Below are 142,642 nucleotides of genomic sequence, written 5' to 3'. Positions count from 1 at the left end.
GCCCAGCTGCGCAGCTCTGGGGAGTCAGGCTGAGAAATAATCACCCCGCACTTACGCAGGCTGTGCCCCAACGGTGACGAGGGGACAGCCACGAGCAGCGGCAGCCCGCACCCACGGGCCTGAGACGGTGACGCTGCTCGGGGCCGAGCCTCCCGCGGCTGGCTCCTCTGCTCCCCCCGACCCGGCGGCTATTCCTGCGGTGCTTTTTCCTAAGGACGGGGGGCAGGAGGGGGTCGCTAGGCAGCACAAGGATCCTGCCAATGGCATTTTCAAATCTTCTTCAATCTCCTGACCTCCTTTTCCGCCGCTGCAGCTCCTGCAGGCTTTTCCCCAGCCGTGCTGCATGCGGAGCTGCAGCTCCAGCTTTGCCCCCAGCCCGGCAGGCAGAGCAGGCAGGGGTTGCCTGCCAGCAGGCTGGCGCAGGGCAGGCACGCTTAGCACGCGCACCGTGGCTCACGTCGGCTCAGGACACGCTAAAACCGCATCAAAGGCTGACACCAGACCGAACAAATCCTGCTCCTCTGCTGCGTTTTTTCCGTCCTCCCTCCCCTCACCAAGGATGAGCTGTCAACAAGAAGGTCACGGTCCCACCTGCCGGGAGCGAGACACAGGAACGTCCCTGGGGACAGGCTGTAACGTGAAGCAGTGGGACGAAACCTGCGCTGCAGCAGGCTGCCGTGCGCTCAGCCTATAAATAGAGGCCTTCAGCCGAATTAATTTTAACTATGGCTGCTGTCAGCAAAAGCAAACTCGCCTGGCGGTGCGTGCAGATGGGGGACTCACCGTATTTTTCATTGAAAAGCTCTTTCACTTGCTCTCGGAGAATCACCTTCTCTCCGAGTCTGTTGGCATCGTCCTCATCTGCAAAGCAAAGAAAAAGGACAGGGAATAACACACCCCATTCCCGAGCCCCTGGAAATCCCATCCCGCTGTCAGAACGCACGACCACATCTCTGTCCCTCTGCCCCAGCACACCGTGGGGACACCTCGGAGGCGGCTGCTCCGCGCTTGCACCTCACGTCGCCTTTTAGAGTCGTGCAAAGTCGCTATAAAATGCTGCCAAATCTGCATTTGCCACACGCTGCCATGGCTGAGAGCACTTTACATCCACTTTGCGGTGCTGTAAATGACTGCAAAATATGCAAAGCAATGGAGACTCAGGCCCTCAGTGCCACGAATGCTCCCACAAGTGATATCAAGGAATGAGATAGCACTTTTATAGCTGGGCTCCTAAGTACAGTATTGTTTTATAATATGCCATATAATCAGCTTGGCTTTACTAGCTTTTTTAATTATCCTCATCGTGCCAAACAGTTTCTCCTCCATTCTCTCATTTCAAACAACGTGCCTATGTCAGTAGATTTTTTTCCCCCAGCTATTCAGCACCCTCGGGGGGCTCCAGGAAAAGGGACTGGGGCCAGTACCGGCTCCCTTTGATGCTTTTTCACCTCGCAGGGATAAAGCACCAACTGAATGAACTTACCCACCTCTCGCTGGGGTTACCCCTCCACCCCGAGCCAGCTGGCGTGCGCAGCCCAGGGCCAGCTCGGTGGGGTCTCCTCCCGGAGGGGAGGCATCACCACCACAAGCCTCGCCGCACCCAAGGCAGGTGTTTTCACCCAGGCTGGCACGCCACGGGGTGGAAATCCAGGGTGGTTATTTAAAACATGAAGGTGAGCGCTGCAACCCTCAGCATGAGGGACCCAAGCATCCTCTGCCCCCAGTCTGCAGCTATTGAATTTGATTTTGAGCAATCACATGATTTTTGTTTTGGGTTGAAGCAAACACACGGCTTGCAGTTTTGTTTTAAAAGCAAACTGAAAGCCTGACGCGAGTCTTTGCCTCCCTGCACGGGACCCCAGAGCCCAGCACTCAGCACCCCCAGCGGAAACCACACGCCTCGGCCACCCTGCTGCTGAGGGTCCCTGCTACTGCAGGGTCTGGCCTCAAAAAAGGCTCTTCTCCACCTGGAAAACAACAGTTTGTGTGGATATAACTGGCAAAACAAAAAGGGAGAAGTTTCTGTGAAGGAACCTCAGGGCCAAGTCGTGCTTCAAATCCAGAAATGGCAACAAAGCAGCTTGAAAGGGATGAAGCAAAAAACAAATAAAATAGAAGAAAACCAAATAAATGTTGCCAAGGAGCTCTGATTTCAAAGAACCAAGACCTCGCCTTGCGGTGCCGCTCCCGAGGCCGCGGCAGGCTGGTGGGGACGACCCCTGCGGGTTCTCTCTGTGACTTCCCTGTCATTGATGCTCAGTTTCTGGGCTGTATATACACACCCGTATGGATGTGTAGATGGTAGCAGACAAAGAAACACTAAATCAAGTGTTGTCACTCGTTTAATTCTCTGGGACTGAAAACCACAGCAGCTCTTTCCTTTCCGCTCATGCCCTGAGCAACCCGAGTGCAAGAAACAAGATCCCAAGGGGGTTTTTTCCACCTTGCAGTGGGCAGGACTGCCAAATTCCCACCCAAGGACTCAAACGAATGCCATGAGAAACCTGGAACTGAGCATGCATAACAGAGAAGCCAGAGAGGAGGCTCTGGCCGGCGGCACCGCTTCCTGGGGACCTGCCCTTCCATCCCCAGGCAGCTCCGGGCAAGAGGGATCTCTGTCTACCTTTGACTTTATCCATTTAGGTTTGGGAGATAATCGACTCAAAGAAGCCACTGGCACCCCTGGGATGTGCTCAGTCCTTCCCATAAAGCAGGTTTATGCATGCTGCTGGCTTCACCTCTGTATTATCTTTTTTTTTTTTTTTTTAATCAAAAAAGTAGCCAGTTGATTGACTTGGTTTCTTCCCAATCCTACCTGCCTGAAGCGAGGACCCCTGCACTCCACTGGCACTCATGTACAAATGGTCCTGGTTTTAACGCACCATTTGCTCTTTTCCAATAGGATTTGTCAGAGCTCGACACTTCTTTTAGAAAACCAAGTCATACTTAGCAGTTATTAAAAATGGGGTTTAGGTGTCTGCTGTTGGTCAACAGGATCCAAAACACCACTTGTACTTCTAGTGACTTTAAAAAACCACAACAAAACCAAATCCAAGGTATCCCACAGATCAATAACAGTTCTGTCTGGGTTTGCAACACCGCGTGCAGAGCCCTGATCTCAGCCAGGCAGGGTACCCGGCGGAGCCTTCCTCCTCCCCGTGCGGCCACCAGCATCCCAGCGTGCTGCTCCAGGCGATGCTCGTCCTCCGCCCAGCCACCACGCTCAGAGTAACAACCTCCCATCATCTGAGCACCCGGCGTGAAGCCCATTTCATCAGGAAAACACCCACTGCCCAACACATCCCACTGGGAAAGCGGCTCAGGTCCCTTCAGGCGATCAAAGAAACCCCCAGCTGGGGCAGGCTGCTTACAGCGGTCAGGATCTGGCCCTGAATCCAAAGAGGATAAATACACACCTCTTCCCCTGTTCCAGCTTCAATGGGTGCAATTCAATGACATCCCTGTGTAAATCTGGAACCAACCTGCTGACTTTACGGAGGCTATTCCACAGCAACTCAGGTTTAAATACAGTCAGAATTAGCTCAACATGTGCATGTTTCCAAAGGGGAGCTACAAACTTGCGGGAGCAGGCAATGAACATCTAGACACGTGGCCAGAATCCCAGCTGATGGGACTATGGCTGGATCTGCCGGAGATACACCGTGCCCTGCCACAGATACAGGCAGGTGAGCTCTTCTTTACTCCTGTAAATTAGTGTCTATGTTAAATCCCCAGAGTCTACATGACTACACACCAACCCTGGCCCAGAGTATGTGTTAAAGCAAACCAAAAAAAAACCCAACCCAAATCCATGCAAGCTCTCCTTGTGAATGGCAAGTGGATTTTTTAACAAATTAATGGCTCAGACACATGGATGAGCTGAGGATACTGTGGCAGGTTGGTTTGTCTGGAGCAGAACCAGCACTGATGCCCAGGGACTGCAGCAGCAGTGCTTAGAAATGCAGAGAGGATTAATAACAATGATAAAATACTGTTAAACACATCCTGAATCATTCAGTTCTTGGTATCACAGGGAAACAGAGCAGAGAGGAAAAAAAAAAAATACCTGAAATTTGGGGGTTTAAGACATTTTCATTCCCATATTAAAATGCAAGTGCATTTCTTGTCTGCTACCATCTACGATGCATCAACTGAGCTACGTACCATTCAAGGCAGCGTAGGCTTTTTCCAATGATGTTATCCGTCTAGGGGCTACAGCGCAAGTTAAAAGAAGACAAAAAAAAAAAAAAAAAAAAAAGGAGAGAGAAAGAAAAAGAGAGCCATGAGTGCTGCAGCTTGGTTTCTTGGTCACAAACAAAAGCAAAACCCAGGACGACACTGTCCCTAGCAGCTTAAAATTCCTCCGGTCCCGAGGTCCCTCGGCACAGAGATGCTTTTGGTAGCTAAATAACTGCCCGGTGAGCTGGGCGGGTGAGCTGGGCTCTTCACCGTGCACCAGGGACCTGGTTTGGGATGGGCTTGAGCCCACGAGCATCCCTCGAGCTACACCACGCTCCTGCGCAGCTCGAGGTCTGCACAGGCCCAGGGATGTGCTGACCAACTGCAGCATTTAGGGCAGATGCCAAAGCAGCAGAGGTTGTGCACCGGAGGAGAAAAAAAATATCGGAGGTTAAAGCAGATGAAAAGCAAACAGGGAAACTGTGTCAGTTCTGCAGCAACGGGGAGGGGAACAGGAGAAAAAGGGATCCCTGTGGAGAGGCTGGCGCTCGCCACCGACTCCGAAGTGACGAGCAATATCAAAAAGAAATGAATTTCCTGGGGACAAGCAGCAGCGCCGGGGCTAGGGCCAGGGTTCGCATGATGGGCCAAAGGAGGAAGGAAGCGGCTCATCACGCCGAAGCCGGCAGCCGCAGGGAGAGCCAGCGAGGGGACGGGGGCTGCAGGCCACGGCACCAGGGAGGCTCTTGCTGCCAAATTGCAACGCACGGGCACCGGAAAACTGGAGGGGATGGGGGCGGAGAGAGCAGGGGTGCGTGTCTGAATTTGCTGAGCACAGACACGAGCCATCTGAAGTAGCTCAAAATACGCATCAAGCATTTCAAGCAGGCTCAGGAAAGCAGCCGCTGCAGCGCCCAGGAGACAGAGCTCTGCCGATGCCTCCGGCCCGACTGTGGGCGCGGGGGGGGGGTGCTTTGGTTCGGGGGCGCCAAGGGAACAGAAATCGTGGGTTTGCACAGGGCAGCTGCAGGTGCCGGCGTTTCGGTGCAGACCACGGTGAGCCAGGGCGCTGAGCCGGACCCTGCACCGCCTGGGCTGCAGGCAGGCAAATCCTGCCACGCAGAGGGACCCAGCCAGAAAATAAGCGATGCTGCCTGTCACTTGGTCCCCCGAATCGCTGGGTGACACCCTGCCCGTGTGGGCACCATCCACCACGTAAAATGTTTAGGCAAATACGCAATGCAAAGGGGAGGAGATGCAGACGGGTCATGCTGGCGTAGGGAAAGCCAAGCTGGCATCCAAGCCAAGAGGGAACAAGGTCCTGGCATAGCCCCTGTCAAGGAGGAATGCAGGCAGGAGCACGGGCAGGAGCGCAGGCAGGCTGCAGGCAGGCAGTGAGGAAGAGCAGCATGCAGCAGCACCTTTCCAACACGAATCAGAAATGGTTTAGGAAGGGCAGCACAGCGTTTCATTTGGTTGGCGGCAAGTCAAAGGCATTTGCAGCATTTCAGGTGAAGGTTTCAAGGTGCCATTATGAAATGATGCTGATTAAGAAAGATAATTAAAATTTCTTGTCCTGCTAACCCACATGGGCTGCTCAGCCGGAACCATGGGAGGCATCCCACCAGGCTCACGGCCCCGGCGCTGCGAGGTACGGAGCGCATCCCTACGTGCTGGACCGCAGCCGGGACGGAGCCGCGCTCATCTTGCCGTGGCACGAGCACCCTGACAAACGGGGGGTTTAGGGGTCACTGAAGGACACAGCAGGATATGAGGCTGGTGGGGAGCAGGAGGGAGGCAGGAGCAAAGCAAACGTGAGGGCTGGGATGAGCTGGGTGATAGTGCTGCCTCCTCATCAGTGCGAGGCTGCCACACACGCAGGCAAAAGGGAAAAGGAGACAAAAAGTAGGCAAAGAAAAAGGTGACTGGAATCATGGAGAAGCTTATAAACAGGCTTTGAAGCTGCGCAGCTATTCACACGACCTGCTTGAATTTTCACCTTCAGACTAGAAACACTGACCAGCTGAACACTAAAAATAATTCACCCCAGATAACAGGAAGGAGGATCAGAAGGAAAAATAACCCAGCTGCTCCCGTGGCGGTTAAATGTCGGGGCTGGGGGGTGAAGGGAGAGGGGCATGGACCTCAAAAAGCAACCTGGTGATGGAGCAAGATGCGCTCAGCTCCCATCACTGCCCCATCAAGCACTTTCCTCTTTTCTTTTTTTCTTGCTAGGAGTTTCCAACGCGAGGCACATCTCATCAAAGTCTTGAGGAGGATTGTGCTCTTGTGATTAAAAAAAAAAATATATGAAAAGGATGCCTGGATGTGTCGGTTTTTTAATTAAAGAACACTGCCTGCCCTACTTTATTAATTGGAGTATGGGAAATAATCTATCAGGGTGGTAGGGAGTTTGGGGAATAGGACAGATGGAGCTGGTGTACATTTTCAATCAAAGCACATAAAAATTAACATACAGAAAGATATTTTTTTGTGTGTGTGCTAGATTACTTATGCTTGATTTTTTTTTTTTTCAAAGGCTGAAATTAAGCCTGTTTTGTATCTCTGTGCCTCAGGAAAGAAGAAAAGAAAGGGTAAGTGCTGTGTTTATAGTGCTGGAGCTTCACCCCTGCTCGCTCATTTCTGTTTTAATGCCAAAAGATCATTCTGCTTTCAAAAAGGGGTTTTGAAGGTCTTTTTTGCAGAGCAGAGACAAGCAGTGGGGAGAAAAGAACCTGGAAATCAAAAGGAAAATCTCAGGATGCCAGAAGGGTTGTGCTGCTGGGTTAAAGCCCCTGGGGAACCACGTGGGTAAAGTGCTGGCAGAGGCACCGGTGGCCTCAGGGCCACCATCCCACCTTTGAAAGGCTACAAATCCGCGCTGCAGAAGGGGGTTGCAGCCACTGGCCTCCTCCGGGCACTGGGAAGCACCTCTGGCTTTATTTTTCCAAAACCCACCTCATTCCCCCCAAAACCCCACTTTCCTCTGCAAACAGCATCCCTGCAGGCACACACCCCGCCAGCCACATCCGCACCAGCAGCCTCAGCGCCCCCCCCCCCCCCCCCCGACACATTATGGGGAAGATGCCATCTCAACAGAGAAATTATAGATTATCTTGAGAAAAAAGCGCAGATGATACTGAAATCCTTTTATCTGTTTCTGTCACACTTAAAAAATGGGTGTCCCCAAAAGGGACAGATAAGGAGGCTGGTCCTCTGCGTTCCTGCTGTTATCTGGGATGCTCCTTGCAATGCAGGAGGTACACAACTTGTTTAAAGAAAATTAAACCCCATAATTTAACCTACAGGCAACTAAAATCACCTCAAAGTGTTTTAAAATAAATAATTATACTAATTTTCCCTTTTCCCTTAAAATGCGTACTTTTCATGTAATTTTTGGCCAAAATGATCCACAAACCCCATAACTTCCCTTGTATTTATACAGTCATCTCCCAGGCTTTCCAGCTTTTAGATGCCTTTGCAATGCCATCCTGCTTTCCTAACTATTGCTTTCATGTAATGCTCCTCTGCAAAATAAAAGTGATTTTCACTCATTTTGTTTTAACGCCAAGCACGCTCTTCTGCTGCTGCTCTCCATTTGACATGGCAGGACTTTACTGCACAAGACTGAGGTAAAAAGAAGACTCTTAAATTTAAATTTGTAATCATCTATGGCTAGTTGGAAATCATTATTTTGTTAAGGCAGATGAAAAGCGATCAAAGCCAAGGCAGTGAATGTACCATTCTGTTGCCACCATCCACTTTGGTGTATTGGGGTGGAAAAGCAGATGAGAGGTTAATTGCTGTCAAACGGGGATTTTTTTGGGGCAAAACACAAACAGCTTTTTTCTCGAGGAGACATTCTGGTGGTAGACTGACTACTAGAAAATAATTGTAAGTCCTGGAATTGTCTCAAAAGATTTAGCAAATATATGAAACAGTCTATAACAAATTGAGATGTCAGGTATGAAAACCCTCTCACCTGTGACTGCTCTTATTTAAAAACCCTGTTGGGAGGAGAGGGCCTGAAGCCTTGAGCCTGGCAGGGATGCTGCGACCTCCTCCCGAGCCACAATACACAGAATAAAATATGTCTTTGGGTTTGTGCTAGCATGGGCCAGCCCGTGGTGTGAGTGTTCAGCTGGAGAAGGAGGAAAGAAAACGTTGTGCATCGAAAAGAAAATCAATTTCCTCTACATCTCTGTTTATCAGGCTGCATTTCCCAGCCAGCTGGCAGGTTGAAGTATTTGCCTTCTGATGTGCTCCTTAGTTAATGGTGTGATTTGTGTCAGATCAGTGTCTCTAAACGTAATTATACCAATTTCAGTGGAGGAACGGGAAGACAAGATGTGGCTGGAGGTGTGGATACATCCTCGGCTTGCTCTGGCTTTACAGCCATGTAATTCCTTGGAAAACCAGAGTTCTGCAAAACTTGCATTTCACCGAGGGCTCGTTTAAGGGCCAGCTGATGCGAGCTGGCACCTTGCTGCTTGGGACCGAAAGACAGGAGGTCTAAGGCCAAGGTCTGCGGAGGTCTCGGGGAACCTCCCCATCGATTTGGCTGGGCCATACGCAGGGATGCAGAGGGTCGATGCAGCAACCATGCCCTGGAGTGAATTTCTCAGACAGCTCGCCTTTTGTTACAGCCCTCTCAGGCGTCTAACACCTTTTTGCTCTTCCCAATAAGGGCACATAAATGTTTTCCTCTCTGTCATATTTGTCTTCCCTAAATTGCGCCATCCCCATGGAGGCCGGCCAAGGAAATGGGAAGCAATCAATAAAGATGACATCGGTTTTTGCACCCATCTGTGCTCTTCCAACAGTTGTAATTACATACACTTAAAACCCAGACAGGTTTTTACCCACGTTTCTGACGGCAGCTCTCTTTTCTAGGCAGCCTGGAAGCGACAGACAGAGCTACCGCAGTGAAGCACGGGGAAGGACGCGGCTCCGGGACGGTGCTTTCTGCCGCTGGGTGCACAGCGCACCCCGGACACCCCCTCCTCCCCTCTCCCACGTCTGCCCTGGCGTAGCCGCACGCGGGATGCCCACGAGCCAGAGAGGGCTTTCACTGCCACGCTGCTGCAGCCCGATGCGGACCCTACGGTTCATCACCCCCTTCCCACGACTCTCCCTCGCCACTGAACCTGCCAGCTCATTGCAACACTTATTTATTTTAAGAAAATGCTTAAGAAAGCAGGTGCTTTCTTAAATACAGAACACAGAGCTCTGCCCTAGATTAGCTCTTGAAAAAATGCCATCATTTCAAGGCAACAGCAGCAGTACTGATGGGCGATGCTGAGGCCAGCTGTCTTGGTCAGGGGAACTTCAGCAAATGCACCAAACAACAACAAAACCAAAGTGGGAAGCCCAGGAATGTGAGGTCAGGGCCAACCTTCCCCCAGTTGACAAAATAATTGCTTGCAATGCACAGCTTACAACTCCCTGACCACCACCAAATACTTGGCCAATGCGCTGTTTAGGCAAAAAGGCATCATTTCTTACCGGGTTTGGGGATGAGTCCTTGAAAAGGCCTGTGAAAAATAAGGAAAAAAGGAGATTTCAAATGAAATGCCACTGGGAAGCCAACATGCCTGGACTGAGCATCCTCCCGTGGCCCAGGGAGGGTTAGGGACCAGCCTGTCCTTCACACGCTGTGCCATGACTCACGTGGGACCGGCAGGAGGTCTGCGGGGACGGGGCCCTGTGGTCCTGCTCAGGGCAGCATGCGCCCCATTGGTAAGAAGAGAGGCACCATGGCCCAGCGAGAGGGTGATGGAGCCACTCTTAAAACTAGTTTTGTCCCCATCTCACCTTACAGTGAAACACTGATAAAGTGCTTTTCCCCTCCCACTTGTGTCCATCCCCTTTGGCCGCAAAACCCACAGGGCCACGCCACGAACGGCCAGCGCTCAGTGCCTCTCCGAGCGCTGTGGGACCCGCAGCACTGCCTTACACCAGCCAGAAACCAAGCAATGCTTCTCCTATCTCAAGCCTCCTAGAAAAGAACTGGGATTTCTCTGCCTGAACATCCATTGCACCAAGCACCATTTCTGCCCGCCAGTGCTTTCCCCACTGCCTCCCCGGGCAGCAGACAGGAGGCAAGAGCAGGAGTCTCTAATTTTATGGTCCCCTCCTTTCTGTTGAACTGTTAGCTGCTGACTTAATTACTGTCTTGGGGGCTGGAGGCATTTACAGCGTTTACAGCCCTGCCCCAGTGGGGCTGGCAGAGCTGGGGGTGCGTCTCCCCCTCCTGCTCGGAGGGGTGGCTGTCACCTCTAGCCATGTACCTCGTCACAGTGAACTTGATTTTATCGGCGACGGCCAATATCCTCTCCAGGTTCTGCGAGCCGAAGGTGCACGGCTTCCTGAAGGGGATCCCAGGGGGCAGCCCCTCGATAATCACCGATCCGGGATTGCTCTTGATCCGCTTATATGGCACTTGCACGGGGTATTTAATCCCCAAGGCCTCACCTGGGAGAGAAGTGAGTGGTTAAGCCAGGGAAGCCATTTCTACCGTGGCTCTGGTTCCAACGCCCGCCCACCAAAGCACGGTGTGGCGCGAGCAGGCTGCTCGAGGCACCACACCAAGCACTAGATCAAGGACCAACATTTTCAGGCCACCTGCATGGTGGAAGCAGAGGGGTCCCAACGCAGCCATGTGTGCACAGCAGAGCTGGTGGGGCCGAGGAGAGGCACGGCCCTGTGTGATGACGCTCATGCGGTGCAATGGGAGGGATGAGAAGCCACTGCTCTCTGCTTTGGGACGTTATTTGGAGATAACTCGGTAGGCATGTTCCCTCTCTGAGGTCTTGCTGCAAGACCAAGGCTAAACATTTCCTTGCAAGTAATTGCTCTTGCAGGGAACCTGCACAAGTCTTACCCCTGCCCAGAAAATGGGGATAACAGCATTTCCTTGCCTTGCCTGATAAAGAATAGATGCTGGGGCAGGCAGGTCATGGGAGGGCCCTGCAGAGCCCAGGTAGGTGCCCTGGGGACAAGAGGAGTGGCATCTATTCATCCCCCAAAGTTCCTGCAAGTGCTTGTGATGGTCCCTCCTTATTCCCTTCCCAACCTCCCACCTCCCCTCGTGCTCCCACAGCTCCACAATTCTCCACTAATGAATTTACCATTGTTGTTCTTCATGGAGGTGGGGTTAAAAGAGAAAAAAAACCCACCAAAAATGTAGCTGCAGAGGTCAGGCAGTGGGGAGGGCTGCAGCACACTCCCCATCACGGGCTCCCTTGTCCTGCATGGGAGCTGCCTGGGCAGCAAGCACCTGCAGCAAAGAGCACCAATTCCCAGACCCACCGTTCCCTCCCTGGCCCCCCGAGATGCCAGCCGCTCAAGGGGGAGGCTAGAGAGAGCACCTGGCAAGGAGGAATTGGGACGGGAGGGGAAGGATAAGGAGCAAAAAATTAGGAGGGGATAAGGGGGGAATAAAACCAACTGCCCCCCGGGTTTCTCACCATATTTCTTATTGAACAGGTCCTGGACTTGTTCCCGCAGCGTGTTAGCGATGTCTATTCTGGAAAGCCTGGCATCATAATTTTCTGTAAAATAAAGAAACAATTATGGACTTCTGCTGGTAAATTAAAAGGCACTCTGTGACTTTTAAGTAATGCCATTTTCTAATTATAGGAAAGTCCTTATCTTGCAATTAGCTAATCTCTGGAGTGGGCCATTCAAAGTCCTTAAAAATAATCTAAACAGAAATGTTTTTTTTTTCCCCCTGCCTGTTTGCTAAGAATAAAAGCCGCATGAAATCGAAGATTCAGTTGCGATAATTACTGGCGTTAAAATAAAATGCACTCCAAAGCCTCTCTGAAAAGGCAAAGCCTTTGAAAAGCCTCCGTCCCTCTCTGCAAACCCTTGTAGGCCCCCACGGCCCAAGGAAAGGGATGCTCAAGCAGGGCAGCACTTGTGCCCGAGCCCATGAGCTTCTCACCATCGCTCCTTCCCCCAACAGAGCCGCCATGCAGGCTGCTGTGTGCACCGGACAGGAGCGGTGCTTATACAAACATCACCCAGACGGAAAAAGCCCCAGAAAAGGCAAACTCTGACGCTTGCAAGACTTAATTACGCATCTCGCAAGGTCAGACAGTGAGATAAGCAAAGCTGGTTAATTAGGGCACCTTCCAGAGTGCTTCAAGCCTCTTCCTTGGACCTACAGGACTGCCTGCCCCCGGCTGTGCGTCTTGTCTTCTGGCTGTCTGTCCCTCCCATCCTCTCACCCCACCTCATCCTCTCCTCTCCTCCCTCCCATCCTTGCCTTGCCCTGCTCCTCTGCCAACCGACCGAGCCCTGACGCCCCGCGGCCGCTCCCTCCCCACGTCTGTTTGCTCTATGCAGCCCCCGCCACGGGGCAGGGACTCTGCCTCAACCCCCTAGACGCCTCCAGGCCCTCACCTTGAAAGCCCTGTCTCTTCACAGCATCCTCCAGCAGCGCCTCGCTCGAGTCCCTCTCACCTGTGGCTGAGACAGGGGACATAGGAGGAATTAGGATTCGCGCAGCCGCCGAGGGGGACGCACAGGAGGGGGTTTCCAGCCAAAAAAACGAGGTGGGGAGGGAAGGCAAGAGACGCGCTGTAGGGAAACGCTCTCACTCCTCTCCTACCTAGTCCTTAACGGCCCGGCTGCCGGGCGTCTCGCAGCCTACCTTTGGCTGCCGGGCTGTCCGACGCCGGTTCCTTTACGCCCTCTGCCAGCAGCTCCGGTCTGGAAAACAGCGAGAAGCAGAGGGCACACGCATGAGCTCCCCAGCCAGCGACACCCCGCTGCTCCAGCATCCCCTGGGACAGGGCTCCTACAGCCACTAACCACTAACTGCGTCTGGCTGATGCCATTTTAATGCAGCGGGGGAACTTTGGAAGTAATTTTCATCCCAATGGACTCTTCAGTGAGCCGATGTGACGCTCCCTGAGACGAGATTAAGCTGGCGATGGCTGAGCGGCTTAAATCAGCAGTTACAGACTTTTAGGAGATATGTTCCTGCACGTTTCTCAGGCATGGGAGAAGCTGTGCACGGCTCCTTTCAATGTACAATTGGCCCCCAAAATTGTCACTTGGGTATCTAATGCTAAAACCACACAGCAAGGTGATAGCAGGGCTCGTGACAAGCTGCACTGAAGCTGCGACACAGAGAAATGAGTCTGAGATGGGGTTGGGAGAAACCCCAAAGTGTGGTCGGGCTGGCCTGGGAGCTGCTGGTCTTACACCACAAAATCTCCACAGTTCCAACGTTTATTTTCTGTTTCAGCCACGTGCCGTGTTGGTTACAGCAGCTCTTTCCTTTGCAAGGGAGGCTGAGAAACCCCTCAAAGTACCTAAAGACATTTTTAAACCCATCTCTGCTAGATCCATTCCCTCTTTCAGGGCAATGCTATTGGTGTTATGTTGGCCACGGCATCTCACAGCCTCCCCCAGCTCCTGTGACACCCCTTGCTCCTAGTGCAAGGACAGCATCTTCCCTGATGTCTGCAGCACCCCATGTGCACATCCGGACCTCATCTGGAGATGCTTCCCATAGGAAAACCCTCCGGGGCTCCCAACGCCTCTCCTTGCCCCATGCCTGGGCACCCTGAAGGTTAAAGGCTCTGGCTCCTTCACCCACCCTTGGGTGATCCCTGCTGCTGCGGCCAAACCTTTGCAAAAGCGAGTTAAAAACCCAAAAGTCATCGAGGGAGCGATGACAACAACACTGCTGCCTCTCGGGGATGGCCCCAATAAGGCAACCACCCTTGGCTGCTTCTAATCAAGCAAATTTATTGAAGTTGACCAAGTGATGGATGTTCCCCAGGACACTGCACAGCAGCCAGAGCTCCGAGCAGCAACATCCTCCCCAAGGGATGGCTGCTCCACCTGCCTTACCTTTTAATAACAAACTGGATGTTGTTGCTCGCTTGCAGGATCTTCTTGAGCTTGGCAATCCCGAAGCAGTTGGGGCGCCGCAGCAGGATGCCTTCTGGCAAGCCCACAACGAACAGGTCCTCGGGGTACATCAGGAACTTGGAGTAGGGAACTTTGACCGGCTCTGATATTCCTACGGCTTTTGCTGCGTGGGGACCAAATCTCATTAGTTTGCTGGACCTCCACGTCGGGTCAAAGCAGGAGCGACACGATATGTTCGCAGGGTGTTGAAGAGGTTTTTGGAGAGTTTGCTGTCACTGTGCCTGGTGGGGTTGTCCCTGGTGGGGGTGTTCCTGACACTGGCAGACACGAGATGAGGGATCGAGCCAGGCAGCCACCCCACCTCCAGACCTCCATGGATGTCCCTCTGCTAGATGAGTGGACAGGCAACGTGCCATGCTGGGGGTGCCCTGCCAGCCTGTGCAGCCCAGCACGGCAAGGGCTCCCCTTCCTCCGCTAAATATTGCCAAAAAGCAACCAAACAGCCAGTGCCAAGCAGTGCTGTTTGGCCAAAGGTGTAAACCCAGGACAAAAGCCCACGAGTGCGGGCAAGGTCTCCCAGGCCGTTACTAAAGCATGGGCTGGATGTAGGGCCATCGCTCTGCTGGCTGTTCCAGCTGCATCCCCAGTGCCAAACCCCGCCTGAGAGCATCCCAGCCCTCCTCCTTCCCACCAGTCGTGATGGGCTCTGCGAGCCCAGGGGCTGCAGCTCAGCTCTGCCCCTGGCTTTCAGGGACTGCTGGGCAGAGCCACATCTCCTGGTCCTGCTAATGGCAAAAATTTTTCTGCCAGCTCTGAAAACGCACGTGTGACCTCCCTTGTATTTTTTCTGGGTGAAATAACCTTTCTAAAAACGGATGAGCAGAGCATGCTGAGTGCCAGCCCCCGGCACCGGGGTCCCACCAGCCTTCCTGAGTCACACCACAACGACCATGGGTGGAAAACCCTCTCTGATATTTCAAACAAGTGATGAGGGAACCACTTTGGTCCCTCCCTCTGTGGGAGGAAGGCTGAAGCTCACAGCAGCAATTCCTGGGCTGCAGCCAGTGAAAAGGCATCGAAGAAACCAAGGGGAAAAGCTGCAATAACAAGGCCCGGGGAGATTTCAAATGCATTTGTAAGCCCAGCAGACAGCAAATGAACAAATTAGATTGCACCTTTACTCAGCTGCTGGTTTGGAAATGGTAGGTGACATTTCTGAGCAATTAGGAGCTCCCCACGGCAGAGGCCGGCACTCGGCATGATGAACATGTGTTAATGACCATCTTACCGTATCTCGTGTTGAACAAAATTTCAACTTGTTTCCTCAAATGACTTAAAACATCCCCTATACCATCTGCAAAACAAAAAAAAAAAAAAGAGAGAAATGCTCTGATAAACTAGCTGCCTCCAGGGCAAGCAACACACCGCGCAGGCAAGCAGCCCCTGACCCCTGGCAGAGCCAGCTGCACGCTCTTCATGCCTCCCAGATCAGTGCTGGTCCTCCAGCAGCTGCCTCTGAGCTCATCCCCAAGCGAGGAAGAGCAACGATGCACCTGCCACAGAGCTGGGCTAGCAACAAGGAGGAAAAAAAATAGGGGCAAAAGTAAATCCAGGCAAAAGAGGGGAAGACAGAGCCCGGGAACACGGCAGTGACCTTCTGCGCTGAGCTTTTCAGAGGCTGAATGCTTTGCTGATAAGGTAGGAAGCCCACAAAACCCAACCTGAAATACTTCTGTGTTCATCCGTCCTTCAAAACACTTGCAATCATGGGCAATGCTCAGAATGCATCGTACGCTCACCTGATCCTTCCAGCTGCTTTTCTTCATGTCGCGACTCCTCGCTGGGCCCCTTCTCAGTCCCTGCTGAGGAAGAGGAGGGTTAGTGGTGGCCAACACCAGCAAAATCAGGCCAGACATGAGTAGGAGTTCTCAGGGTCCCCTGCAGTCACCCAGCTGCCCCCTCCCCTCACTAAGCTCTGAGCATGCATCCCGGCACAGGCTGGGGCTGGCAGCGTCGTGCCAGGGCTGCAGAAGGAAACAAACCCATCGCCTGCATCCATGAGGTCTGCCTGCCCTTCGGTGGGGGCTTCCTGGGAGACGCGAGACCCAGCACTCGGCAGGAGCGAGGGCAGCCCCAGGGCCGGCACAAATCCCCCAGGTAAATCCCAGTCATGAGCTGGGCGAGGAGCCAGGGTTTGCAGCACGCTGGGGCTGGAGAGGGGCTGGGAAGGAGCAGCAGTGCCAGAAAAGCCACCAGTTTGTCTATCAGAGCTCCCAGCTGGCCTGACTGGGGCCAGGAGTCTGGAAGCGGCTCCCGACTCCATCACCTTGGCTCATAAATGGTATTTACTCATTTTTGACACACACACACCAACTCCTGTGCCCCCGCACAACCTCCTGAGTGCTTCATTTCTGGTACCTGCTACCGTTTCTAGGATGTAGTTCGGCTCCTCCGAGGCCATGTGCGTGGGCACTGGGTCGTGCATCTCATCTGAACCAGGCGATCGATCTGCAGACAAAACCCCATGGGCAGCATTTGTTTCGATGCTGGGGGACACCGTCCCCAAAACAGGGTTCAGAAGGCCCTGGCTCCCGAAAGGGCCCCCCGCTCCCGAAAGTCCCGCACACCATGGCCCTGCACCAGGAGCTGCTCCAGGGGTGCAGTGGCCGCCTTCTTCCCTGAGACCACCCAGATCTCGTCCCTGAAACACACCCTCAGCCCGAGGGAAAGGAGCATAAGTTTCTTCCTAACCTCCACAGGAGAAGAGCAAAAATAGTTCAAGACTATTTCCTTGGTTTAATTCCATCTAGACACCCAATTTTGGCTTAAAAAGTTAATGCTCCCTGACTTAGCTACTCCACCATGGGAAAACCATTCAACTAATGCTGCCTTCCTCCACAAAATCACACTTCCTTGGGTTTCCCTTACGTAATCTGCATGCCCTCTTCATTTTAACCTGTCTCCCCTAATGCTAGGCTCTCCAACACCCTCAAAGAGCTGTCCAAATTTAGCTTTAAATAGACCTTCAGCTAGTTTAAATACTTCAATCAGGTCACTTTTAATCATCACCTCGCAGGATAAATAATCCAAATTTCATCAATTTCTCCCTGTAGGTGAACACCTCTTTTCTATTAATCCTCCTCCCTGCCCTCAGCTGTACTCCCTCCAATTGAACTCCATCTTCAAATAAGGTAAGAAAAGGTGGACTCTGGACTTGAAGTATGATCTACCCGGCACTGGAGAAGTGATAACACCTCCTCCTCCTCCTCCCATGCACCGCCAGCTCACCACGTATTAGCTTTCTTCCCTTACATTAGCTGCCAAGTTGAAAATTAAAATGTTTGATCTACCGCTATACCTTGTTCCTTCTCCTTCCCCTATATTAACCATACGTTAAGTCCATTCTGTGACAATCCTGGAGTGACTTCCCAAATATCACCGTATCAAGGGGACTGCTACAATTTGGGTGCAACAGAGATCGCACTGGTGCAGCAGGGCTGGGCGTCACTGCTGTCCCCAGCACTGCCTGCCCTTGGGCACGCTGCGAGTCCTGTTGCTGCCCTCATTCTGGTGAGATTATTAATTAATGTTTGTAAAGCACACTGAAAATGCAAAGTGCTAACTATCCTCTCATTAAACGCTGAGGAATGTCCTACCATTTGCTGTGCTGTCCAGGTGAGGTAAGTGGAAAATGACTCTCCCAGCTGCCCCTCAAGCACCCGACCACTCATCTCCATCACCACCCATCGCCACTGACCTCTCTGGGCAGAAACGTGGGGAAATGCATCAGTGCCACTGATTCCAACATGTTTTCAGCACATGCTTAATATTAAACCTATTCTTATGAACTCCTGGTAACCAGGTTGTTTTTCTAAATTAAGGACCTCCTCAAAAGCATCCTGTGCCTGATACCTGGGATCCTCCAAGCTCACGTGTGAAGGAAAGAAGCGAACCAGGCTCGCTTTCTCCAGGGGAAAGGCAAGATGGAAAAGCAATGTAGGAGAGAAAGAGAAACAACAGAGAACCCTAAAACACCCTCCGCTGCCCCCAGGGAACCATCTCATTCCCAATAGGCCCCTTAAAATGACTTTCAGCGAAGGAAGGCCATTGCACGGGTACGGGGGACCTTCCGTGCTGGGAGACACCCTGCAAACGCCTCTTCTCCAAGCAAAATGCCGAGACCTGATGCGGCAGCCCCGCCTGCACAGAGGCCACTGCACGCAGCTGGTAACCCAGTGCCTACCTGGCACAGTGATCTGGATGATGTCCAGCTCGTCCGGCTCAATTTTGATCTGCCTGATCCCACCCAGCTCTCCTGAGGTACCTGGTAGGAAAGGCAACGACAGGCAATCGCCGACAGGAACCAGCCATGCCGCGTCTGCCCGCCAATGTGGGCAGGGAAACCACGGCCGGCTGCAACTTCAGTGCCAGCTGAGCATCCCACAGCAACAAGGCTTTGGCCAAGTGGCCCACTGGCATCAAGCCCATGGCATGGAAGTACTCGAAGGGCACCTGTGGGCATGGCTTCAGCAAACAGCTTGGCTGTCAGGAGATGTTGGTGCCCTCGTACTGGCCGCTGGCCCTCGCTACACGCTCGTTTCCTGGCTTTCTTCACTTAAAATGAACTGGGTCGGCCACAAGCGTTGGTGGGGATGCAGGAGGAGCAGTCTCCAGCGGGTGCTCCTGGCATTTTTTTATGCTCCCAAACTCATGCCTGGGACAGGCCCCTCTGCAGACCTGTGCTCTGGGAGGGCTGACCACCCTGCCTCCCACCAGGGCACAACAAGCTGAACCCCAGCAAAATTCAGCGTGGTTTGACCTCTGCCGGATGAGAGCCCGTGCTGGACTGGCCGGCCCGCGGAGGCTGCCCCGGGAGGCTGCTGCCCCGGGAGGCTGCTGCCCCAGGAGGATGCTGCATGCGGTGCTCAGCCCAGGCACCTCTTGTCCCCAGATAAATTTCCTTACTTAGAGTGGGACCGATTCACTGCAAGGGGCTTGCAGCTTGGGCGGGCAGGACAGCGAGGCTCAGTGTGGCATTTCAATGGGTCCAAGCCCCTAAACCAGGGGAAAAGCACTTCCTTTTCCCATTTGTGGTGCTCAGAGTACCAACATCGCTGACTTCTCTGTGACCCATCACGGTGGCTTTCAGGCAGAAGGGAACTCAGAGTCTGAAGACTTCCCTTAGCTTTACATTTAAGCACATGCTTAAGTCTCTTTATTTCAATTTACGCATTTTTGGGACCCAGCTGGAGGGTTACAGGGTGAGACCTTTCATCTCTGCATCTATCAAACAGGGATAAAGGCCTATGAAAACTGCACCGTGGGGCAACCAGGTAACTGGTGCCACATGTCCAAGTTACTTTGCAGGCAGCTTTCTCTAGTGCCCCCCACAATATCACTATTTTTCAAGAGAAAATGAATTATTCCTCACCTGGTTCACAGCTTTCAGAAACACTACACTTCTCAGACCTGAAAGGGAAAGGCAGACAAGAGAGGTGGTCATGGAGCAGCCAAAGAGAGCTTAAAAGCCAGCGGTGTGTGCAGGACAGATCCCGGCAGGAGGGAGAAAGACTGCAGCCCCCCGTAACGGCAGGCAAGGGCTGTGGAGGGGTCCCCGGGGACACTGCACCCACAGTCCCAGCAGTGGCACAGCATCTGTGGCTGCAAGGGAAAGCCACGGTCTGTGGGTTTCTCTGCAAATAAGCCCTGCTCCCAGACCCCCTCCGGTCCTGCACCACCGCTGATCGCACACCGCCTCTAGGCACCGATGGGTGTGACCGCAGCAGAGAGCTCCTGAAAGCAAGAGGGGTTTTAAGCCCAAAACCCGGTTGACTCCATCCCTTTGCAGCAGAGAGCAGTGCATAAAGCATCATTACAATGTGGTTACTCATGAAGCTAAAGCAAATAGGGAGGAAGGAAAAAAAAGTCAATTGATTTGGTAAATATTTATTCTGCTCAAAGCTTTTCTCCCCTGAAAACTGGGCACTATCCCAAACTTGCATCTACAGTTCACTTCGCAGGCTCAGGAATTTACACAAGGTGTTCAGCATCCAAATGAGATTACTTTGCTTTCTCATGATGCATTTGCTTTCTGTCTCTCTCTTTCTTAAACAAGAACAACCACAGCTCTTTGGCAGTAAGAGACCCAAGGAACAGCACTGGAAAACACACTCTTCCATGACGCTGGTCCTTCAGGGGGAAAGAAAACCCTTCTGAGCCAGCACCACATCCCTGCTGGCTCAGAGGGAATGTTCAAAAGCACTTCTCGCTCACCCAAATCCACTCAGCAGCGTCAGCAGAACAAACTATGGGCAATGTGAATGAAGCCAGGAGTGTTCTTGCTCAATATGGTACCAATAAAAGGATCTCTGGTCTAGAAAATACCGTATATATTACCTAGGAGCCTTGGGAAGGGTTTCACTCTTGCACTTTGGGTCACAACCTTTCACCAGGGAAATTTGGGAGGAGGGCTTCCACAGGGAGGGCATTACCCCTCGCAGTGTCTGGCCCTTTCCCTGGAACTGGACTCTGACCAGGGTGGACCCCTGCTATGGAAATGCTCTGCTCCTGTCAGGGAACAGAGGTTCCTCATTTGCAGGAAGAACAAAGTGGGGTTCGCCACCTACATTTTCCTGCAGGTAGGTGTTACCAGTGCATTGGGAGATCTGGCCCTGTGGCAGGCAAAGCACGCTGCACCCCACCACTGCTGTTCACGACCCCCGTTGTAGCCAGAGACGCACGTGCACCTCGGGGTCTGTGGCCCAATTCCACGTGCACGCACTCAGCGTAAATCGGGAGCAAGGCACATACACACGCAACTGGGATAAATTCAAAAGGGACCCCAGGTTGTGCCCGATTTACACCAGTGGAAGGCGGTCAGCCTGGCGCAGGCCACATCACAGCACCACCATGGGGAGGGCAATCCGAATCCAGCTGGGTACAAACCACCCCAAAACCCCCTATTTTTCCCCCACTGGGTCTTCCAAGGTGAGTTTACTGCTCTGTGCAAACCCTACTTGGCCCATAGCTGGAGTGCAGCAGGGGAGATGGGGACAGCGCAGCATCAGCGAGGGCTGTACGGGGACCACGAGCCTCCGGCCACGCTCAGAGCTCTGCAGTGGCAAACCTCAGCTCCCACCCCACCAGCACACTCCCACAGACAGGCAGCGGCTGGTTATCTACCCATTGCTTTGCAGAAACCAGCCTGGCATCACTAGTATCCCATCCTTCCACCTTCTTGTTTCCAGTCACACCAATTTAACTGCACAGTGGGATCTTCTGTTGCAAAAATTAAAAGTGTCCTAATTGCAAATGTTAACAAATGAACGGGAAAATGAGAAGCCTCAGGCCAGGTTCCAGCCCCGCAGCGTGCTTAGAGGCCAGTGGTATTTGAAACATCACCGTTTCCCCTGGCATCCAGTGCGCAGCAGATGCTCTGCTGCTCCATGAGTCTAAACGCCTCCGGACATGGAGTGATTCAGCAAGGTGCAGAGAGCAAAAAATGGCTGAAGAATGGGTTTGTGGCTAAACCTTAACTGAGGATCCTGGAGATTTCAGTTTAATTCCCCACGGCACCAGTGAAGCACCTCAGGCTGAGGCCCAGCCCAGCCAAGTTCCTGTGGCAGACATCTCCAGCCAAGGCTCTCATCCAGAGTCCTTTCATCATTGGGAAGAGAAACAGGCACTTTTGGGGTGTGATTCCTCCCACCCGTTTTAAATGGTCGGAAAGGGCTGGCTCACCCGGTGCACCGAGCTTGCTGCTGCTGAAAGGTTCCAGAGTGACTCAGCCAGCCCACCTCCGGCATGGCCACCCAAAGGCGGCTGCCACCAGCCTCCCCTCGGCAGCGTGGGCGAGAGGCCCTGCTGCCACAGCTCTGCTTCACCAGCACAGCATTTGGGGGTGCTCTCCTTTGGGGTGACACCTGCACGCTGAGCGCTGACCATTTCAACCCATCGGTATCAGCGCACAGAGCAAACCAACATCACTCACAGAGACCTGGTCCAGGCAAGCCAGCCCAATGACTCGCTCATCTTAACCCCCTTCCCAGGCCCACGGTTGCCTCTGCCTTGCATCAGAGCTCCAGCGTGGCACAGCTCGTTTTGCACTTGTAGCCAACAGTACAAGGAAGTGGGGCCAGCCCCTGCAAAGTGCAGGGAACACCACTGTGCCATAGCACGGGGCACGAGTGACACCCGTGGGTGCTCCCAGCACCCTGTCCCTGGCAGAGGAAAGGATGAGAAGAATTTGACTCCAATTTACCAAAACGAAGGCTGGGAAGGGACACGGTGGTGTCCTGCAGCAGTGGGGCAGCAAGGCTGCGCAAGAGCCACCCCAACCCTGTGGGGTAAAGCCACCCCCAAACCCTCCTTTGAAGCTGGAGATACCCAGAGGGCTGGGTGACAAATGCCAGCCCCACGGACTGGGCAGCTCGAGAGGTCTCTGCCCTCCGAAGCTGTGAGATTTCAGTGCTTGGTGCACCGCTGGGCTCGCTGCACTGCCTGCCCTAATGCTGCCGACGTGGCAGGTTCCCCTGCCCAGGGTGAGCACGGCTTTAAAGGCACACGGCAGCCACATCCAAGGGGACAAACCCGAAACAGCACTGGGGAGAACCAGGAGACTCCAACCTGTCGCAGGTTCATGTCTCAACAGAGAGCCAAGGAGGGAGGGGAACCCAACACATGCCATGGAGGAGACAGGAACAAGTGACCCCGTCTCCCCATCCTGGCCTGCAGAAGTTACCAACCCCACAGCACGGTCTGCAGCCCCAGCTGGTGGAGGTGTCGGCATCGGGCAGCGAGACTGTGCCGGAGAGGCTGTGGAGCACTCGCTCCTACACCCCTGCTCCTGAGCCTCCCTGCAGCCAGCAGCCTCCAGCATGGGGGTGCAGACAGACATTCCAGCAAAGTTCATTTTGCTGCTTGTAAAACCACCCGTGACCGAGCTGTCCGTGCAGGGCAAGGCTGGGAAAGGGCTCCCTTCCCTGCAGCACAGCCTTGTCCGTGAGCACCACTTATACAGCTATGAACTGCTGTCCTGCTTCTCTTATTTAAAGTGATTTTAAAGGTAAATATTGGGGCTAAATATTACCTTGCTTCTGACCAGCTGAAGCAAAAATTATGGAAACTGGGGCTTCACAAAGGAAAATACTTTCTGGATCTCCCAGCACGGGTTGGAAAGCAGCGCTATACATTCCTGCCAGCACGTTATAGACCAGTCTAGCTCGTGGCATGGTTGTACTAGAAACAGGTACATTCATAAAAAAGCCTCCTGCCCTGCTGAACTCTATAACCCCATTTTTATTAAAACATCTGTTAATCTGCTATTAGTCTCCCTGCGAGCTTTATAAACAAGTAATGCTTAATTGGCAGGATGCTGTGTTACACTGCCGGCTGAGGGTGAATCCTTAGGCCATGCTTTAACACCAGAGATTGCTCCTGCAGATAATCCCAGCCTGCCCAGGCATGGCCCGGTTTCATCAGTTTTGTACAAAATCAGTGATTCCAATGTGACCACAAACCCAGTGATTTTGGCTCACAAAAGGATGGGGGTGGTCAGTCCCCTCCCGTGCCATCGCAGCGGGTTTTGGGGAAGGCAGGAAAGCAGCGCCCCTACAGCAGCACAGCAATAAGCTACCGGACATGTTAATGCCCCCAGAATAACTCTCCGAGGGACGTCGCTTCGCGGCGGCCAGGGAACAGGAGTGTCACTTACCTGCTGTTGGCCTGAGAGGTCCCCGCCAGGTCCAGCACAGCCCCGCGGTGCGGCTCGGGGGAGATCTCCCCGGGGGGGCTGGAAGGCTCCAGCTTGGTTGGATCTTTGGTAAATTTGCTTCCTGGTGCCGGGAGCGCAGGGCGGGTTTGGAAGGAAAAGCAAAACCAGAATGAGCAACCAGAGATGCCAATGATGCCTTTTTCCACCTCCACTTCCCTCCCTCCACTCCCAGAGCTGAGGTCGGGGTGAGGGACAGGTTATGAAGCATCACCTGCTTGCAAAGAGAAGGGTACAGACTTAAATCGGGTTTACACATTAAAATAACAGTAAAACTTTTGCTTAAATGTCTGCCTAACTAAGTGTGCACTGGGAAGCCCTGCCAGGGATGGAGCATCTCCGGAAAGGGCTGGCTGCCGGGACAGGGCGCTGAGAGGTGTGGACCAGGGTCAGGAAACCCAGGCATGGACCAGCGCTGCAGCAGCAAGCCCCAAATCAGGGAGAGCCCTGTCCCAAGCGAGGGGACAGGAGCTCAGCAAAACCCAGAGCAGCAGTGCCACAGGGAGCCCCATCCTGCACCTCTGAGCCCTGCACGCAGTGGGAGAAATCTCTGCCGGAGAGACTTGGAGGGGGACAAAAGCATCCTGTCACCATGAAAACGTTCTCTCTCCCTTCCCTGTTCCTCAGCAACCTGAAAGGAGCTGAAATGAGCCTCAGCAATGACCTTGGAGATAAAAAGAGTGATCTGAAGGCAAGGTAGGAAATGAAAATCAGGCAGGGAAGGTGAGCAAAGAGCTGAAGGATTAGTGCTGGGGGAAGGAGGGAATGAAATTACACAGTGAGGCTGCAGAAGCCACATAGGTGTCTCGTTAAATAGCTGCTGCCAAAGGCCCTTCGCTGGTCTCCAAGTGCCACCGTGACATCCCCACCCTTCCAAAACACCTCCTGTCTGTGGGAACATGAAGCTTTTTTCCTTTGAGCTCCAGTCTGCAAGGAAGGGCAGGGCTCTGGCAATGGGACCAGCAGCAATATAGAGCCTTAAAGACACTATTTATCTACCGGCAGTCCAAAAGGCTCCTTTTAATTTGTGCTTTCTATGGACCAAATCTTGTTCTTGCAGCAGCAAAGCCTGCCTGAAGCTGCTACCCAGGGGAGTAGCAAAAATAGGTTTCCTAGCAGTGGTGGGTATTTTAATTAAAGGGTGAGCAAAACTGTACAGGGAAGCTTTGGGATACTTTGCAGTTGGCAATTTAAAATATAGCTCCACTTGGAAAATAGTGTCTTTGCAAAAATGGCACCTCCTGACTCAGCAGATGCCTTTTTTTTTTTTTTTTTTTGCACAGTCAGATGTGCTGATGCGAATCACAAAAATCCAGGTTTAATGTGTTTTGCTTCTGGTAGCCCTGCAGGGAGCAGGCAGGGGAGGGGAAACTGCCATCCACCCCAGTCCTGCTGGGTTTGCTTCCTCATCTCCTAATTTCCACTTGCACCTCCCTGCCATGTAACCCCCGAGCTCGTAGCAGGGTGCTTTCCATCGGCAGCTATTGACCTGGGGTGCAGACGTAGGCAATCCCTCCCCCCAGGTACCGTACAACCATGACGGGCTTGCAAGGAAAACCCAAGCACCCCAAGACCCATCCCTTGGGGATGAGCTACACCTTAAAAATCCTTTGAGAAAAAAGTCATTAATGGGGCTGGAGACAAAGAAACGGCCCCCCCCTGGAGGTGGGACCCCCTCCAGGCTCTGCTGGAGGTCTCCTTTGGGTGGCTCTGGTGTCATTGTGCCCAGGGAGCACCCTTGGGGCCGGGGCTGTTGTGGGGCCACCGGGGTTAACTTGGCCAGCGGAGATGTCAGAGAAGGTGGTGTCTGGAAAGCCGCCAGCATGCAGGGTTGGCAGCTTGATAACAAAAAACCAACAACCACCCCAAAACACGTCTTTACTTGTGAGCCAAGCCCAGGCGATCCAGGAGCGGGGCTGGGTGGTGATAAATTCGGGTGCAGCGCCATATTTAAGGCAGTGGGACGGGGGCAGGTGCCGGAGCGAGGGCTGGGTCAGACCGCACCAGTACCTACCTCCTTTTATTTGCCAAGAAGCACTTAGCCCGGCTTCTCCAGCTCAAACCAAAAGGAGTAAAAACACAGGGCAAAGAAAGCCCCTGGATTTTGTCACCGAAAAAAATGGATTTTTGTTGTTTTTCTTTGAAAAACAGTCAGCGTCTGGATGATGCTTGCACTTCCCAGCCAAAAAAAAAAAGAATAATTTACCAGGGAGGAACCCAACAGTGATTTTTCTTCCTCCTGAAAGGACAGAAACATGCTGTGTGCTGCCTGTAGCTGCAGCTCAGCCCAGCACAGGGAGCCAGGCCAGCCTCACACATCAGGGATTTCTTGCTTAAACCTTCAAAACACTATTGAAGGGGAGCACGGTGCTTGCACCGATCCCGTGTGAAGGCAATCTCAGCACGCCTGGGTGTAGGGCACAGACAAGGCTTCTCCTCACTGAGCATAACTGCATGTGTCCTGCACTTTTGCTGCTTACAGGTGACACTATTTCAACTCTGCTTCTCTGGATAATCTTTCAATTTTGCAGGCAATAAATCAAAGGATGTGGAGAACGTACCTGTAAAAATTCTCTCGTCAAACATCCTAGGAGGAAAGAAAAAAAAGGGATTAGAAATAGGTGCTTCTAATGAATTTTAGGTTTTATTAATGAACAGCATTAAACCAAGTCAAAATAGTCATTTTTCAGCTAAAAAAAAAAAAGAAAGCCTTTTAGCCTGTTGTGCAACCAAGCAATCTTATAGCATATGCTTTTTAACTAAAGCACCTTTAAATCTGCTTACAAGTCATTCTCTTAATTTAATTAACTTATTAAATGAGGCTGCTATAGGCTGGCTTTACCAAAAGGGACAGTGGGACTGAAGTAGCTGTCGCTGGACCTCCGCTTCATGACGTAGAACACCAACCAGATGTCACCTGTCTCCTGAATATCATATTTTGGTGCCACCCACAACTTCGCTCATGGGAGCAAAGTGTGTCCAGGGCCACGGCGCAGGGCCTGATCCAGCCCAGTGCAGCCCGAGTGGTGCAGGACAAAGCAGCTCCTCCACCAGCTGACATCTGGAAAGCTAATTCCTTCTAGGATGCTTGAGTCCTGTTGATGTCTGTGATTTTAGCCCCCTTGGGAGCCTTAGCCAGGGTTTTTCTGCACCACAATTTCACACCTTTAGCAGAGGAACAACACAAGTGCTGCACAGGCAGGGACCAAATAAATAAATATATTATAAAGCAGATTTTTCCTGACAGAGAAGCAAAGAGGGCTTGTATGGCGCAGAGGTAACCAGGAAATTGTCCACTCCTCCTACTCCAGTGCGAACAGACACCAAGACACAACGCCCTGCCCCGCAGGAGATACATCCTCCTCATCACGTATATAGGATGACCATAAGTGATCATCACAAAACAAGGCGGAGGGGAATCCCTGTGCATTGTGAATAAGGATGCTCCTCCCACATGGAGGCATCGCTCCCATCTGCCAAATGCCACCGGTGAGAGTCGTGCCGTGATCGGAGGGTCCCATTACCACCCGAGATGCCTAGGGTGGCACTGGCAATGTCTGCATGGACTTACAACAGGGTGTCGGGGATCAGGGGTGACTGTGGTACGGCCAGCCCTGCCACATCCTTGCAAAAAGGGAGAGAGCAATGGAAAACAGAGGTTTGGGGGGAAAAAGAGCTATTTAGCTCTTTTCCATAAAAAAAGGCGAAATGCGTTTTGGGTGTCAAAAGAAACCCTGTGAGCGTGGAATGAACACAGCTTAAATCCTTGAGCCCCCTCGAGGCCACGCACTCTCCGTTGCCTTCCTCAGCACCCACCTTTTGATGACAAAATGGATGTTGTGCCTCTCCTCCAGTATCCGCTTGAGTTTGGGGACGCCGTAGGTGCAAGGTCTTTTGAAGGGTATTTTGTCCGGGATGCCGATGATTTCCACCGCCTCGGGGTCACAGGCAATCTTCCGGTACGGGACAGGGACCATGTGGTCTAACCCCAAGGCTTCGGCTGAAAGGTGAAAGCATGGTTTCCACTTAAACACACACTTTTACAGATGATAAAATGAAGGTGTAAAGGCTTGAACTCGAGCAAAGCGAGTGCCTCCTGCCCTCTTCTCCTTTGCTTGTCCCAGATGGTGAGCCCTGGGAGCAGCTCACCCATGGGAGATGGGAGAATGGGGAGATAATGCAGCAGCAAACACAGCTAACATTGTCATCCAAAACCCCCAAACACATCCAGCATTACTCAAACCAGGGGCGAGCTGGCCCATGTGCCGTCCCCAACCTCCCCGCGATCGCAGCAGGTCACTGAGCTATATAACTCACGAGTTGCATAGCACATAGACAGTTTATAAGTTACAGAGGTCATCTATAGCCCATATATAACTCATGAGTGACATAGCACATGTCTATAGCCCATCTGTAACTCAGAAATTACACAGCCTGATGGAGGTGGTGACAAGTTCCAGCCCATCAGCCCATTCCGCAGCAATTTCCTAAGCTTACAGCTGCCCAAACACCCAGGAACTAACCCAAAACCACTGCCCATGGCAAGGGAAGCACCAACAATGCCCGTAAGCCGTACAGGTGGAAAAAAGCAGCTGCAATAAGGGCAATCTTCTTTTTTCCCCCGCCACGTTAATTTAAAACAGCCACATGCCACTGCTCCCCCTCGCCTGCAAGCGCCGGCAGTGCCCGGGCGCTCTGACCCGGCATGCCACGCTTCAAACCGGGGCTGGTTTACAGCCCAGTTATAAATTCCCCGGCGCTGGTGGGGGGGCTCCAAATGGAAATATTGACATAACCTTCAGCAGACACTAAGAGACTGGGAGCTGCTGGGCTAAATGTGTTAGGAAGAGAAGGGAGCTCTAGCATATGGCTTCTGCTGCTGTGTTAGGGAACAAAAATGATTGCTATATAATGATATGCAAACCACAAGTGCTGCAGATGCATAATGGGATATTAACTCCTACTCACCATATCTGCTGTTAAACAGAATTTGCACGCACTCCCTAAGGGTGTTGATATCTTCAGTTTCTTTTATAAAACTGTCCCACTTATCTATCAAAACAAAATATAAGAAATAAGGAACTTCCATATGGTTCGTACACAGCAGATGTACTTTTCTCGCGCAAAGAGCTGGGAAGCAGGAACAAGACTTTGCTGCTTTAAAAATAATTATTTCCCTCTTGCTGAGTGGATTTTGCCAGGCTGGCAGATAAGGTCTGGGCTTCCCCAGCCCCAGCCCCAAGCAACCTCCTCTGCAGCCGTGCATGTGCAAAGCAGATTCCTAAGAAATGACCCCATAAAACTTCTCAACCCTGAAATGAAAGACCCTCCGGGACAGAGCAAATTCAACCTGAAACGAACCTTTGAAAGGCACAGCCATTTCACAGAGGAGCTTTTTCATCTCCTTCTCTTCCCCAACTTTCCCACCCATATTTTTTTCTTCTTTTTAACGCAGGCAGGTGAGGGTTTTGATGTAACATGTCAGCATTTTTAGGTTGCATTTCCCTTGGGTGGGGTGGAGGTGGGAAAACGGCAGAGTCTCCTCCCCATTGCTGATCCCCCCAGGCACAGCTGCAGAATCACATCGGGGTTAGTGGGTTTCAGTTATTTTTAAATAACGCCAAGCTTTTGGTGGGTACTTGCTGTTTGCAGCTCGGGCAGACGGCCTCACCCAAAGCCGTGCCTCAGTTCCCCGTGCACAAAGTGGGGATGGGATTTCCTAGCCCACCGGCAGCGCTTGTGGACCGAGTGTTGTGGAGATGGCAGGGATGGACCCGAGCGAGGATGAAGGTCTCAGCTGTGATGCTGAGACATTGCAGCAATTAAAGGGAAAAAAATCCCCTGCTGCAGCATCTCTGGTGCTGACGGGTCCCTGCAGATCATGGGGATGGCTGGGAGACTGCTGGGGAGAGACAGGGCCAGGGGAAAACCTCTCCCTAAAAGGTGGCTGCCAGCCAGGTCCAATGCCAGAGTGGGACACAGACCTGTCTTGTCATGGACAATGGAGAAGAGGATGCGCTTGGATGAGTGCACGTTCTGGATGAGGGGACCTCCAGAGACCGACGATTTCTGTCCTGGACAAGAGGGGAGACAAGGAGAAAGGGCTGATGAGAGCCTGACCGATGCTCTGGGCACCCAAACAAGCCCCCGGGTGCTGTTCCCTGCTGGTGACACCGACCCAACCCTGCCGGCTCTCCTCCGTGCACCCTGGCCTGTGACAACACGGTGGGGTCCTGACCAGACTGGGCCCTCACCATCCCCCCCACGGCTGCCCCTCCAGCCTCGCGGCGCAGCACCCAGCATTTTAGGGCAAAAATTGAGGTGCGCCCCGTCGGCACCTCAGAGGCACCAGGGGAAGGGCCGGGGCGCCCCAGCATGGCGGGGGGGGGGGGTGGTGGTGTGTGCTCATCTCCATATGGGCCAAGCTCTGCACCGATTTTCATCCGAGGACCGCCAAAACACCTAGGCCTGTCCCCTGTCAGCGCCGGGGTGGGGTGGGCTCCGCACCAGGCCCTCGTCTGAGAGCAAACTCCAGGCTATTACCACAGCAGTCGCTGTACTCCTGTGAGGAAGGCACCTTCAGCTCTCCCGCGGGCCTGGGCAGCAGCGCCTCGCCGGCCGCGTTCGGCCCAGGCAGGCCGGAGGACACCTCTTGCTTTAAGTCAACAGCGATCGGGGTCGGCAGCGAGACGCCGTACAAGAAGTTGGTGACGGCCACGGCGGAGGGGGCATCCTGGCCAGAGGGTTTGGCCATGGGGCCATTGGCACCAGAGTCTCGGCTGCCCTTGGAGACGAGGGACGTACAAGTCAACTCAACGCTGGGGTTCAGCTCTCGGCTGGGCTCGTCCGCCGGCCTGAGGGGATGGAAAGGAGAAGAGGAGGAAAAAGCAGGTTCCTTTGGGTCCATGGCTCTGCTAAGCTGGGACAGGCAAGGATGTGGAGGGAGAAGGAGAGCCATGCTTGGAAGGGTAGGACACGCTGCATCGCCGGCTGCCGGGCTCTTTATTTGAGCAATTACAGCCATCACCCAACCTCTTCCAGCTTCTTCAGGCACCTGGACCGTTTTTGTCTTCTTTAAGTGGAGCAGGTTGGTCTTATGGTAGTTCAAAGCATTTATATTAGCTAAGGCAAAGCTGCCTACCTCCAGGGCCCGGTGCATTTAAGGAGTAAAACAATTTGTGTGACCATAACCGCTTGACTCCAATGCCTGTCAAAGCCCCCAGGACCCATGGGGAACCTCATTCAGCCCAGGGATGAGCTTCAGACTGAGATAGCCCACGTGCTTCATATGAGACAGGCGGCCGTAAGCTCACAGACTGCTCGAATTCTGCGTGTCCTACTTTTAGCTGTCTCAGCCTGATTTTCCAGAAGTGCCGAGCCTTCAGAAGAGGTATTTGGTAGCTCTCAGCATTTCTCTGAATGGAGCCGAGGTGCCACCAGGCAGGCAAACGCAGAGGAAACGCACCCAGAACTACCAAGCCCCTTGCGAAAACGTGGCCAAAATGGGGAGTTTGTCCCACCTTGGTCCCCCGCCTCCCTCCTTGTCGGGCATTAAAACCCCCATTTCAGCCTGGGAAGAAGCTTGCAGCATTTGCACTGGAAATGCCTCTGGAGACAGAAAGGCACTTAGCTTACCGCAGCGGAAATTTTGGCGGAGACACGTAAAGCGATGCGGTTAACGTGCACGTTTACACGTGCTTATTATAGGAACAAGTCTGAAACGGTCTTGAGCCACCTGACACTGATGAACCTGCCTGCAAGGTTGGGTTTGGCATGGCTGGACCCAGGTTTCTGGGTCTAGGGGAGAAGCTGGGACGGGAGAGACTGTCCTGCCTCCCCCAGACAAAATCTCTGCCACACGCCAAAGTTATACGAGCCACCGTCCCAAGGGCTCACTGCCCTCCCACCCCTTGGGGATGCCCAAAATTACCTTTTTAGCCTGAAGCGGATGCTGTGGCTGTGCTCTAGGATAGCCATCAGGGATTTCACATCGTACTCCATGGGTTTCTTAAAGCTGATTCCCTCAGGCAAGCCGGCGACCGCCAGCGAGCCGGGCTCTTTCAGGAACCTCTCGTACGGCAAAGGGACCACGCTGCTCTTCCCCACAGCCTCACCTGAGGAGGGGACAGAGTTACACACCAACAGACACCCCACGCCCCCGACCATGGCTGAGCTAGGCTGGAAGAGCAAAATGCAATAGCAAGAGATACCGATGGAAACGCTATGAGAAGAAAACCTCTTCCTACCTCTGCACTTAGCATGCAAGGCCCTTTTTAAAAGCGCTAATTAATAAAAAGCTCATAAAAGCCAATAAGCAGATGTCTCCTCTTTCAGGTTGCACAGTAAAATCCTCAGATGGGGTCACTTGGCACAAGTCCACCCCCCTGGGAGCGCCCGGACGCGTGCCAGCGAGGGATGCGGCCGTCGGCAAGCCAGGAGGGAGCTGAGAGCTGACAAAGGAGGCTGAAGGGCTTGTGCTGATTTTTATCTCATGTTTACTGAGATATTCTGGGAATCTTATTTTCAGTCGGTTTTCTTATTTTACCTCCTGGAAGAATGAAAAGTACTTTGATTGCTGTTGCTGTCAGGCAGCCTCAATACACTTTGAGAGACAAGGAAAAAATCCCTCAGCAGTCTCTCTCCATCCCACCATTCGCAGGCAGCACAAACATCGATACATTTGACTGCACGATCACCTCCAGCAGCCCAGAAATCCCACTCGTTCCCCTTGACAATGACTACAGAGTCCCCCCTCCATGTCCTCACCATGCAGGGCTGCCTCTGTTGTATCTCTGACACCAAAACCTCCCCAAGGAGCTGGGAGCAAACTGCTTTCCCTTCCCCGGCAGCAGAAGACAACTAGGGAGCATTGCAGCTACACAGAGATGTTCTAAACTAGCTGAAGAGCCCACATGCCCAAAGTGGGGACACTTACAGTGCTCTACAGGCAAGACATGACTGGAAAACCAGCACCCTTTGAAGGGTTTCAAGGGATGGCCAAAACCCTTGAGTTGCTTCTCTGTGGAAAAATTACTTTGGAAACCCACACAAGTCACTGCGACCAATAAACCTGGTGCTGAACGCACGAAGCAGAAGAAACAGCCATGCAGGAATGCAACCTGTCTGGCAAAGCAGTGTCCAGGTGCACCACATCTGGCTGCATGGCAAGGTGTCTGCGCCTTCATCTCCAGGCTGAAGGGCAGGCAGACGAGATTATGGGACCTTTAAATAGCTGTGGGATTTTATATTGTTGATTTTTTTTTTTTTTTAAATCCTTTCTTTTTAATCTCTTCTTTAAAAAAAACTTCCAAAAGATCTTACAGAAACCCTGGAAATCTTGTGACACTGTCAGCAAGTCCTTATTAAAAGTGATTTCTTCAACATGTTCTTTGAAGGAACGTGTGCTAACTAACGATGTGCGACTTGCACGAGCCATCAAGGTTCCTTACAGGCAGGAAGGATAATGTTTTAATTAAACCAGCAACAGAAGTTTCAAAACGAACCTTTGAACCACAACACCGTGAGTACACTTTCTGCAAGCTGACAGTTTCCCTGCCCCAATGCACCAGCTCTAGCAGCTTTCCACCTCCCTCCATCACCTCCCTTCGTGACGGGGAGAAGCTCCCGATGCCCACGGTGGCTCCTTATCAACCCGACACTCAGCAACTCCCCGAACGTATTTTTATGGGGAACGCGTTACTTTCAAAGTGACCTTCACCAAGCCTCGTGTTGCCGTGCAGAGGCTCACGGTTTAGCAAAAGAAAGACAATAATCATCATTAATGCCTGTTTAATAGAAGCCGGCGGTAATCAGTCATCCTGTTGGTGCAGAGATTACCCGGCTCTGGAGGGAATACGCGATCTTTTTGACTGAGCATTTTCTAAGATTTTTTTTGTTTCCTGTCCCTGTTGATGGCAGGCGACTGAAAGAATAAAAAAAAACCCCAAAAACCCGTAAGAAAGATAACTGTTAATTTCTGACAGTCCTCTCAGTGCTGGAAACAGAATCACCCTGGGGTACCCACTATCTCCTGTGGTACTTCTCCCCACTCAACCAGAAGGGTCTCTTCCCGGTGGGCACACCGAGAGGGGAGCATCTGCCTGGCCGGTTCTGCCTATTGAATGGGCAGCGAAGGCAGAATTACACCCAATGACAGAATTACACCCAAATCCAGGACTACACCCAATGCCAGGGCCAAAACCAGCAGCCCAGGGATGCCCAGCCCCCTCCTGGCACAGCAATGCCAGCTGTGCTGGGTGGGGGACCCAGCTTGTCCCCGCACACGTCCACATGTTGACAAGGTAAAGAGCATCACAAACTCATCCCAGCGGATGAGCCGCCTGGTTTCTACACCCCACGCAGATGCACCCTGATCAACCTTTTGTATGCAATTATATATTTATTACATATACCCTGCATATTTATTTGTCACGTATGAATAATTCCCATCACTCCCAAGAAGCCTGCAAAGCCTGGCACTCTCCCAGCAGCAGGACAAGAAGACCTGCAGCTTGGAACAGGGATCCAACCAGCACCAAAATGCCCTCCCCACCCTGTTCCCTTGGCTCTTCTGTGTTCTTCCTTCCTTCCCGCTTGGGCCCAGCCTTTTGAAGGCAGCGAGAGGATTTGATTACCCCTGTTAATGGGAATATCATCTCCAAGTCCTTCAAGTGGTTTCAGAAAAACTCAGCGACTGTTTGTCCCCAGGGGAAGGGATGCCATCTCCCCTTTCTGTCTGTGAAGCCCACGGCAGGTGCTGGTGAGGCAAGCGCTGCAGGACAACTAGCAGCAGCAAATCCTGCACGTGAGCCCCAGGCGGTTGGTGGGAGCACCCTTTATCCCTCTCCCATTGGGAGTGCCCATTCCCAAACCCAGCACACAAACAGGGGCAACGCGTGTTCTTCGGGCTCAGGGAGACCCGTACGTTCCTGGCAGGGCTCGGTAGCACACCCTAAATCCCAAATGGTGTCAGGGAGCTGCACCCAGGAAAGCAAAACACCCAAAGCATCACGCTGGGCTAATGCAATCCACTGAGCAGCACAGGGGAATATTGGGGCTCACCGCCCCATTTTCCCAACCCAACCTCGCTGTCCCTACCTGGCCAGCACGCCCTAGAGGTGCTGCCGGGGGACAAGCCGGGAGCACGGCTGCTACCTCCAGCCACTCCACGGGGGCTCCAGCGGGGACCTCCCGAGTGAGAAGCAGCGGCTGCTGCTGCTCGAGCCTCCGCAGATTGGGCCCAGAGGGAGTTCTGCAACCCACTGGGTTACATATCAACAGCCATATGGTCATCTACATTTTAATTGCAGAAGCTTTATTGCCGGGGATGATGCATGTGCTGGAACAGCACCAGCTCGTCTCTCGGAGCCGGGGCTGCGGGGCCGCCTGCTAGAAAAATCATCTTTTTTCCTTTTAAATAGACTTGCCAGGGAAAGGGGTGAGAGAGGCTCCGCAGAGCCCCACACAGTTCTCGTCAAAGAGGTTCTGTAGACGCAGCGTCAGGGATAAAGGTGTGCTTGAAAATCACACTCAGGGCACGGCAGACTTCCCCTGGCTGGAGGGGATAGAGGATGCTCCCCCCAGCACGGGGATGTTTTTTGCCCAGTTTGGGGCACTGGAAAGTGAAGAAGCAATAGCTGGATCCCATCTCAACACAACGCTAACCCTATGCAGGAGCACGTTCTGCCACGCCGCCGCTGCCAGGCGCCTGCTCCCTTGCCTGGGAGCCGAACTGGAGCCGAAAGCCGCATCCGGCAGCAGCGCTGGGCAGCTCAGCGAGCCCTGGGGGCAATCCAAATCCCCAAATGGAAGCGTGAAGGTTCTTACTATAAAGCACATCAAACACTTCCTCTACCATCTTCCTGAGGAGGTACACGTCTGATCCCTGGTCCGGGGAGACCCTGAGCACGCTTCGCCCGCTCTCCTTTGCCTTCTTCTGCACCTCTGCGTCCTGCTCCTTCCTCTGCTGGACTCCTGCGGGGGGGAGAGGAGAACATGGGAGATGCTGCAGTGAGAAGAGGGTTCACGGGTGATGCCGCGCGCGCTTTCGAGCACCTGCGAAGTGATCGAACCCATCGGCCAGGTTACGCCAACTTCAGCCAGGGCTGGATGCCTCCCTGCCCACCAAACCCCAGGCAAAGTGGGGCACTGGGCCCCTCGCCGTCCCCACAGTGTCAGCAAAGTCCCCCGGCTGGGCAGGTGGGTGCCCCGGGTCTCCCGCCCACCCCAGCCTCCTGGCTCAGATGGGGCCACTGCCCCGGGCAGCCCCCGACATGCAGGGGAAGCTGCTGGCATGGGCAGTGGTGCCAGCAGCGCAGCTGGGAGCGAGGTCCGTCATCCTGTGCGTGCCCCCCCTTCCCTGGTTTTACCCACTCAGCTGCACTGAAACTGTTGTGATTAATTGGGCAGCGCATTTCTTTTCTCTGGTTTCAATCTGCTTAGCCTTCAATCTCTCAGGAAAAGAAAATCCGCCTTTCTTGGAGGCTTTTTTACCCTTCAGCATCACGTAGCTCGGTAATACCAGCTATTTCCTGCTAATTTCCCCCATTAAACCTCAAATAAAGCATATCTTCAGCAATGACTTCCTTGCATCTCTATATGCACAAAAAATTAAACACTACAAGTGCCTTATTGCCGTTCTATCCAAAGTGATTCACAAGGGATTTTCAGTGGCGAAGGACTAATTCCTTCATCATTCTCGACAGGCTCCTGCCGGTGATCAGCCCTGGATGCTGCCTGGGCGCTCAAGGAGGAGCTCATAGATCCCTCCTGTGGAAATAGCCCGTGGCTGGGACATCACTGGGATGGAGGTGAGAGCCACCCAGAGCACCCACAGAACTAGACATAAGAAAGGGGACAGCCACCCAACAGCATGCAACCCCTGGCAAGCTCCGCATGCCTCCCATGGCGCAGAAAAACAGGCCCTGGAAAACTTTTTTGGGTTTTTCTACCAAGGTGAAAATCCACACCCTCCTATGACTGACTCTCCCTCTTAGCTGGGCTCTAACTCTCTTCCATTGACATTAATCCTGATCACTGTCAAGTCCCACCACGTGCCAGGAAAGGCTGAGCCAGAGGTTCAGATAAAAGAGGGCGTTCAAGCGAGGTCTGCGTGCCCAAGAGATAAGAGGCTTCTTACATCTCCCAGAGATGTCTGCTTTAGATTATTTCAGATCCTTTCTAAGGGGGCAGCTAGACCATAAATCAGAGGCACTTCCAGGGATGCTTTCGACTGCGTGCCAGTTTTAAGAGCTTTATGGAGCGGAGTTGAGCCTGGGCCATTTATAATTCAAGACAGAGTTATCACGTTTCACTCTGTCTCCAGCATCAGCCGCTTTGCCTGAACCCCATCGTCAAGATTTTGTGCTTTCAACCAGACGTGACCATTCCATTTTGACAAAGGTATAAATGAAACCAAAGGAGAGGGGAGTCAGGATCTAATGTTGGGAGCCTTGCCCCAGCCACAGCAGTAGGTCACCAGCCAGGAGATATATATATATAAAAAACCCACTATATCTCTTTCTAAAACTGAGATTTGCAGTTTGTCATCAATATTATGAGCTCTAGGGAGACACAGCTGGCATTCAATACACGAGGGAGATCCTTCCCACTGGCCACCCCACTGTCGTTCACTGCTCGGGTACCTCCCTGCCTCTCGTGGGTGGTGGGAAGGGGAGGCAGTCGCCCATGAAAGCAGGAAACGTCCCCAAAACACCTCCTGTCCCGCAAAACGCAACGCACCAATGCGGAGGATAACTAACGGCGGCTCTCCCGGGTGCGAGTGGCGCGGTGGAGGTGGCAGGCAGCTCCCCACAGCGGGCAGGACGGAGGAGCAGAGCGGAGCCTTGGCAGGGAGCTGCTCCTGCCAAGCCGTGCCGGCTCACCCCGCACACACGCAGTGAATAACCCGAGCAGACAGCGACCCTGGCAGCTTTACAGCGCTAATGTTTTCACTAGAGTGAGCCCTTCCCGAGCAATCTCTCCAATGGATTAAGCGCCAATATGGTTTCCATCGACACCACGCGTGTGCACACACACTCGGGTCACTTCTTTCCACTGACGGCCCTCTGTGGGAAGCGTGTGTGAGCAGATCTGCGTCTGGGGTCCCCTCAGGTTTGGGGTCCCCAGCACCACCGAAGTCAGACCCCATCCCAGCTCCTGCACAGAGTGGGGAAAGCGGTGGTTGGCACTCCAGGGATGATGCTGTCCAAGAAATGCAGGTCCCCATTCACAGCATGGCCCCCACCTTCCCCTTAGCTGCCAGGCTGTTTCCAGGGAGCTGGCAGAGGCACGGAGCTGGGACAGAGGGCTGGGTGCCAGCCTCACCACTCGCAGCGCTGCCACCGGTCACACACGTCCCTGCGATACCTGGTGACTCTGATCATCTGAGACTGGGGGCACCACAGCTCCTGCTCAAAGCATCCTTTCACCACTGTTAGCCACTCAAAAAAATAAGCAACTCCACCACCAACACTCCCAGCTCCCAAATCCATCCCTGTTTTTCTAAAACCAGGAAAAAAGCCTTAGCCCGAGAAAGCCTCTGCTCCTGGGGGATCACTAGGACAAACTATTTCTGCTAAGTCCTCAAAAGCCGCTCCAGCGCACCGGCAGTGCTGCCGCACACCAACAGCACCAGGGCACGCAGAGCAGCCATCCAGCCCGGTGCCGCCCCAGGGATGCCTTTGGTGAGGGGACCTGGGGCTTGTGGTGCCCTCCCTGGGAGGGGGAGAGGCTCCAACCATGGTTCCCACCTGCTTTCTCCATCACTTTAAACACCGCTCAGCCCCACGGACAGACAGCGCCACGGTGCCCCCCGAAACACAACCCTTCCGTGCACAGTGGAGGTTCCAGCTGGCACAACCGGAGCATCAACCTTGGCACAGGAGAAGACCACGCTGGCGGGGATACTTACTGCAAAACTTCTGGAAGTCGGCTTGCAGCTCCTTGCGGGCGCTGAGGAAGACCCGTCCCTTCTCGGTGCCCACCACGAAGGCGCTCTCCTCGTGGACGGCGATGCAGGCCACCTCCGCGTTCAGCTTGGAGAGCGCCGAGCACTGCGGGGAGGCACCGGGTCAGAGTGGCTGCGGGAGCATCCCCACTTGGCACCCCCTGCCATCTTCCAGTGGGATTTTCGTCTTCCCATCAAAAGATTCCCCCATCAAAAGCAATGTTCTGGTTTGGATCAGAATTTCACGGGTTTTATGACATCCTTTAAACACTTTGGTGACTTTACAGCTCCAGAAAGTTATCTGGCTGAGCTACGCTTTGCTGGAAAACAAGAACTGTTTACCCATTTCCTATCCTAAAAGTAAACATTTTATAGTATTTCTTTATAATAAAACATTCCTGTAAAAAAAGAAAACCAACAACATTTTGTATTTTTCCACCAGCTCTAATGAAATAAGGAGCACGGGAATCTTATTTCAGCTGCAGAACACTAATATGGTCAAAGTCTGGATTAGTCAAACGATTCTTCTTGTACAGTTATGCAAAACATTAAAGAGATGGAAAAGACTTCCTCCATTAATCCATTTTATGTAATGTGCGCTTCCTGCTCTACATAACACACATGTATATGCTTTTTTATTATTATTTTTTATATTATAATAGTTACGCAGTGCCGGCAGCCTGAGTCATATTCCCATGCCCCGACGCTAGGAAGACGCTATCCCCAGGTCACGATTTAAATGGGCAAAACAGGGGGGATTTTCCCATCAGCAGCCCCAGTTAGACACATCACCTGCCCACGGCACCGTGGAGGCCCACGGGCAGGGAGCAGGACAGCAGCTGCCCACGGACCCACCCCCGCCGAGCTACCTTCAGCTCCCTGAACGCATTTACAAAGAGCTTGATTTGTGTGGGCTTAACCACTCTGTATATTGGGTCATGTTACCTCCTGCTCACCTTCTTCAGACGTATTGAATCACATCCCCCAAAATACATATTTTCAAGAACACTCCCTTCAAAAAACCAATAGCAAAGGGAAGTATTTTGTTCAAAAAGTCCAACACTTGAAAAATAAATACAAAATCTAGGGGATGTGAGATTTGGAGGCAGACCAAATCGAAACCCTAAGCCTGCTTGGCGACATGCACATGGCCCCGTGGTTTATTTATCATGCACGCAAGCAGCCAGGCTTCAGTGGGTGCGGAGCTCGGCCCTGGTGAGACACTGGGATGAAGGTGAATTTCAGGAGCAGCCTGGCCCTCTGGCCCTGGTGTAAGCACCTACCGAGGACTGCGGAATAATGTATATTCATTAGGAAGCCAAACTACGATAACATGATTTGCTGTATGGGATGGCACGTATATAAATCATCAAAGCTGCTTGGGGTGCGCCAGCTCTGAAGAACCTGCTCCTTAGTGGGGCAGTGATGGTCAAAGAGAAGGAAATTAGTATCAGTGAAAAAAACCCTACCTGCGTAGAGAAGACGACGCATCCAAGATAAATACATTAAATATTACTTGGCTTTAAAAAGGGAGGGCTATTTAGCACATTGCACTGCATTAGACATTTGTTACTGCACACACGCTTTCCCTTCTTGATCACATTCACAGTTAAAAATAAGATTAGCTCTGGTCCACGAGACTTAATCCAGACAGTTATCTTGTTTATGTAAGCATGGCTGACTTAGGCAAGGTTTCCACCGGGAATTCTACGTCAAAAGATATGAAAGTTATTTTCTTTGTTCTCGGAGATAAAAGCCATTGTTCTCCTGTTGTGTAAAAGCTCACGGTAACATCGGTAAAACATCAAGGAAAAAAATCCAACCAACCACCCTACATTGAGTTGATACCAACATAAATATTAATGGGAAAACAATACACATCTGAGATTAACTTGGGCTGACTTTACGATCCTTACGGCTGTCAGGGCAGAAGAGGATTTTTATTTCCCAGCTCCAGCAGCTCCCTGGGCTTTCCAGCAGCAGAGGGGAGCAGGACGAGCTCGACAGCCCTCCTGCTTCAGCCCTGCTCCCAGCTAGCCCTGTTAAAGTGAGCTGACAGGAGGGAGGGGGACGGGGACGCCGCTGGCCTCTTACCATGGAGTCTAAGGCAGACACTAAGCTGGTGATGATTTCGTCTTTCTGGGGAAAAACCATATTCCACTGGTCAGCTCTGGAGGTGCTGAGAGTCACGTCTAAAGGCTTCCCTGCCAGGGCCATATTCACCTGAAAACAGAAAAAAAAAATTAGATAAGCTGTTATTAACAGAGAGCCGGTGCTGAGCATCGCCAGCGCAGCCCCACCACCAGCGTGTGCCACGGGCTGTGGCGCAACGCTGGCATGGATACACAGGGGAAACTGAGGCACAGAGAGAGGCCGGGGCCAGCCTGAGCCCCACGTTCCCCACGTCTCCTCTGCTAAAGGCAGATAATTGCGGACGCTGCCGGGCCCTAATCAAACCCTGGAGCCAACGCTGCCTGTCCCAGCAGCGGCCAGGTCACCTCCACCCTCGGGACTCACCCCCGGGGAGATGCCACCACCGCGCAGGGCGCAGCAGACCCACTGCCGGGTGGGACACCCCGGAGGAGCAGGCTGCGGCCACGCCGAGCTGAAGGATGCGGCGCTGAAGCGGACATGGAGCATTCCCATGCCCGAGCTCTGCGCATGCACCCCTGCGAGGACACCGTGCTGGCCACCCCCACGCCTCCCTCCCTCTGCCCTGGGCAAGGGGAGAGCCTGGCACCCAAAGGTGTCCCTGAAATGGGCCAAAGCCACAGGGTGCTCTGCCTTCACCCCGAGAGAGAGGCAGGTCATGGTGAGGGGCTCCATCATCAAACCATACCACCCCACAGCTCTTGGGGGACCATGCTGTTGGGGGCAGGACTGGGCGGCACGCAGGGACCCCACATCCGAGAAGGGGCTCAGCCCCGGGAGCTCTATCCCTCACTGCAAAATGGGGAAAAAAAAGGGGGAAAAATGCTGGTGCCCGGCCACACGTGCAGCAACTGCACCAGTTCTCTGTGCCCCTGGTGCACACGTCTGACCATGACCCATGGGGATGCCGATGCTGCAGGGGAAACTGAGGCAGGGGCTCGCCCTGCATAAATCAGCCCACTCCCATGCTGGGGCACCCACACCCGATACAGCAACACCCCTCAGCACCCAACACGGTCCCTCCCAGCTACTGCCCCTCCATCCGCAGGGCAGCGTCCTGCCCCCAGCTTTAAGCCTGCGAATAAAGGGTGGCAAATTAACTGGCAACCACTCAAACTGGATCGTAAATCATGTGCTCGAAGCCCCAAGCGGATAAAAAAGGCTGGAGAATTTCTAACGAGGCGAGACGGGCAGGAGCCGGGGAATATGAATGAAGCTGCCTGTGCGTAACTCGATTTGCGGCTCAGCCGATAACTGCGGCCGCTCAGCCCTGCTGAAAACTAGGGTTAAAAGTCAACAGCAAAAACCCAAATTCACCTTCCTGCCCCAGTTCGCTTCAGCGTCCAAGCAGAAGGAATTTGCACATAAAGCAGGGCCGTGCTGCCCCATGCAACTGGGGAAATGGTGGCTTTTGGCCCAAAATAACAAGACTCTCCGTGCCGGCACCTCTGCAGGTGCCTCAGCAGGCACAGGGCAGGGAGCTGGTGAACATGCTCCCCGCCCTGCAAAACTTCACTGTTATGTGGGCATGCAACAACGAGGGTGGAGACAATTCCCCATTAATCAATAATGACTGAATCTCAGAAATTGCTCTTGATGAGACCTCCAGGCTGGCTTCCCCTGCGTCGCTGGCCCGTGTAGAGGCCTCGCCAGCACTTTTGGGCAGCAGAGCCATAGCCGCAGCCGTGCCAGCACTGCTGCTGCGTCCTGCCGACAGCCATCCAGCTGACACTCCTGAACGAAGCTGATGGATGACTCTTCTCTCCCAGGATGATCTTGGGGGGAAAAAAAAACCCAAAACTAAGCAGCAGCTTGGAAAATAAAGCAGGAAACCGAACACATGGTCCTGCAGCCTGGGTGCTACCGCGCTCTGGCACAGCCCCCTGGATGTCCCCACGCTGAGGACAGGGCTCTGCCAGGCACTTCCAGCTTCACCATCATGAAGGGTTGCAGCAACGCCAGGAAATGGTGCGCCTTGCTCCAGCCCTGCAGTTTCTGCATGCACGGACGGACGAGGGACCATTTCACGAGCAAGCTCTCGAGCTGCTCCCTGCGCGCAGCCCTGCGGGTGCAGGGAACCCAAGATTCTTTCTTTTAATCGACGCCGTGTTAATAAGAGGTGCCTTGCGCAGCTGGTAGGGAGCAGCAAGGCGACGGCGGTGCCGATGCCGGCCCTGAGCCGCTCTCCCAGCCCACGCGACACCGGGCAGCCACAACGCTGGGCTGGGGACCAGCCATCACCTGGGGGCTGCCGTCGGGAAAGGACTTGGTCCAGGGAGCATCACTCCCCCCACAAGCACTCACTTGGAAAACAGCTTTATTTTGGTGCCCTTATGTATTTCTGAGTGCCCTAATTATTATTCAATATGACTGCTACAACAGGCATGTTCTTGTTGCCACTCAGCAGCATTTTGGAGACCCAGTGCCTGCCTTGGTGGGGCTGGTTGTGACCCCTCAGAGAGCTCAAGCTGCACCAACCTGCTCAGCCATGGCCTCCCACGGAAAGCAGCACTTACGGGGAAGAGATGCTCCACCCTTGGCTGCAAAAAGCAAAGCCACGAGCTGGATCTGGCCCCAGAGAGGGCACCGAAGGGAAAGCTGGGGATAAGGTCAGTGGGAAGTGGGGCAGAGTCCCTGCACGCCCTCCCTACCTGCTCCCTGCTCTGCAGGAGACTGGCACAATAATAATCTTTCACCTGTCTGAATAAGGAAAAGAGAGAACAACCCAACAGGGGGAAAAAAAATCATTATAAAAATTTGACCCAAGTAATACAACAGGACTTTAAGGGATGGGGGGACAATATTCCTGTAAATCATTTACAGTCCTGAAGCGCAGTGACAGTGGATTTAGACAAGGGGGGAATAAAAGAGAGGGAAAAAACCTTCACAACAAGTGCTAGGCTTATTCAAATCAAATTAAGACGTATGGCTTGCAGTTGTTTGTCTAATCAAAGGGAAAGTAGTCTTCAGGAAAACTGGGGTAAACCATTCTTATAGCAGTTAGGGCCGTCGGCAGGGAGCGAGGTGAGTAGGATGGCTGCAGAGCATCCTACCCCCCTTCCCAGGGCTCCACACACCCGTCCTGCTGGAATCCCACTCCAGGGCACTCACCAAGGGGTTGAATTCCCCCTCCCAGCCCAGCCCAGCTCAGCTCTGGCCGCAGCCCCATCCCACCTCTGCACGCCAAGTCCTGTACCCAGCGGTGCAGGGTGACTCAGGGACCGTCACGCCACTGTCATGGGGCCAAAGCAAACGTTTGCAGATTTGATTTATTTTTTTAATATTAAAAAACTCCTAAATTTTATTTTCTTATTTATTTTTTATTATTATTTAATTATTTTTTCCCCCTGAATGAGCGAGGACGGGACGAGCAGCACAGGGACAGGGGCACTGCGCCACAGCTGGCGCGGGACAAGGGCAGGCAGCCTGCACGGGCCATCGCCTGCTCAGCTCTTACAACACCTCCTTCCTCGCCTCCCTTTATAATCCTGGGAAAGATTATAAATTTGGCCCCAGGGGAGTTTCGCTCGTGAATCACCTGGGCTGCAGCAAAGGAAAAACCAGGCGCGCAGGGAGGCTGCAGAAGCGGCCGCGGTTCCCCCAACCCTGCGCCTGCGGCAGGCGCATCCTCTCTCCATCTGCCCGACCGCTGCGGCGGGGCAGCATCTCTCCCCAAAATAAACATCCTCCAGTCTTGCGCACTGCGTCACCATTTCCAAAGTGTTCGGCGCAAACAAAACAGTAAAAAAAAAACACAAAAAAAACCAAGCCAACAACCACCCCCCCCCAAGGAAATTTCCAAGCAGAAAACTGTGTTATTATATCCCTTAAATTATAAACAGGTTCAATTAGGAGAAACCAAGGGGAGTTTACGCGAGCCAGCAGCTCGCACGACACAGCCGCTGCATCGCCTGCCGGGCTGGGGCTCAGTTCAGGGCAAAGACGGGTGCTGCAAGCTCTCGTGTTGACTTCTGTCCGCCGCCTTCTTGCTCATCTTTTCAAGCCTTACAGCAATTTCCAGCCCCGTGCCACAACCAGAAGCAACAGTATCTTATTTTTTAAGCCGTTAGTGTTTCCACGCTGCCATGGTGGAGCTTGAAGAAGGACCTCCACCGCCATCCTCCCCACCGCGAGCCACACACTCGCCTGGGACTCACAAAACTGGGCTGAACTTGTTGTCAGCTCTCCCCATGCCCACCACTCCTTTGCCATCAGAATAAAAAAAAGGCAATAAACCTTTTTTGGGAATTATCCAAGGCCAAACCCAGCGCAGAGCGGGAGACACCATGAGATGGGAACAGCCAAATGCGCAGGAGAGACCAGGAACATCCTGCATCTGCTGCTTCTTATATTGCTTTCTACCAATACTGGTTTTAAACTGAATTGAATGGTTTACTATTTTTTTTCCTGCAGCTACCTTAAAAACGTAACCCTGGCAGGTTTCCCACATGAAACATCTCCTTTAATGAGGAAACCAGTCCACTCAAAACCATTGGAGGACAAAGCATCTGACAGCGGGAGCCCCAGCCCAAACCCAGGTGGGTGCAATGGCCACATCTTCCAGCTCAGCCCTTACACCACCAACTGCATCCAAGGGTGACAAGCCGGAGGACACCGGCTCAGCTGCAGCACCAAGAAAATGCCACCAGCATGGAGCAAGGGAGAAGTGAAAAGCAGGGAGGCAGCACGGATGGCCCCAAACAGATGCTACCAGTGCTCCCCCCTGGCCTGCAGACACTGCAGCATCACCACGGAAATCCCCCCGTGCGCCCGCCTGGGATGTTTATAAAGCCTCCAACCGCATGGGCTGGCTCCCAGTCCAGGGAGCCAAACAGGAATTTAATTTAACGAAAGCTTTGACCGTTCAGCACATTGGAAGGAGAAAAAGAAAAAAAAGAAGGAAAAAACCCGACCATCATGCCAGTCCTGCCTTCAGCTCCACGCAAGGGTAGATGAAAATTAGCCACTTATTCATATTTCCACTGCCTGTAGCTTCGGCAGTGCCGGCGAGACCATGGGAAGCCCAAGTGAGCCTGACCCAATGCCAGCAAAATATTAAATATATATCTCTATAAAAATATCTATATTGAATATAGATATTAAAATATCTTAGAGGTAGGTCTTGAGATGGATTTACAGGCCACTTCCCCTCCCAGGGAGAGGAAGGTCAGCCTGGGGGTGCACTAGAGCAGGAGAAGGCACTGCTGGGTAGGGGGCAATTAGGCTACCAGGCACCAAAAAGACTTCGGAAGGTGGTATTTGGGCTTCTCAGCCACCCAGAACGCTCAAAAAGCCACAGGACATCAGCTGCCCCCATCCCCCCAGGGACCAAGGGAGCAGGACTGGCAATCACAGCCCACCCGGCGGGAGGGGGTTGTGACACCACACCCAGCACACGGTTGTAACGATGACCCGCACGAAACGATGAGACGACAGTGATTTTATTTGTAATTGCGTTTTACTCCGGGAGGGCATATTTAAAGGGGATTTTTAAAAATTACATCAGCCCTGGAGGACATTTAAGCAATTAGCCCTGGCTATCATTAAACACGCTTTAAAATCCATCAGGAGCCGTCCTGCTAGGAGCCAGAGGGACAAATAATGTCCTTTGGTAGTGCTGGGACAGCATCCCACCCTCCAAGCGAGCGGCCTGTCCCCTGTGTCTCTGCTGGGGACATCACTTTGGGGTAGGACCCACACTAAGGGTTATCTCACTGACAAGGAAAGGGCACCGACTTGGAAGGTATTTCTCTGCCCCGCCGCATCTCGGGGACTTTTGAGGTCCCTTTTTCGGCAGGCGGCTGCTAGCAGTGAGGTGCCTGGCGAGCTGGAGCCGCTTGAGCAAAAAAGCCCTGGAAACCACATAAACCGCAGTGGGGCAAAAGCCAGGGGTAGGGACCAGGCTTGAATTTCAACTTGAGGTTTTTCTTCTAATCGCTTAAACAAACACCAGTATCGGCAGAGCTGGTGGATGCGACCAAACCCATCCTGGGCGCAGGAGGATCCCAGCACTGCCCCACACTCACCAATTAACCGGCCTTGGGGTTTTTGCCGCCGCGATGGTGCTACCTGCTCTGCACGGGCGACTCGCTCGCGGCACGATGGCTTTAACCCACCCGTGCCGCCTGGCTAAACCCTAATCCCTCACGCCTAATTCAGCGCCGGCCTCCGGCCCCTGCAGCCGCAGCCTCTCCATCCCGAGCCGGTGCGGAGCAGAGACACGCCACTCGGGCTGGGGAAGTTTATGGCCTCACTAACGATGCTTCATTAGCAGGCGGCCGGAGAGCTGCACAGTCAGCGCTGATGCCGGGGGTGCAGCGGATAACCGTGGGCCGGGGCACTCACAAAACGGGCAGAAACAACCTTCAATGTCTACACACCCCAAGAAGCCCCCGAATTCCTAATCCCTGCCTATGTGCAGGTGCCCTTGTGGCACAGCCCTCCTGGGGCAGGCGGGGGGGCTCTGGGTTTTGGAGTACCCCAGGTGCCACCCTGCTAATGCACCCGCTGCGAAAAAGCATCTGCTGAGGACACATCTGCATCCCCCAAAGGTGGGTGCCAGTGCATCCCCAGCCCCATAACCTGGTCCAACTGCTGTCCCATAACCGCTGCCATGTCTCTCTGTCTCTCCCCACATCCACAAATTCCCTTTTTTTTTTTTCTTTGCTATTTTTCAAGCCGATACCTTTTTGCAAAGTCTGAAAGCAGCAGAGCTGGGGGACAAACAGCCTCCGGCACAGTCTGGGGCACCCGACTGCTTATGCCCGCATCCCCACTGTGCTGGCAGTCCTTACCCTGCCGGCTCCCCCAAACGCTGTATTTTTCCCCTTGCCCCTTCCAGCCAGGTAGCACCGGGCAGAACCAGCTCCCACCACCGGACACCTTCTCCCCTGTTTTATTTTACCGACAAAACCCAGGGCACCTGCTGGAAAAGCTCCTCACGTACACGCTGGCACCACATCGTCGCCTCAGCTCTGCTTTCCCAGATAATCCGGCGCCTGCCGCAGTTTAGTCCCACTTATAAAAGAAGCAAAGAGCAAACTGGGGGCTCCCGCGGGGGGACGTGTCTGCCGCAGGAATTTAGTTTCCCACCCCCCCAACCAGAGCGTTGCATTCTGCTGCCGCCTTGATTTTCTTAAGCCTGGCCTAGGCGCACGCACAAATACAACATAGTAAAATTATAGTAGGCTTCTGTCTAGTGCAAAGAGAGACGGATGAGGATCAAGTGCCCTTCAGAAGCTGCGTCTCATCTCCCCCAGGATAAACACTTTCATGTCACGGCGGCTGCCAGGGGGGATCGCTCTGCCTGCGGAGCTCGAGCAGCGCAGCTTTCAGCTCTAGACAAGTTTCCACGCCGCAATCTCATGGCAGGCAGGCGCAGAAGCTCTCGCTGCGAGCAACTGCCTCTTCATTTATTAAAGAAAAGAGAAAAATAAGCGGGGTGGGGGGAGTAAGTGTTAACTGGAGTGTTCCCACCATTGCAGGGGAGGGATGCTGTGAGCATCGTGCATGGAAAGCGGCCACAGCCGAGCTGGATCCTGCCCTGCACGGGTGGTTGGGGGCAGCTTCATGGTGCCCGGTGGGTGAGCAAAGGCACCCAGCCATGGGGACCTGGGTGCTCGCATAGGTCCCAGGGTTGAGCCTCCCTCCCCAAGGGGATGCCCAGCCCCAAAACGTGGCCTGAGGTGGGGAGCTCAGCATCCCTTCCTGCACAGCCGCCAAAACCCAGCGCTTTGCAGTTCCTAGAAGGAGAGACGGGCAGCGAGGGCACGGATCCGGCATCCCACAGGCCAGGGCTCGGGTTGCACTTCCCAGAAGCGGGTGACCCAGCAAAGCCAAAATTAGCAGGCGACTAATTCTGCCCCTCGGTACATCCCCTGCCCCTGCACCACAGCAACTGCCGACGGGGAACCGCACGTCCTGGCTATCGCAAGAAGATGCCGGCAATCCCTTGCCTAGAGAAAAAATGAGATGAAACAAGCCCAGAAGCTGCAGGACGACCTGCAAGGCAGGTCTTGGGGTTGCACCGACCTCAGTCCCCAGACCCTCATCCCCTTGCACCCCTCTATCAATACCCGGGTCCAAAGCAGCACACCCGAATGGGCTCTGGGGCTGGGAGAAGGAAGGGAGATAGAGTTTCTAGCCTCTGGTTCGGCGGTGCGTAAACTAACGCTGGGGTTATTTAAAGCCCGAGTTTTAGCAGCGTTCAGCTACTGGTTGCGTGATCAGGATAAAAAATCGCAATCCTAATTCCTGGCCCCCCGGTGCCTATGGCAACTGGTATCCGTCTCCTTGGAAACTAATCTCGTGGTATTTGAACAATGTACCAAGGGCCTTTAATCTCCCAAACACTGTAAATCTTTATTCTAGCCTGCTCTCCTCCTACCCCAAGAGCCAACATAAAAAGCCTGTTGTTTTCCGTGCAGTCACCGAGAGCCTAACTTGAATTTTATATTACAAAGGCACATGTTTTTTTGCTCCCCCCCCCCCCCCTTCTTCATTTTCCCCCTCTAAATTAAAGAAAAATCCCGTGTGCACAATGCCCTGCAGGTGCTGCAGCACTGGCCCCACATGCCAGTACAAGGTTTGCTTTCTCTAAACAGTGCCCAAAGCCCCATCCTGGTTGTCGCCTCAATTTGCATGCCCACCTTGTGTCCTTTTAACTTAGAACTGCTCCAGAGAATAATAATAATAATAATAATAATAATAATAATAATAATAATAATAAAAAATCATCTAGCAAAAAAATCCCCAAACTGGAAATACACAAAAACACAGTGCCCAGGCTGGAGGCAACAGGTTTGCAAGGGCTCAGTGGAGGAGGATGGTCCACTTTGGTCCTCACCGTGGGAGCAGATGCTGGCGGGCACCTCGTCTTGCTCCTCAACACTCAACTCTGATGCTTTTTTCTTTTGCAAAGCCGCTGTTGACAGCACCAGCCCCCCAGCTCCTGGGCAGGGCTGGGGTGGCCCCGTCTGCCCCACGCCGACCCCAGCGCATGGCCACCACCGCTCATCACCCGCTTTCTGCTCTGCCCAGGTAATTACCTCTGCGTAAGGAGGTCTCTGATAGAGAGCCGCTACCTAATCTCATTATGGTTTAATTTTATCTCTAATATTTCTCTCTGGTTACTGGTGTCTCAGTATCGAGTATTCTCTGTGTTACAGGATCGGCTATTTGCTAATCCCAGGCCTGGCTCTCCGCCACATAAATAAGCTCAATAAAAAAATAAAATGGCTTTCTAAGGGGATGAAAGGAGGCTGAGAGACAGGAGCATCCCATGCCCTGAGCTCCCCCCTCCTGCCCACTCCCTTCTCCCTTATTTTATCTTACGGGACGAGTGTGAAAGGCGAGAGCAGGTCCCGGGTCACCCCGGCACTTGCCCCCTGCTCTGGCCCCGTGGCACAGAACGTGCACGTGAGAGCCAGTGCGGGCTGCGCCTTGTCACCTGCAGCCTCAATGCCTGCCACGCAGGCAGGTGACTCGCCACCGGCAATGGAGGAGTCTTGGGTGAAGCCAAGCATGCACCCAGCCCGCTGTGACCCTCTGAGGGAGCCAGGCGGTGCGGCAGTTCTGCCGGGGAGGAGGGAGGTTGCCGGCAGCTGCCTGCCCCAGCCAGTTGGGATCCCCACTTCCTTCCCGGGCAGCCTCTGGCCATGGCACCAGCCTCGAAACCTGTTGTTTCTCATGCAAACCCCGCCATTACCGCGGCGCTATCAGGGCTCGGCATCACCACCGGCTGCCAGACACAAACAGCCGTAGGTGCCAAGCGGCCCCCACCCACCCGAGGCAGAGACATCACCCTCCGTGGTGAGACAACACACCAGGAGCTACCAGGTCCGGCTGAGGATGGCTCTGCCTTCCCTGGGTCCCAAACTGCCGATTCCCGGCGGTGCCTCTGCTCCTCGGGGCTGCGCAGAGCTGCCCGTGTGCCTCGGTGCCTTCACCCGGGAAGGGCAGAGCAGCATCCTGGAGGGTTCCCCGCTGCTGCCAGGGTCCTGCCTTGCCCCCCCCCCAGGGATTTGGGGTGTGGTGGGGTGGGAAGGGCGGAAGGCACGAGGCGGAGGCAGCAGGAGCGGCTCTGATGGCCAGCGATTTGGGCCATGACTCAAAGGCCGCCTGGGCTGGCATCGGGGCTGGCCCCGGGGAGCCCTGCGAAGGCTGCCCCACGCTGGCCAGGATCCGGCCCTAAAACACAGCCGCGGCCTCTCCCGCATGCTTCTGCTCGGAGTCACTCCAGGACAAGGTGACCTGGCCGCTGCCGCCTCCTCCCTCCTGGGACAGGCTGCTGCACGGGCTCCAACATGGTGGCCTGTGCCACCATTTCCCTTCCCCTGACGCCTTAACACACCCCCCCCCCCCCCCAAAAGCACACCAGCCCATTCTTTCCCAGGGGAAAATGGACCTGGGATCAGTCCCGGTCCCTATAGCCTCAGGAGGACGCCGGCCCCCTCCCCAGCCTCGCCGGTGGGCCGGTTCAACTCACCGATCCTGCAGCCGACCAGCCCTGCCCTCTTGTCTCGCTCGACCCATTTCAGGGTGGTTTAGCAAGGCAAATCAGTCAGCAGAGGCGTCCCCCAACACCAGCAAGAAGGGGCCCTCCAAAGACACCCAGCCCCAGCCCCAAGCCCTCACGGTGCCAGCACTGCCATGACCACGACACGGCACACAGGCACAGGGCCGGCAGAGCCCGAGGTCTCACAGAAACACGTGTTCCCCCCTGCTAAATTCCAGCTTAATTCTCATTTCCATTGTGTTATGAAACACATTATCTGTTGAAACTAAGTCAACAGTTGTTTGCATTTACGTGTAAACACAGCGAATATCAGGAATGGGGCCAGCATTATATTTGCATACGAAATGCTGCCTGCACTGCCCTCTCTCCCTGGCGCTTCTCCATCCCTGCAGTTAAAGACATGGGGATGTGGGGAGGTGGAGGAAACCCAAGACCAGTGCGGCCCGAGAAGCAGAAAAAACCTTCTTTTTCCCCCCTCTCTATTTTTATTTTTGTGCAGCAAGAGAAAAAACATCCCTTTAAACCCACTGACACGCACACCCCTTCATCTTGGGCCCAAACCGAAACGGCTTCAAATTCCCAATGATACGCATATCTTATCGGGCCTGCTTTGCATAGCGCATAAATATTTATTTGCTTTTAATCCTGCAAAGCAAACCTGCCTTGTGGCACATTTCCCTTAATCGGCAGCTCCGGCGCCCAACAAAACACCAAGAGAAGCGGCGTCCCAAATTCAGAGCCTGCTTTAGGTGCGAGGGCAGGGAAGTAAGCACCCAACGTCCAGCACCCACCGCCTCTTGGGGTGTCTGGGGCGGGTTCGGGGGGTGCTGAGGTGGCTATAAGGCACCCCAGTTCCTCACCACAGGCAAAAGCAAAAGCCTGGTTTGGGCACCCCATAAATAACAAAATAAATACATGTGCATTGCGGGTTGGGTGTGGGAGGTGGCTTGATGCTGATTTAGCTCTGGGAGGGTGATGCTTCCAGGAGAGGTGATACCAGGGGTGGGGACCAGCCCCTCAAAAAAAGATTTTTGGGGCTGTGCAAAGGGAGAGCACCTCGTCATGGGGAAGGCAGAGGGCACGCAGCTTATTTTTTGCACATGAGCCTGTTAGGTTGGAAAATGGAAACCCAGTGATGTCTTCACCCATGAGTTGGGAAACGAGAGGCTGTACCACCGGGAACCCGCTCAGGCTCTCCATCACCCTGATTCAGGATGCCACAGACCCATACCCCAAGCCCTGCCAAGACCCACACAGCCTCATATACCACGGAACTTGTAGGAACCAGTAAAATGAAAAAAAAAAAAAAAAGAGAGAGAATTATCAAATACCAAATCACCCCAACACAAAAAGCCCCCTAATTACCTCTTGCTTCAGCCAGAACGATGGGAAGCAGCACGCTCACCCGCATCCATCCCCGCTCCGCGGCGATCAAAGCATTCAGATCGGGACCCAAGGAGCCTGAGATCGTGAATTAATTTCTTAATCAGTTCCCCTTAAACGGGTGGCAAGCAATTAGGCAAGGGGCACCCACCCCGCCGGCAGCGCGGGTGTCGAGCCCGAGGGAGCCGGTGAGCTCTCAGCACAGCTCTCCACGCTGCACGCAGCCACCGAGCAGGCAAACATGGAGCTACTTTATAACGAGCAAGTAAATATTTAAATAGGCAGGTTTATTTCGGCCACTCTGCTGCTGTGCCTCGTCCTCTGTGAAGCTGACCCAGGGGGAGCCCAAAAACCTGATTAAAAGCAAAATGCTGTTTTTCCCCAAGATGGGAGGAAGCACCTTAGCCTCTCCCTGAGGCCGTTGATCTGGGACCGGGAGGAGAAACCACCCCAGCCACCCTACAAGAGACTTCACCCAGGCGCTGGGTGTGATCCTGCTTTCCTCCAGCATCTTCAAGGAGTGCTTCTTGCAGCCTGAAACCACAGCCCCCAGGATATCAGCACCCCCAAGGAGACATACTGTTCCAACCCCACAAACGGCTTCCCCAGCCCCCCTGCCCACTGCCAGGGACACAACCCCCCCCAGAGAGGCACCCCACCTCTCCCCAGCATCCTTCCAGCTACTCAGAATACCAAGGGCAATACAGAGAGACTCGAGCAGAAAGCAAAATCAATACCAAGAAGGAAGGTTCTGGGCTTAAACGTGTTTTGTAGCATCGCTGGTGAAAAGCAGGTTAGTGAAGGAGAGGGGGGGGAAGGACAGAAAAACCCTCGGCACACCCACAGCACGTGGGTTTAAGAGGAACGGCGCTTGCTGTAAGGTTGTCCATAGGCATCACTGGTGGTTTCTAGGCAGGGAACACGCAGGGGGGTGCAGACCCAGCCTGGCACCCCCCGAGCCTGATCTGACCACAAGCAAAGAGTTAAGGGGAGGAGGAAGAGGAGGGAGACCCTGGCACTGCGTCCTGGCTCCCACCCAGGCAACCACCGGTGTGTACCCCAGCTGCTGCCATTTTGCTCTTGGAGGGTGCACAGACGCAGGGAGGGGGCACACGGGGAGAGCAGAGCGGCCGTCAGCCATCGCCGGGAGGGACAGCCACTCTCCCACTGCTCTCCTCGCCCGCAGCCCCAAAGGGAGCCATTTCCCTTCCTGCTGCCTGTCCCACACCTCCGAAGGGCAGGCTCCGGTTGCCGACGGGCATCAGCTTCCCTGCCCCACTGGGGATAGCACCCGGGGGCAGCCGGGCATGTGCCACGGCAAAGCCCACCCGCTGGACCAGGAGCGGTTGAGACCCCCACGCCGCGGGGAAAGCCGGCATCCCAGAGCATCCTCAGCAGCGGCTACCCATAGCAGAGACAGTTCTGCATTATTTTTAATTATCAGGTTTAAAATAATAAAGGATGCCTACGTGCTCCAGCGCATCGATGGCAACCCAGCACAATCCCAGCTGTTAAAAATAGCCCTTTCCAGGAGCGCGGCTGCCAGCCACTCACAGGCACCCTTGGCCTCGCAGGACGGGTGCTCTCCGCTCCGTCCATCGGCATCACCACGCCAGGTCCACAGCATGCCAGAAGGTCAGCGAGCATGGGAATACACATCTTACACGCAGAAAAAAATAAGTCAACCAGAAGCAAAAAAAAATAAATAATGAAAAAAATAATTCAACAATACCTATGCTGCTAGGGGAGAAAGAAATAAATCAAGAGGAAGAAAATTTATTGGCAGCAAAGCCACAACCCAAGCAGCCTGCTTTCAGGGAGCATTTAAAGACAAGGGGATTTGTGGGCTACAAGGTACAGAGGGGAGGCGAGCATCGCCCTTGCCGGCAGCTAAAGTAGAGGAAACTTTTGCATCGCTGCAGCGATGCTGGAGCCGGCTTTTATCATGGAGAGCCTCGCGCGCAGGCAGCGATAGGGCTGGATTTCTGCAGGTGTAATTCCCACGGAGATAAAGACCTTGTTTTTCAACAAGCGGCAGCATCGTACATAAATTACAACAGCAAACATGGGGAAACAAAGAGGTTTTCAAGAGAGCACGTAATCCTTGGAGGGGCGGCTCGGGGAAAGCCAGCGGGCAGCTGCGGGAAGATTACGTGGGAAAGACATGGGGCTAATCTCGTGCTCTCCCACTCCCCCAAAGGAATAAACCTTTGGGCAGGTGTGGGGAAAAAAAAACTTAACCCACCTAAACGATAAGTATTTGAGGGACCCAGGAGGGAGATGGGATTGGATGCTGAGCTGTCTGCTCTTCCCAGCAGTGGGATCCAGCAAGGAGCCGTGGGAAGAGCACGAGCAGATGCTGGATCCATCCTGGAGCCAGGTCTCTGCCCCAGGAGCTTGCACGGGGGTTGCACCACACCGGGTCGAGCGGCTCACGGGACTCTCGAGTCACACTCACTTCTCTCATATGTCTTTCTTTCTAAATAAAATAAATAAATACAACCTGACACTAATTCTAACAGTTTTAATAAATGTTTAATGTCCTGTTAAAGGTCGCTCACCGCCCGCTCCTGCCGCAGCTGTGTATTAAGAGCACTCGGGCCACTCGGTTTGAACCGTGCTGTTTCACGGGGGTTCCAACGCCCGGCACACTCTTCATCCCCCAAGGAAGCTGTTGGGCAGCGGTGGCAGGGGACCGGCGCGTGCCAGAAACCTGCAGCAAACCCCAATTACCCTCCCTGCTTTTGACGCAGCTCCCGGACGAGCTTCATCTATGGGCATGAGGGGGTGTTTGCATTTTTGAGGGGAAAACCACTGAGCTCTAATGCAGGGTAAAATGCTGTAATTTCACTTCAGGGGTTTCTAGGTATTCATCCCCAGAAAGACAAGATGAAATTACAGCTCAGCGATGCCCCTAAAGGGTGTGGAGCAATTTATTTTCAGCAATCCTCCTCTAATGAAGCTAATTTATAACCTTGTCAGAAGGCACACGCAGACTTGGGGCACCAACGTGGCTCCCTTCCCCCCGCCTGCCTTTCCCGGGATGAAAACCTCCAACCCAAACCCCAACCAGGATGTTTATTTAAGGCCCAAAACCCCAAAGGCACTTTAAACAAGCAGAGTTCCTCACATATTTTGCTGACGGAGCACGATCCTTCCTGCCGTTGATTGCAAAAGGGCTTCCAGCACCCGGGGGGGGGAGTGCAGGGGGTCCCTGCTGCCACCAGGACAGGGTTATTCCACCGCTCGGATGGGAGCAAGGATGATGCTGTGGGACCCAGGGACGTGGTGGCATCTTGGGGTGTCCTCACAGACCAGAGCATCCCTACACATCAGGGACTCCACAGCTTGGCAGCGTGGTGGCCGAGTTTTGGGGGGACTTGCCAATGACCCTACCACCACCCCAACAGCCCCACCACGCTCCAGTGGGAACTAGTCCTCACCAGTTGGAAGGGTTCAACAGCTCATCCCCTGGGTGGTTGAAAGGCAAGAAACAATAAGAAAAAGCCCTTTCCCATCTATACCAACCACTTCTGCTTCCCCTAGGACATGCAAGACCTACAGCAGACACCGGCAAGGAGGAGCAGGGGAGAAGCAGCGTGGCAGGCAGCTCCCCCTGCTCCGCCAGCGCCGCGCAGCAGCACTTTAGCAGATGGTGGATCGTAACATCGTTATATTTACCTAACGAGATTGCTTTATTGTAGCCCTCCAACAATAAAGCAAGAGTGTCTAAAGGTGGTGGCCAACTTCTGGGCTTTGACAATCCAGGTACCAGAAATATATACATATATTTTAAATCTAGATATAAATCACAATTTCAGAGGTCATGTTAATACACTGGGTTTTTTCCCCCGTACTAAAACACATGTGACTCTTATGCAACAAAAAAGACGTACGATTCAATGCTTTATATCCTTCAAAGTGCCAGGGAGCAGAGCTGCACTAGCAATTTGGGTGACGTTACGGGTGCGCGGGGCTCAAACCCCGACCTACCCGGCCCAGGACACACGACGGGTGTGCCAGAGACAGTGTTCCTCTGGACAAGGACTATCGTTCACTGTTTGCACAGCAAATGGGGCCCTAGCCTCCTAAATACTAATGCAATACAAATAATAAAGATAATTCCCACATATTTAATCACTGCCAGAGCTCTGGGTAGAAATGATAATCAGGCCCCTACTAATTAGGGAGACATAATCCTGCCTTTCCTACAGGTCTTTCCATCCCTGTCTCCTACCCTGCAAGGAAACAAGCAGAAAACCGACCCGATGGGGAGGAGTGTGACTTTGACGGGAACCCCAAACAGGTCCCAAAGCCCGACCGCAGCGGGAGCAGCCCCATCCTACCAGTGCCAGGGGAGATATGCCAAAATACCCATTGCATGGGGCCCAGCGCCAGTCCAGCCCTACTTTAGGGTCCCTTTTGGGAAGGTCTGAGCAGCGGCATCCATCCAGGGAAAACCCTGCCCTTGCCACACATGTCCCTCTGGGGGTCTCTGCCCTGCAGTGGGATATGGACCAGCAGCCCAGCAGCTCATCTCATGCCTCGTCCTAAACCTTTCGGCATCTCGGAGGCCCTCCCCCACTGCTGGCAGGCAGGGGAGGGCAGCGCCTGCCTTACTGGTGCGGCTCCCAGGTGCCACCATCGATGTGACGTGCCACGTGTGCTCCCCGGCGCCGAGCCCTTATGAAGTGGCTGGGCTTAATTTCAGGCGTGAGGATTGCTGCTAATTAGAAGCGGGGCTGGGTTTGCCTCTTTCATCTGCACATGTTGGCACGGGGGGCTCTGCCCCCCCCCCCTCCAGGGAGCCATCTCCATCCCTGGCACGATGGCCAGAGCCATCCCCACCGCCCAGTGCCAACCCTTTGGTGCCACCAGGCTGGAGCTCCAGATGAGCAACCCTGGTGGCCAGTGTCCCAAGGCAAGGTCACCTCGCGCAGGCCCTAAGGTGTGGGTGGTTTCCCAGGCAGGAGACATATCCACGCAGATGCAGCCGGAGGTAAAGGCAAGACGCAAGCTCTGCCGAAACCTGGGTGTGGAGCCGCGCTCATCCCCCCCCGCCACCCTTTAAAGATGGTGAAGCATCTTCTTGCACAGCAGCTGGATAAAACCAAGGTCTTCTTCACCCACCGCAATGGTTTCGCTTCCCCAGCATTACGTTGCTCCAGAGGACTCCCTCTCCACTCACGAGTTTTCCCTAAGCCAGACTGACCGCCTCTGTGGTCTTCTAACCAGCAGTTACCAGAGAGAAAGCTTTGAGGGTTTTTTTGACTTTTTTTGAGCAACGGAAAAGGAAGCCAAGGGCTCCTCAATGGCCTCGCTGCTGGCACCACCCGTGGCTGGGATCCCGTGCGTCCATCCCTTGCCTCAGCCACGGTTGGGACTTAGTTCCATCCTCTCTACCGAATGCCTGGTCTCATGTAAAGGGATTTTTCAGCCCCACTTCAAACTACCCCACAAACCTGCTGGTTATCAGGGCCTGGACACCACGCGCTTCTCCTGGAAGTGTGCAAATCCCTCCAACCTCCGTCCACCCACTACAGGGGGAGGCTTCTGCTCCAGGAACATGCCAGCTAAGCAGGACACACAACCCCTGGCAGTGACCAGCACCCCCACACATCATCAAAAAGTGCAAGAAATGCTTCAAAAAATAAAAAAGATTACAAAACATCCTGCAGTTTCCCTCATGGTCACCTCCAGAGGGATCTACGCCCCAAAGCACCCCCCATGTTTCACTCTGTCCGTGGTGCCCACCACAAGCCTTTGCACCCACCCACCTGGATGGCTCAGGGGTGCAGCCAGACCCGGGGTGCAGCCAGACCCGGCACACCCCACAGGGGATGTCACCCACGGGCAGGGGACACCTGGGTTTGTCCCCTTCAATCTTCTGGGGCAGAGGTCCCAGGCACACAGATGGGCGCTGGATGACACATTTCCAGGACCCCTCCTGGCTCCACACTGACCTCCCCAACCATGTTTGCTCCTTTTGATGTTGCAAATTTAAAGAAGACGAAGACAGACACCCCATCCCTCCTCACGTGAGAGGTGGAGATCAGCTCTGAGGAGGGAAGCCCTGGTAAAGGACGATGACATCCATGTGGTCGCGCAGCAGCGGAGCGACGCTCCTCACAGGTCCCCTGCTCATGCCGCTGAGGTTAATTGTCTTTTTAAACCAGCCAGACCAGCACAGAGCAGGGACACGGCAACACGAAGCCAGAAAACTCAAACAGAAGCTGTTTCCGTGCAGGAATGTAAATCCCACCTTGGTACAGCCAGCCCTTGAGGAGGGGATTCGTGTACCAAGTGCTTTTCTTCACAGCACCCTGCCTATGGGAAAGCCTTGCTGCCGCCGCAGGCAAGTCCCTTGGAAATCACCGCCAAAGTGTTTGTAAGGTGACGTTTGGCAGCAGCTCCCAAACCAGGATGAGACACGGGGGTATTGCCACAACAGCGATGCCCCAGCTGCTTTGAGGGATTTCTCCAGCAGCAGCCCCCCATCCCAGCCCACTGCTCCACCACAACGGGGGCACCACGCAGCAAGACCAAGCGCCCACCTGGACTCAATCGGCATTTTTCTCTTGAGCTTGAAACAAATTCAACCAACGGAGCTGCACTAAGAAACAAAGCATCGAACTGGCGAGCAAAAAAAAACCCAAACCCTCAATCCACAAAGTCCACCTGGACACCAGCCACTGCACGTCCCTGAGCCTCCTGCAGATTCTGACTTGACCTCTTTTTAAAGACAATGCTTCAAGAGATGCAAATAAAACGTGTCCTGTGAAGGGACAGGCTGCAATGGGGCAGGAGAAACCTAGGGAAGGTTCCTGGGAAACCTTGCTCTAGTTTGCAAAGACCTGCCACCTCCCCGGGAAACCTCTGGCCAGGGCTGCTCTCTGCCCCCAGCTCTGCTGCCCGGGCCAGCATCCAGCTGGACACCAGAGGCCCTTCCCTACAGCTTCCAGCTGGGCTCTTCCCAATAAAAGAATCAATAAATTCATTTTTAGCTCGTGGATGGACATCTCCATCCTCAGAAGGGGCTCCCAGTAGGTCCTCTCCTCTCCTCCTCCCTGTCCTCGAGAGGAAGGTTTCTGGTGGTGGCAAACCCACCCGATGTGCCTTCAGCATCTGCCCCAAAGCCCACCCCAAAGCCCCAGAGGAGGTTTCTTATTGCCAGTGGGGTGCAACACTGACAGACACGGCCGGAGGGCCAGAAGCAGAGCATGGACACCAACGCAGCCCCTCACCTGCCCATCTCCTCCCCCAAACCATCACCCACCACCTATGCCCAAGCCCAGCCAACCCTGGGAGCAGCAGTCCCCATCCACACCTCTTCTTCCACGATGGACCACCACCACGTCCACCCGCCACAAACAGATGCCGGTGGCACAAGGAATAACCGCGCTCTTCGGCCGACGGGCAGGGCAGGGCATCACTAGCCCAAGCTGGGGACAGCCGGCACCAGGCCCTGCACCCACGCCAGAGGTCAGCCCCGCAGTGGCCAACTGGCCGGGGACGAGCCTGGCTGGCAACTGAGTCCCTCCTCATTCCTCCAGGCTGGCTGCCGGGGTGCAGCCGCCGAAATTCCCAAAGGAAGTACAGGGCATTGATAATTGCCGAAAAAAATCTGAGCTATTTCCTGTGGGAGCAGCAGATGGGAATCCCCCATTAGCTCCAACAGCGAGAGGTCGCTTGTTTTGGTCTGGAATTTTTGGGTTTTGGGTTTTTTTTCCTCCTTTCTTTAAGCAGAGCATCGCTCAAGTCACAGATGCACATCACACGGGACAGCCAGACCTGTCCCTTCTGTGCTGGCCCCAAATCCCACCCTCCTTGTCACCTCCTGCCCTACATAAGGTCCCACCGGACACCTACTGGCACCGCGCTGGGCTCCTGGGACAGCACCGGGCTGCCAGTGAGGACACGGCGTCTCTCGCGCGGGCTGGTAGGGCAGGTTGCTAAATACGTCCCTGAGCAGGTTCCTTCCCTCCTCTCCCGGCTCCTCATTAGCAAACCTAAACGAGCAGCGACCCGCGCCAGCAGCTCCTCCGCCGAGACGTGAAAGCCCTCCTGGGAGGGGCAGCAGATGAAGGCAGCGGTGGCCACCAGCATGTCCCCTCTTTGTCACCCCCCAGCCTCTGCAAGCACCCCATGAGGGCGGCTGCCCGACCCCTTCCCCAGCAGCAACACATCCTGAGCAGTGTCGACCCCGAAAACACGGCCTTGAGAGGCAACATCAGTTCGGACAGCAGCAGTGTGTGGGAAAACCAGTGGCACAGCCACAAACTGGGGCACCCTGTCCCCCGGCAGCCACCACCACCCCAGCAGCCACCAGGACCCTGGCTCTGCAGGGGAGAAGGGAGAGGAGCGGGGGACCTACGGGCGGCCGCAGAGCCACCCTGCGCTGCCACGGCTCAAAGGCAACCCTGACAGGTGACCGGCTGCTCGGTATCGCCCCGACGGCTCGCGGCTCCGGCGGCGGCAGAGGGGCCAAGCCGCAGCCTTTAGCGCCCCAGCCCCTTGGGCCAGGTCCGACGGCGGTGGCCACCACGCCGCTTTCTCACTTCAGAGCCAGCGCTGCGGCAGTTTCCACAGGAATAGGAAATTCCGTGGGCTCGGACGGGCGACAGCCAACGTCGTGGGTCTAGCCACGCCGGTGGGGATCGGAGACCAGGGCCCCCGCGGAATTAAAGGCACCCACGTCCGCGGGGTTATCCCCCAGCTGCAACGCTCCCAGCGGTGCCTCCAGCGGGAGCGGCGCAGGGAGCAGGCACCCACAAGCTGGGGCTCCCGTCACACGAGGCTCCGTGCTGATGTTCCCAGGCGGTTCCAATGTCCAGAGCCCGCACGCCGACGGGCAACAGATGCCGCAGGAGGCCGAGCGACTGACCCCAAAGTGCCCGCGACACCCGGCCCCACGGCTCTGCAGCGATGCTCAGCGGCACCAACGCCTCCCGGAGCGCTCTCGCCCAGGCATACCCAGCGCCCGCCGCAAACACCCGGGATTACCTGCACAGCACCGCCGGGTCCGAGGCTCCCTCCGGCGCAAGATGCATTAATAGGATCGCTCCGATTTACAGCTTATCCTGGATAAACCCACCGCCAGCCCCGCGCGCTGGAAGGACAAGGGCACCGGCTCCCCGGGGAGCAACTTTCTCCCCATTGTGGTCGTCCCCGCGCACCGAGAAACCTCCACTTGCCCCTGACAGCACCGGGGAGCCACAGAGGACGTCTGTCCCTCCGGCCCACGGGCCGTGGTGCCGAGGCCGGGTGACCAGCCGAGCCGAAGCCCCGAGCGCTTCGTCAGCTCAACCCTGCGTTTCTATTTCCAGCCGCGCTGCCGCCTTTGCCCGCGCCGGCGGAGCGGGAGGCGAGCCCCGGCAAAGCCCTGCTCGCAGCTTCCATTCCTGCCCGGCACCACCAGACGCAGCCGGGGCAGGTGGCGGCCCTGGAGCTGCCTTAGGGACACGAGACACCGTTGGGGTGGTGGGCACCCAGGGCCAGCCCGACACCCCTTGCCCAACTGGCCCAGCACCCACCAGTGCTATCAACCCCCCGCATCCCCCTGCCTTACCACCCCTGCACCATTATCACCCCCAACCCCTAATTGTGCTCCCCCCTCCCCAGCATTATTGCCTCCCGGCATCCCCTCACAGCCCTGACGGACCCCACCAACCCTGAGCCCCACCATCACCCCCACTATTCCCCTCTGCCAGCCCTAATGCCCCCCCCCAGCCCCACTGAGCTCAGCAACCCCCCCAGCCCTAATATCTTCAGCATCTCCCCAAGCCCTATAGCCCCCCAACATCCCTCCCAGCCCTATTACCCCCAGCATCCCCCAGCTCTAACGCTCCCCCCACCCCTCTCAGCCCTATCGCTCCCCAGCATCCCCCAGCCCTAATGCCCCCCCCAGCATCCCCCAGCACTGTCCTCTCCCAGTATCCCCATTGCCCCCCTGCGTTCCCCCAGCCCCAACGAGCCCAGCATTTCCTCCCCCAGCCCTATCGCCCCCCAGCCTCCCCCAAGCCCTAATGCCCCCCTGCACACCCCAGCCCTAACAAACCCAGATACCCCCCAGCCCTATTGCCCCCCGACATCCCCCAAGCCTTACTGCCCCCCCACAGCCCCATCACCCCAACAGCTCTAATGCCCCCCTGCAGACCTTTAGCCCTAACAAACCCCGATCCCCCCCCAGCCCTATTGCCCCCCAATATCCCCCAAGCCCTAATGCCCCCCAGCAGACCCCCAGCCCTAACAAACCCAGATACCCTCCCCACCTCTACTGCCCCCCCCGCAGCCCCATCACCCCAACAGCTCTAATGCCCCCCTGCAGACCTCCAGCCCTAACAAACCCAGATCCCCCCCCAGCCCTATTGCCCCCCGACATCCCCCAAGCCTTACTGCCCCCTCGCAGCCCCATCACTCCAACAGCCCTAATGCCCCCCTGCAGCCCCCCAGCCCTATCACACACACTCCCCCCCCCAACCCCATCGCACCTAGCATCCCCCCCCCCCCCCCCGCGGCGCTCCCCCCCGCCACCCCCAGGACTGGGACATGGGGTGTGGGGACGGTGAGGAGAGGAGGAGGAGGAGGAGGAGGAGGGTGGAAGGGGGGGGTAGGGGTGGGGGGGGGCAAAACTTTTCCTTACCGCGGGCGTCTCGGGCGCGGCGCTCCTGCCTCCCCCGGCGAGGCTGCGCGGGAGCGGCGGGGGCGGGCGGGCGGGGGCCGGGATGGAGCCGCCTCCCGCCGCCTCCCGCCGCTTCCCGGGCGGAGCCGGTACTGCCCGGTGGGGGCTTAAAGGAGAGAAGGGGGAGAGGGAAGGGGAAAAAGGTGGGGGGGGGGGTGGGAGTAGAGAGGGGGGAAAATCCCCCCCCCCATCCCCGAGCTGGGCAGGGAGAGCAGCTCTTTGTTCTGTAATCCCAGTAAAAGTGCCAGCCATTCGCCCCGCCGCTAATCCCAACCCCGCTCAACGGCACCATCCATTGGCTGCCATTTACATACGGGATTAACCAGCCCGATAACCGGCCGGAGGGAGGGAGGGGGGGGACGAGCTGGTTTAGGTGCTTCCATGCCGCTCCGGGGGCCGGAACGGCTCGGCACGGCACGGCTCGGCGCGGCTCGGCACAGCCCCGGCGCGGGGGTGGGGGGAATGGGGGTGCAATGGGGACCTGTCGCCACCTGTTGGTGTTGGCATGGCTGGGCTTGGCACGGTTTGGCACGGTGGAGCGTGGCCCTTGTACGGCTTTGCACGGTTTGGCACGGTAGAGCGTGGTCCTTGAACGGCTTGGTGTGGTTTGGCACGGTAGAGTGTGGTCCTTGTATGGCTTGGCACGGTTTGGCACGGTAGAGCGTGGTCCTTGAACGGCTTGGTGTGGTTTGGCACGATAGAGCGTTGTCCTTGTATGGCTTGGCACGGTTTGGCACGGTAGAGCGTGGTCCTTGTATGGCTTGGCACGGTTTGGTGTGGTAGAGGGTGGTCCTTGTATGGCTTGGCACGGTTTGGTGTGGTAGAGCATGGCCTGGTGCTGCATGGCTCGGCTTGTCTAGGTTTGGTTTGGCTTGGCACGGCACAGCATGGTTTGGCATGGCCTAGTGCTGCATGGCTCGGCATGGCAGAGCAGGGCTTGGCATAGCCTTGCCCCACATGGCTTGTCTCAGCTCAGCATGGCACGGCTTGGGGTGGCCTCACCCAGTGCAGCACGGCATGGCTCAGCACCGCTTGGCATGGCCTGGCACCACACTGCTTGGCTCGGCACGGTGTGACGTGGCTTGGCGTGGCCTGGCACTTCGTGGCTCAGCAGGGCATAGCACAGCTCAGCTCAGCACGGCCCTGCCCCACGTGGCTTGGCTTGGCTCGGCATGGCATGGCTTGGCATGGTCTTGCCCTTGATGGCTTGGCTTGACGCAGCATGGCTTGGCGTGGCTCTGCGCAGCTCAGCTCAGCACAGCACGGTTTGGCACAGCTTGGCTTGGCATGGCACGGCACAGCTCAGCACAGCCTTGCCCCGCGTGGCTTGGCGTGGCTCGGCGTGGCTCGGCGTGGCACCAGCACCTGTCCTGGCTCAGCATGGCGCAGCCTGGCACTGTATGGCCCGGCTCAGCACAGCCTGGCACGGCACAGCCCAGCCCAGCACGCCTGTTTGGCGCACCCCATTCACCAGAGCCAGGCGCTGCAGTGCCGGGAGGTCCCGTCCGCCCCATCGGCGCTGCCGCCGTCCCCGGCACAACCCACGGAGAGGAAATGATGGTTTCCCGAGTTCCTCGCTGCGTATTAGGGAACAGCAAATTAAAACAAATGAAAAACTATTAAAAATAACTTGACAGCATTTTAACCTCGAAAGTTTGGAAATTGCTGACATTTTTTTTTCCCTTTGAAGCACACATTATGCAGCTGCTCCATTAGCTGGATTTTGTTTTAAATAAGTGATGATTTATTACTGCTCCAGGGCCATGGGGAGAAGAAAACATTTTAAGAGAAAACACTTTTTTTCCCGTTTCTGGAGGAGCAGGGAAGGGGCTCTTCAGCACTGCCGAGCCCCATGCAGGCGCCTGGCAGCCCCTGCATCCCTCCCCGTGTCATCAGGCCTGGCAAACTTGTTGCACTGGTAGTGGCAGGCTGGGGGCTGCGTGGGGTCCTAGAAAAAGCCCGGTGGGGGCGGAGGGTTTGATGGGACGGGGCTCCTCGGGGCAGGATGGGTCCCACCAGGGTGGCCAGAGCCAGTCTCGGATTCGCACCCGGCATCGGCCGTCCCTGGGAGCGTAGACGGTGGGTGATAGCACGCCTGCCGAATAATTAAATGGAAGATCTTACTCTGAAGAAAGAAATCAGGGCATCTTTTGGCTAATTATCTTTAAGCCAGACCCAAAAGAAAAAAGAAAAAAATCCACCAAAATTAATTTAATTAGGTCACCCTAGCGCAGGAGCCGAACAAGGGGGAGGTTTCTGTGCAGGGCTCCGCCACCCTGCTCTCGCCACGGCTCTCCTTCACCCCCGCCGGCACGCTGCCGGCCAGAACCCGCGGCCCCTGACCAGGGAAACCTGTGCAATTTAAAAGAAAAAAAAGGGGGGGAAAAGCGTATTTTGACACAACATCCAGCTGCCGTGGCCGTGTGCGTCCCCCTGCGCTGTGCCCCGGGAGGGCTGCAGCCCCGAGCGCCCGTCGCAGCGGGCAGAGCTTTCGGGCAGCGCTGGGGTCCTGCCGGCGGCCGTGCTCAGCTCAGGCTTGTCCTCCCCAAAAACCTGCCCTCCCGGGGCCGGCCCTGCAACCCCGGCCCCACGGGGCAGCCACGGGTGCCAGCAGCCCCAAGGGAACGTTTATGGACCCGCCAGAGAGACTCGGTGGTGTTGGTATTTGGGGAATCAGGCGACCCCCCGCACGCCTTCGACTCATCCCCGCCGCAAAGGCGCTGCGGGGCGACACTTCTCAGAGCCCTCCGAAGGACGCCGGCCCTCGGAGGGGACCTTGGCAAAGAGGGTTTCCAAGGTCCTTTGGCCAAAGACCAACAGCCAACGTGCTCCAAAAGCGCAGGGAAGGGTCCTGCCCTTGTGCCTCGCTCCAGCAGAGACCCCGAGAGCTGGTCGCAAGGCGGGGACCCCAGCGCTGAGCCCTGGGGGATGGCTCTGTGGGGGCTGGCTTTGGGGTCCCGTTTTGCTCCTCACCGCTGGGAACCATGAACCGAAATGAGGTTGGAGACCCGCAGGTGCTACCTTTGGTCACTGCTGTGTGAACCGAGAGCTCAGCCCCTGTGGCTGGCAGCGGCTCCCAACGGAGCCTTGGCTTTGGGTGCCATCCCCATGTAGGGCTGCAAGCACTTGGGAGGGGGAGAGGCCAAAATGATCCTGACATTTGGAGAAGCAGCCTGGGAGGACGGTGTGGAGGAAGGCGGGCTGCGGGCTGGACCACACGAGTGCCGGGAGGGGCAGGCTGAGCCGCAGCTCGGGCGCCTGGGGCTGCTGCCAGAGGGGGGCTATGGACTTCAGGGGGGAGGTGGACAAGCTGGTGGGCCCCCAGATGTTCTCCAGATGTTCCACTGGAACTGAGTCTGCACGGGTGAACTCAGTCCCCCTGAGCCCCCATCCTCTAGGGATGCTCACGCTTATTCAAAGGACGCCTGGTCCGGCTGGGGGACGGATGGGACGGCTCGAACACCCTCTTGCAATTTTCACATCTTTGCACGTCTCTGAAGGAACCCACTGAAATAAGGTAAAAGTGGGGACAAGATGTTTTATTTGGGAGCCAAAACAATGAGCTGCGCAAACCCACCCAACCAGGCAAACGGCAGGAGAGGGATGGTTTAATCTGCTCTATCTGCAGCAATAAAGAAGTTCCTTGTCACAGCGCCAACAAAAGAAAAGGCAACATCGCCAGAAAACAATCCTATCTGCAGAAAGATTTCTTTTTTTTTTTTTTAATTTGTTAATTAGTGACTGCTGGGCATCACAAGAATCGTTGTTTTCTCTGATATGCTGATTTCTTCTGTCTCTCGGTGGAATTGGAGATCACAAAACTAAAAAAAGAAAAGCTGCTTCTTTAGAAGAAGGAATGGGGAAAAAGTTTTTAGTAAGGTCAGGAGAAATTTAATTTAATTGAAAGAATGAGTTTATTTCTTCTTTCCTAAAGGGGTATTGTGTTCTTTTGCTATAGCAAATTGCTAGTTAAAACGACCAAGGCAAAACAAAACGGTTTTTAAATTATAGATCAAAGAGCGGGACATTTCTGGAAGCCCCCCACAACTCCTTGTTGCCACGTCTCGAGTGAGCAGTGCGGACGCGGGGAGCTGCCATCACCCGCAGCAGGGCCGGGAGACGCAAAACCCAGGCGAGGAAAAGCCTGGAGGAGAAAGTGCTGGGGTCTGCGGCTCTGGGTGGGAAGCTTTGAGGGTTGGGGGGGCGGGGGGAAGAGCTTTTCAACCCGTTGCTTGTCGTTGGAGGAACAAGACTGCGTGCAGCAAGTTAACCGCTGGTTTTGGGGCTGTTTTTGCAGTGAGTCCATCCTGCACTGAAAACAGCTGCTGCGGGGAGAGCTGTGCGCCGAGGCAGCCAGAAGTATCGTTAATTCTTTTGCACAATATATGCTATTGAGTAAAGCTGCCAAGGATTCCTGCAAAACCTGAGCTGATATCCATTGGTCCCAAACATATTTGTAGAAAGATCAAAAAAAACCCCGCTCTCTCCATTCCCTGCCTGCTGGGGCACAGCGATGGCTTATAGCGAGTATTTACCCTGCCTATCTGCATTTAACACATCTCTCCGCGGTGCCAGCTGCCTCCAGTTGTGCCGTCCTTTGAACGTTGCGCTGCAAAAAGAGTTTGCTCCGGTGCCACAGATAAGATGCTTTTCCAGCTGTCTTGCGTGCATCCCTTGAATTATTCCCATGCTAGTGGGAACCCAGCGAGGGGCTCCCGAACCAGAGCCTCCGGACGGCGTTCTGGGGAGCAGAGCAGCGAGGTTTCCATTTGCTGAACCCCCTCCATCCTTCGCAGCTCCACGTCACCTGGCAGGAGGAAAGGCCCCTTCCTAAGCTGACCTTGTCACCAGGTTTTGGCTCGTCGGTGCGAGGATGAGGAATCCTCCACACGCCGGCTGGAGGACTGCCATGGGTACCAGCAGCATCCCTGGCGGTGGCCCACCAGCCTTGGTCCCAGGGTCCCCTCTGCAGGCTTCAGGCATCCAAAGGGGACCGGGGAGGCCCCATCCGTGGGAACCCCACACCCCGGTGCGGGAAGGCAGGCAGTTGGGTTATCCCTGCACCACGGTTTGGCCAAAAGCATCACCTCCTCCCGCTGGTGGGGGACGAGGGGCTGCCGGGGAGCGCTGGCCCCGAGCCCTGCCCGAGGTCGGGCTGATATTCATACAGTTTTAATCAAACCCGCAGCTGAGATTACACCCCCAGCCTTTGAAATCGCCACGTAATTTTGCAGCGAGGCTCCAGCTTGGCCCATCAGCACCTTTCCCGCGGGGCTGCAGCCCCAGCAAAGCTCCTCACCCCCCACCCCCTGCCCAGGCTGCTTTCGGCCCCTGGTTGCAACCCCCCAGCTCGCTGCCCGGCAAAGCTATCCCCACCAGAGGACCCGCACCTTCGCTGCCCACCCGCTGTCACGCCAGGAACGAACCCAGAGCATCAGCTCTCTGCAGGCGCGGGGGCTCGGTGCCGGTGCCCTGCGGCGCTGCTGGCCCGGCACAGCCCACCCAGCACCGGTCGGGGCACCCACCCGCCCGTGCCCTTGCAGCGCCGCCGCCGAGGGCAGGAGCCATTGACATTCCTGCTGGGTCCGCGCAGCACGAAAGTAAACTTAACGACTTTATCTGCCAATCTGGTAATTAATACCCTGGATGCTTTTTATTCGAACAAGCGAGGGCCGGGACATGCTGGGGGTTTTAATGAAGGGCCATGCCGGAGAGGGGCTTCCCCCCCGGATTCCCCTGGAAGGGGTTGTGCTTGCAGGGAAATTTGGGGTCCAGGGGGGCTGTGGTCTGCGTGGGGTGCCTTGTGCCCCATGCTGGGTGCCCCTGGGGTGGTCCCAGCCCTGCATCCAGCTCACCAGCCCCTGCACCCTCTCTCCCTCCCCATGCACTATAGCTAAGCACCACACCAGACCCCACCAGGTCTTTTTTTTTTTCAGAGGAGATGCTTTTAAAAAATCTTTCAATATTAGGCAAGAAGTGTTTTCCCAGGCTCTCGCAGTGCCACGCTCCGCAGCTCCCGTTCAGGGCAGGGAGCAGGCAGAAACCCACTGCCCAGCAGCACCGGGGATGCCAGGACTGTTGCGCTCCAAAACTGCTGTATCTTTAGTCGATCCCGCTGCTATTTTTAATACAGATGCCTTATTGAGATTCAAATGAATGTTTCAAATCCTCGCTCCTTTGCATAATTCTTTTTAATTAACACTTCAAAGGTTTGAACACAAGATTCACGCTATTTCCCTAACGAAGTTGACTGAACCTCCTTTCCCCCAAAGCTCCCCCATCACGTTTCCGAGGGCTGAAGCCAGGGACGGATCTGTCCCCCGTGTCCCCTGCATGGGAGGATGATGGTCTTTGGGATCAGGCTCTGCAGAAACAGGAGCCAAGAGAAGAGACGGGGTCAATGGTTGCAGCGCTGGGCAGGGGCTGACATGCCATCACCCACCGCCCCGGCCAGTTTGGCACGCACTGGGTGGCAAAGCAGCCTGAGCTTGGCCCAGAAATGGTGGGTTTGAAGGGGATGTGGTCAAGGCCAGTGCTCTGCCGTCCCCTGCTCAGCACCAGGTGCTGCTTTAACACAGCCATGCCCCCCCACAGGTCAAACAAAACCTCCCCAAAAAACGAGCACCCCCTCTCCAGGGTCATATTTTTGTCACGTTTGCAACCTTCTTGGCACCCAAAAGGCCTAGAGATGTGTTTCTTGCTTCTCAAATTGTACTTTAAAAATAAAACCCGAAATTGTCACCCAACTACTTTCGCCACCAAGAACTGGAGCTTTTCCTCAGTTCTCCCAAGAGCTGGGAATGATGCAAAGCCCCAAGGATAACACGCAGACACAGAAGAGAAAGAGCAAGCCCAGGTCCTCATCCCACCTTCCGCCTATGCTCTCCCTGTCTTGAGCAGGAGCAGCCTCGCTTTGCAGGATCGGGACCCTGAAGAGCAGCGCGGTGCAAACAGCGGGGAAATGAGCTTCAGTTTTAATTCCTGCAAGTGCAGAAATGATTAGACACAACAAAATTGTATAATTAGCAGGATTTAATAAGAGACTGTCCCAGACATGCAAAAGAAGTAGGTTAGACAGTGGCCTTTGTTCAGCTACAAAAGACATTAATTTGCAAATATTCATTTTTTGTTATTTAGACTGATATTTTGAAAGTCTCCGATAAAATGAGAAATCTGGACTAAGCATTCCAGTTGCATTTCCAAGCGCAGGAATCCAGCTTTGATGTTCCCCTTGATAACATCTTTTTAGAGCCTTGACTGCATCAAATTAAATTCTGATTACCCTGATAGTGCAATACAGCTTCCAAATGTATTCAGGTGACTTTTTGTTCTGGAAGGAAATTAGCTATTTTGACAAGGATGCTTGTTAGGCAGCAGAGAGATGGGGAGGAAAGAGCCTTGCCAGGGAAGCAGCACGTTCCCGGCCCCGATGTTGGCACTGGGGCTGCTGTGCCCCTTCAAGCTGGGCTCACTGGTGCTGGGGCCGCAGCAGGGAGGGGACACGGCCCACCCCTGCAAAAGCAGGATTGCACCTTTGGTGGCCCATGGGTCTCCCAGCATCAAGCAGAGACCTGGTACATCTGCCCCCTCCCAAGGGGACATCCCCAGGGGACATGCCCTCAGGTGGCAGGTCCTGCAGGAGCACGGACCACAGGTGGCCACAGGATGCCCAGTTAGAGCAGGGTGGCCACATCCACGCAGAGGTGTCACCTCCGTGTGTGTCCCCATGCAGAGGCCACTTCACGTCTCATCCCTGCCTCAGCCCTGGATTAAACCCATCCCTGAAGGACCCATGGAGCATGAGCGCAGCACCCCAGGGCAAGGGGGTCCCTGACACGGATGAGGCAGGACATCCCATCCCCCGTCTCTTCTGAGCCACCCACGATGCCCGAGGAGCAGGTCGGGATCTCCGCGCCACCCTCCCCCCCTCCAGCGGTGCTGCTCCCCAGCCCTGGCTCCACTCCTTGGCTGGATGCTATGATGAAAATAAAGTGCAAATATTATTGTTGGCAGAGATTACCAGCTCCCCCACTGTGATTTAGGCATCTTTAAACTTCATGTTTTATTAATCCTCACCGTACGATTAACGGCACCGAAATGGGATGTCTGCAAACAAAGGCATGCGCCACAGCGTTATCTCTACGAGATACCAGGGCTTGGGCCCTTGATTGTAAATATGCACGTTAATGAGTTGTACAGTGGAACTACATAAAAGATGGAGCTGGAGTCACCTGCCCTGAGCAGGGACCTGGTGCTTGTGGCCTTTGCCTCCTGCCAGGGGCAGCCCAGCCCCTGCCCTGCGCCCAGGGAAGGGCTGGCTTGATGGAAAAGTTGCTGTTTTCTGCCAGCTGTACTAGATAAAGGCTCCTGCCCCCCAAACCTGTCTTGTCCTGGATATATCTGCCTTCAGGAGTGTTGGCTGCAAAATGGGACTGGCTTGGTGACCTCAGAGCCAGCGTGGGGACACTCGACAGCCACCACTGGAGTGGACATCCCCCTCGCTGGCAGCCTCGGCAGGGAAGAGGGGACGGATGGAGCAGAGGGTCACAAACCTTGAAGTGGGTATTGAGCTGTGACACTAGGATCACAGACGGGAGCCACCGCCTGGCTCCCCACAGCGGTGCTGTGTGGCTGGGAGAGGATCCCACCCTCCAGCGCTGCCCCGCTGCACCACCCGAGGACCTGACCTGAGCGAGCAGCAGCAGCTTCGAAAGCAAAGGGCAGGGAAACAACGGCCTCATCCTCTCCCTGCCCAGCACCGATGCTGGCCTGAGCCCCTACGGACCTTCCTGGGTCTGTGGACTTCGCCCAAGCAAAGCTCAAAGAAATTATTCTCCTTCCAGCCGCTGGAGGACACTGACGCACACGACAGGAGCAGGTTCCATCAGCACCCACTCCAGAAATAAGGACCGTGGTGACCCAGGGACCTGCCGTTCCTGCTCAGATATTTTAGGAGATCTTGAGACCCTGCAAGGCACAGGGCCAGGGAGCTGGTGAAGAAGCAGAGTCTCAAGTTATTTGTTTTTGACAGCCGCTCTTAAGACACCTTGGAAAAATAAACCAGCAGGATCACAGACCACACTGCACGGACGGTGTTACAGCTCTGGAAGAAGCTGCATGGCCAGTGTTCATGGTGTTACTGTCAGCCACCTGTAACTGTCTTGGGGCCTTGCTCCAGCATCAACCCATCACCTGCAAGCCTCAGCAGCTTGTCAGAAAGAGTTTGAAACTTGCAGGTAGTCCTGGTAGTGGAGAATTTTGTTTACAGCCCAGGAAAAGCAGCAGCCAGGAAGCAAAGAAAAAGCATCCCAGTTTTTTCCTGTATCTTAAGACACCTGGCAATACTGGGAAACCTCTGCCTTTCTGTAAAGGATCTACAGCCCATGGGTGCAGGAAAACATGTCAGAAGGAGAAATGGGTTTTGTTGCTGTATGGGGCGCTGCTGAGCCAGGCACAGGTACGGCAGCCAAGGAAATTCCCAACTAAGAGATGCTGTACCACGAAAAAAGCACCAAGCCAGGGAGTAAATTCCCCAGCCCTGCCTCGTGTGGGACAGCGTAACCCCACGATGCCGAGAGCACGCACACGGGTACGTGGTGGGAACACGGCGGGGGAAGAAGGGCAGGAGGCTGGGCTGGGGGCAGCGTGGCTTACCTGAACCTGCCCCAGCCCTGGCAGGAACCACAGCTCAGCCCTGGGACCGATCCCCAGCGACCTCCGCTCCCCGGGGCTCTAGAGGTCTGCAGCGAGCGAGCTGGGAGGGATGAGGATGACCCAGCCACCGACTCTGCCCCTGCAAAATCGAGGTGGTACCGCTCAAAGGAGGAGGTGCCCGTCTTGAGGTGAGGGGAGGCGGGTCTAGCGCAGCACCCTGCAACGCTGCTCGCCTCGGGGTGTCGCGGGTGCGTCGGAGAGGGACTGGGGAGACCAACAGAGGGAAAATAATCAGGGATTAATAAACAGCACCATCAGCCTGGGGCTCGGGAGATACCGGACAGCAGCAGGTATCCCCGGGAAGGAGCAGAGGTTCGGTCCGGCTGCCCTCTCCTCCAGCACAGGAGCAGACGCCCCGTGCCAGCATCTCACCCCAGGGCAGGTCCGTGGCAAACCCTGCTCCTCACAGAGCCCCAACGCTGATGGCTCCAGGTCACTGCTCGGGCTCGAGGCAAGAGGGGACCTGCTGAAGCCCCACGTTTGAGCTGCGAGGGGAAAGCCCCCCCTTTTCCCCAGCCCTTTCCATCTCAGCATGGCTCAGGCCCTGCAAAACACCCTTCGCACACCCCCAGCAGCCCCTGCGTGCCCAACTTCAGCCACAGAGTTTATTGTTTAGTAATGAGCTCACCACACCAGCAAGCCAGGACAGGGTGGATGGTACATGAATACATATCTGGAGTAGTTACACAGACTGAGATTTGTACAGCTTTTGTACAGAGGAAGAAATAAAATGAATCAAATAACAAAATAGACATTAGCAGTCAAACCTTTTTTTGTCTTTTTCTTTTTTTTATATCATACTAACAAAATCTGATAGCCAAAAAATGACTAAGCTACAAAATTGTAATACATACTGTACGGGTAAAAGGTTATCATCCATTTATACATCTAGTATTGTCTTTACTCTGGTAACTTACATGAGGCCTATAGGATCTTAGTGTATTAATAACTCCCTACAAGATAGTGTTGAGCTGCTAAAGCTGCCGAACAACGGAGTACTGGAATTTTTGTTAAGACTTTTACAGTGTCATTCACATCGTTTTGTTTTAACGAAACCCTCATGCAGCTCTACCACAAGCCAGAGGGGCCGCTGGCGGCTGGGGGTAGGCAAGACCTGGGAAGCCTCGGACGGCCACTTCGCACCCGTCGTTCAGAATAGCACCAGCGCGGTGCTGCCCCTTGCTCCTGCTCTCTGGCTGCCGTAGGAAGGAGAAGGCTGAAATCACCAACCCACACTGATTCTTTTCCCTTTGGTCTAGAGGGTTAGAGAAGAAATCACTAAACACGGAGCAGTCTCCATTTCAAAGGCTTTTTTCACTGGATAACATCTCAGCTTTCAGCAGAAAACCATCACTAACCCTTGGGGTAACGCAGGGGGGCCACAAGGGCTGGTCTCACCACGAGGGCGCTGGTCCTCCTCTTGGTACCGAGGGCCCCGGCAGTGCCCTGGCCTCCTGCTCCCCATCCTGCACCGGTGCTCAGGACTCAGCTCCAGATGCAAAACCAGCATGGCAAGCACAAGCTGGGAGAGGGGCTGGGGAGAACACAGCGCCCCCCCCGGCCCCAGCTCTCAGGGATGGAGAGAAGAGCAAGGCTGAAGCCACGGGGAAGTGAAGGCACAAACAGGAACCAGCCCCTGACCCACAACACGAGGCGGGTGCACCAGTGCTCCAGTGTCCTTGCAAATCTCCCCCCAAGAACCCAGCCAGTAAGACCAAATACCGTGAAGTACCTTACACACCACCACAAAGGCAAAAATAGCACTTAAACTTACAAATAAATAGAGGGGCTGGGGAATCTCCTCCTCGCCCTTTCCAAGTTTGTCCCTAGTTTGGTCTCTTACAACCTCAGAAGGGCAGCCAGAGGCAGGTGCCCTTGGGAAGCCTGTGTCAATTTTGGAGAGGGAGGACACGGCTGGTGCCCAACCCCCCTCCTGGCCACTTCACACAGGGTTCAGCTGGAAGCCAGAGGATGCACGTGACAGCGTGTCCTGTTGACACTGTGGCTGGTCCTGTTTGGGGAGCAGCTCCCATGGACCTGCACCCCAAGGGGGGTGAGGCGCAGGGGACCTGGCTTCGTCCCGCTGCCCGTTTTGGTACAGCCCAGCACCACAATGACCACACAGCCTCTGCAGAAAGCCAAGGAGTGCTGTCAGCTCCTGGCTGACCCTCAGGGACCAGCACAGCTATTTACAGACAGAGAGACCATCAGCACCAACTTTAAACCTGCTCTGACCCACCTGCATCATCACCCAAGCTGATCAGGAAGAGCCACAGGTCTGAGCCACTCACAGTAGATGGTCCCTGGGAGGAGACAGAAGCCAGAGACTCCTCCAGCCCAAACCACTGCCACCTTGACAGCTTTGGATCTGATGAACGGAACCAAACACATGGTCCCCATAACCACTCCTGGGGGATCCAGCCCTGTGCAGAGTCAAACATTCATCAAGGGAGGTGGAAAACGCAGGTATCTTTCCTCTGTAGATGAAGGCAGCTGGTCACAAGTCACTAGAAGACCTATCAGGGAAAATAATTTACAAACCAGAACGGGCTCTCGCAGCTGCAGGTGCCCGGGCAGCCCTGGGCTCGGACAGGCAGCACTCAAGCAGCACTCCGTTAGCTCCGCCGAGCCAGCGGGAGCTGCAGACGTGACTTCAGAGACCATCCAGCCAACAGGAGCACTTTGGGAAATGCCAGCCCTAAATTCTCAAGAACAGTAGCTCCCAGCGAGGCGTTCACATCCTGGGCTATAGCAACAAACACTCCCTCTCGGATTTTCCTAAATCACTTCGGAGACGAATACGTCAACCAGGGGGATTTTGGAGATGACCCCTATGATCCCTTGGGAAAGTCCCAGAGCCAGGCAGAGATGTGGCAAATCTTCCTGGTGATTAGTAAGAACTGATGAAACACTTCTACAAGGCACAGTGGGATCCCACTTGAATCTTGTCCAGCCAAAGAGCTCCCAAGCTCTGCTGCCCCCCGCCACGTGCCAGATTTAAGCTGTTTTCTGACCTGCTTTACTCCCCCTGAAGTTACCTTCCTCTCCCACCCTCCCTCTGAACGGAGATGACCAATCCTGCGTCAAGCAGGCAGGGTCCAGTATTATTTTGTAGCCCAGACTCAGCAATGTCCTCCTCACGGCAGAATCGCAGCCATGAAGCCCGAGTCTCTCCCAGGTTGTTTCTGGCTGCTGATTGTCCTTCAAGGAAGGAGGAGTCTGGCAACCTCCTACGAAAAAGTAACACCACTTTGTAGGGCCAAAAGCAATGAAGCTGACATGCCATAACGTTCATCTGCTGTGGTCTGGCTCAGATCTCCTCTCTCAGTGGTCTTTTGGCTTGTCCTCTTTCGCAGGTGCCCCATCATAACACAAGAGCTCCTGAAGACTGGAGTTGTTGGGCACTAACTAGGGGAAGCCTGGAAAAATATTGCTGTGGCTCTTCCCTGTGGTACTGAACAGTGAATCTGAACCGGACTCTCTCACACCTTTAAGAGTATATTATCCCCTTCCTCCACCCTAACATCCCTTGGGAGCTGTGGTGCAAAGTTAAAGAGAAGAGTAAAGCTTTCAGAAGAAGGAACGAGACCTTTGCCTGGGCCTGCACTGCTGTGTACAGACACCAGAGCTGTGTTGGCTCCAGTCTTCGATTCCTTCTGCTCCAAATGCTCGTACTCAGGTCGTGCACAGGGGATTGTGGTACCCATCACATACAGACAGCCACTACCGCGTGAATGCTCACAGCAGCACTTTAGCCTCCTCCATTCCTGGCAGCAGGGGATGGGCATCGTACTGAAGAGCCATGGACAGCTCTGGAGAAGGGGCAGGCAATCCCCGATTAGCTGTTAAACTGAACAGGCAAGGAGGGAACCACTTCCTCAAGGCATCTGTCCCACGCTGACTGCAGCCAGCACAGAGCTCTCAGACTGGTGATGCTGAGCTCCAGCCGCCCAGAGTCCTGCGCTCAAAACCGACCCGATAAAACACAGGGGGGTGAGGGGGAGGAGGCTGGGCAGCCCGGCTGCGGCCCAGGGCATCGGCAGGCCTGCTCAGCGACCTCTCTGCAGGGAGAAAGGCCAACCACACCTGAGCAAGGTGTGCCCGTCCCCAAACTCAGAGCCACCACAGCTCCTTCCCCAAATGGCAGTGGGTGAGAAACAAAATAAATATCCCTCTGAAATCAGATTATTCCCGCGACATGCTACGATACAAGTACTAAGTGCAGCCTCCGTGCTCTACAACAGCGATGTCTTCCGCAAGGCGAGGAGGGAAACACGTCCCCACACCCCGTCTTCCTCAGCCTACGCGTGCCAGCGCGAACAGTCAGCCCAGCAGGTTTCACTGGCTTGTGCAGGTCTTCAAGACACCGGGGTGGGTGGAAGGGACAGACCTCTGCCTCTGGGCACGTGCTTTGGAGCTGAACACCACAAGCAAATCCCTTTGCAGCTCCTGTGGGGTTACTGGGACTCGCTGACACTTCAGCCACCATTCGGGGCAGCTGTCATCTAGGCCACGTCAGCTGGTGGGACAAGGGCAGCTCAAGCAATACAAATTCCACAGTCAAAACCAACACAAGTAAGAAACCAAACCCAGAGAGATCTTTCTGCTCCCCTCCTGGAACAACGGCTGTCTTGGAAAACTGGACTCCAGGATTGTCCCGATTACATCAGTTAGTGTATTATAAACATTGTCCTGCTTTAAAGTGAAAATACTGTGTCTGGTCTTTTGGAGGTGCGAAAGCCAGATGTGGTAGTTGTTCCTCACTGTGCACAGGAGCTGATACTGGCATGAAATGATCCTCTTCACCTCTTCTCTATCAGAGCTTCTCCTGGAAGAAAAGAGGCCTTGTTAGGCAAAACAAGGACAAGCCCAGAGGTATTTTTACAGAAGAAGAATGCTGCCAGGCCTGCCATGTCCCAACCCACTCACTGCTCTGCCCAGTAAGCTACATGGCCTCTTCCTCAGGCCGGCCATCCTGCCTGTGAGGAGATGAAGTCTGAGGCTATAGGTCTTGCCCTACATCACGAAAACTGTGGCAGGACAGCAGGTCCCACAAACGCCACCCACGTAAAGGGGATGGTGCAGATTGGAGACTGAGCAGGTTCTAAGCTGGGGCTGCCAGGAGAAGAGCCATACAGGCACTGGCCCAGGAGACTGAGGGGAAACTCCCTTCCCACTGCTTCTCCCAGAGCAAGCACCCATTGCACCTCAGTGTGCATCTCACTAGCGCCTTCCTGATGGGCTGATCCAAGGGGTTTTAACGGTGAGGTGAGATTCCCATCATGCTTGGGAACTGGAGTTGTGCAAAGGCCCTTGGCTTTTGCTGCGGGAAGGATGCCACCAAGCTTTGCTGGCAGAACTGTCTCCATCCAAGAGCTGTTCCCAGCACAGCAGGCAAGAGATCACATGAAGCAGTCACTGTTTCAAGCAAAGTTCTGCTTATAACTTACCTCTTGCTTGTGGGATTTATCCTGCTGGTGAATCCCGTTAGCAGACCCAGAATTTCCAACAGTCTGCAATGGAGAACAGACAACACTTACTGAAGAGGGACACAGAGCCTAGTGGTTTTGCCTACAAGTGCAGAAATCTGGCAAGACTGCCATCTCCTTCCTCAGCAGCCCACTCCACACGCAGAAAGGAGAATGTAAAAATCCCACCCAACTTTTGGCAAGAAGCTTCCTGCCCTCTGCACCCTGGCCCAATCCACACATGCCAGACTGCATCCTTCCGAGCTACAAAACATCCCCCAGGACACAGACCTGCTCTTCACTTCTGACTCTTAAATCCCCATAAACAAACCCTCAGCCAAGGGCAGTGGTAGCTGCAAAACACAGCACAGCAAACATCCCAGCAGTGAAAAGGACATTTGCCATTCCCCATCTCTAGGGGCAAGTCTGGCAGCCAGGACAGGCTGTTCTATCTTTAGAAAGCATAAGAACTTTTAAACATTTATAATGTTTCTTTAGCAGGGATAACATGGAGCCCTTCAGCTTCAAAATGACCGTAGAACCAGCCCAAACAAGAGAAGAAAGCTGCAGCCTGAAGTCACAGCATGCCAGATGTCAGTTGCTTGGGTCTTGGTAATCAGATTCTCAGTTGTTGGTGAACTGCTGATGGCAGCAAACCCAGAAGTTGTGGGGAGACAAGACTCTAAGGTTTAAACCCCATCATTAGACGAGTCCCAGGTACCCAGATCCACTCTTACTGTGACCATGAAGGTGCATAATCAACCCTACGGGACAGAGGTTTAATTTGGGCAGGAAAAACAGGCAGAGATTCAAAATGAGCTCTGCTTTGAGAGCCTGAACTCTTTGCCCAGCAGTGAATCCTACCTGGATGGGTGGCAAGAATAGTGCTGCTGTAGTGACTCAGCTATGGGGTCTGCACCCACTGCCACAGGCGACACCAACATACCACAACCCAGCCGCAGCACACCTAGTCGGAGCACCAAGCAGCTATCAGATACCAGGAATGAGGTTTGAAATTTGGTTTCAGGACACCGTCATGGTAATGAACAAAGTGGTGCAATTTCCTTGAAATGAAATAAAAGCTCCCAGAGCAATCACTGCAAACTCCCCAAGAAAAGGCCCGAGTGCCAAATCCCTGTCATTTCCTGCAAAGCTGCGAGATCAGGGTCTCCCAAGACGTGGAGAAGGCAAAGATCCTCTTCTTCTATTACAGGACAAATACTTTGCAGCTGCAGGCATGGAAACAGCAAGGCAGCAATTACTCAGCGATGAAACAAAGACCCAGTGCCATCGCGCTCCCCCAGCTCCTGCACCTCCTCGTCGTAACAGCAAGGCCAGCCCCGCGCATCAAGGGCTGCAGAGCGCGGTGGCTGACTGAGCCCGCGAAGGGAGAGCGGCGGCGGCAGCAGCTTGTGGTAATTAGTGATTTCCTTCCAGAGCGTGCTGCAGAGCGAAGGCTTTACAGACAAAGGGAGAGCGGTGCCAAGGCAGATCCCTGGGCAACAGCTGCTGCTGTCAGAGACGAGACGGGAGGTCAGAAGGTACTGCAGAATGGGTTACAGCAGAAACGTGGCTTCTGGGGAGGAAGCAGCAATTCCCTAACTATTGCACCAGGATCTCTTTAGGTCAGCGATGTCCTCAGGCTCAGCCTGAAAGCTCCTGGTTAACAACTCCCCTTCACAAGGGGAAGGATGAACAGCTATCATACCGAAACGAGGGAGCTTTGATCCAGACTTCCTTGTAACTAGGCACTTTAAAAACCTGACATCAATAGAAGTTTGAAGCCTAGCTTCCCGCAGTAATCCTCTGTCTGTCTCTCAGTACCACGGTTTGTAGCTGAAGGCATAATACTATCTTGTCGTATCGCTAAGATTTCTTAAGCATGAAAGTATCAAAGTAATACCAGGGATAGATTAGCTGACCTCATAAGGTCCACTCCAACTCACTTTATGTAAGATTAGTTATTTTCTACAGTTGGGGAAGAAATAAATCACCACCCGCACCACCTCTGGAGACAGGAATGTGAAAGGGAAGATTTTTTTTTCTCAAGGGACTTAGCATTGAAGCACACAGAGAATAACTTTCCCCACCCTTCCCAGAGCTTCCCACAGATGAGGTTGTCATGATGCATTTTCATTTGACACACAGCAACGACAGCAGAAGCTAAAGTCACTCTGGATGCACTGACAGGATTACAGTATGTCTTGGACTGCCATAAACTTGTCATCACAACTACAGCTGTCCTGCCTGGTGCTGGCAGAGGGCTGCTGCCGCTGCACTGCGGGACATAAAGAGACTTGTCTGCAGCACACAGATGCTCAGCTAAGCCAGCAGAGCTTTCAGGGCTGCAGTTTTTACCATGCACCCTCCTCCTGACCGCCCGCTTGCAAGTACTGCTGCAATGCAAACTGTCATTTGGTGTATCTGCAAACTGTGCAGAAGAGTGTCATGGGAGGAGACTTGATATCCCCCAGGTTACCTACCACAACCCATCTGCACCTGCATCAGGGAAAACAAGCTCTCTGCCCATTCTCCGTGTCTAGTGGCTTGTTCTGTACTATCCTAAGGTGTCTGCTTGAATGTGAGTTGTAGCTCATTACTGCAAGAGAAAGACATTTTTCAGCTAAGAATTTAAATGAGCAAGTACAAGAGGAGCGCTGGTGCATTTGGGCTCTGAAAGCCATGACCTGGTTGCAGACAGAAGACAAAATACAGCTACAAGAGCAATAAAGGACACAAAGCACAAAGCTGGGCACAAGGGGCAGGTTGCTGTGCAGGAGGAATCAGCCAGGGCTCAGACACCACAGGTATGAGTTGGGACAAGACAAACGTGGAGAGTCAAGTTATTTGCAGTCTTCAATTTCACAAAGAAGGATGCAAGACAAACAACAGAAGCAGTTTTGTTTTGTCAGAGGAAACAAAGGGACACCAGAAGAAGTTGGGAAGAGAAGACAGTAACTGGAATGGGAACATTCACGGTCCATCAGCAAACCCAGATCAGAGAGAGAGATGCCTCCACAAGCTGGTAAGAGAAATGGAAAACATTTTCCCAGGGTCACCTCCAAAGTTTCTGTTTATGGACTGCAAGGAAATAAACCTCTCAAAGAACAGGGATGGCAGAAACCCTTAATTTTCACCCTATAAAGTGCCTGTACTGCAAGGATATGCGGTCACATGTCATTATACACAGTCACACTGCAACCTTCCCCAAAACACCACGATTAGCAACCATTCTGGCAGAACACAAAAAGATCTGTAATTACTAAACAGCAAGGCTTTTCTCAGTTTTAAGCTACACCTGACAGAACAAAAAGTCCTGCCAGGTTGTTTCCAGCAGAAAGAAAGGGACAAGATCCAGGAGATCGCTCAAGACAGATGACCGCCGATGGCTGGGTGTCCTGGGAAATGCCTGCCCACGCTATACCTGTGTTTTCTCGGAGGAGAGCCTCATTGCTTCCATGAGCTTCTCCATCTGGTGGCCCTGCTCCAGTGCATTGCGTAGCACATCCTCTGTGCTGACGAGCCGGTGCTGCAGCCGGATCACTTCTGACTCTGATGAGGGGTCGATCAGGGAGTATCGCCGCTGATCCGTTACTGATTTTTCCTTGTCCTTAAACAGCAAAGGGAAAAGAGGAGTATGTTAGATTAAAACCAGTAACTACAGAAACTAAGCAAAGTAGAAATCCACAGTAACTCATATAACCGTGTTTTGATTTCAACAGTAGGTGGGGTCAGAGCACAACTCTGAAGGCAATCATATCAAGTGCAACCAGCAGCAGGTCCAATTTGTTCCCAGCAGAGTTCAAATAAATTATTCACGTTTCAACCACTGGAGGACACTGAAGCACACAGGAATTAGAGGACACTGCTTATTCCTAGATCAGAGAATGTGTATAACAATGTGGGGCAGCTGGCTGACCTTCAGTTTCTCCCACAAATTTTAGCCCTATTTAGCCATGGATCTAAAACCTGTGGGAACAGCAAAATGCTGGAGAAGGACATATGGACATTTTTGCTGCCTAATGAGGTGCCACTAAGCCAGGCCACAGCTCACAGGCACTGTCAGGGAAGTTCCCATCAGATGCTCAGTAGCACAAAAGAAAGCACAAAGACTTGGAGCAAGGGTGCAAGGCTAGGATCCCCGCCACGAGCAGCACAGAGACCTCCAGCCCCCAGGCCAAGGCCAGGAGGGGTTTCGATGCCCTCACCAGCACAACCAGTTTCTCTCGCAGCCCCTTGATGTCATCTTTGAGCTTTTGTTCCTTCAGCCGCCACTCGGCTTTGTGCACTTCCCGGCTTAGGTCCCGCTCTGGCCCAGGCGAGTGCCGGTTCGCCTCCAGTAACAACACTCTCAGCTCGTTCAGGCTCCTGGAAGAAGCAGCATGAAAAGGTGAAGACGTTTCCAGAGCCCACACACCACTGGAGTCCTGCTGCGCTCCCTCCCACCTTCGCTACAGATCCAAAGAAAGGTCAGTGAGCAAACCTGACCCAACTCCCACCACTTTGGGGGCTTCAGATCTCCTGTCCTCCCCACCATGCCAGCTTTAAAGTGACCAGGACCTGCGCAGAGCACCGTATTTCAGAGCAGGGCAGCATCCAGCTTAGCTGATGGCTTCATTCAGCACCTACATGGGCACTCAGCTGTCCTGCGGCTCCCGGCAAGCAGCGAAAGGGCAGTCCCTTTAATAATTCACAGCCCCTAATTTTAACCAAATTCCCACACGAGCATCTCTAACGAGCAGGAAAGCTGGGGGCTGGACTTCAACAATTCAACCTCCACATTTCTTTTGGTGGCAAATTACAGCACCCTGAACAAACACGAAAACACACAGAGGCCCCTGTCTCCAGCTCCATCCTTCAAACCTGCAGACTGACCTTTCCTTCTTGAGCAGCTCCTGGCTAATCAGGACCAGTTGCCCTGAAGCATCATGTGTTTTCTTGGTCAAGGCTTCCAGTTCCCCTTCCAGCCTCTTCTTTTCTTTTAACACCGAATCAGCCTTCTTTTCTGCCGTTTTGCACTTATTTTCCAAAGCTACAAGAAGCAGAGGATACAGGCAGAAGAAAGGTCACTTAGTCCTGTAGTTACATTCCTGCTTTTTGCGTTTTCTCAATTCCCACGTCTAACAGCACAGACCTGGTTAGCTGTAGATCTGGCCTTATTTAGGGAGAGATCTCAGGAACAACACATCCAGCTCCATTTACTTCTGTCCCTTGAGCTTTTCACATTCAATGAGCCCAAACCCTCCCTCACAGGATACAAATACCTTCTGCAGTGTTTGTGTTCAACTTCTGAAAAGAGACTGAAACTCCTGAACAAAGTTTTATCAACAATATCCATTAAAAGACAGGTAGTGTCGTGTTTTACACCAGCCCATTTCAGCACCGAGGCCCTTGTTCAACACCAGCACAGAGGACAAGCAGGGAAACACCTAGTTCCCACCAGCACTGGATTAGGGAAACTTACCACTTACTTGGGCCCTTAGAGTTTCAGTCTGGGACACGAGTGATGACACCTCTTTATCTCTTTTACTCAGCTTGTCTTGGAGGTCTGCAGGAGAACGAAAAGAAAAGATAAAGACTAGAAGCTTGAAAAATGCTTTGTGCAAATCAGGAAAGCATCGAGCGTACAGCATGGGTGAGGGTGCGCCAGGGGCATGGTGGTGGCACCCTGCATGGGCAGAGAAGCAGCAGGAGACAGATAATGGGTGTCTCTGCATCTCACCCCCAGCCAGATGTTAGGAGGCAGGACACAGCTGGGAAGCCATACTGAACAGGTTTAAGAAAGCTGCTGCTCAGACTAGGGGTTATGGCTTACCCTCGTTGCGAGGGAGGCTGAGGGCAATTTGGTTTCAAAGCTACTTGATGCAAGTTTTCTGAGTGCATAAATTCTACGTTTTGTTAAAAGGATGGATTTGATTTATAGTAAGCTTAATAAAAAAATAGCAACCCCCACTATTTTAAGCCAGTCACATTAATATCTACCATTAGCAGTCTTTTATGAGCAATTTAACATCTGGATTTTACCTGCTGTAAAAAACCAGTGATGGGATGGAAGCGTGCCCATTGCCCCAGATCTGTCTCCAACCTGCACCATCTGCATGGTGAGTGTGTAACACAAGTGAAAACATCCACCCCTGCATATGCCCAGCCACATTAGAAGGAAAAAAAAGAAGCCAGACAACAAATGCAATCCAGCAAAATCTGAGAGGTCAAACTGCTTCCTAAGCCCCTTCCACACAGCCATCCCTGCAAGAGCACAAAGTTACAGGAAGGGGAGGCACGGGAGTCACCAGAACAGGGTGTTCCAAGAAAAAACAAACAACAAAACAGTAACATTTCATACCTTCCATAGTCTGCTTCATCTTTATCTTCTCTTCTGAAATATCATTAGTTTCAATCACCTGAAACAGATGTAAAATAGGAGATGTAAAACAGCCCTTTACCCAAAGATGCAAAGCAAAGTTAACAACTCACAAGGCCCCACCAAAGCAGAAGTGGATCCAGTACCCAAGTTGTGATGTTTATATGCTTCTGGAGAGGGAAACAAAGGAGTCACTTGTACAGTTGGGTTCGCCTACTGAAGGCTGACAGGTACCACCTGAGGGTGCCCACGCACAGCAGGCAGCTGAGCACAACAGCAAGATTCACCTGGCAGGGAGGAGAGATCAGGCTTTCCTCACGAGCTCTGGTTCCAGCTTTCACAAACTCAAGAGTATGTGCAGTGGAAGAGCTGCTCTCCCTTGGACCAGTCTCCTGTGGTTAAGCACGGCAAACATTGAGGTGCAAATGCTCTTTGGCATTCAGCTCAAGATCTATCAGACAACAAGTTCCTCAACTTCTGAAGAACCTAACTGTGCCCAAAGTTATAAAAACAGCAATGAAACATTGATAAAATGATAATCATTAGAGAATGAATACATTAATAAAAGTAATAAAAAGCAAATGCTGGTCCCTATAGAGGATTCTGCCTTTTCCCCACCCTCTTTTGTCTATACTGCAATGAAAAGCCAGAGACCGCAGAGCTCACGGCCAAGCTTTCCATTGCAGAGACCACAATTCACCCTTCAAGCCTCTTCATGCCCAGCAGCCTTTGGTGGGACCTCAGCACATGCCCCAGATCAAGCAGTTGCTGTGGCCAGCCCCCAAGAGCTTGAGTGGGCTGCAGGATACGTCTAACAGAAGCAGGAGCACACCCAACAGGGAAATACACCTCCAGATGTATTTTTGATACAGAAAAACGATTTAACTGCTCTTTGGAAGTGCAGTTGTGGTTCTCACTTGAAGGTCTAGGAAAGACGGTCACAAGACACATTTGTTTGTTTAAAATATTTGGATAGTTAACACTGCAGTCACATTAAATCAGCTAAGACATTCGAAAACAGAATTTGCCCTGTGATACTCAAAGGCTTTCACCCATGCATTTCTTCCCACATTCTCCTGATTTTAATCAACACATAGTTAAAATAATTATTTCAGGACTCCTTGGTCCTAATCCAATATCTATATCCCCCCAGAGCCCTCTCATGTATCTAAAGGGCTCTGGAACAAGCCTCCAGCTGCTTCTTTTACATTCATTCCTGTTTGAATATTGGCTACGATATGTGACATGTTGTAAGAACAACCCACTTCTCCCAGAGCCACAGCTGTACTTATTGTTCACAACTGTTTTTACTAGATGAAACGTGTTGAGCAACCCCTGAAACACCATTAATGCTGTAGAACCTTCCTTGGGCTTTTGCCTCTCCTGTCCAGTTCAGCGTGTCTTTCTGCAGGCCTGAAGCTCTGACATGGCCAACAGCAATTCATGGGCTTGACTTTGCTGCCTAGAGGTGCAACCGATTTCAATGTGGCCGACCACACTGGCGAATTAAACATAGGCCCTGTATTCACTTCATTGGCACCTCAGTCTGGATTGGTGACTACATCACCAGTGACAGATTTCAAATGATTATTCTCAAAACGTGCACATTTCATGGCTCATGTGCATGTTCTGCACCCCCACGGGGACAAGTTCTAAGTTGGTTTTTTGCTCATTTCTCATGGAAAATCCAAAAACACAAACAGGGGTCCAGCCTAGAGCCATGAGTAGCAAGTTCCCCCCCCTCATTCTAGTGCAAAGCCTGACACGTGTCCATGTGCCATGCACAAAAGCAGGATGGCATCCTGTGGCAAATAGTAAAAAAAATTAAAATGAGGATGACTTAAAAAGACACAAAGGCCACAGAAAACTGACCTCTTCATATTATTACTGCTCTCATCCTAGCCTTGCCTGAGAGGCTCAGGACTCCTATTCAATCAGGCATTTTATCTCCCCAGCCTGGTGTCATCCCGACCCTTGCTAGAATCTCTTCCACTAGAATCCTCAAAGTCAACATTTCCCTGGGTCTCCCGTATATGCTGTGAAGCCTCCCCACTGCTTCTGCCGCACTGCTGGCATGCACCTTCCACCCAAACCCACCAGCTCAGCCCCCTAACTGATGCTCTCAAACCATGCTCCACGTGCTGAGCAAGGTATATGCTCCATCTCAGCATGCTCTTCTTCCACCTTGTCTTCCACCTACCCCTAAACAGCCTTGCTCAATAATACATTAAGGCTGCTGCAGCTCCTTGGAGGACAGCAGCTGTGTTGTAGAAATGATGCTTTTTCAGCTAAGAATGCTGCTTGCTCAGGATGAAAACCCACCCCAACAAACCACAACAGCCCTACTGCCACAGCTCTCGTGTGCCATCAAGCCCAGATGTGTCCCACTTGCTTCTCTTGACTCTTACGTCTTCTAATTGTGCCACTGTACTGGCTTTCAAGAGCGGCACAACACCTCCAGCATGGAGACAGAGTGCAGAAAAAGCACTATCAGTGGAACGTAAAAACATTCAGATACTTTGAGGCATAAAAGCCTCAGAAAACTGCACAAGGCAGCAGCTGAGGGCTACTCCTAGGAAGGGTTACTAACAGTGATGATAAACAACCAAAATGACCCAGAAGTCATACATTTGCGTGCTGAGAAGGATGCAGGGCCTCCATGGACTGCAGCTTGTTCTCTAAGACAAGCACTTTTTCCTGCAATCTGTGGATCTCCTGTTTGCTCTGGGCTTCCGTTTTCTGTAATGTTTCATAGTCCAACATCTTCTTCTCAGCCAAAGAAATCTGCTCTTTCAAGAAAGCTATCGCTTGTGTCTGATCTTTATATTCACCATGAAGTTTCTCCAGTTCATGCACCCTCAGCTCAGCATCTCGACACTTGTCCTTCACATCTTGGAGCTCAAGAAGGTGCTGATTACTTTTGGTTTCCAGTTGCATTTTCCAGTTGCTGTTGCTTTTTTCCACTTCATCCACAGCCTCCTGCAACTTCAGTTTGAGACTCTCTTTCTCCTTTATATGAACAGCGGTCTCAATGTCATGCTTTGCTTTCAGGTTCTCCAGCTCAAGCTGGTGCTCCATCTTTATACTCTCCACCACTGCTTTCAGTTCCACAATCTCCTTGTGCTGGGTGTCGGGGCCTGTGTTCAATGTGGCTTTCAGATCCTCCAGAGACTTCTGGTGGTCAGAAGCTAATGTGTCCAACTTGGACTTCCAGTTGTCCATGAGCCCCATGTTCTCATTAGTGGCTTGCTGCACTTTATGCTTTAGGTCAACAATTTCTTGTGAGTACTTCTCATTGACAGATTTCAGCTTCTCCATCTCCTGCTGGTACTTCTTTAATGTCTTCTCGTACTTCTCCTTTAGCTGGCTGCTCTCCTTCTGATGCTCCTTGTTGGCAGACAGCAGCTGATCTCGTAGACGAAGAGCCTCTGACTGCAAGCCAAGGTTATGCTCAGGGGTCTCTGCTTGGTGAGAGCTCCTGAGGCACTGCCGAAGCTCATCCACCTCGCTGCGCCTGAGGCTCAGCTCCTCCTCCAGCTGCAGGATTCTGGACTTCTCTGCTACTGTGGTCAACTGCAACACGAGAGAGAAGACAAAGTCAGTCCCCACCTCTCATGGCTGCATCTTTCCCTTTAAGTAAGTGTGCTCCAGTGGAAGTAAATCCGAAGTACATTAGTCAAAGTCCAAATAAACAGGAAAAGAATACCCAGCACCCTCCAACCTGAGCACAGTTTTGCACCAGGGTAACCATCACTGATAACTAACAGGTATGGTTTTGTGCCAATTGCAATTTGTTTTTCCTAATATGAACCTCTCATTTTCTACAGAAAAACCGACATCTTTGAAACAACCCCTGAAATTCACTAGAGAGCAACAGTGGTTTAAGAAAAATAATGTCCTGAAAGGGCATTATATTTCTAGACTAGGCATCTTGCCAGATGATGCACAGAGGAAATGTGACTGCACATGCAGGAATATCACAAGCATTGAAACCAGCATTAAGCATATCATGTTTCCTTTATTGCTCAGCAATCCTCAGCCTACAGACCTCTCTTCTGCATCCTAATTTGTTTACCCTGGTGTAAAAAGGAAATGGGTTTTTTACACATGAGTACTTGTTAGAGTTTATTAGCAAAGTAAAAATAACGTACAAGGCTAGAGGATGCAAGCCAATAAATCTGGCCATGGTTAACACTGAGCATAAGGGCTATGGATCAATGTCTTATGATCTGAATGTAACCTAACAGGACTGAACTACCTGCTAGTCACAGGGAGTTCAGGGTGCTGCAGCTATGGATGAGGAGAGGAGATTCGACTAGATGAGGTATTAGAAAAAGGCAGAAGAAACAAGGAAACCAAGCCAAAACACAAGTGACCAATTCCATTTCATTTCCATTGCCATTTTCCCCAGTAACCACCAGCCCGGGAGGCTGGGTGTTTTTTACTTTAGATGGGCATTCAAACCATTTAGCCCATTTGGAGAACCTCACGTTTCTGTTTTCTACAGCTCTAAAAATCCATCGGTGAGAACATTTGCCGCTTCCCACGTGACACCAGCACGGAAAAGCCCTTTCCAGGTCTGGCTGCTTTTAGGATCGGGTGCGCTGCTCATCTGGGCAGCCTGTCCTGTTGCAGGCATGGCCAAGGATCAGAGCTGGTCCACCTGCACTCACCAGTATCTTCCATTTCAGATGGCAGCTCCCACAACTAGAGAGGGGACAAAGGCAATGCTGATTGCAATGTTATTTCCTATTACAGCCTGGGGGAGCCTCAAGGCAGAATGAATTGTGCAGGGTGCGGATATTATCCGGGCATGTTAACTGAAAGATGAATTGTGAAGAGCTCATGTGTCAAATGGTGGCATGGGGCAGAGAAGCAAACCCAATCTGAGAAACATGTCCCCAACACAAGAAGCAAAGCTAGAAATTATATTGTACCACTATTTTCAGGAGAGAGAGCAAATAAAACCCAAACAAAAAACCAGGGAAGCCTAAATTCAAGCCAAAAAATCAATCAACCCCACAAAAACCAAAAGAAAGAAACCCAAAGCAAGGCGTTATGAGCATCAACGCAGGGGGCAAGCACGCTGTTCTGCAGGCAGGGCAAGTGGGGGTCGATTACCCTGGTGTCCTCTAATTCTCTGAGGAGTTTTTCAGCCTGTGCCTTCTCAAACAGCAGGCTCTGCTCGAGCTCCCGTATTCGGGCATGCTCCAACTGCGTCTGAGTCTGGTCACACATAGGGAAAAAAGAAGAACAGTGGAGATGGGAAAAGGGGAAGGGAGACAGAGAGAGAGGGAGAGAGAGAGAGAGAAGGAAAGAGAAGGCTGCAACATCATCTTCAGTGTACAAGACAAGGAAAGGCAGTTCACTGCAGGAGAAGAATAAAGATCCAAACAAGCAGGGAAAATCCAACCAAACAGAAAATGGTCACTAAGGGATTTTACATGGTACTTGTAGTGGCTATTCACAAGAAAATGGAATCTCTGATGGGAAAGCATCCCTCTGCATTAGAAAGCTGCTTCAGTGTTTTCTTGCATCAAGACTATACTGAAGACACTTTCTAAAAAGCAAAGCTCACGCTACTGCAGACCACCAGCACAAGACCCTTGCACCACATAAAAGAATGCAAAGACCTTGCAATGATTCTCTGCATCTCTCCTCGAGAAGAATCACAAGGTAGCCTGAAGAGTTGGAAACTCCCATCCTCTTTTTACTCTGGAGACAGCTTGAACCCTACACTAAGTGGGGAAAAAAAAAAAAAAGCAGGTCATACTGTACATAGCACGATAGCACGTTACTAAAACCAAAAATACCCTGCACTGAAAGCAAACCAGAGAAATTCAGATACCAAACTGTCATACACACCAGTGCCTTAAGTTTGAATTGGGCTGCTATGAACTTCAAAGTGATTTTTGCACACTAAAACTCTAATAGCCTTGTACACAAGAAAACCAAACTTTTTTGGTTTTGCCTTTTTTTTTTTTTTTTGACAAGTGATTAAACCAAGCACCAAGAAGTTTATGTAAGCCTGCCCAAATCCAGGAGCATTCACTCAGGGCATTGCTTCAGTGCCCTTCACTTTTAAAGCAGAAGCATCATATAGCTTCACTTGGTGGCAAACCTCAGGACTCCATGACCACTATAGTATCCTGTAAAATTTCCCATAAATAAAAAAGGAGAGGAGACATAGGAAAATGCATGCAGACTCTGGCCTTTTTTTAGCTTATAAAACCAACATTTTCCTTTGAATTAAACTGAACCTGCCAAAAAGCAAATAAACCTGATCAGAACCCTATTTTTTTTACCCCTATTTTCTGCCCTTCATTTTACATATAATTATTCGTTTCCCCCTCTTTCTATTAGAACCAGTTTTAGGGATTTTCTGCCCTTTCCTACAACAAAATTTTGGTTAGTGTGTACAAATGTACAAATGATGGAAACGTAAGTTTGTAAAAATCCGTGTTTTCTCTTATATATATTCTCAGCTGCCAGGTACATTCAGTCTATGCCGTATTTTATCTGGCCTATTTGAGCCCTGAAGGAGGAAAAAAAGATGTGGTCTCAAAAACCCGAACGTTACCAAAACCCTCAAATAATATCACTGAAGTGCAAAAATTCATTGAATGCATCCTAACAACAAAAATAAAGAAATTTAATTTTGTAGTTAGTAGCTTCTCCTGCTCTCTGCAAAGCTGAAAGATCCACATCTCAAGATGGAGCTCCAGGCTTGATTTTATTGACAGGGATGATTGTTCTTCACACTCATTAATTTTCCTCAATTTACACTAGCTCAAAATCCCCAAGTGAACCTTCAGCAACACAAACTGTTGAAATTGCCTTATCTGGTGGCAGCATATCAGGTACTGGCTACCTGAAGATGCTGCCCTATTATAAAACTAATCTCTGAATCTCCCAAAGAAACTCTCAAGACTCCTGAGGGTGACACTCAAGTTCGCAGCCCAGCTTGCTCAGTATCTACCAATCCTGCTATTTTCCAAGTCTGGAAAAACATATGAAAATAGAGGAGAAAAATAATCAGGGAAGAAAGTTACATCAACTGTTTCACAGTCCTTAAATTCAGCTTCACTTGAGATTCACATCAAGCCTTGTGTTATTTCTCATTTTATGCAAACTGGTTTGCCTACCCTTTATGACTCAGAGCATCAAATCCAAAGTTTTCCTGCACTTTGAGGAAGTTCAGATCTTAATTTTAGACTTACTTCTTGCCATTAGGCTAAAATTACTACCCAAAAATTACAAACTAACTTCCCACTGGTGTTCAAGGTATGAGGTAGATTTCAGGAGACGAGCATGAGAGAGTTCCTTGAAAAGGTTAATATTTCCTATAACAACGCAGTCTTCCACCATCAAAAGCCTTTATTTTTTCCCTGCAATTGTTTTTTACCTTTCAAAGCACTACAGCATCAGCATTGCCAACCAGGAACAAAACCAGGTTGAATTCACAACTATATTTCAAGGCTAAATCCACAGCTCCTCCTCCTTTATCAGCTCCAAAAACTGGAACCCATATCTCCAGGCTTCAGACACATTGATTTCTTTGGTCAAAGAGCATCTAAGGATGCTCCCTGCCTTACTCAACACCTGAGAGTCCCAGCTTTGTTCAAAAACTACATGATATTATGAGAAATACTACGGGATTTTCTGCCTTCAGCAGAAACCCTAGATCCAGGGACCACAGAGGAGATAATCTTTTCTTACCATCACGTCTGTTACTGGTTGTTAAGTGCAAGATAAACATTCTCCTCTGTGTACTTGGAAGAGGGCTGGTGGCGTAAGAGGACTACAAACAATACTAGAGGAGAGGAGACAACTGCCTCCAGGTTTTGCTTTTGGTGTTTGGGTGGTTAGTTGAGCTCTAGCTAGGGATGCAGAGGGCTGTGCTAGCAGTCACTGGCTGGCTTCATTGTGATTCTACGTGAAGAATATCGGGGACAACCATTTCCCAGGAAACACAGTGCAATGTGAAGGAGCGCTTATTCCCCTGATTCCCAATGACAGATTCTTCCTTTAAGCTGATTACCTGCTTCTGGAAATCCTGTCTCCACAATAAAGCAGGAAGGTGATCATTAACTCCAGTGAATCAATCACTCAGTCTGAGCATTCAAATTAGACAGGACAGAACGTAACTGACCACAGCAAAGCCCTCTGACTGTGTGTGCTGTCACTGGTGTGGGACTCACGGGGGAACATCCCAGTTCTCTGGATCACAGGAAACCAAGCTGCTCCATGACTCATCCCTAAGTTATTTGTTCTTCTGTACAAACAAACATGGAAGTGGGGATAGGACCCTGGCAGGCTGCAAGAAGCTTGGCCACAACCCCATTGCAAAGCAACTGCTTCCCAGCCCAAATGAAAGTCAGACCTATCCTCAGTTTGGGACCTGCAGTCATAGAAGCACTTATGTCACATCAGCTTAGTATCTTGCTAAAACGTCGTGGCTTTTTTTCTTTTTAAAATATATCTAAATAGACCTGCTGGCTAGCCCTTGTCCCATTGCCGTTATCACACAGCTTAAACAGTTAAAGCTTACAGAGGGACAATGTGCTGCTCTCAAAGAGAACGATGGATGGATCAACCACCCTTCTCTAAGGCACTGGGAGGAACCCACCGTCTAAGCTCAGGAACCACAGAAACCTGATTTCGCACCCATACACCAGGCAGAAACTGCGTTTGCTGTCCTTCGGCAAAGGTCTGCTCTCGGTGCGTTGCTGATTTATACCTTGTCAAACACAGTACTCTGCTCCAGCCTCTGGACAGAGAGGAGAGGTGTGTCCCACAAGGCTCAAAGCCATAGCAACATACTCCATTGCCTAGTTTTCCATTTCCTGGCCTTTTATTGATATGACCAACAGGAAACCACAAGAGCAAGTCCCTTGACGTTTCTGTTACTGACCTCGCACTCCAGCTAAAGATTAAGGAAAGTCCCGAGTTATACATGTAGAGCAGGGCCTTGCTTTCACAGAAATAGTTTCTTTTCCTTTTTTCTCCCCCACAGAAAAGCCTCTCACTCAAGGGCAAGCTCCCGACAGCACAATATTCACTGCAACAGCATCGCCCTGAGCCATAGCCCTTCCAAACGCAAGGGTATCCTGGTGTCAAACGCCACACTGGCGGGCGGAGGGCTCCACACGAGCGTACCGCAGGTTCAGCGACACACGGCGTTTCGGCTGGAACAGAACAGCACCTGACTGGGAGATGGTGCTGCCCATCAGCTGCTAAGAGCAGGACACTGCAGGGACAGGGACTGAGCAGTCAACTCGTTTCCACAGCGGAAAAACACATGCTGAAACGCATTCAGATACAGTCAGATTTTAACATGGCTTGGCAACTCATGACAGCATTTAAAGCCAGGCTGGCTGCATGTGAATAATTCTAGGCAGCTTCTAGCATTATTAGTCATTGGGCAACACACCAAAGAACAATCTTCATGGTTTAAACCATGACATTTGCAGCAGATCCAAATATATCAATAAAGATCAAGCGTTCAGCAAAAGGTGGCAGAAATTACTCAAGCGAGGCCCCACATGCAGTTTCAGGTTTTGACCCCACATTTTCCTACGGGCGTTAGGAATTACCTCCAGATCCCCCTTCGTAATGGATTCTTCCTCCACACGGAACTGCAAGTCCTCCACTTTCCTGGGGAGGGGAAAAAGACACAAAGAGCAATCAGTAACACCCAGTCAGCATCCCATTCCTAAGCAGCCATTGCACATAGGCCTCCCCTGCACAACCGAAGTCTGAGAGGAGACAGTTGCAGACCACCTTTGTATACAAACAGGTCAGCAGAAGCTAAGCAGGAATTCCCATGGAGGAAGACAGATAATAAGCAAGCTTTCCACATAGCAAACATTCGCCTTCTTGCAAGGCACATGCTCACAGACATACTGTTTCTGCTGCACCACCTCTCAGCAAGCCCAGCTACTGTTCACTGACGCTGGGATGCTGAAGACATGAAAACCACAACCACGTTTCACTGGTTTACTTAGACCTTGTTATCCTGCAGTCGAGCACTGGGCAATTCCTGTGCTGAGTGTACAGGGTCCACACAAAATATCCCAAGGGAATCAGAACCTCTGCCTCCTTGGCAGAGGGTGGGCAATGCTTAATGTCTCCACAACATGAAAAGAGTGAGCTACCCTGGCAGAAAGCCTTCACCAGAGACTGTTTAGGCCAGTCATGCAAAGGCCCATAAAACCACATGCAAACGCAGACATGCCTAGGACTTATGAAAGGTCTGAAGAGAAGATCCAGTAATGATACAAAATAATTCAATTTTCCCTTAAACTCAGTCCTCTTTTCTCTTTACTGATTTAAAAAACAAAAAGGCAATAATGAGGATGTTGAGCTGGTAGCCAGATGTAAGGATCCTGATTCTGTTACAGATAAAAATAGCTGTGTATACATTTAACTTCATAAACAAGCTTCCTTGTCTAAACCTCCTCTAATTAGAGGAGGCATCTGTTGATATTTAGGAAAGAACTTAGCTGTCTTGGGTTAAAGGGCCTCCTGGAGCTGGGAAAAGGAGCTGCCTACCAGGAGAACAGGGAGACTTCTGCACGAAAGAACAATTCATCCTCAGGAGGGGCATCATTCAATTGAAATCAACGCTGCTTTTGGTTACTTAATACACAGAAATGTCTTTCTATTCCCACTGAAGAGTTTAATTATATACATGGAGCAACTGGACTCCAAGAATGACAAGCAGATCTTCACTCTTATCCAGAGAGGAAATGTACGCATCATCATACACACATAGATGGGGCCTCTGGGATGTGGGGAGATGATGAATCACACCACAGTAAGGCCCTACGCCAGACTTCCCTTCCTCAGAAGGAACATCCTTAACATCAGCACATCACAAAAAGAGGGGAAAGAAGTGGTCTTTAGCAAAGCCAGGCTGTACAGAAAGGTTAGGGGTCTGGGATGGCCCAAGCTGCACAGTTCTGTTTATTACCTGGCACTGTTATTTTACACTGTACACTTCGCTGAGAACATCTGAAGGCAAGGCTTTGTCACTGCCCACACCCTTGCCATGACTTAATCCCACCTTTACCGAGTAATTCCAGTTTACGCAGTGACACAGCTGTATTTGGCCAGGGTATCAAATCTCAGAGTAACTGATATTACCGGAGCCCTTCGTTCCTTCAGGCAAATAATGCTGCTCCTCCCTGCTTTGTGTTGGGAACCGAACCACAGGGAAGATGGCTGAAAACCCTCAGTAACTTCACTGCCCAGCAGGAAAGCAAGACTTTGGTCTTCTACTGACAGTGGCAGATCAACCATTGGCCACCATTGTACTGTCAGTGCAACATCTGCCACGGTCAAATGCTCTCGGACATGCAAGGACACGCTCTTGGACGTGGTCATTTGCTCTTGGACAAGACTGTGAAATATTCATCAGGGTCATCACAGAAGTGCCAGCACTTGGTGCCCTAATCAGGAATGGAAGCTGCTGGTGTCTTTTTCTTTAAGAAGTGCTACGTGCATTTGGCAGGAAAGTGTGTCAAATCATGAAACTCCTTTTGGCAACAAAACAGAGCTGCCCCTATCCCAGGTATGAGCTGCCCTGGCTGCCTGTCCTCTGCTTTACAATTGCATTGCAGCAGTGGGGTAGGTCCAGCTGAGCACAGTCAAAAAACCCAGGACTGCTCACATCACAAAATTAGCTCACTGCAACCCCACCGAATGACAGAGCATCACGTCTCCTCTAAGAGCCATAAGACAGAGGAACGTTCAGGACTCATTGGGAATCCTTCACTGTTCACTTGTGATTAGCAGCAGTTTGTCAGCAGACTGGGGCAGTCACAGTACTGGATGTCCAACCCTAGACAAGAGTCACATCAGATGTGCAACGGCAGCAAAATTGTTCTAAACCTCCCACCACGTGAAGCAGCACGCCCCGTCCCTACATTCAGGCAGACCACAGAGGCCAGGAGAGTGAAACACAGCGTATTTGAAGTACTGGAAGACATCCAAAGATGATTTCCCAGTCACTTTCTTCTCCCTAGATCCAGTGAATGATGTTCTCATCTCCCCCGTGACCTCACCTCCTCCATGCCCATCCACTCCCGCTTTACCTCTTCTCCTCTTCCAACTGGTTCAACAGCTCAATCTTCTCCTTCTGCATCCCATCCACCAGGGCTCGTGCTCGCTGGAGGTTTCCTTCTGCCTCCGTGACGTACTGCAGCAAAAAAAGAGCCCGAGCCACAAAAGTTAGCAATGTTTGAAGTACAGAGGAGTTTAAAAAAGGATTGGATCAAGGGAACAGAAGGTTTTGATGATCTGTTTCAGAGGGAGCTATGGTAAGAAGGTAGATTTTCCAAAAAGCCCAGTAGATAAGTACCAAAAAGAAAAAAAAATTGCTCCATCTCGAGCAGCTGTAAATTTGATCTATGCTTGAGTGCCTCTGACTTGAGCCCTTTGGAGAATCCAGCTCTGATTAAGAGTTAAGAACTTGAAGCCTGAACAGTTTTGAAAATTCAGTCTGAGGTTACCAGGTGCAATTCAGCCCTGGTCATGAAGCAAGAGAGAAGTTTCAGACTTGTGTTAATTCATTTGTTTCTGGTAATTACTGGAAAATGCTATATTCAAAGAAGATGTCAGCTTGCGGTTGGTTTGCCAGTTTCTCCTGCATTTCGGACAGGCAGGTGAGGCCCACCACACAAAGATATACAGTGCCATCCCTGCTCCCTAGTCACTGACTGGGGTTTATAAACATGAGCAAGGAATTCAGCATACAAGTGCATAAAATATCATCTGTACAAATGCCTGTGCAAAAAAAAAAAAAAGCTAATATGATCAGCCTGTTTTCCTTACAGATCTCTTGACTTTATTAATATGATAAAAACATCCTCTCTGGCAGGAAAGCAGTGACATATGAACTGAGCTGATGTTCTCAGCACGGCCTGATAGCATCACAAAACACTGCAATGCAGTCACAGCCAAGGCCAGATTGGGTGGCTATGGGGAACAAGCTTGCCCTCCACTTGCATTTCACCCTTCAAATGTATTGATCTACCAGACACAAACGACCTACTGCCTTTTTTCTGGCATATCCATTTTTCTGCTCCTGGCTTGAGGCAGAGAGAGCACGGGTTACACTGACAGGAGTGGAGGAAGAGCCTCAGCTTAACCCACTGTGCAGGAAGCTGTCTCCACACAAACGGCAGGAATTCAGAGCCCAGGTGTCACATCAGCTATACAGCGGCAATGTTATGATTTGAAGCCTTCAGGTGATGCCAGATATTTGAGTGCTAGTGATCACATCACCTCCTACCTGCTCATGTTGGGCCTTCATGATGGCAATCTCTTTCTCCACTTCACAGATGTGGCTGGTGGCTTTGGCAACCTCAGCCCGCTCCAGGTCACGCTCTGCCAGTAGCTGTTCGATGTGCTGCTGCTTCTCCTTCAGTGCCTCCTGGAGAGCTGTGGTGCCAGAGATTTTTCGGGCATATCGAGAAGAGGTCTCCGTCAGCTGGAAAAAAAGAGGAAGGGGTAAAGCTATGTCCTTCCCAGTCTAGAATAGCTGGAAGGCTCCTGTTAAATCTGGGATGCAGCTCACCTACAGATCATTTATTAGGCTGTACAGAGCTGCAGTTCCAGCTCTGGACCCTACAAGTGGGGTTAACAAGCCTGCAAAACATTTGGACAGTGCTTACAAACTCAATAGCTCTTCCACACTGCAATGAAAGGACTATTTCCCAAAGGACAGAATATGAGGTGGGAACTGGGTCAGGAAAGATTATCATGTACTGTATCATCTGTCTTCTTAAATATATTTTACTGATGACCTGCACTGGTACAGTCCCAAACAGTGAGCTCAGCTGGGAGGAGACCGATCTCAACTGGAGACTGGTATGGGCTGCTTTGATCCACTCCCAGTAATGGATACCTCACCCTTGTCCCCAGCCAAGACGACTGCGGGTGCTATGCAGCACACACTACGGCAGAGCCAGAGCTTTTAATAATACTGCTGCCTGCTCTGGTGTCTGCCTTCTTGAGTACCTGCCAAAGCACAAAGCATGTGATCCAGGGCAGTGTCACCCCTCCACAGTAAAACGCAGTCAGTGTAGGAGCTTTGGCATAGCTGCTCGATACAGCAGCACGCTGCTACACAACCATGCGGGACAAGAAGCAACGGCATTTTTCTGCAGGGATCCTACATAAAACCTGCTGTGGACAGTGGAGCTGAGATTCATCCCATTGCAAATAGCAGTTCAGGCTCTGCAACGGTCACAATCGCTTCGTGTCCGTTACGAGTCTTGTGTCCATGGAGGGAGTCCTGTTTGTAAGGTGGGTAACAGTATCCCACACTCCCCTCACCTCATTCACAGTGAAGGAGCAGCTGCCCCAGTGCAGCTGCTGAAACAAAACCCCAGCCCTCCCACTTGGAGAGCTGGGTCACGGCAGAAGTGGATCGAGGCTGCACAGCCCGTAGAAAGAGTCCCTTACCAGCCCGCTGCGGCTGGGCCTGCCCCCAACAGACGATGCCACCGAGCTAACAGAGCTGATGGAGGAGCTGCTGGGGCTGTGGGTTAAGGCAGACACTCCCATGGCCATTCGTTTGCTCTTCTTTGCCTTGGCGGGGCTGGTTGATGGGAACCCGATCCGGATCACCTTGTGGATGGGAGCAAAGAGGCCAAACTTGGGAGGGCACTGAAAATACCTGCAACATAGGAGACGCACCAAGTCAGAAGTGGCAGAGCATCCATCTCACCCATGCCTCGCAGAAAGGCATTGCTAAGCAACATGCAACCCCGGCCCTCAGCTCATCTTTTGGTGCTTTGCTGTGACATTGTTTCCTGTAAGTGGTTGGATTATTCTGCTTTCCTGACACTTGGAGTAGTGGCAATCTCCATGTTTTCACTTGTGGTGCTTAAGCAGGGAAAGCCAAGATAATTGCCAGGCACTAGTTGCTACACACTTTGATGAGATGCCAGGAAAGACCCATCTGGTAGCCTGGATAGCACAAAGATCCCAGTACATAAACACAGTGAGAGCACACACTCCTTCCTTACAAACCAACCTTCCCAAAACCTGCACGTGTTCTCTACCCTGTTTTGCAAGAAAGTCACAGTAACTCATGTTGAATAAAAAGATCTGAATTACACAGCTCTCTATAAATGTTCTATAGGGTAAAAACCTTTCCTTCCAAAACAGAAGGAGAAAACAGCAGCTCCTAACTTTGAAGCTAAAAATACCATTACAGCAAACTCCAGCGTGTGCCATCTCTGCGTGGCAGAGAGAGAGAAACTGGTTCCCATGCAAATAAACTCAGAACGAGGCAAGTATAAAAAAGGGAGGATCAGATCATTACAGTGCAAGTCGTCTTCCACAATTGCAGTGAGCCCGATGATTATGTCTCTCTGGGGCCCTTTTACAGAATACAAGTGAGCCAAAACCCACAGTGTCAAACCTTGGAAACCCCTTCAGAGCTTGGGCTGACTGGCTCAAGCCAGGGTTTATCTGTTGCTGGCCAGCAGCACTGCAGCAAGTGAAACCAGCTCACCTCTAGGCATCACATCCACTTGTTTCAAGGGAGCAGCCAACACAGAAAACCATCTCCTTTAAGATTTCTTTCTCACAGGCTACATATCAAGGCTAGGGCTAAATACTGGGCCATATAACAGCCTGTCCTATGTTAACATAAAAAACCAGGTCCTAATGAATAAATGACACAAATCCAGCTTTGCTAGCACAAGTTCTCTCTCTCCAGATGTGAACAGCTGCTTCCCCGATTCCCTTTTATTTTTAAGTGCTGGCAGCCACACGGCTGTGTCACAGGCAGACCTCTGTGTGCTTGGGAGGCCAGAGAACAGCCTGATCTCCAGCCAGATGAAAAAGCAATTCATTTTCAAACATCTGCTCAAGCCCAATTTTTTCTGTAACAATCCTGAAAAAACCCCTCTACAACCCAAAATCACTTAGCCCCCTCTGCTTGCTGCCAACACAGGCCCCTGGGTTTGGAAAACCAGCCATACCGCAGGCTGACCTCGCTGCAGAACAGCAACCCAAGGAAGAAAAATCAGTCTGACTTCTTGCAAACCAGCCAAAACCCTGCTCAGCATCATAGTCTCAAACTGCAGCAGGCACAGGCAGACCAATAGCATGGCACAGCCCCTTCCACAGCTCTACCTGGTCTAAGTGTAGACTGGTATTCGCGGCTGTACAACAATGCCAAAGGCTAAGTTCCCTCAAAAGCCCCCCTGACAGCTCTTAGCAAGTCCAACCTTGCATCACTATACCTGCTCATTTTCTTTTAGTCCAAACTGGAAGTGGTTGCAATTAACTTTTATAGCTCAGAAGCAGGGTCCAGAACGCTTGGCAGGAAAAAAAATCTGCTTGAAAACCAAGAGCTGCTCTCACTGAGTGCTAAAGAGTTCTATATTCACATTACAGAAAAGAAACAGGGAAGAAAAGTGGTGGTGTGATGGCAGTGCAAACTGCAGGTGGTAAACAGCGCAGGAAATTTTGAAATAGATAAAAAATAATCTTCAGTGTCCAAGGCTGGCATGTTTCAGCCTCTGTGAAAGCAAATGCATGGGCAGTTTAGCGGGCAAAGACTCCCATGAGAGCAGAGGCAGAAAAGGAAGAACAGTAAAATAAGCAGGTAATTATACTAGAGATGAGTAAGTGGAACTTGCTGGCCTTTGTGGATAAGAAACCAAAAAAACCACACCAGCCCCTCTCTAGCCTCCAAGAAAGCAGATGCAGCGAACAGTGTCTCAGCAGCACCAATCTGATGCACGGAGAGGGCCTCACCACTGCGATCCTGTCCTCTCGGGCACTGCTGCTGAACCACAGCCTGCAGGCTGCCTCCACAAGCTGCTTGGGAAACCCTGGCCCTTCAACCTTCCCTTGGCCCTTCAAACTTCCCTTGCCGCACATCCAGACCTGGAGCCCCTTCTTGAACCTGCAGGAAAATCAGAGTGACCCTCCACAGTTATCAGTCAATTCACCACCAGCTCCACTGGAGTTGCCCATGGCAGTTGCCCATTTGATCGCTCATTTGCCCACACGTTGCCTCTCCTACTTCCACCAGTCTCCACTGTCTCGGATTCAGCTCCTTGGACTCAACTCTCCTTCTGTAGCGGATTGCTACTGCAGCAGCAAGCACCGGTCTCAGGCAGCCAGGCCAAGGACGCTCACTAGATGGCAACAGCCACCAAAGCAGAGACACTCCAGAGTCCTGGATGGTCTCTGCCCAGGCTGATTCCAGCAGCACAAGCTCAGGGCCCTATAAGAAATCCCGCTTGGACATGGCAAACACGGAGAAGACTGTCTGAGGGGTGCCTGCATGCACCAAGGGAGTCTGTTTTGCTATGGTAGCTTCTCCTCCAAAACACTACTGATGAAATAGGCACACACTATAAGAAAATCAGAAGGTTGGATGAAGGCTCAAAGGACAAAGAGGGGCAATGCTGCAAACTTGCAGCCAGATGCCAGATCCTTGGCAGACAGAGCACCCTTCAGCTGGAGAGTCCACATGTACCACTGCTGTATCGGCTAGTATCCATTATCGCTACAAGATCTGCAAAATCAGCCTGGATGCAAGGGGCAGGGATGCCTTACAGACTTCCCTCAACCTCCCTTGTTTAATCCAAATCTCTTAATTCACTCCTGCTCCCCAATTCCTGCTGTGGAGCTCAGTTCTTCCTGCTCTTGATAAAGTGTGAAACAAAGGATAAGTCTTGCAGACAGGGCACATACCGTAACAACCTCAGCCAAGATGTAGCAGTTTCAGAAGATAGATGACTTCCAGAAGTCAGATTTTCAAAACACAGCAATAGAGGTGTGAGGATGAGGGGTAGAGGGAGCACCCCTTACTCTCACATCTGCCTTACACACCTTCCACATGCAGACAGACAATAAATCATTTCTGAGCACCCTGAAGATCAATCTTAGAGAAAATTTGTAGTGTATGAGACAGAAAGCAGGGACTTGGATTCACTCCATGACTTACTCTCCACCATCCTGGTTTTTTTGAGACTGGGCTGGAACTCAGCCATCTGCTGCCGATCATTTACTGCTTTCTTGTCCTGACATTGAACAGGGCAGCATTTCCCTTATTTTAAATAAAAGCACATGGCTGCTGGACAAAACAAGGCTGACCCAAGACAAGAAACCTTTATTACAGAACCTGAGATCTAACAAGGGAGGAACCTTCAGCTCCTCAGTTTCAAAGTTAAATCTCTCCTGTCACACAAGATTCCCTTAAGAAGCTTCAATCAACAATATTTCCCCATAAAGGAACTTGTAAGGAATTAGTTGCACCTGTATTTGAAGCAGGGTCAAAGTGCTGCTGTGTAACTCAGATTTGAGCATCTGCAAGCTCAAGATCTGAGGCTGGGGTCATTCCCTTACCTAACTTCCACGTGAACAGAAACAGCTTCTCAGCAAGCCTATTGAGATGTCCCTGCCTAGTTTTACGGATACTAACAAGGGCTTTTTTTGAAAAGAAAATAGTGGAGGTGCCTATGGAGTCAGTCAGAGGTGGTAAGATCAATCAGCAGACAGCTGTCACACTGCAGAATTAGCACGAAGATAGACAACAACCACCAATTGTTCTTTCAGATCTCTGGAGATTCGTCCCCAGAAAGAACAGAACAAATAACACTAAGCTGAGGGGAAGGAGAAAAAAAAAAGTCAAATCTTTATCTTCTATAGTTCTGACAGGGTGAATTATAGATACAGTGCAAGACAAAAGTTTATGAAGGGGATGTGTGGTAGAAAGCAGAGCTAATACAATCACAAAATCAATTTCCAGCAAAACCGAAATCCCACTACAAGTTACCTTCCCTCCCTACTCTCTCCTGTTTCCTGAAGCCACTCAGGTTATTTCTTCACAGACGTTATCTGATCCTGCTTTAAAATGCTCCAGTGATGAGGTTTCTATTGATCCCCCTGCAAAGCTATCCCAAAGCTATCCCAAAGCCTAAAAGACTCAAAACTGGACTCCTCCAACCCACAATGTCCAACCAAACACAGCCCTAACTCTTCCTCCCAGGTCCAAATGGTATCTGGCCCCCAGTCACCCTAGGAGGTGCGTAGGACCCTGCATGCCCCTGGCTGCGTTTGAGAGCGCACAGTACCTTGTACCAGCAACTGCCCCGTCGTTCTTCCCCAGGGGTTCATCCAGCTCCACGCCACACCACTCTCCTTTGGCAAAATCCGTCTCTCCCACGTAGCGCACAACTCCTGTCTTTGTCCCACCAACCTGTTGGAGACAAGATGCCGAGGGTTAGAGACAGCAGCGCTGGCTCTGCTGGGACAGTTGGGAGGGGGTGGGCGGCAGGAAGACACCGGTATTTTCTGTTTCAGATCTAGTGAAACCAGAACAGATAGTTTTCACATCAAGTTCTCCTGGCACTGAAGATGTCTTTCCAATAACTACAAGCAAGTTGACAAACTCCCACTTTTGGAGCTGCCAGCCTGGAAGATGTCAGAACAAATATAACGAAAACACATTTCAAGGCATCAACTAATTGCACAGAGATACTTGTGAGGCCACGAAGGAGTTTAAGCCCTTCAAGAGCAGCTTACACCTGCCTTCTGTAAAGGACCAAGATCTGCACTAACGGGGTTTCCATCCTGTGCTCTTTCAGCTGGCAGTCCTGAGCAGTACTGGGACAGGACACCAAAGGGACAAGCTGAGCCAGGAAGGCACTCATCACTCTTCAGCTTGTCCCCAAACAGGGTTTGCTAGGAAACAGCAAGCAGCCCTCCCAGCAAACCTCTCAAAATAGAGATGTCTAGGACAGAAAAAACCCTCCACGTACCTCCACGTTCTACATCAATCCACGGCGCCAGTGAGCTGCACGGGAAAGAGTCTCATTTCACTGCCAGGCTTCCACTACCACAGATTTTTTTTTTCCCCCCCTTCCATGAAGAAATAAATCTAAGTCACACCTTTTGCTCCCATATGCACACGTAAAGCTTTCAGCGTGCTGAGCAGACTCTAGGAGAGTGTAAATCAGGAGCGCACGAAGCTTTGTTTTGATCACTGCTCTGACAGCACGTTTCACTGAGCAGCAGCTGCCTCTGCCCTTGCACTGGAAGCTCCTACAGGTTTGCTGAGATACTTGTGCTGAGAAAAGACAGGCTGAAAAGTAGGAGGGTTCTTCTGAAGGTTTTTACTTCAAGTAAATCAGCAGAGGATTTAAATGGTTTTTAGCCTATCTCTGCTAAACCCTAGGTTCAAGGAAGAAAGCTTAAAAACATTTAAATTTAAATTTGCAGCTTTATCTTGAATGACTGGTTGTTATTAATTTTCTTAATATTAAATTTTACTTATACACATATCAACAGAGTAATACAGAAAACAGTGACAGTCAAATGCAGAAATCTCCAGATTGTATATTCGGGTGTAGGGATGTCACAGATTTACCAACTCTGAATCCCCAAAAATTCTGAAAATTGCTTATGCAAAGGAGAAAGTTTTCCCAGCCTAAAAATAACTGCACCTGAACAGACTGGAGAACACAGCTCTGAAGTCTGGGTCCTGCCTGAAGTCCTCAGAGCCTGTGCTGCAGCACACAGCTTGAGTCAGTCTCCTGTAACTTCTCCCCCTAGGGATTCAAAGTGCTGCTTACGGAAAAACCTTTGTTGTTATTCTCTTTGCCATAGGAGTGAGGAAAATATTTGCCAACAGGAAAAGTATCACAAGAAAGCTTTCTGGTCCTACACTGCATTCAGTATTAGGTATTTGGCAAGTTACAGATTCGAACAGTTGCAGTAAAATTCTTTACCTATCACTCCCAGTCAAACCCTTTTTGATTTATTTGAGTTTATACAGATTTAGCCTCTTAATATTAATGCAATGATTTAATGCCATTCTAATACATTTCTTTAGCTGCAAGTTGAACTCAATATAGGTGTAATTCATCTTAATGTCATTTATAGGAACTCACTCAATTTTATTTTTATTGAGTTTTAATTACAGATATTGAGCAACATTTCCTTTCCCAACCCACATGATCCCAACCCCACAGAGCCTCATGTAAATACCTTAAAAACCTGATGAGCTCCCTCCACCAGTGTGACTCTTACCATGCTATACTGGGGCATCTACCAGAGGGCCACATTCCTCTGTCCACACAAACAATAGAACCACTCACATTCCCATAGGTAGTACTTATTTTGAGAAAAGCTGGTTTCCAAACAAGAGAGAAAATAACGAGCCCCACTGACTTAATACACACATCATTAATCTAATTATGCCACCACCAAAACCGTGCAGTAAGAGAGCAGGTCACGTACCTACCCGAAAGCCTTACATCAGTGAAGATGCTAAGCGCAGATCAGGTCTAACACTCCCCCAAACAGCAATATGATTCTCTGCTTCCAAAGCAATATATTTTATTTCCTCTTTCAAGCACTAATTATTCTGCCATCTCTTCTATAAAATACACCCTCGCCATACAGCATTATCTTCTCCCCCGAGCCAGAACGGACACATCTGTTCTCTGACAGCCTGGGCTCCCCGCATCCCGACGGGGCTGGCAGTACAGTCAGAAGCCAGTATCGGGCTGTCACATTCACATGCCAGTGCTCGACCCTCTTGTTGAGCTTCCCATCTTTTGGCAGGCACGCAGAAACTCTTCGGGGTGGAGAGCCTAGAAAATTCATCCGACTCAGACATGCAGATTTATTCAGCCCTGATAATCTGCTAATGCTGCTAACATAAGTAATGCATTTTGGAAAAAGTCAGCTGGCAGGTCGTATCAGCACACAAAACGGCCTCATCAGAACAGAAGCATTTGGTTCTACCAAACCGTTCAATAAATCAATAAATCCTCCTTGGAAGGAGGATAAAAAGCAGCTTGTGAAAGCCAGGGACGTAAGCAATTGCACAGCCTAACTCACAGCAGCTCACAGCCGCCCCTTCTGCCCATGCCCAGCTCTGATATCGTGCTCCACAACCCGGGCGTGGACGACAGCCGAGCGTGGCTGGCTACTACCGCGCTAACACGACTGCCATCATCACGTAGAGAGCAGAGGATTTCCATCCCAGCACCATCTCTGCTTGCCATTAGCATCAGTGCCACCCTGAGTCACGAGTTTCTCTATGGAAAACTTGTCTGCATCTCTCAGCCTGGCACGTTAATCAGAGCCACAACCACACCTTCAACTTGCCGAGTGTCTGGAGTTAAGCAAAGACAAACTGGACAGGGCAACCCATCTCTTCGCTAAAGTATGAGACAGCACAGAGTCAACGAGTTGCCAGTGAGCTCAGACGCACCATGACTTTTATAGTTGACAAGATTTGTTCAAAAATGAACAAAACTCACAGAGCTTTTCTGAGAAGCCTTTAATAGTTACCTTACCAAAACTATTACTGAGATTATTCGTGTCCAAGAGAATGGGATTTCACCAAATGTAAAGTGTTAGCAGTTTTAGTTATAGTGGGTTTAAAAAACCAAAAGAAAACACGACAAAAAGCAGCTAGAAATAGCTCTGTCTTGAAGCTCCAAAAAACGGAAACAACACATCATAGAGTCATAGAATGGTTTGGGTTGGAAGGGACCCCAAAGATCATCTAGTTCCAACCCCTCTGCCATGGCAGGGACACCTCCCACCAGACCAGGTTGCTCAAGGCTCCAACCAACCTGGTCTTGAGCACTGCCAGGGATGGAGCATCCACAGCTTCCTTAGGCAACCTGTGCCAGTGTTTCACCTCTGATGTCTTTTTCATGCCTTTGACTAAAGACCATCTTCCTGACCTGGCCTTTCCTCCACAAAAGATCTCCAATAGCCTCAAGAGATAGTCTTGGCCTCGACCTTCACACCAAAATGAAGCCAGGAATATTTAACAGGTCTGTGTCCTAACTGGCGAGTCAGAAAAGCAACGTGCACTCATAGAAGGAGGTCATCCACACGCCTTCCCTGCTAACTGTAGTATCACTGATGTTGTGTTTTACTATAGTTTTCTCATCAAAATGACAAAATTGGATCCAGACCAGTATCCCAGGGCTGAAAAGACAATAACACTAATCCTTCCAGACACTGTCTTCATCAGAGCTGCTAATATATCATTTAAATAATTTACCAAATTAGCACCAGGCCCTATCTCAATCTGGCTGCTGCAAGTCAGACTCCCTCCAGCCTGCGTTTGCCCTTTTCCCCCCCATGTCCTCCCTGCTCACCCCACAGCAGTTTCTGGCTCTCAGCAAGAACCTCTTAACAGCTGTCCCGAGCCCAGGGCCTGTGGGCAGGGCACTGCTCGCAATAAACTCCAATAGTACTTACGAAGCAAAAAAAGTAGATTTCTAAGTGTCATTCAGGCTAACAGGGACTGTTCCCCACCATGTCATGCACAGCTCAGGGGTCAGCAACGGCTGTAGACGCCTGCTTGAGTGCATCCCCAGGCAGAAACCATGGAGATGATGTTGTACTGTCTGCTTAGAATTCTAATTTACCCATCGAAATTTATTTTCTCAGCTGAGATACTTGCTTTCCAAAGCATTTCTGCAAGACAGTGCTGCTGAGCAGAGGGTCGAGGCGGGAACAATAAACGCCCAAGTACAGCGCACTGACACGCCTCCTCTGCAGGGCTCCCGTGTCTCATGCTGGGTCCCAGTGGAGCCGTGAGACTCTCCCACTGCTCACCTGTGGGAAGAGAGAGGAGGGGGACAGTGCGGAAAGGGCAGACACAGGACACTTTCTTTACTCTGAGGATCTTCAACTACTTTAATGCGCAGCACACAAGCTCACTTTACACTATTATGGGATGATACTAACAAGAATTCGAGCTCCCCTTTGTTGGGAGCTGCTTGCACCAGTTTGAGCTGCAGGCCGTACCCAGCACGTAACAAAAGCAGCATCCTTTCCCTTGGTTTTCCCCCACAGACTCACCCGCCCAGATAAGGAGCCTGTTTCTACCCGACCTGAGATTTAGCTCACGTGCTCTTCTAGGCATTGATGGCAGCAGATTATCGTACAAGGCTTAATTTACAGAGGGTGCTTTCTGCAGCAGCATGGGGGTGTGGGTCCAGCCATTGCAGATCACATGAAATAACGAGCTGTAAGTACAGGGGGGCAATGCACGTACCTATGGGAAAGGCATGGCATCACCTACTGGGGCTGTGTCCCAGCTGACAGCCAGGGACAGCGCTCAGCAAGGTAGTGGCAAGGTGGAGATCTGGCTTGGGGTCAGGTTTGTCTGTAAATATAACTTACTTCAGGTGGCATCCAACCATCAGCAGTTTTGGCTGACCAGATACTTCACAAATGCCAGAACTGGCTTTTAGGGTGAGGGGAGAAAGAGACAGCCAGGAATTACAGGACAGTCTGTGTAACTACATTACGGGATAGTCTGTAACTATGTGAAGTTACAGGAATTTTTGTAGTTTCTTTTAACGCAACCATTTACCTCTGTGCCTTCCCATGCCCACAGCCCAAGTCAGTGTTGCACAGGGATGAGTCTGACAGCGCAGCTGATGCAAGATATTCGTGCACATTTGTCTTTCAGGCACCAGTGAGAAAATAACGTCCTAGGGATGTGGTGCAAGAGGAAAGCCTAGAATTACAGCATCCCCTCCTGAGGCTGTCTCTGATACAAAGTCCGCCCACGTTAATAATACAGTTTGTTCCACCACAGGCCACTTACAACTCCTATTTAATGACAGATATTGCACAGAAGACAAGGACTGGCCAACACATCAGCCCAAATGAATGGTTAGGAGGGTGTGTGCGTGCACAAAAAGCCTCACAGGGTTAATGTGGCAGCAGGGCAGGGCGGTTGCTTTGGGCTATTTATTTCCTCTTCGTTTCAGTGCAGTAACATGGAACACGTGCTCCCGTGACAACAGCAGTCATGCTGTATTTCACACCACACAGGGGCAACAATCTTATATGGTGAGGAAAGAGCATGGACTAGGAGAGCTAGAGGTTTTCCTGTCTCTTGAATCCTGCAAACAAGTGGAAGACTGCACTTCCCAGTGCCTGTCACAAAACTCCACAGGGACAGAGATCTATCATTCCCACGCCCCCATGCAAGGTCTTGGCTCTGCTGTACTGCTACACTATCCAGTCATGACACAGCAATTGCTGGTCTCCTTAGGGACAGAGCTGAAAGCAGGCTACTAAAACCACCTTTCCTCAAAATACTACCTTGGAAGAACTACCGAACAGTACCCTTCCCTCTTTCCTGCCTGGTTTGCAATAAGGAACTAAGTCTTGTGGTTGTTCGTCTGTAAAGCTCATACAGGAGCATTGCTGCTAAGACCCCAGCAAGCTGGCAGAGCTCTGATGGTTAACAAGGAAAATCGAGAGCACGAGTCCTTCCTTCATAACACCTCATGTGCCCTCACAGCAGCAAGGCTTCAGTCTCAGGCACTGAAATAGCTCAAAGCAAGCTGGCAGCAGCAGAGTTGTCTCTGCCCAAAGAAAAGGGCTTAGGCTGCAATTCTCCTTGCCCGGGAGCCTTTAATGGAAATGGTTTTTTTCACTCAGTTGGTTAAAGGCTTTCTGCAGCTCCAGGTTGGCAGAGCAGGTTTGGGGCAGAAGCGTGCAGGAAGGATGCTAAAGAAAAGGACATGATTAGTTTATTCAAGAGAGTTTTCTGTCATTTGCCAGGAGCCAGAGGTTGCAACACACTACAGGCAAAACCACTTTGCAGCATCCAGAGGAGTAAATCATTAAAATCCCAGGCTCAGGGGGGAGCCCAGGGTCTATTTCCACCAGCCTAACCGGCCCGCTGTGGCAGCCCTGCTGGTCCATCAGCCAAGGTGCCTCTCCAGTGGAATCTCCCTGCTAGTGCTGCTTCTGCTACGCCAGCATCTATTCTGGTTTTGGCCGTCTACAAGTTCTAGCAAAATTACAAACCTCAAATCCATCCGAAGGGTATCTGGGGCAACAGCCCACAGCAGCAGAGTCAATTAGCCATTGGATAGAACCTGGCCCTTAAATAGTCTTGCTCATCACGACATTTCAGTACTGAAGAGTGCAATCCCAGTTAGGAGACTGAAGGATGGCTGAAGGGCAGAATATCTCTATTAAAAGGAAATTTTTTTTTAAATTATTATTTTTTATTTAGACTGACATACAGAGAACAGCCACCTCCTTCCCACCCTTCTTAAAAAAGCAACCACATCCAGGGTGGAACAAGTTCAGCTGCTCATTTCGGCTGAGAAAGCCTTCCCTCAAAGCATGTAAAATACATTTTCTCAGGCAAAAAACACAGCAGAGATTCCTCCCAAGCAGAAAATGCTCAGCTGCTCCATTGCTCTGTTTCCATCCCTTCTTTCCCTGGAGAAAGGCAACAAGCCAGCCTCACATTAAGAGCAGCACTCCAGTGACTATCATACTTTGGGAAGCTCCATTCTTACTAAAGGGAAGGTTAATTGTTCCATATTCATTTGCCAGACTTCAAGAGATGAGTTCTACAATACTAGGGTAGGGTTTTCATCTCTTTAATGCAATTTTTGCATTTCTGGGAAAAAGTCTGACTTAGAAAGTGCCAAAGGCAAATATTATCTAATTCTTCTAATGGAAAGCTTCTAATGGAAAACTGAAAGTCACTTTTCGCAACTGCTAGAGAGTCAGAAAGGGTCTCGGAACAAAGTCATTGAAAAGCAGAAATGTCTTCAAGCTATGATGCACTTTAATGAAGTTAAAGAAAACCACTAGCAGGAAATGACCAGAACGGAGAGGAGCCAGGTGTTGGTCTTACAGACCTGGAAGGGACCCCTGCAACCCTGTGCTCCATCCACTGAGCAATTACAGAAAACACATGTCCTCCCTCACTTGAAAAGCCTTTGGTGGACCCCATCTGCCTGAAAGCCACTCTTGAATAAAAAGATAACCTTTCAGAAAAGCATGGACTAAGAGTAATGAAGACAACTAAAACCATACCAATCCATAGAGGACAAGAACAAATATTTACTCAGGGAATTGAGGCAACTCAGGTTAACCCAGTATTATTGTTTATGTATTCAAACACCAAACACGATCAGCAGACATTTCCATTGCTAAAAAAAGCCATCTGCCAAGCCAAGCACATGTTACTAAACCATAATACCAAATTATTCCTTCTTGTTGTCATTATTGGTTCTTTTCTTGCACCTTTACCACTGCATGCAAACAAGTCCTGATGTTTCTGTAAGCTGAGCATTCCTTCTACAGCCAGTGAGATGCTGAGCTCATTCCAGATTTGCTCTTTTGGAGCTGTTTATTACACAAGTCATAGCACAAATTTTATCTTACAATATCTGGGGTGGACAAATCAGCAGGAAGGGAGGGAAGGCTGTTAAGGATGCACCTTCATTAAAACCAACCAACCAAAAACCCAACCAATACCCCAAAAACAACTCAACAGAAGCGAAGGGGTGAAATGCTAACAGTTTGTATCGCATGGGTACACTGAAATCTCAATCTGCATGGGCCCCACACTGAGGTAAGCCCCACTGAGTGGACAGACCCTGCCTGGGCAAGCTCACAGTCAGGAGAAGAGAGGGGTTAAACAATTAAGTCTGGAGAATGCTAATCCATTGCCTGCCTGGTTCAGAAAGAACAGAGCCAAGTTTACCATAGATTTTATATTTTGCAGTTTAGCTGCTACAACTGCTGCTCCTAAAATGGGAAGTTCTCACCTGAGCACTCCCCCCACTCCCTGCAACAGGTAAAGGAGAAAATGGGAGCAAACAAATAAACTGATCAAAGGACAGAGATTCCCCAGGTTCATTTTTCCCCATGTGTGGCTGCTTTAACACGTGTAAGCAGAGAATGTCTCTGCGGCCTTTCCCTGCCCACCCCTTCCCCTGGGACCAGCAGGGACAGCAGCACCTTTGCTGACAGTAGGGATGGGGAGCAAAGAGGGGCAGACTCTGGCGAAGTCAGGAAGACGACAGACAAGTGACAAACCCTTGAGCAGCCGTCAGGTCCTGCTGTGATACAGAATGTAATGCACACTTTGGGGAAAATTTGAGAATATAAAACTGTCTTCCCTCTACAGCTAGGTCTATAAGCCCATGTGTTCACACTAAATTTACTAAGTGTTATATCCAGTGGGCATAAGCAGAACCCACTTTTTTCCCCTCTGAAAATGAACAAACTTAAAATTGCTGGGGGGGGGGTGTTGTTGTTGGTTTTTGTTTGTTTGTTTGGGTTTTTTTTTGGTTTTTGTTTGTTTGTTTTTTAATAAAACGAAAACTATTGGACTACTCAACAGTGTTTTGATGTGCAAGTGTATTGCTAGCTTCGAAAGTGTATTTGTAACACCAGAGATGCCTGACACTTGGACACAATAGATCCTGAAATCCTCAGAGTAGATTGCGGCACATGAAGTTTTGACTCTGAAGACACATGTGGTCTGTCACAGCCACTCGGTGCTCCCCAGCCACCCAGGGCTGCTCTAACACAGCCCAGCTCCCCACAGTCCCCATGGGGCTGCAGAGAGCAAAGGAATCTGCTCCAACAGCTTGAGCCACAGCCTGCCCAGGGTTGCTGCTACTGCCAGCAGAAAAATCCACTCTCCACAGAGGACATTTGAGACTACCTCCGACACCCCCCTGCACACACTCCTCCTGATTCACATTGACTGTGGAGCCAAGTTCTACCAAACCCCTGTTATTAACCAGATGGCAAGTCTGTCTACACTCCCCTACTACCACTATTAGTATTGGAACCAGGTGTCTCAAAGGAAACGCTCCACAGCTAACTTTAAATGGGAGCCAAATTGTCCAGGATGCACAAGACTAAGCCTCTGCAACCTGTCATCGCTGTCAGTCACCTTTAGCTTTTCAATCCAGGGATATTACTGAGGATACGGTCACAACAGATCTGTGCTCAAATGCTTGGCTCTTCCAGTATTTGCTACCACAGCATGTATCATACACAGTAAACAAAACTAAACTCTTTTACAGAACTGTAAAACTAAACTCAGTTTTTCCTATGTTTTGATATACTTCTTTCCCTTCTAAACCTCCTCTGAAAGTACTACACCTTTGCTAGGACACAAACAGTGACAAGCCTGATGGCAAACTTCCAGTAAGCCATTCTTAGTGCCAGGATGGCGTTTTGGTTTAAAGTCATCAGGTACTGTATTCTAGATAATGAAACAACAACAGAAATCAGATGTGAAGAACCCATCCATCAGTACAATGATCTCTCCCAAAGTCCTGCCCTTTTATAAAAATAATTGTAAGTCGCTTTCTGTACAGGAAAGGAGTTAGTGTCATACCCAACACAAAAACTGAAGCACCAAAACGGGAGCAACCAGCTAGGAGAGATTCTTGCAAATACTTGCAGAGTATGTACAACCACATGCAACAAGGCAATCTGTTGCAAATGCCTCGAAAGCCCCCATACACACCATTATGGGGAGTACCACTGGATTAGAAAATAATAATCAATTATTTTTCTTCTATTTCCCTCATGTTTGAGTTGCTCTCTGACCTCATTCTATGGCTCAGGACTTGTCCAATACAAGAAACACTCTGGAATATGTTCTCTTGCATCAACGTGAGACAGACATGTCCAGAAGACACAGCATCCCAAATAACAGTGAATGCTGAAGTTCAATGCCTGCTTGGCCCAGGAACCCCTTTCCAAGACCATACCCTGTCCCACACCTCATCACCAACTCTGTCCTCCTTTTGTCTTGTTCTGAGCCTGGCAGGAACACTTAGGGAGGGGACAAATTCTTGTCCTTTGCCTTTCTAGGGGGACCCCGTGATCAACTCACCAGCACACGATCTCCAAGCCGTAAGTCCTTCTCCCCTTTTTTCACAGACCCACTGTCTGAGAGGTTAGATCCAGACTCGTTCCCCGTCTTCATGGCGCTGTTCAGGACGCTCTCCCGCAGGGGGATGACGCGAGTGGAGAGAGGTGGCGTGGCCGTCCCCGAGTGCAGTGACAAGTTCTGAGCCGTCAGGGAGTCCACGGAGGGGGCGTCGCTCCCCGAGCCCTCGGCCACGGGCTGCCGCGTCAGCTTGGACGGTCGCGTAAAGATCCCCTGCAGCGGCTGGCATTCAAAGTAACGTACTCCACCGACAGAGCCGTCATTCTTACCCACCGGGTCGTCCAGAACGACCCCTGCCCACTGGCCCGGAGCAAATTGCGTCTCCCCAAGATACTGGATCACACCTGGCTTCACTCCATTTACCCAGACACGTTCGCCCACCACAAAGTCTCCCAGGAAATCATCGCCCACCTCGGCAACCTTTGAACCCGACTTCTCGGCGCTGGCGGTGGAGGTGGTACCCTGCTTGTGTAAAGGCGAGCCTGTGAATCAAGGGAAAAGAGGTTTTGAAATGAGGAGAAATCCTAAAAGGCAGCCAAAACACCAGGAAAGGGCATTTACAAAAAGGAAACATCTGGGACCACAACTTGGGTTGCAGGTTTACACCAGGAGAAGGTTAAAACCCGAGTGACCCCGTTACTTACACATCTTCCTCAGCAGGAAAGCAAGCTGCGCAGAAATCTCCATCTGCTGCTCAGTTTCTGCAGGTCTCACCCACAACATAAAGAACTAACCCCATGTCTTCATCGCCCTTCACAATGCCCCCTTACCCCAGCCCTGTCACTGCACCAAAGGGTATTTTATGTGGCAGCACTAGCGTGAATAAGCTCAAAAGGACAGGAGTGGTGGTAAGTGCTTAAGGATCAGAAGGAGACCAATGAGCTGATGCTTTGAAGAAAGATGCCAAAGCCACCCTTTCATCAAAAAATAAATAAAAAAAATTTAAAAAAATGAGTGAGGCACTGATGTTTTAGTACCTGGTGCTAGGAGAACACCATGTGTTTGGGTACAGGCAAGCAGTCAGCCCAAGCATTGAGAGTCCCACCAAGGGCACTAATAGCTCCTGTGGGACCACGCAGCTGCCTCTGCAAATTACTCTGTTTTCCCAGCTGCTGCTATGCCCTTTGCTGGAGCAGAAGCCAGCAGTGAGCAGACACCTGGGGTATGTTCAGTATAAACAGTGTATCTATAAACGGGAAGCATCTACAAACCCCTGCATGCACAGCCTTCCCCGGCCTGACACGCCATGCACTGAACTCAATAAAACCTGTGATAAAGAACGCTCTTATATCCAGCATCAGCCTGTCAAGCCAAAGCCAGATCTCCAGCAATGCTTTGCTGCACTGGGAGAAGGAAAACTGGTGGTGGTGCTGGAAATCACTGTCCGACTCACACTCTCCAGCACAATCTTGATCGGCTAAACTCTCTCTAATACACAAGGAGGCCCTTAAATATGTGTCTGGCATCTGAAGGGGAACAAAGGCAACCCGAGCAAACAAGTTTGCAATGACCCCACTCTTGCTGACCCCAGTGTCAAACTCTCCTATCACAAACTTCGGGCTTTCAGCCTAGGCCCTATGGGAACAAAAGACAAGGACAGATGGACTTCATTAAAACTCTCTGAAGGTTAAAGGAGGAGGTTAAGCAAAGCCCTAAAAGAAACCACACAAGAGACTGAGGAAATAAGCTCGCAAAATAAAATCCAGCAAGTCAGACACTGTGGACCTTCAGTCATCCTCAGCTCTTGGTAGCACTGAGGTCCCATGTGTGCTTCTCCCCCTCAGCTGGTGCAGGGGGTGTGTGAATGAGACTTGGTCCCACACATCCTGCGCTCAATGAAAGCTACCTGGACTCTTCAGCCAAACTTTAAGCTGAAATTCTGGGTACCATCAACCAGAAAAGCCTAAAGCACACCTAGGAAAGAAATTTTTATTTGCTCCCAGAGAAGGCTGACAGAGAAAGCCTAAGCAGCTGCAGAGACAAGCCAAACTTGAGTGCTTATCTGAAATGAACTGTGAAACTTGCTCAGCCTCAGCCATCACTATGGCTCAGCCTGCACCCTTTCTACAGCTCTTTCAGAAGTAATGGGCCTGACAGATCAGTCTCAGCTCCTAGAAAGCCTGAAGAACATAAAAGCTCTCAAACCAAGATACTTCAAAGCTTTGCTAAAGGTCTAATGTTGGGGGGATGCAAAGAGCACCAGTGCTTCAGCGCTAGGATAAAGAACTTACAGTTTCCGCTAAACTAGTTGTGTTAAGAGTGATTAATGTTGATACTTTGGTTTTCATTAGACTCCAGAGTCAACACCCTTGACAAATCTCTACAGCATAAGTGCATCAGCTTGTTTGTGGCTCCCGGGAGGCAGCAGTACCTGTGGCTGGTCTGAACAAGGAAAGAGCAGCAGTTAAAGCACGATCATACAAACTCCTCTTACGAACAGAATTGCCTCCAATCTGCTCACTAGGCTTAGCGAGCTGAAACAACTCTTGTGAATATTCCCCAAACGGGGCACGCACAGCGCATGCAGGGCACGTTCAAGAGGGCCATCCTGTGATGGGTACAGGAAGGGCAGTAAATACTGTTCCCAACTGAAAAGGTTAGGGGCAACCGAGACCGTAGTGCTCCCGACAGAGCTCACACCAAGTTTTCTCAACCTCACATGTTCTTCATTAACTTCTTTTTTTCTGGCAAATGTCTGACACTCAAGCTTGTGTTACTCTCAATCCTATAAAAGACAGTATGTCAAAATGAGCTCCATTAGAGGGATGGCATTACATCTAAGAACTGGCTTCACCTTAAAAACTGAAAAATAAAGACTATAAGGATACTTAGAGCTTTTGGTCTTTACAAAAGACACTAAATAAAAAGGGGTGGGAAGGAAACAGGGTTCCATCCATGTGAACCATAAAAACAACCATAAGCAGAAAATAAGGCAATCATTTTCATTTCAATGCTTAATAGCACAAGATGGTAAAGCAGCCAGATTAGGAACCAGCAAGTCACATTTTAAAAAGACTCTTACTGTTTAATAACCAGAGATTGCTACAGGGGTTTATCGCCAAGAACGTCTGTGACATGTACCTCTCCTTTCATGGGTATGAGAATAAATTAAATTAGAAACACCACTTACATCCTGGTTTCATGCTCGGCAGAGTGCCACAACACACAGATCTTGTGCTGCTGACACGTTTGTGACACATGTATGCAACGTGCCAAGCAGAATAGCTGAATTCAACCCTACTGTACAAGGAACTAAGCGCCCAGATATTTGAGGGGGGGCCTCTGCATCTGTGTTCACAAAAGATCAAAGCTGTTTTTCTAGTCCTACTGGAGCCTGAGTTTCAGCACACTAGCAGTCTTTATTACGGCTGTTAGTTAGCGATCAAGATACAGGTTACATTAGCTCTCACAAACACCTCTGCAACGTGGCTGGGATAAGCAAACCTTTCAGCAGTGAAGCACAAGCAAAGAAAGGCAGGAAAGCTGCCCAAGGCTGAAAAAACAACGCAGCAGGATTTAAAACCATGTCTAGACTCACTGTATTTCACTGCAAGAGCAAACAGCTTCAAAAACCGATTTGGACCTGTGGGGGCAAAGGCAGGGGGGGAAGAACAGTTCATTAGACTTTTGGTGCAACATTGTGTTCCCCAAAAAGCCAAAGATTTAGCCGGACTTTATACATTCAGTTCGGTTTAGGTGCCTGTCTGACAGGCAAGGCTGCCAAACTACAGTAATTATAACATCTCAGGGAAACAATCTAATTACAGGGTCCCCAGCAATGCAGTCAGAAGCATTATTATTCTTTAGCATAAGGTGATTTATTCAGAAAGACAGGATTTAAGTGAGGAACTGCCAGAAGGTTCATCATCTTTATTATGGTCATATTGCAGAAACTGGGTATTTTACATGACCTTCCTTACCCACATATAAAATAACTAAGGCACCAGTTTTTCTACAGTGCAGCTAACATGTCTTTGTGCACCAGGTTTTCAGAGAAGCCAAGAGCCTCTACAATCAAGTTGAACTCATTCTTCTTGGCTTCAGGTCTGATGGACCCATTAATATCCAGAGTTGTCTGAGTAGACTAAGCTCTGATCCTCCCGGGTAGGCATCTGGACACCAGTCCTTCAGAAGGCAAAAGGTAGTGATGAGCAACTTGCCTTCAATCCTGTATCTTAGGATAGCCCAAAACTTACATCAGCTGACAGCACTGCTCTCCAAGACCTGACATCTGGAGTTACCTGCCCTCTAAGCAGCTTAGGGGAAAGCCACCCAAGTGCCCAGAATTCCTGAGCTTTCTCCGGCCTACAGGCACCTAGAGAGCTGGGCTACGCCTGTGTCATTTGGATTTGCTGCTTCTGGAGAAGACAAATCTTGTTCTAGTCAGACTCCCCAGTTAAAACACCAACAAGTTCCAAGAAACTCACTAACAGCAAAGCGAGGCTATGAAACACAGGTACAAAGTTGAAAACAGAGTTACACAAGAGAAACAAACCAAAACTGTAGACAGAGTATTTCCTACTCCAACCCCGCTGTTATCCAGTGATGCTGATCAAGAAGCCACAGGGAACTCTCGGAATGTCACTATTAGGCACCCAACTCAGCAGCTCACCTGGAAGCCAGCGACAGGGAAAGCTCTCTCCTCCTTGGTCCAGGAGGATCTCCCTCTGCTGCCCTGTCCAACATAAGCCTCGCTCGCTAGACAGGACTGTAACAGCAGCTCTTCCCCACCTCCCTCCCGCTGGGACCAGGCTCCAAGACATAACAAGCGGTAAGCAGGATCTCTTCCACTTGGGCTTTCCAGCTTTACAACCCTATTGTGTTCATTAGCCAGCTCATTCTTTTCGGTTTAAATGGTCTTCCTGTAGGTCACAGCTTTCAGGGCTGAACAACAACTTATAAATCAAAGTCATACACAGCATCCGCTAAATGCACATCTTATCCAACTCCAAATCTCTAGTTTTCCCATTAGCTTTCGTAAAGCCCATGCATGATGCATTAATAACAACCAGAACAGACCTGGTGCTTAGGGCCCTCTTTGCAAACCCATCCCACCAGTTTTAGGGGCCCACAGGGTACCTCACGTTGACAGGGCATCAATACTTCAGGAGCCAAACAAATTCCCATCAGCCAAGAGCTGGAGAGGTTAAAGGTTTTAACTGAAGCTTCAGCCTATTCACATGGCTCTCGTTACAGTGTCAATGAAAGCCATGTGTCTGAAATCCCTGGGAGCACAAGGCCTTGTGCAAACAGCGGAGGGACTCTTCCAGCTCTTGGAAACGTCTGCTGTAGGAAGGGGTGAAGAAACACTACAGGAGTAAGAAAACCCCCTTCAAGTAAGCTCTGAAAGTTGAAGCATGAGGAACAGAGCACCTGCTCTGCAGCAATAGCAGGAATAACCTTCTTTGCAGGATCCCCGAAGAGATGCTCAGCCTTGTGCTATATGTAAGGGCCACCCACATCCAGCAAAACCATGCATCCCCTCACTCCCACCACATCTTTCGACCTCCCACAGCACTTCAGTTGCTCATTTCTTATCACCAGGCAATTGAGACAAAGGGGAAAGGAAACTTGTTTCTAAAGGGTAGGAGGGAGAGGATGAGAAAAACAGTTCAGCATGAGAAGCAGTGCATAGTGAGCGTTGCCCATGTATTTCCTACTCCCTGCAGAACCCTTTTGTAATCTTACTGCTCCCGAGACACATGCCAGGCACCCCAACTGCCAAAGGAACCAGAAATGCAACAGCCTATTGTGTTGCCATGGGAATCAGGAGACAGGCAGTTAATTGATAAAAATGGAAGCACATTAGATTTAAAAGAAAAAGAACAAAAAATAAAAAAAGAGATATACCAGAATAGCACCTCATGCCAGGAAGGGAGGGAGAAACAACACACGATAATTTACAAAAGAGTTTTACAGTGTCCCTAGAAGAGGTCTCTTTCCTTCCCCATTTTAATTTTCAGAGGTTTTTACTCTCAAATCCCACCACATCACAAGATACCCCAGCACAGAATTGCCTGTCCACTCCTGGCAACCAGGAAGCGTTCCCTCTCCATGGCGATCAACAAGCTTCTCACCCACTAGCCAGCAGGAAAGGCTGTACCAGCCTGGCAGCGGTACCACTGTCACAAGACCCGAAGGCACTGCACCCCCATCTCACTGCCCCACGCTATAGCTGTCACTAACCTGCGACAGTGCAGCATGCAGTGCAGCTTGCGAGCATCTCTCAGCGTGCAGCCCTGCGACCAAACTAACTGGTCAAAAAACTTTGGTACAAGCTCTGCTCCCTCCCAGCCTGGGCAGGGCTTCAGGACAGTCCTGTGAGCAGGGGACTGTAATGCCCATTTGAAGCCAAGACAGATTTTGTCAGCTGGAAAACCCCCCTGCTGGCCACAGGGGTGCCAGCTAAAAGGAGGAACGTAGGTTTTTACTGCCACAAGGACCAGGTTAAGAGCCTAGGAGGCACCAGAGCTGCCTGGCTTCCTGCTTGGTTCAATGCTCAGGGGATGTGGTCTCAGCCGGGATGTCAGGCACTGCCCCTGCTCAAGCTGCAGCCTGTACTGAGGGCACCAAACGTTTGTGGTGGATGACACTTTCCCATTCAACAGACCATCACCCTCCACTACAAGCTGGAGGTGCAGAATAGCAGTGTGCTGTCTTCACAACCAAGTACCCATCAGCTCCTGGCTCTGTGGTTTTTGCCCGTGGCTTTTCTACTGCAACTACTGCAAGCCTCTCTGGCTCTGCAATACCATTTCATCTCCAAGCATAACACTAAATAAATTCACTACCCAATGGAGAGCAGAGCTGATTAGAGCTTCCCCTACAGAGAACGGAACGAAGATGGACAGTCCAGAGCATCTGTTGTCAAAGAGTCAAGCCTCAGCCCCTATCTGGCACTAGCTGGTCTACCAGCCAAGAGACAAGGAGGTACAAACTGCTGCACCTCCAGGAGCTGCCACCTGCGCAGGCAGGGAGACAGGGCTTCACTTGGCAGCGTCAGCAGCAGCCACGCAGGCTGACGGGGTCTCCCGTGGGAGAAGGGCTTGCTGCCTGCTGCCTTCACAACGCTCGGTGATGGTGAGGCCTCACCAGATGCAATTTCTAGGTTCCCCACACAGGGATCGGAGCTTCTCAGAGAAGCTTGGATTACATAAACATGACGTTGTTGGCAATCAAGTGAAAGCCAGCCCACTCTGCCATACCCAAATTCAAATTATCCAGCACAGCAACGAAGCAGCTGTCTTCTGCAAGATTTATCATGGTCCTTACAAGCTGCAGGATAAGGCAAAAATAGGGAGGGAAGAGGTGACTGTGAGAGAAAGCAATGCTTTGCAGGCAATTGCCAAATGCCTGGCAGCACATTGTGGGAGGAAGCAGCCTGAGAGATTTACGGTCGACTTGGAAGCAACGACTGAAAGGTCTGCAAGCTCAAAACTGAAAAGTTGGGGCTATAATCTGGCACGGAGATGAGCTCTGCATCTGGCACCCTGGAAATCTATTGCCCCTGCTGTTCCCTGGAATAACCCCCACAGTGCGGGTATTAAGATCCGATACAACTTCGGCATCACTGGCTCTAGCTGCTTTGAAGAGACATACCTAGAAAGAAACCTGCAATGAGGAGAAGGAAAAGAGGACAATAAGAAAATGAAAGATTTATGAATGAGCAAGCAAAATTGAATGAGATCCACTGCGAAGTTGCTTTGCACTGAATGCAAGGGATGCCCATTGAGGCAGAATTTGTCTTCACAAGGGCAGCTGGGAAGGGCACTGAACCTCAAACAGTCGTACGGAACAAAGGATTTCTTATAAAGGTCTCATTCAAGAGGCTGACTGGTACAAAGTCTGTTCTGCCACAGGCGAGACGTGCATTCCTGGTGCCCGCTGGAGATGGGAGGGATGGAGGACCCTGGGGTTTACCAGCTACACTAGATCAGATCCAGTATAATTCTTACAAGAAACAAACAACAAAGATATACCAACAACCGATGGTATTCAACAAAATATGCAAAGCAGACAGGTTTTGGCAGCACAGGGCACTAGGGAGGCAAGGGACTAGTAGAAAATGCATAAGGTTTCTTTCACTGAGGGGTAATTAACTTGCAGCATACGGATGGATCTATTCATCTCAAGATTACAGTCTTAATTTTTATGTAATTATTGTTTTTAAAACTTGTAAGTATATTCTTTCAACATCCAGGCTTCAATACACTATTCAACATTTTCCAGTCCGAAAACCGGGTCAATCTATCACACCTCTGGAGCAGCACCTTGTTTTCCCAAAAAATAATGAAAACAAAAATCCCACAATTTTAAGGGCATTTCAGGTTTGACAAAAAGAACAGAGCACCCATGCCTTCCTCTCCAGCTTGTGACGCACCCCACCTCTAGAAATAAGTTAGACGCATTTGAAAAACTAGGACTATGCTAAAGTAACCCCTGTGTATTACGCAGTAATACAGGCTTCATTCTGCTATAAATAAATAATAAAATCACTTCAACTAGAGAATATTCCACTTGGAAGCATTACTCACCATAGCTTATTCTTACTAGAGGACATAGTTTTCCATTTAAACAAGCCCTTAGCTGTAAAGATTCAGTAAGTCCTGTCCCCCCAGCCCCATATCCAAACTGGGTCACCTTGCCCAGACCATTGACTGTTAGAAAGCAGCCTGGGGTAGCCCAGTACGGTGGTGACCCACGAGACAGCCCCGAGAATGCCAACTGGGGGAGATACACTTACAGGGATGGCTCCCACCCCGCACGGTTAGCTTCCTTCCAGCAGCCCAAGCGACACACCACATACCACAACCTCCCCTTGAATCACCAGTACGCACTCACATGAGACTCCAGCTCTCCGGCTGCGTAGCTGTAGTCACACCATATGTTCGGCTTCTTTATAAATCTAGCACAAAGCTAACTTCTCAGAGTCTTTTCTTTTCAAAGAAACCACGCAAAAGCTTGGGAACGAGCTCAGTCTAAAGCCGCCATGTCTGCAAACCCCGGCACGTACATATGTGCACAGTTGTCCGCAGTTTCTTAGGCTGTGGGAATTTGTAAGGCACAAGCGTGGTTTTGGGGCTGCTATTACAGAAGTGAAGACAGCTGCTCTCAGTGAGCTGATCCGATGACAAAAAGAAAGAAAAGGAGGCAGACATAGGTCTTTAATGAGACATTTATAAACGATTTCCCAGGCAGAGCACTGGCACTAGGACAGAGAGAGGAGCAGTCTCAGGATACCTTCTGAACTGGAGAAATTTATCTTGAGTACCAAACATTGTAAAGAGCAGCCAAGCAAAGCATAGTGCTTTCATTCCACCAGAAAGGCAATCAAGCTGCAAGGTTTTGAAATTTCACAGCCTTTTTAAGTACAGGATTTTTGCTCAGGCATCGTTCCCACATAAAACCCACTCGGATGGACTCTAGTGCCATTCCCAACCAGCTACAGCACTAACAGAGAGCTGAGCAGCCAAGCAGTACATTGCTCAAGCAGGTGCACACAGAAAGGCCCTTGACTTACTCACTCAGAAACGATGGAATTAGCTCACCACCAATAAAATGTAGAAGAGAAGGTACCAAAAAACAGCCTGGCTTGGTCCATCAAGAGAGTAATTATTACTTTATGATCAGACTGGAGCCAGCCCAGGGGATCAGCAGTTCCAAGAACAACAGCCTGTACAGGGAATGCGATGCAGGAGAAGTCGCTGTGTGTGCGTAACTGGGGATATTTACTCACGGGACATAACCTTAGCAGCCATGCACAAGCAAAGCGGCCGTACCTCTAACAATCCAGGGGAAAGGAAGGTTAAATGACCAGGAGAGTGTGAGCCTAGCTTGACTCTGACTTTGACACAGACTGCCTTTGGGCATAGCGCTTACTCCAACTGTATAACAAGCTTTACAGCCCTCTCTGACATCTTTACAGCGCTCAGACGATCTGGTTACCCCACGCAAGTCAGATTAACTCTACTGTGGTGCAGCATTTTGCCTGGCATGACAGCTGATGAGCCACGTCACTCATACCTGTGCTCCTGCTGCACTAGCAGTTCAGGACCAGCAGCACTTCAGAGGCCCACGTACCCCCAGCTCAAGCTTAAAGCATCCTTTCATTCAAGCCAGGGGCGCACTTGCGCAGCTGGAAGTCGCAAGCTCAGGCAGCAAGTGCTCTGCTGGCACCTGGGAGGTCTTCCCCATATGAAGGGCTAGACATGTAGCAACAGACATCAGTAAGATCATCCCTACTCTTTCTCTCTTGACAGATAACTTCTCATTTCTACCTGCTGACCCTAAGAAACATTTCCTAAGTACAACCACAAGCTTTTCTCTGAGTTTCCAATATTACTTTGCTCTACTTCCCTCTGGCAGAAGCTGGGCTAATCTTCACATTGATTGCTCTTTGCAAGAGCTCACAGCGTGCAGATCTGAAACATACTTTCTCATGCCCTGCCTGTGGCTAGTCTTAAGGGAAAAAGCAAAAAAATTTAACACCTCACATAATAATGATGGAGGATGCTTGGTTAGCTCCTTATCATGATGTTTTCAGTGTAACCAGCTACCCTGGAAGACAGTAGAGAGTTAAGCCACTCTTAGTTAAATCACCGTGAGGGTATCAGCAGAAAGGCAAGCGCCATGCTTTCTGTCTTATACATACGGTTTTCTTCCTTCTCAGTAGAAACACAGCAGCAATACAATTATATGATCCCTTTGAAACATCCATCCATCCAACTTGCCTGAAAGAGGGGCACTTTAGGGGCCATCTGAACCAACCCCAGGATCCCAGGGGAACTGTAAGAGAGGTAAAGACCAACATCTCTTAACTGCCAAACAAACTTGCACACAACCCTAGGGCTGCACTGTGCTCAAACACAGCTTTGATTCATTACTTCATCGGCCGTTTATTTTCGCAGCCATACATCCACGCACAGATCATGCAGACTATACATCTCCCAAGAAGGCCACACAATAGACTGATTGTACACAGATCCACGCTATCCAGAATGCAGAGTTTGTTGGGCTGTTTTTGTTTTGCCTAATCTAATAAAAAGGATATTTGAGAGCAGATTAACACTGAGTCATCTACTTTATTCCAAATATCTGGCTTAAACAGTTAAGTATCCAATTCAAAAGGCAATGAGCTGTACACGAACAGGCACTATTTGCAGAAAATCTAAATCACCTATTTGCAGTGGATGTCTAATCCTGTGGGGTTTTTTGTTGGGGTTGGGTTTTTTTGAGAAAAAAAATACATGACCGTGATCCAGATCCGACCCTCAAAAATACCCAAGCTATGACATGCAAACAGAAACCCACAGCAGGTATCTCAAACCCAAGAGCTGTAAGTCTCAGTGATCACCAGAAATGATACATTACACCAGGGGTGATGGTGGGCAAAGTGAGAAGCAGTGATGGTGGTGCAATCTAGAGTGTGAGGTGAGAGATCATGGGCAAAGCTGTGGGAGCTGACTAGTTGAGCTGTACAAAACTCCCAGTATCTGGTCCCACCAGACACCTTGACTACCCTTGAGCACACAGTATGCTCCCAATCCCAGCACAGCATACTGGTTTGAAAGACTCGCATGTGAACTATCCCTCTCTCTTATGCCACTTCTTCAGAACTGTATCAGATAATCAGTTACACGCTTTTATCCTCTGAACACACCTGGCCAGGACAACAGTCCATCAGTTAGAATGATGAATTTTTAGCCCTTTTTAGGGGTCAGGATTTTCTCAATATCATACCATCCTTACCAGAAATTTTTTGTTCAAAGTCTGCATCAAGCCTTTCTAATTTCTGGCAGGGGTTTTTTGCACAAATAACTCCAAATACAATATTCTGCAATAAGCAATTCCGTGAAATAAATTATACAGCAATACATAAGGCTCCTGTCATCTTCGGGGATGTGAATTCTAAACAACTGTACAGGTTCAAGTGTGAAATAAGACAAGCACAGCCCAACTGCAGGACCGAGACACTTACCCTGTATGCTCAACAACTGTGTACCCTCAGCCAGTTACAAATGCACTAATAGTTACAGACACAGCACTTTAATCAGTGAAAAGGACTATGGGAAGCAGTGTCAGAGAGGGAAGCTGCTGCTCCTGGTGCCAGGACCAGGAGGGCAAAAGGCCAGAAAAACCTGCTGGCCAGGATAACTGTTCCACTTTCACCCCTGACTCATAGGATGACATGGGGCAAGATCTAGTTCTCTAAGTTGTCTTGTGTGTCAAATACGGATAAGACTGACCTACCTCACAGCCCCAGGCTTCACAGGTGGTGGTGAAGCATTTGGAGTGCCTAAGCAGAGATGTTTCATATGTGCATAGCAGGCTTATAATTACAGAAACTGAGAATGGCTTACAGCTCGTGCTTGGTAGGAATTCATAAAGCAGCTTGGGAACGCTCCTGTAGCAGCAGTTAACCCCCACATAACGCTGCCCTGCAAATGAGAGCACCGGCAGCACCCTAGATCACACAAATCAGTTCCTGCATTCTCAGTGTAGGTTCGGTCTTTAAAAGGTATTTGTGGCAAAAGTTCATCACTACCTTCCCCTACAAGCATTTAAAATCCTCATGCACAAATACTTCCTTTCTCACAAAGAACTCTGTAGACAAGACCACGCAGGTAAATCGCTCTGCTGCATCCTCTGGACCATCCACGACCCAGACGTAGCACATGGGACACACATTTACTGTGCTGAAAACCACCATTGCTTAAATGGTCACATTTTGTCGTAGAGTGACCGTCGCCTGTGTTCCGAATGCAGTCGCTTAAGTCACAGCCAGTTCAACTCTTATTATTTTATAGTGAGTATTATGACACATGGAGTTTTCTTACAGACCTCACTAGGGCATAAAACCCAATTTCTTTCTTTTAAGGGGATATTACTTTCTAGCATCCTCAAAAAAACCTAAGTAAATATCCACTGAACCCAAAATAGAGAAAAATATTTGTATTCTAAACATTTTAAGGCTTTTGTAGTGACGAATTCACCCATTTAACTGCTTGCAAGGAGGATGCTCACGTGCAGGGTCAGTGTGCAATGATTTAATCCAACCAATAGCCAATACTATGTAGCAACAGCCTGATGCCACTGTAATCCTATGGATTCTCATCCCAAATCCATCTCTGCCAAAGGGAAGCTTTCCTTTGATTTCAATGAATATTGGATCAGGCCTCTAATGATTAATCTGCTCTTGCAGGATTAGTTCAATTGTTCAAGGCAGAACATGCAGGAGCAGATTCTGCCCCGAAGCTGCACCCTTACTCCAATGGGTGTAACAGCAAGTGTACTGATGTTACTGCTGACTTACACCAGCCCAACTGAATAGGATTTGGTTCATTATATTCAAACCACCATAAGCTGAACATCTGTGGGAAGCAGATTTTCTTTCCCTGCTGTTCTGCGAGGAGCTACAGACAGAGAGAGCAGAAGGGCGTCTGACCTCCATACGCCTTCAGTGTGTGCTCACATCTCATTCTACAGCAAGTGCACTGAATATTAAGGATTAACTATATCAAATCCTTCTAAGACCATCTAATGATTAACACAATTAAAATCAGACTCCCAGTTGTCTCGAGATGTCACCTGTAAAGCTGATTAAATCAAGAGTGATTCAATGCCCTTTTATATCACTTGGAATGCATCAAACCACTTCTCCCTGGGAGAAGAATGCTGCCAAAGGTCCTTTCCCTCTTCAAGAGGGGAACCAGATGGGGCTGGGGAACCACCACCTCCAAAAATCCCCTAGAAGCCCCAGTACAAAACACATTTCAGACTGCAGGATGGCAGACAGAGTGGCTCATGAAATGGACATGCGAGCTGAATACAAGCCCCGTGCAAATAGTCAAATGGTTGGTCCACAGCCATGCCAGAAAATATTTGGCTTCTGGATACATAGCAGGGATTAGAAGCAAATACGCAGTGTCTCACGAGAGCATCCGTGTTCATGAGCAAGTGGATTTGTACAGTGACGTGACCTACACAGAGGGCACTTCAGTCACCCCACAGTAACGATGAACTAACACACTCAAGCTCTAACAACCACTCAGCAAAGCTTCTCCGCTGGTTGTCGCAGTTCCTACACCTCAGCTGCACTGACCATCAGCCGCCACCGATCCCCTCCCAGCCTCGCTTCTCCATTTCAGCTACAGCTCAATCCTTAATCAGCAAACCATCAACTCTCATTCATGGTTTTTCCTTGAAAACACAACCTTGTTTTCTTTGAGATATCCGATAACTTCTTGAACAGATGACTGCCTGTGTGCACGTGGATACTGCAGCTTTTACTACTAATTGATAGATAATCTGCTGATACTGTAGCAGTCAGAGGCATTTGATCTAAAACATGCTCGTTGGCACCTTGTCCTCCCGGTTCCCCTAGGAGCTGAAGATGCCGTGTACACAGACCCATTAAGATAAAGCAAGACCTAATCAAACTTCACAGACACCGATGACGCATTTCCAGCAAGGATCACTAATCTGACTTGAGGAATATCCATTCACGCTTGCAGCATGGATTTAATTGAGGACAGTGTGCAGAGGAGAGCTGACAATACCGATCGCTCCATGAGGCCTGAAGCAAAACAGCAAAAACAAATGTTTGCTAGAAATAATAGCAGCCTCTGGCCCCACGATGTGGGGTCTTTTCTCTCAATTCACCAGTGCACAACACCCCAACTTAATATTAATCAAAAGCCACAAAGCCTTTGAATAGAGAAGAATTAGCTCCCTATGTCTGTGCCAGTCAATCAGCTCTCTGGACAGTACAACCCCATTTCTTTTGTTTCAGACAAAACAGTAGTTTAGCATCTTTCATATTTATTTGGTAATGAGAATGAATAGATTTATAGAAAACCAGACAGCCTCAGCACTCTTTCTTGCAGCTTTATAAAAAAGCCTGTGTTAAGACACTGCCAAACCATCAATGATTACCTGATAACAACCTGCCAGAGCTCTCATTATTGAGGCATGAATTCCTCCTCAAGAACACCTGCCCTCCCTCTGTTTTACTGCAAAATAATCCCAGAGGCAACAGAAATTACTTCTTATTGCTATGTATCCAGCCAATTTATTCCAACATAAACCTGAGAAACTTGCGGGGCGAACAACTGATTTCCAAGTTAATTTACTGAGATGTTGCTGTTAACCTTATTGCAGATAAATGAAAAGGAATGAAGATTTCCCACTGAGAAAGGTAAGAGCAAGGCACTAATAATCCTACAGAGGAGCTAAGGTGGTGGTGAGATTTAGACTCCTCCAGCAGAATTCATGCAGGCACAGCTCATTAATGATGGAGCCTAGATGTATGCAGAGACTTATCCATATAGATTTGCTGAGTCTCTGAAACTAGAAGCAGCCCGCAGAAGATAACTGCATTTCTAGAAAACAAATCAGAAAAAAGTTAACTCCCCACCCTCACCAGAGACTCAAAACCAGATCCAACCCTGATAAAGTGATTATGCCACACAATTTTCAAAGCAAACCTCCTTTAATTGCAGAAAGACCTGGGATGTAACCCATGGAGTTCAGTCTGTTCAACCCTCTGTTGGCCTCTTCTCCCTATTCCCCCACGCTAGGAGTGACTGATCACATTCAGGTTGGAGTGACAGCTCTGGTCACCCATCCCACCCAATGCAAACTCAGCAACTGCACCCAGCAAACCCGTCCCAGCTGCTGCCTGAACAACGTGAAGCTCATTCCCTCGGCGCAGCAGTAACTACCTCCCAGGAGTAACCAGCCTCAGCTGACCAGCAACCAGAAACCAAGTGCAACTAACCACCCCAATAATTAGCACAGCTTGGGCTTATAAAACCCTCATTACAACAAACTTAGTTTAATTACCCTACAGAGCCAGTCACCTTGTGCTCTTCCATGGCTCTGCGAGTCCTCCAGTCTGCTTCGCTTTTGTTTTTGGTGAACAAAAGTGTCACACAGTGTTTGCAAAAGCAGACATTATGCCAGCAAATATAAAGAGTTCTGCATTTATTTTGCATTCAGAACAATGTATGTACACCTATATGAAAAGGAGAAGGTATTCCCAGGCTCCTGGCTGTGCTGTATAGTTTAGCTATCAAAGTATAATTTTTGGCAATAAAACTGGGCACCTGCTGAATATCTGTTTTGACACTCATAACCGTGCCTAAATACGATATCCAGGTCACAGATACTTGCACCTGCCTATTCAGAAAGACAGGATCCATCTGTAAGATTCAAGATCTAGGCTGGATTCGGGCTGGATGCATTTAAGTCTCACAGAAAATATAACACGTTTGGGCTTTTTTGCCTCCAGCGCTGAAGTCCCAGTGTTGCCCAGCTCCATCTGAAAATACTAATTTTCCTTTTTTTCTCCCCCTTTAGCCAGGCTTCTTTAACTGAAGAAGAGATTTAAGAACCATAAAAAGCACTGTAAATGAACGCCAGAGCCAGCCGACAGCAAAACGCAGTATGAAAGGCAAGACTTCTCTAACCAAGTTACTCTAATGCTGCTCTGAGCAGACAAAAACCACTCTGAAATGTGAACGCTTCCCTTCCCAGCAGCTTTCACCTGTTCCACCAGCTGGGAAGGCTGTGTGGACCCATTCATCACAGCTTCCATTCTCTCTCCATCTTGCAACTCCAGGCAAAAGCAGGCTTTTCCAGGAGGAGGGCAGGAAAGAAACCAAGACATAGGAGCTTTGTAAGCAACAAGAAATCCAAACATTATATTGAGCCCTTTACCAGTGACCCACAGCTTTTGCACAGAAACCCCTCTCGCACATGGCTTTAGAGCAGTAACTTTCTTTACTTGAAGCACGGGAAACAAGCCAATGCATTTGTGGGAAATCCTCTCCTGAGACAGCTAGAGATGAATTTTCAGTCTGGTTTTAAGGAAAATAGTTACCACAAAGCAGCAGAACTTATTTTTTCCATTGTTCCAGCTTTATGGGAGAGAAGGGAGGGGGGTAGTCAGCATGGACACCACTCATCGATGCTTATGTTTTCCAAGAATCCATGTCAGCTGCCAGTCCCCCACTGACTCAGTGGAAGTGACCACTGCAGCTCTCCTTCACCAAAAAAAAAAAAAAAAAAAGCAGCCCCCACCCACAAGCCAAAGCACCTAACCCAGACCACCACCACAAAAAGCCCTTATACCTCATGGGTCTTTGAAAGTGCCAGCTCAGGTAGGACACACGGTAACTCTCCACTCTAGGAAAGATCAAAGAGGACATGGCACGAGCTGGTAGGGACTCTGAATAAGTTTTTGGGGAAAAATAACCCTGATATACTGAGTCAGCTTGTCACACATGCCACAGCTACATCACATTTGGTCTCTATAGACACCTACAGCCATGAATTGTGAAGTTATATATACAGGCACACACAGGATCTTACATCTGCATGGATCCTCTGTTCTGTTACGCAAGATGCGAGTTGTCAAAAGTACATGAAAATGTTCAACAGGGTACATCTCTGCTGCCTGGGAACGGAAAGGAGACGAGAGATGGACGAGAGGAAACGGCCCCGAGTTGCACCAGGGGAAGTTTAGATTGGACATTAGGAAAAATCTCTTTACTGAAAGACTGGTCAAACATTGGAACAGGCTGTCCAGGGAAGTGGTGGAGTCACCGTCCCTGGAGGTGTTCAGAAAACGTGCAGATGTGGCACTTTGGGACGTGTTTAGTGGGCACGGTGGTGTTCGGTTTACTGTTGGACTTGGTAGTCTCAGGTCTATTCCAACCTAAGGATTCTATGACTTTCCACAAAAGAATATGAACAGAATGCTGGGGAAAAGAGGAAGAAGAAATCAAAGCATCTTTATGTATTCCAGACTAAGAACAAAGGAAAAGTACATGTTGCACTCTGGCAGACAAGACTGATCAGCTTAAGGGAAGGTAGGAGGAAGCAAGTGTGAAGCTTCTCAAAATTTTTGCATCTAATAACTCTGACAACTCTCAGGTTCAGCTGGAGAATGAGCACCTTCTTTTGACACCCAATCTGGAAGGTATAAGCTCAATGTGGGGTCTTTCTGAGCCAGCCCTAGGCTACCAGAGCCCAGAGACAGCTCAGAGCCAACAGACTGTACACGGTAACAGTTTAATTCTGCACTTTTTTACTTGTTTTCTTTTGCAACTATTATTTCAAGCCTTTGAGATTTCTGTCTTCCCACAAGGTGGCAAATTCAGAGAGATCAATGTTGCAGCTCTGTATTTCATAATCCAAACCACACTGGTTTTCTTCCACCAAGCTGCAGGGCTCAGGTGGTTCACCAAATGCCTAAAAAAATGGACAAGTCTCTTTTGGCATTTCTGACAAGAGGCAGGTTAAGTGTGGAGGAAACGTGCGAGTCCTGAAAAAATCCAGTATATTCAGATCCCCCTGGAGTCAGGGCAAACCCTGCCAGTGTCCCAGGAAGCACACTCTGTGCACAGACACAGTTCACAGAGCTCATGCAAACATTCAAAGACAGCACAGAGCAGAGTTCATGGTTTCTGCAGGGCTTCTCAAATGCCTCGCATACAGCCTCCTTCATGCAACTTTTTAAGACCCAATGTAAAGCTTGGTATCTTCAGAGGATCTTTCCATCCCAGCAGACACCCAATATATATCACATGAAGGCACTTTCCTGGACAGTGACAGAAGAGAGAAGAAAAGCAGAAAAAGCCCTTTGCGGTAGTCACATTAGACACACACATAAAATTGTTTTCAGCCTCTCCATCGCTGCCGTTGTCCCTCTGTACATTAGAAAGGCTCCAACGCTGTGTCACTGGGGAAAGCACTCGGTGCTGACAGCACACGACCAGGTCTAACAGCCCTCAGGCTGGCATACAGTTACCTCCTCTTGATAAAGCCGGGTTATCAGTACTGCCACAGACCGCCACTTGGAGTGATGCAGGTGAGCAAGAAAGGAGAGCGAGGATGGGGCAAAGCTCCACCACCCTCCTGTAGCCCAGATCTGATCAGTCCCAGGAAAGCTAATGAAATCCAGTCTCCATGGCCATCTACCACCAGATCCTTTGGCTGCAGGCATCCTCAAAGTGCCTGCTGTGGTTAGGATTTTAATGATGTGGACACTTGGCTTTGAACTCGAATTAAACCACTTTAACAGAAAAAAAAAAGACTATTTTCTCTTGGATTTTTTCCCTGCCAAAGGCTGAATCTCATGATTGCCTGTGCTGCAGCTGGGCCCCACAGTCAGCACAGAGGCTGCTGCACTCAGAGGGGCACATGGGCAAGTGAACAGGATTTTGGGGCGCAGACTTTGTTCACCACTTCAGATTATGATTGGAAAGGAGGGGAGCAGGAGGCAGCAAGGGGCTGGCCAGGCTTTTGGAGAGATTTGCAGGAGGAAGAGCAGGTACAAGCCATGCACAGACACAGCAGTAGCACTTGCACAGGACACAGAGCAAGAAGATGATGCTACGAGCCCTGTCGCAGCTATCCCCCTAGCACACGCTGGGTAACAGCCCTGCTCTGCTCTGCTCTCACCTTCCAGGTAGGAACGGCTCAGTGCCACGATTGCTCCGGCAGCTCTGCGACTCCTGAAAACCCCCCGGGCCCTCCCAAGAGGCAGAGGAGCAGCAGCGCAGCTCGCAGCACTGTGGTTGCACAGTACCAGCCTACCATCCTGAAGCCTTCTCCCCTTCTCCATACATGCATTTTTCCAGGAATAAAACTCATTTTAGAACTTCTCAGGCAAAGGTCAAAGTCAGTTTGGTGCAGATTCCACCCACGCTCGGCCGGCTTTGCTGCCCATCTATCCCCGTGACAGATGGCTGTAGCTGAACAAGGCACAACGAAGCTCCAGCAAACAAGCGCTGCATTCAGCAGAAAGGCTGCAGCGGACCCCGGTGCTGACTAACTCTTTCATACCGCAACACACGCGCCGACTGTGTTTGCTGAGATGCCTCTGTGCAAAGCCTCCGAGGGAAAGACAGGCCTCTGATCTCTTCCCTGATTTTGGGTTGGTTTTTTTAAGTTATAAGAAACAACTTAAAATAACTCCACACCACACTGCAATTATAAATCCAGCATGAAGCACCTTGAGAGATTCACAACTGGTAGCTAAACAGTCACTTCACTGAAGTCCTTCAAGTTCATTTCTCAATCACAGATAGGTGCTAGGAGAAACAAAGGGGAAATACAGAAATGGGTCTGGAGGATAACATCAAAATAAACAGCCAAACCCATAAAGCTTATCATAAGAATTTCCTTTGTTAATTTGTGCTTCTGTCTAGCAAACAGATACAAGACTTCAGTATCTTTGATTTGGATGCTAAATTAAGAAACAGGTCTTTCTGATATTAAAACCCACTCAAACACAGAAAAGTGCAATGCAAAGGTTTATCTTTATGTTGAGGGCCAAGTCCTCGGCCAAGGAAAAGCAGTGCTGCTCCACTCCCTACAATGCTGTATTACACCAAAGGATCTGGAACTCAGCCCGCAATCTCATGCAGTGACTGGCCCCTCAAACAAGACCTTGCACATGTGGAAAAAAACAAGTTAAAACTATGGCTTTTACAATAGCGTTCAAGGAAAGAATTTACAGAGTGGGACAGATGATATATCGACTATCAATCACTGAAAGAAGAAAAAGCCCAGCTGAAGAAATCCATGAGCAAAGCAGAGTCCCTGATGTGTAATAATGGAGCAGAGCTAGGGTTGCTCAGCAGCAAGCAGTGTCTTTGCACAGAAGTCCTGTGCAGAGGTTGTGCCTGAACCTCGCTCTCAGACAAGGACACATGCCCCAGCACAGCAGAAGCTTCACAGAGATGGGGTGGGTTTGTTTTGTTTAAATAACACTTCTGCGTCACTCCGATAAGAGACAGCATGGACTGGTGACCCTTGTTTCTGCAGTATCATTACGAAAGACTAACTGGTCACAGCATGCTAAAGTAAACTTCGTCCAATATTATCCCCTACACTAAAAATGTAGTCTGACAGGCACAAGGCTTTCCTGCTTCTCCCAAATGCTATATATTCTTGGGACTGAAACATATAGCACAGTAGCCAGGCATGTAGGCAGTGGCCTGAATTATTATGGGACAAGAGGTTGACAGATCTCAAGAAGCAACCACCAACATTCTCAAATGAAAGTGCAATACACTGAATGCACAAGTGATTGATAGGATATACCTCATCCTGATGCTCTTCCCCAGAACCAAGAGGAAAGCCATTTTTAACGAAGTGAAACAAAACCCATTACATATAAAACTTGCACCTTGAATATTTGCTAAATCATATCTAATAAACTCAAAGAAGCCAGAAAAATGAGTCCTGAACTAAACACATCTCAAATGCTTTTGAAGTGTTAATTACACTGCATAATAGCAGTCTGTATAGCTTATGTATACACTGGATATAAATCAACAGACAGTAAAGCACGTGTATGTATGTTTAGGTAAGTCATTACGCAAATCCCAGTGCTTCAAATGTTTCTGTTCAAACAAAGGCACTCATTTGAGGTAATCAGCACAGGACAAGTCACTTTAAGTGCCTGGTTCTTACTCTTGCATTCACAGGCCAGAAGCAATGGCTATAGGACAGTGTTTACAAAGGTCATGGGTGAGGTTCCCATCTACCCAATTATTACCAGCTCTTCGAATGCTGCCGTCTGTACAGGTACACAAACCAGCATGACAGGAGGAAACACCTCTCTCTGTCAGCCCCAAACACCAGAGGATCCATCTCCCACACACTCCACAACCTGCCTGGTTTGTACACTGGTTGGTAGCGGGAGGCCATTTACTCACCCCATTACCCTTGTTTTGCCCCATGCACATGACCTGTCTATGAACAGACGGTGAAATTCCTGTCCTACCGACACCCCTAGACCTTTGCCTTTCAGCCAGATAATCACCTGGGTGAGCTCACGCTTCTGCCCAATCAAGTCCTTACCTTCTTTCGAACCAGTGGTGACAGCAGCTGCAGTGGTCCCTGATGCCCGTCCCACCGGGCTGGAGTGCTTCCCAGCCCTGCCGGGGATTTTAAGTCCACTTGGCTTCAGCATGTTTGCTGTCTCCTATATCTCAGGCTTGTGTCTCAAAGAGCTGTCCTGGTATCACCCTTCAGGCTTCTCGATGATGGACCTTTTCTTCCATTGTCACAGACCTGCGAGAGAAGAGCACAAAGAAATCAGATAGAGCATGGGTGGGAGAGCACTGAACAGGCTCCCAGAAAGCAGTGCCCAGCTTCCTCCTCACATCTCTAGGACAGACAGGATCTTTCATTTCTTCTCCTGTAAAACAACGGTGACCATTTCCTTCATTTCCCATCTTAATGTTACACTCTTCTCAGTCTCGCAGTCTCACTTTAACCCTGGACCAAAGCTGAAACCTCCTAGAACCACCAAACAAGAATAAATTCAGTTTGGGATTTGAGGACTGAAATTGTTGACTGGTTTTAAGTTCTAAAGTCTCAGTTCATGCTTCAGCCAAGACCCGGTTCTGCTGTCAGAGCCCTTACCAAAGGCACACTAACAGCCCTCAGCACTAGACCTTTGGCCCACGGCCCCCATTTTCACAAGACTTCAGGGCAGCCTCTCCAAATTGGCAAGAGAAGGAAGGAAAAGGTCAGTGTTCAAGATGGGGCTTTCAGCTCCTTTCCTTAAGAACAAATCCAAAACCTTGTTACAGAAAAAGGGCATCAGACCCCATGGATTTACAGTAAGAGTGGAAAAAAAAAAAACCTTTCTGAAACCTAAGCATAGCTCTATCAACTACTCATTAACGAAGTCACATAATCCTTCCCTACGCCATTCCCTTCCCAGTAGGCAAACAGAATAAACCCTCCAAATTCCTTGCAAAGATATTGCATTAATAAACACACAACTCCTCAAGCAGAAAGTTTTATAACAAGAAAAGAAAAATAAAGGAAATTACTAAGTTGCTTAAAAAACTGCAAAAGCATTCCTAATGGATAAAGAAAAACAATCAAAAATCTGAGACTATCAGCCAAAAGGAAGCTAAGGCTGGCTGACTGAGCACACTGGGATGCGGAGGGAAGAAGGTGACAGCAGAGTGAGCCAGGGACAATGCTGACATAAGGGTGAAGGGAACTGCAAGAAGAGCAAACCAAAGACCAGCCAGAAGCTGGGGGACACCCAGACCTGCTTCCTGGGCCAAGAAGGGAGGCAGCTTGCTGCAGGCAGCGCTCCAGAGAATTAACGTAGCAAAGATTTACAGATGCTGCGAGGGGGGAATTGCAATAGCAGGGACGGGAAGTGATTAAGGCATGAGTAAGGATTTCAACACAGGCTAGGTCAGAGCGAGGGGAGGGCTGGCAGGGCTCCAGGGAAAGCTGCAAGCAGACACAGAGGAGGAAAAACCGCAAGGAGAATTCCAAAATTGTATTCCTGAGGGCTCACAAATATCTGAGACACCAAAGAGTGTTTCAGCAGCAAGAGTAAGTCATCCCACACTGGCTTAGAGAGACAAAGAAAGGAGGGATCAGCAAAGACAGCCTGGGGAGGGAGCCTGAGTGAAACCCCGAGCAATCACAAGTCCCATCTCTTCCCCATGTCCCCCACAAAGGGTGTTCAACACCTGGGGTGGCTTAAGACACCTGCAGACAGCACCACCTGGGGAGTATCTAGCTTACACTGAAGTCAAGGTTGTTTATGAGAAGGAGGATGCTCAGAGCACATCACCAGCAGCACAAACAATGGACAAGAGCAAGCAGTTCTTGTTCAAGAAAAGAGAAAACAGCCTTCCTGCAACCGAGCCAGCGAGGACCAGATGCTGTCACAGAGCTGAACAGGAGGCTGCAGTTTCCAGCTCTACTTAGCATAAAATAGGGAGACGAGTAACAGAATCTGGAGGTGAGAAACATTGATCAGCCCAGTTCCTCCTATCTGTCATGCCATCAGACATCTCCCTTCCACCCACTCCCTCTCATACGACACAGTTTGCCTAGGGCTAGCTTTGATTTTACAAAGCAACTGACTTCTACCTCTTCTGCTGGCAGGTGATGTGCTCTACCAAGGGATCTCGCCCCATCACCTGCAACCCAAAGGTTTGCTTACTTCACAATACGCCCTTACTCCTAGATTTACACAACTCATCACCCAGGCCTACCTTCTGGTTACAAGGTTTGATGCTGTACTTGCAATTAAGCAAGCTGGGGATGCCGGTTCTTCCAGACAAAACATGTTGGCTGGTTGAATGCACAGCCAGGAACGCGGACAAGGGAAGGATACAAGACCACAGAGGAAGGATTTAAGCAGGAAAGGTGCCAGAAGGTCAGAAATATTTTACAGGTTTTCAGGTCTCTGTTAGAGGGAGTCTCTAGATCCCTAACTTTGCAGCCAGAACCACATAAGCTTTAGGGAAACAGTGAATTTAGTCTGTTCCTCTATTTTTGTGCTCATCTATGAAAAGACAGGGAATTTCAGCTCATTCTCCTTAAAGATTGGCTGGCCGCACAAGTCACAGGATATTGTGATATTCTGCTGCTTCTCAGGATGACTGGAGTTTGTTTTTACAGAGGTGGAGAGAAATAAGAGGAAATGCATTTCCACTGCATAAAGATTTCTGCCAGAAACCTTTACGCAAACACATTTGCTTTCAACACACTAATGCTGAAAAACAAATGAACTCCACAGACTGCCAATTAAGTTACTCTCCGAACAGATAGCTTCTTTTATCCTGAAATAACGATCACCACAACTAGTTCACAGCCACACTCACTGGGGTCTCCACGCCACACACCAGATTCAAAAACTTCTGAGGTGCCACCCTGCATCACCCAGACACCCCCTGCCCAGCCATGCTAGCTGCATGTCAGTTCACACGGAAGTCTGGTGGAGGATAACTCGCGTATCTTGAGCGTCATTCTCATCTCCACGAGCTGCAGACTGACCAAAGCCAGGAAGCAGGGACAACTGCCTTAGCACACTCATTATCACACAGGGAAATGAGAATGAACTTGAGTAAATTTTACTATAAATGCAGCTTGTCAGAAATGCATAGATAAAAATAAATGTCTGGGACATTTTTAAAGAAGTCTATGGTTGCTGCTAGGGACAGATGCTGCTTCTCTGTCACTAGTTTCTCCCCGACTTCAACATAAAAATGTACGAGCAGATTTTTAGGAAGCTCTGAACACCAAGCACGGAGCTCTTCCGGTTTACACCATTAGGTCATCCTCACCACCCAGAGCAATGCTGCCCTGAGCCATCCAAGTCCCATGTCAGCTCCCAACTGAGTGATGCAGCTTTTGTGCTGCAGAAATATCCTCGGCCTGGGACACAGGCCAGTATCTCCACAGGCACTGCCCTGCTCCATTAGAGAGAGCAATTTGCCCTGAGCTCCTGTGTTGGGCCCTTGGCATCCCAACAGGCTCTATTAACAGAGCCCTGCTGAAAAAAAATCTGTTTCCAGCAGTAGGTGCTGAACACAGGCAAATACGATGTCACGTGTGGCATAAGACAGACACGAGCCATTTTCTCTTTCCTACTCCCTATGCTATCTGCACAAGCTGTAAGCTTTGCCTTTCTGCGTAACTTCATAGAAATGTGACTTTCTCCAGACACACCATAAAACAAAACAACCATCTACCCCTGTGGATACTCCAGAGCCACCGGCTTTGCTTGTTTTCTTCCTTTTTCAAAATGACACAGATAACAAGGATTTTCTAGATCTCCGCTAGATTCTTCCTGCAATCTTTTCATACTGGGATGAATGGTTCTGTCTGTTCCCACAACCAAGAAAAGCATCTCAGGAATGCACAATATGAAAGCCTGCTTCAAATGACCAAAACATTCTGCTCTCCATCTTTCCATCAGAAAAGGGACAGCTGGATCTGAGTCACCTAGGCTCAGATTCAAGAAGGCAAACAGTTCTCAGCTAACTACAGATGTTTCACCAGGAGCAATGTATCTGCATATGCAAGTATCCACAATGCTGGCCAGGCATCAGAAACAGCACGCATTAAAAGCGGAGAAACAATTGGAGGTGCTTAGACTTCAATTACTTCTCAGATGTGGTAGAGGAATAACACAAAACAAGGTGTGGAAGCAAAAAACTTTGTCAGTCTTTGCAATATAGCTTATCCACAAGTTTCTGAGCTCCACCCATCCCTCCTATCCTCAACCAGGCACATGAGTACTTGCTTGCCACATGGAACACCATCCCATTCAGGATGGACATAAGCAACAAAGCAGACTCCCCGATTCGGCACACTCTCCAGAAGCAAGCCCTCATGGGTAAATGCCAATCTAAGGATCTGTTCACCTCGACATTTTGGGTAAAACAACTCCAAGACACAGGAACAGGTTTTCCAGGCACCAGATTGAATTGGCCTGAATCCCAACCCTATGCCTGGTGCTTCCTTCTGGATGGATCTAGATGTAAGAAGTGTTTATGAAACCCTAAGCAAGGCACAGGGATTTCGTTCTGAACGCAGACCCAAGTGGAAGTTAGATCAGCTGCATCTGAACACTGCTGTAACAGTTGGGTACACACGATATTTTGTGGGGAAATAACTCTGTATTTCTTAAAATTAAATATATAGCCAAAAAAGGGAGTACTAAAATTTAGTTTCCAAATTTTCTAAATTTGGAAATGCACACTTCAGAAATCAAATTTTTAGTTTGCAATCAGTCATGTGCACACCTTTTCAGGCCCATAAAAAAGGTAAAGAATAGTATCTAGTTATCAGACTGAAGTCAAGATTATCACGTTGTACAGAAGGTTAATGATAAACGAAGACAATGCAGAGAAGCAGTAAAACTTTTTTTTTTTAAGCAATCTTGACTCATGCAAATAATCAGTGACTTCAAAGACAACTATTTGCAGAGGGAAAGGTTTGCACAATAAAGTCTTTCTGTTTTTACCTACTCCCATCTATGATAATCTTGAGAAGCAATTGTTTGTGCCATTACGTAAAACGCTATGCCAGCTTTCCTCGTGTTCATACGAAGGATGAGGAACACCAGGGCTCGGGATGCAGCCCTATGGCAGCACGTCTGCAAGCAGAGTTTCAGCCATTTTCAGGGCTATCATAAGACGTGGTGGTGAGGCTGAAACTGCACAAAGACTCTTGCGTTAGTAATAAAGACACAGCTTGGAAAGACCAGGAATTCTGTCTGCAGCTGCTCTGACAACGTAATAACAGTGACTCCATATGGAGCAACGGAAAGTGCATTTTACGCCTGCAAGGTAAATCCCCATCCTCTACAGGAAAGAGAAACAATCCCACATGCTGCCACACAACGTGCAGCTGGGGAAGGTCCAACAGCCCTCAGTTTTGACACATCCATCTCATGCATGTGCAGGAGAGTTAAACGTAAAAGCAGGAAATTAATTTTCTACCCATGTTCTAGCTTTGCGTTTCAGAAAGAGCACAGAGCCTTGAGGAGGGTTCTGGGTTTGGTCCCCGAGCCTCTGCCATTCAAGAACCTCTGGGACTCTGGACAAGAGTTGAACGTACCTTAGCACAGGCTGAGAACAACCCCTGCTCCCCACAAGACCCACAACTGCCTGTTCCAGCAATTCATTCTCGCATGTGTCATGCTCCACACAGAACTGAAAACAGCGTTACTGCTTGCAGAAACCTTCAGCATCAGGTACAGCAAATGCTGAAAACAATACCTGAAGCCCAACATCTCCCTGAAAACAAACCACTAGAGAAGAATTTGGTCCACTGATTGCTGGAAGAGCTCTTCACTCACTTCAATGATAAGCATACAGAATAAAGCCAAACACCTTTCAGTGCCAACTCTGGTAATCATTTATTAGGCATTATACAAAACCTTTACTGACCTAAAGATACTGGGGTTTTGCTTGTTTGTTTTTTTGTTTTTTTTGTTGGGTTTTTTTTAAGTTATGTGAAGTTATTTCATT

At 50.9% G+C, this 142,642-nt stretch overlaps 2 protein-coding genes across 3 annotated transcripts in view; both read right to left on the bottom strand.

Moving 5' to 3' along the window:
- The window catches only part of GTF2IRD1 (GTF2I repeat domain containing 1), a 44,769-nt gene extending 3,766 nt beyond the window's left edge, over positions 1–41,003 (bottom strand). Inside the window, exons 1-23 of one of the 2 annotated variants that reach the window (XM_086475092.1) lie at positions 40,881–41,003; positions 38,751–38,892; positions 35,666–35,812; positions 31,770–31,953; positions 30,383–30,693; positions 29,824–29,913; positions 28,808–28,891; positions 27,656–27,839; positions 26,401–26,426; positions 23,783–23,903; positions 19,502–19,539; positions 18,314–18,394; positions 16,489–16,578; positions 15,870–15,932; positions 15,359–15,424; positions 14,050–14,233; positions 12,839–12,897; positions 12,589–12,654; positions 11,649–11,732; positions 10,470–10,653; positions 9,685–9,713; positions 4,165–4,212; positions 784–861 (exon numbers count right to left, since the gene is read on the bottom strand). In XM_086475092.1, coding sequence (XP_086331218.1) covers positions 784–861; positions 4,165–4,212; positions 9,685–9,713; positions 10,470–10,653; positions 11,649–11,732; positions 12,589–12,654; positions 12,839–12,897; positions 14,050–14,233; positions 15,359–15,424; positions 15,870–15,932; positions 16,489–16,578; positions 18,314–18,394; positions 19,502–19,539; positions 23,783–23,903; positions 26,401–26,426; positions 27,656–27,839; positions 28,808–28,891; positions 29,824–29,913; positions 30,383–30,693; positions 31,770–31,953; positions 35,666–35,812; positions 38,751–38,892; positions 40,881–41,003 — 2,482 coding nt within the window. The remainder of the gene's footprint in view (positions 1–783; positions 862–4,164; positions 4,213–9,684; positions 9,714–10,469; positions 10,654–11,648; positions 11,733–12,588; positions 12,655–12,838; positions 12,898–14,049; positions 14,234–15,358; positions 15,425–15,869; positions 15,933–16,488; positions 16,579–18,313; positions 18,395–19,501; positions 19,540–23,782; positions 23,904–26,400; positions 26,427–27,655; positions 27,840–28,807; positions 28,892–29,823; positions 29,914–30,382; positions 30,694–31,769; positions 31,954–35,665; positions 35,813–38,750; positions 38,893–40,880) is intronic. The other variant, XM_086475093.1, reaches the window with a different exon arrangement.
- Positions 41,004–78,654: 37,651 nt separating this feature from the next.
- Positions 78,655–136,809, bottom strand: CLIP2 (CAP-Gly domain containing linker protein 2). The gene is made up of 15 exons (XM_009953694.2): positions 136,698–136,809; positions 114,765–115,303; positions 104,173–104,297; positions 99,533–99,746; positions 98,358–98,555; positions 97,159–97,262; positions 94,657–94,717; positions 90,182–90,286; positions 87,689–88,633; positions 85,043–85,100; positions 84,164–84,247; positions 83,575–83,731; positions 82,908–83,067; positions 82,124–82,309; positions 78,655–78,744 (listed from the first exon to the last, which is right to left on the bottom strand). Exons 1-15 carry the CDS (start codon positions 136,807–136,809, stop codon positions 78,655–78,657), a joined length of 3,138 nt encoding a protein of 1,045 aa, XP_009951996.1.
- Positions 136,810–142,642: the final 5,833 nt, after the last annotated feature.

The sequence above is a fragment of the Leptosomus discolor genome, chromosome 18, assembly GCF_034619465.1.
Source record: "Leptosomus discolor isolate bLepDis1 chromosome 18, bLepDis1.hap2, whole genome shotgun sequence".
NCBI classification, from domain to species: domain Eukaryota; kingdom Metazoa; phylum Chordata; class Aves; order Leptosomiformes; family Leptosomidae; genus Leptosomus; species Leptosomus discolor.
This window is presented reverse-complemented; position numbering and strand designations above follow the sequence as displayed.

What these genes read in the sequence shown, in the direction of transcription:
- CLIP2 (XM_009953694.2), bottom strand. Translation starts at nt 136,809, where the DNA reads ATGCTGAAGCCAAGTGGACTTAAAATCCCCGGCAGGGCTGGGAAGCAC. An exon ending in TGAAGGCCCAACATGAGCAG is followed by an intron (nt 97,263 to 98,357) that starts GTAGGAGGTGAT and finishes TTTTTGCTGCAG; the next exon opens with TACGTCACGGAGGCAGAAGG. An exon ending in TCTAAGGGCCCAAGTAAGTG is followed by an intron (nt 83,732 to 84,163) that starts GTAAGTTTCCCT and finishes TGCTTCTTGTAG; the next exon opens with CTTTGGAAAATAAGTGCAAA.